Raw genomic sequence first — 144,179 nt, 5'->3', positions numbered from 1 at the left:
ACACCTTTAAAAAAAAAAAAGAAAAAAAAAGAAGTAAAATCTTATACTTCACAAATTTCCATATCCTTTGAAGTCTTGAAAAAGATTAATTTTTATGAATCAATTTTAAATTTTCCTGTGATAAGTGGAAATTTTAAATATATGCACTTAATACTTATGGGAGCATTGAAATGAAGCATTGGAATTGCACCATCCTGAGCTTCCCTATGTAATCATGCCTCCATCATTCAAGCTCCTGAGATTTAGTCCAATGGCAACAATGAAAACACTCAACATGCCTGGTTACAATTCTCTCCAATATTAGCCTTTAGGTCACTTTAAACTTGAGCCTTCCCAGCCTGTTTTACTGATCTGCAGGGAGTGTCCACTGCAACACATCAATGAGGAATCTCCAAACATTACGAAGACTGTCTTTTGGTTTTACTGAAGATGGTGGCAGAAGCAATGGCATCAGTTTTCCTATTCAGTCATCATAATCATTATCACCAAATTAATATGCAAGTCATTTTGGGGGCTCTGTATATTAGCTACAAATTTTCTATGCAGTAAACATGGTTTATATATAAATTATAAATTTATCCAACTAATTTGTTGAAATAATTCCAATGTATTGGAACTGCTAGGACTAAGGATATCAAAAATTTATAGTTTTGAGTCCACACTAGATTTTCCCCTACTATATAGACAGGACCTCATCAATCTTGTCCCCCAGTGTTTATGTGGGTATGTTTCCTAAAACTGTACAAATGTTAAATATTTAATCTTTGGTAATATGATATTACAAAGAAATTGCTTTTCTTCTGTTACTGTTAAGCTCAGTCATCTTCATATATGCTTAATCCTTACTAGTCACTTGTGCTATTTAATTTTCTTCTGTTTTTTTCATTTCCCTTGGTATACCAATGTCTTTGTTACTAGTTACTAAGAACTCATTTATGACTAAGGATGTTAACCATTTGCCATGCAATGCAAATGAAATTCCATATTTTATTGCCATCAATTTACTATGGTGTTTTGTATTTTGGTTGTGTACTAAAATAGAATCACGTTGTGTTTTTTAAAAAAAGTAAATTTTGTTCTGTTAAGGAAGGAGATTGAGAAAATAGAGAAGTTAAAAACTTACCATTGGATCCTGGAAATATTCCTGAGCTGGAAATTAAAGTTCTATTTTCTGCTGCTTCACTAATTAACTTTCTACCTGGGCAAAGTCACTTCACCTCTCTGGGCTTTAGTTTTATCATGTGTTCTATCAAATTAAGGAGATGAATTTAATGCTGTTAAGGATTTCAGTGTGAAGTTTTAGTATCCAAATCTCACCCTACTCCTACCTCAGGGTTCTCTGTTGAAGGAGATATTTCAGCAAGGCTAAATAGCCAAATGGGAAATAATATGCCAGCATTTCAGGAGTGGAGCTCCTTGATCAAGTCATTCTAGAGCATCTTGGGCTTTGAGACTATATTGGGCCTTCCTTTCCCTACTCCCATCTAGCATGACTGGATCTGGGTAGCATATTCCAAATTTACGTAAATAACTAACCTCATGGGTAGTAACAGTCAACTTGTCTCAGCCATCCAAGTGCAAGGAAACATTAGGTCAAAGTGTGGGTGAACTTCGTCTTCTGAATGGACCAAGGCAGAAGTGGGGGATGGAAAAGAAGCAGAAGAGAAGAATAATCTCTCTCCTCCAAAAATGACTTTTAAGGTCATTCCTGGTGTTAAGCGTCCATGGATTGATGAAGCCACTGCCTATTAAAAAACCAGGGCTAACATATAATGACTATCATTCAAACTGAGACATGTAGTGAAATTGAGGATTATATATAAAGAAATGAGAATGAGGTTAAAAGCAGAGTTTTAATCAGGACAATAGATATCAGAAGACAATGGCATAATATATTTAAAGTGCTAAAGGAAAGTCAGTAAACCTAGAATTTTTCACTCAGCTTAACTATTATTTAAGAGCGGAGGGGGGAAACACAGTTTACCATACACAGTCTCTCACTGAAAAAGTTATCAGAGGATGTGCTTCATGACGTTAGCACTTTTTTAAACCATGAAGCACTATATAGCATTATACCAGGTTAAGATGGAAAGGAGAAGCAGGGGTACAGGTTTTCTCTCTCATAATACCTAAAAATGAACAAAAATATTTTGAAAAGGCCAAAACTATACATGATACATATGTTGTGTGTATGTGTGTTTAATGAAGATAAATTGTTACATTATTAATATAGTTTATATGTGGTCCTACAGGTAAAGAGGATAGACTTAAAATTTTTTCATGTCCATTCCAAGGCCTGAGTAAAAACAACTTAAACAAAGCATTGTGTTATCTGAATTTTACAGTTGTATGTATGTGTCTATGTATAAAATTATCTGTTTCCATAAAGGGAAATTGTACAATCCAATATAATTTATTTAAATCTAGTTCAATTAGTTTATACCAATTCAGTCCAGGTCAGATCAGCTCAGTTAAATTTAATTGAATACAACTGCTTGCTCTAATCTTGGTCCACTTTCATATTAGTATGAGAAAGTAAAAATCCAGCCCCAGATAATAGCTCTCTGTTGCCAGTGTTTGTTCTAGCCACCTTCCCAATTCCCCTTTACTCACTTGACTAGCTTTTTCCATTTCTCATCTTCTGAACCTTTGATCTTTGGGCTTTGTGGCCCTGATCCTATTACCTGCTTTAGATCTCTCTTTGTTTTGACAACTTATTTGGACCAGTTTCTGTGTCCTATTAATTTTAGTCTGTTGACTTCTTATGATCCATTCAAGTTTGATGACTTTGCAAGTCAAAATAAGAGACACTTGGTTAAAGACTAGTTCTAAAAAAAGTCACCAGACTATGAGACTATACGTTGACCTCTCCACAAGTTTATAATGCACTATTGTGCAGTGAGACATAAAATGGCAAAGAAAGACCATGTATATTGTGAACTAAAAAGACAATGATGCCTCAACTTGTTCACCTCTGTGCTTCTTTGTCCTTGATTCTTTATCCTTGATTCTTTATACCCATAGCTTCCCTTAACTGGATAGAGCCAAAAAGGCTAACCCAACCTAGAACTCTTTTTATGTGTGCCAATGCAATTCCCAAACTCATTGGGAGAGGAAGGCACATAACTGGGGCCCAGCATCAGTCCAAAGTTCTCAAAATAAATTACTTTCCAAATAGTTCAAAGAGATAAAGAAGGCAGACAGACTCTATATGGCTGGTAAAAAGTTGGCATCAAGGGCAGATGATAGATTTGAACTACAGTTTGCTGTATTTTTATGCTTTGAGTGACAGCATAAGTATCTTCCTGCTATTCGTGGCAAGGCAAAAACTCAAGTTTTGCCTTTGGTGTTTTCTTCCTTACTTTATTATTTTTTAAACTGTGGTAATGCAAAACTGAGAAAAAGCATTAAGTCATCCTCTCTATTGCTCTGGCCAAAGAATTACTTCCCATGGTGTGTATTCTAGGACTTCTATGAACTAAATTAACCTTAAATTATGGTAATGTTTTCACTACTTTCTCTGGGACATGTCTCCCAAATCTAATGATTCTTATTATGTATTAGATATTTATTTCTGATTCTGGTTTCCAAATTTTCTACTCATATTTCTCTGAGCTACATCTATATTATTCAATAATCATAACATGGGGTTACAGCCTTCATATTAAGAAAGGCATTTAAGCATTTCTCTCAGTTAATGTACTGAGACTGGGGATAGGTACGTATAAGGGAGTGGGATGTTAGAGAATCTCAGTGAGGACCTCTTAACCCCCAAGATGTGACATCTGTTTAAAGTAATCATTGCATGTTACCTTGAAAGGAAAATAAAACATCAAAAGATAGCTTGGTGGATGACTGAACTGGGACAGTTCCAACTCTTCATTATAGTTGAGAGAGCCGTTCACCAACTATCAATAACTAGGCTCAGCCTTTATTGGATTCTCAAGCTGTTCTATAAGGTCTTTCTATTCTTTCTGTCAAACCTTGAACATTTTCTACTCCTGTGTGAGCTGAGATGGTTTTTTAGCTCACAGATTCTTGATAGTCGTTCTCCCCCCAGAAGAATGACTGTACTTTGCCCAGCATTGTAGAATCTTGCCCTAAGCATGCACAGCTTATGATTTGGCTAACTAAAGTTTCAAGATAGATTTCTGGAGCTGATAAAAAAGATACCCACTTTGACATTTCTATTTAACATTTTACTGGAGAATCTCAGCCAATTAAATAAGGCAAGAAAAATAAAGATAGGCATGTTGGAAAGGAAGCTGTAAAACAGTCTTTATTCCCAGATGATATCATGTGCATAGAAAAATCATAACTCCTCAATGTATTATAACTAATATGTAAATTCAGCAAGGTCACAGAATATAAGGCCAATATACAAAAATTTAACTTTAAGTCTAAATACTAACAACAAAATGTGGAAAATAAAATTAAGAAAACAATATTTACAATAGCTTTGAAGAATATAATATACTTAAAGACAAATATAGTGGTATATATGCGAGACCTATGCATGCAAAACTATAAATACTGCTGAAATTAGAGTTAAATAAATGGAGAAATGTGCTATGTTCATAGAATGAAAGACTCTATAGTGTTATGATATCAATCCAGAAATAAACCCATACTTTTACAGTCACCTGATTTTTTAACTAAGAATCCAAAGCAATTCAATGAGGGAAAGAAAGTCTTTTCAACAAATGGTGCTGGGTCAACTAGCTACCTATATGAAAATAAGTGAGCCTCACTCAACCTGCACCTTACATGATACACAAATGATTATTTTGAAATGGACCACAGACCCAAATATAAAAATCAAGTATATATAGTTTCAAGAAGAAAACAAAGGAAAACACTTCCATGATGTTGGTGCAGGCAATAATTTTCTAGCTGTGACCTAGTAAACACTAACCATAAAAGAAAAAATGTGAAATCAACTTTATCAAAATTAAAACTTTTGGAAGATTCTGTTAAGATAATCTAAAGACAAGCCACAAATTGGGAGAAAATATTGTGTGTATATATATATATAACCACAAGTATGCATTTAGTACCCATGCCAGGCATTGTTATGTGTCCTGGAAATACAGCAATAATTTTTTTCCCAGGCATCAGCCTAGAATCATCTTCAAAGAAGCCAATCTGACAGGGGCTGCAAACCAGAAATGTACTTGGCCAGCCAGAGGAAATGCTGACTACATTAAGGGAACTCTTGATAATAAAACTTGGAGTTTTGATTATTAAATGAAATTAGACAAAATAATTACTGAAATAAGTTTTATGAGTAAAAATCACATTTGAGAGTAACCAGAGAAGTCATGGGACCTGCTCTAGGTTTCATCCAAGAAGTGGGGAACAGCAAACCCCAGAAGGACAATTTTCCCTAGTAGTGTGGGTAAAGGATAAAGACTGTTGTTAATATTGGTGTCAGTATTGATGGTGATAGTTGACTTCTTTGTTTATTTTGCACTTTATCAAGATCTACTCTTTCAATATAACAGTTATATTCTGTTCATTCTTCATAAAAGCGTTGTCCAATAGAACTTTCTGTAATGATAAAAGTATTCTAGAGCTGAGCTGTCCAATTTGGTAGCCACTAGCCACATTTGGCTACTCAGCACCTGAACTGTGGCTAGAATGACTAAGAAACTAGATTTTCATTTTCATTTAGTTCTATCAATTTAAATTTAAGTAGCTCTCTGTGGCTAAGGGCTACCATATTGGACAAGTTATTCTCAAAGGTACATGTGTACTGACTGATGTAGTTACAGTGCCCAAAGACCTGAAAGGCATTGAAGTTCTCTGTAAAATGTTGCCTTGGCTCTAGAAGGTGAATTAATACACTATTTTCCCATGCAAATATACTTGGCTTTATTGGATAGCACACATTTTTAACCTCTACATCTCAGTCTCTGTAGGGAAGCTCATGACTTTTCTTTCCTCATTTCTCATAAGGCCACGGGGTCTCATTCCAGAGCAGTCAAACACTTACAACACTCATTGTTCCTTCAGTCATTTTTACTTGTGCTTAAAGCACTGGGAAAGCCATTGGTGATGAAAACTGTGTAGTTCCTACCTTCATGGAATTTACTTCCTGCTTCAGAGGTCTTCTACCCTGTGAGCCTCAAGGAAAACCAGGTTAAGTAGTTCTACTCTAGACCTCAAGGAGAAACTTGTACTCTTCCCCTTCTACCTCTTTCTTCCTCTCCCTTTCCTTCACTCAGTATCCTTATCCTTAGGCTAGTCTTCATGGATTTTATTTTTCATCACAGTGGTACAATCTAAAGCAAAGTTTCTGCAGGCTCTTTGATGAACATTCAGTTCACACAATCATAAATTTTATATCAATTTAAAATTCAGTTATCAAAATTTTAAATAAAACTCCTAGTATTGAAAATCATACATTATAATGAGTACATTATTTCAGTGATATTATTTAAAAACTGTGATAGTACATGTGTTTACTTCTTGATCAGTGGAGTCAGCTTGACTCATAGGTCAGTTGATTCCATCCTAAATGGAATAAAACATAGTAGTTAAAAGCAGGGTGCATTTCTTACTTCTCTCTCGCGTGTGTTGTTTTGTTTTCCTCTGATTTGCTTTGTTTTCCTCAGTTCTTTTTTTTTTTCATTGCTCATAGCTGCTTTAACTGTAATAGCCCAAATTTGGAAACAGCCCAGATGTCCTTCAACAAGTAAATGGTTAAATAAACTGTAGTATGTCCCTACAATGGAATACTGTTCAGCTAAAAAATAAAATAAAATTTACAAAGAACAAACTACTGATACATGTAACAACTTGGATCTCAGGGCATTATGGTGAGTGAGAAAAAAAAACAATCTCAAAATGTTACATAATGTATATTTCAGTTTATGCATCATTCTTGAAAAGACAAAGTTAAAGAAATAGAGAGCAGATCAGTGGTTAAGGAAGGAGGGAGGTGTGACTTTAAAATGGTATCTCCAGGGACTTCCTTTGTGGTGACATTAACAGTTCTATATCTTGATTAGGATGTTGGTTATATGAATCTAAACATGATAAAAATACATAAAGCTATACACAAAGACATATCAAAAAAGGAATTTGTGCAAAAACTGGAAAAATTGGAATAAAGTCTGTAGGATAATTAATTGTATTTCATCAATGTCAATTTCCTGGTTTTGATCATGTATGTACTATAGTCATCTAAGATGTTACCACTGAGGGACATTAAGTGATGGGTACATGGGACCTTTCTGCACTATTTTTACAAGTTCTGGAGTCTATAATTATTTCAGGATAAAAGTTTTAAAGCATAATTAATTGTATAATTTTGAATACTAGAAAAACCAGAAAATGTAATTTAGAAAAATATATATATATACCATAGCAATAAAGCATACATATTACCTTAATAATAACTATAAAAATATACTGAAGGGAAAATAAATCTATAAGACAGTTAAGAGAGAAAATCTTAAACCTTTTCTTTTTAAATTTATTTATTTATTTTTGGCTGTGTTGGGTCTTCATTGCTGCACAATGCTTTCTCTAGTTGCAGCGAGTGGAGGCTACTCTTTGTTGCGGTGCATGGACTTCTCATTGTGGTAGCTTCTCTTGTTGCAGAGCATGGGCTCTAGGTGTGCAGGCTTCAGTAGTTGTGGCTCGCAGGCTCTAGAGCGCAGGCTCAGTAGTTGTGGCACACTGGCTTAGTTCCTCCGCGGATATGACTGTATTCTTGCCAAAAATCAAATCTACACCTCATCAAGCTTCTAGATCAAATTTCCAGTTTGTAGGAACTACAGGGGACAGAGGAACATGCTAGTGACACCACAGAATGCAATAAGCAAATCCAGACTATAGGAAATTCTACCAAATAAACAGCTCATTTCCCTCCACAAATATATGGCAAGGGAGAAAAAAAGAGGGAAGAGAAACCTGTGATTTACTGTAAGAGATTTAAAAGACATATCAACAAAATGCAATGTACAAACATTTTGGGGTTCTGATTTGAAAAAAATGTAAAACAAATTTTTTAAATTGTGAGACAATTAGGAAAGTTTGAATACTAAGAATTTGATCATATTAAAGAATTACTGTTGTTCTTTTAGGCATGACAATGGTATGGTAGAAACCATTGAGAGATACATACTGAAGTATTTACAAATAAAGGGTATGATCCATGGGATGTTTCAAAATAATCTAGTTGAAAAACATAAACCATATATAGATAAACCATATTTGGTCATGTTTGATAATTATTGAGGCTGGGTAATAGGTATATGTAGATTTATTATAATGTTCTCACTACTTTCATGTATGTTTTAATATTTCCATAATAAACAGTGTAAAAAGAGGGAGAAAACAGGCAGAAAAGAATAACGGAAACAGTCTAAGGTTGTGGTTAAGAATGCACCTCTCTAATCGACTGCCTGAGATTGAATTCCAGCTCTCCTACTTATTAGCTGAGTGACCAGAGCAAGTACTAAATTTTCTTGTGCCTCAGTTTCCTCATTTGTTCAATGGGGTAATAATGGTACTTGTCTAACAAAGTTGCTGAGAGTCAGTGAATTAATACACATAAAGCGCTTAAAACAGTGATACATACCTATATATGCTAATACATGTTAGCTATTTAATGAGAAGTCATCCTAATAACAAGGAATTAATTTTGAAGCTCAGCTGGAAAACGTTCCAACACTAATCATTTCGTAGTAGCTTCCTGAAGTCTTGAAATTAGTATGATTTTGAGACCAAATGTGGGCACAGCAAAAGATAACTTAGACTTCGGTCTGCAAGGGTGGGTAAAGTGGATGCATGTGGAGATATTTACCAACTCTCTTCTGTGAAGCCCAAGAACCAATGACAGGACAGTTTCCATAAAATTACAGGATTTTGTTACTGGAATCTACTTTATCCTTTTCTTTTACTGAGGTGATAACTGGGGCCCAGAGAGGTCAAGTAATTTGTTAAAAATCACACAACTGGCAATTAAACAGCCCCTAGAATCCAGATCTCAAGATTCCAGTAAGACAAGTTATGTGTTTCTTATATCCCAGCATGACATGTGTGGGAAAGTCCATTCATCCATGAAATCAATTATGACTAGAGCTGTAAAGTACCTTATTTGGGGATTTCCCTAAATATTGGGAAACAGAGAAAGGAATAAGTGTGGTAGGGCTGAATAGATCTAGAACAGACAACTGGACCATCATTTCTCGGTTTTTAGGAAACCAAATCATTCCCTGCCATTCAATCCTTTGTTTTACAGGATCAAGTTTCCAAAGGATTTTATAGGTCAAACCTTAGGCAGTAGTGCCCAAAGGTCCTACTTCAGGTCTCCGGTTTTCTTCATGGCTGATGAGACCCCTCCAAAAACTCAAAAATTGGGCTTCCCTGGTGGCGCAGTGGTTAAGAATCCGCCTGCCAATGCAGGGGACACGGGTTTAAGCCCTGGTCCGGGAAGATCCCACATGCCGCGGAGCAACTAAGCCCGTGCGCCACAACTCCTGAGACTGTGCTCTAGAGCCCACGAGCCACAACTACTGAGCCCGCGTGCCACAACTACTGAAGCTCGTGTGCCTAGAGCCCGTGCTCCACAACGAGAGAAGCCACTGCAATGAGAAGCCCGCGCACCGCAACGAAGAGTAGCCCCCTCTCGCCACAACTAGAAAAAGCCCGTGCGCAGCAACGGAGACCCAATACAGCCAAAAATATATAAATAAAATAAATAAATTTATAAAAAAAAAAAAAAAAAAAAACAAAAACTCAAAAATGACAGTGGTGTGGATCATTTTTGAGGTCTATTCAGAGACATCTGAAAATATCATTTATTTGCCTTGAAATAAAGGAAACATTTATTTTATTTGAGAGTGTCCTAACAGTTCACAGGGAACATCCAAAGTAAGCATATTCTTTCCCAAAAACAGTTTTCAAGAAGGGTGTATATTTCTTGCACTGCCAAGAACAAAGCTTTCATCTGTGAGGGACTTGAGAGCTAAAGTGTATTTCAAAGACATATTAAACTTATGTCCTAATAGGTCAATTATTCTTGAGAAATTTCAGTGGCTGAATTGAAGAAATGTTCACAAGGAAATTAAAAATTAAAGTTGGTATTCAAAATTTTGCCTTTTAAATGCGCTGTTAATCAAAATGGGCCTTTACAAAAGTCAGTCAATTTTTTTATGTCCCCTCATCATGTAAATTGTTGATGGGGAAGAAAACCATGAAGCAGTTACTACTCTTAGCTACCATTTGCAGAGAGGGAAGCATTTTGTAAACTAGTGTCTTAAAGACAAAATTTTCAATAGCAAATATGCCTACAAAAGGACCACTGTTCTAGTAATTATTGAACTACTTGTGGTCCCCTTAACATCATGTCTTTCCTTATGCCTTTTCACATATTTGTGGTTATTCTTTGCTACTATACTAAAATTTGATAAGCAGTGATTTATTAAAGGTTAGTTACAGTGTGGAACTTGAAATCCTATCAAACTTTTCACACTCTATTACATTAAAATCCATTGGTCTGTCTTGCACTTTGAGGAGATTTTTCACTCATGTCCAACTTTGTAACATCATAGATTGGTAATTTGGAATATATTGGTTTACTTAGTTATGCAGGTCTTCCAAATGCTGGCACAAGGTCACATTTATTAATATCACCACCAAGCACCAACTTCATCAGAAAAGTCTTTAAATATTGGGAAGCTGTCAAACTCATGGTGGTGGATAAAATTTTCCAAGATTCGAATTTTCTCTTTAAAACTTTAATTTTATCATTGGCACCAGATACTTGTTTTCCCCAAAGTGACATACTTCACTCGCTTTTGAGAAAATGTCTGCCAAATACCCAAGTCTGAATAACCATAGTGTGTCATTCCTTCTTTCAAATTAAAAGAAAAATGTGTATCATGAATAAAACATTGAGTTCAACTCACAACTCAAATTATCGCACAAGTGCTTTTCCTCAAAAATAAGAAGTCATTGCATTTTATTCTGTACGGAAGTGTTTTATGCGTCCTTCCCATTTCATTACACAGAATATTTAAAAGACTTGTACTAGCTTTGCCTGTTTTGTTTGTTTTATTTACTGTGACTACTAATACAGTTTGGTGCCACTGCACTGATTCATGCTAAAGGACTGGCAATTTTACCCATCAATGCTTTTGTACCATAAGTGCATTATTATGAAAATACTTTTGACCTCATGGACTCCTGATAGGATCTCAGGGGCCTCCAAGACTCTGCCGATTGCTGATGATGCTTTGAAAACTCCTGCCCTATAGTATATTAATTCTGATAGAGTATGATTTGAAATAAAGATTACGGGAGAGTGGCAAGGAAGAAAAAGCTTAGGCTCTGAAAAGGAGAGCTTAATTCCTATTTGGTTTATGTTCAAAGTAACCTTGAATGGAAGATACTTAAAGGAGAGTATCTTAGGGGCAGGCTATAAACCTTATCACTGCAGTTAATGAAGGAATCGAATGAATAAAAATCTAATATAAAATAAGAAACTAAATTAAATGATAAAAGCATTTTGCATTTGAAATGTGAAAAATACATTTGGATTCTCCCTGTTATTACTTCCTTACTACCATGGGAATAATCTTGATTAGACAATACTTCACTGGGCAAATTTAGGAAAGCTCTTGTAGAGTATACAAGAATGAGAATTCTGTTTTCTACAATTGAACTTTAATGTTTCAAAGAAATGTAAATCTGTGGCTTCGACTTATCAGTATTAGATAGCAACTAACCTCAGCATTTGGGGAAAATTTACCCGCAAAGTAATGTAAGATATAAAGCCAATTTTAGTGCAAATGTACCTAGTTTGATAAGATAGGTGTGTGGATCAACTGGAAAGTACATTTTTGCACATAGACACATTAAATATTTATCAAGAAAACTTGGTTTTGAAAAGATTTCTCAGGTGAACTTTTGTCAAGCAGGTAATCACTTCTTATTTTTTAAAACTTTTACGGGTTGTCTTTTCTAGGTACAAAAGTAAAGCCTTTGCCTTGTATGTAGAATGTGTTTTACATTTTTTTTTCTAGTAGAAAAAAGGAAAGAAACAAAGGGGGGAAAGACAATAGAAAATTTCTCCTAATGCCACATTACTATTTTGTACATTTTGGGTCTTTTTAAGAGAAAAATACACATTCACTGTAAAAAAAAAAAAAAAAGGAAATAGACAAATAAAAGTTGACATAAGAAAATAGGAATAATAAAAAAGTGGTAATCACTGTTAAAATTCTCTTTCTCTCTCTCTCGTTAAACTAATTAAATATTATGAACTCAGTAGGAATACAAGCATGAAAGAGTTTTGTATTTTTTTTCCTCGTCATTGCCTTCAACTAAGCTAGGGAATAGCTTTATTTTCTATCTCACATTGATATATAGAAGACACAAAGTTTTTCCATTTTAATCTCACAGCCAGTGTGCACTTCAGAACCTCCTGCCCCCCAGGTCCAGCCAGGTGAACAAAACTTGAAGTTGACTGGAGAGGGTATTCTCTACAGCTTCACTCCTTCACTATTTTCCACTTTTCCCCAACTACGGTCATTGCTAAGGTACTTTCTTGTGTTTTTGTTCTTCTTGCTTGCTCTTTCTCCATATGGAAAAGTTAATATTATCTAAGTGTTTTTTTTTATGTTTTTAAAATTTTTTGAGCACAATTTTAATGCCTATGTATTACACCATCTGTCACATGATTATTCCATAACTCTCCATTATTGTTGTGTTCATAATTCTGACTTCCACTCATCAGATTTTTTTTTAAGCAGGTACACTCAATGTGCATTGAAACCCTAGAGCACCCTTCTGTGAATTACTCCTTCCCTATAAAACCTCAAGAGTTTTGCTGAGTGTTACATAAGAAAAAATTTAGTATCAAAAAGGGAAAGTAAAAAAAAAAAAATCACTTTTAAAATTGCATCCAAAAAAAAAAAAGTACTTAGGAATAAACATAACCAAGGAGGTGAAAGACATACGCTGAGAACTATCAAACAATGATAAAGGAAATTGAAGATGATTTCAAAGAAGTGGAAAGATATCCCATGCTCTGGGATTGGAAGAACTAATATTGTTAAAATTGCCATACTACTCAAAGTTATCTACAGATTTAATGTGATCCCTATTAAATTACCCATGACATTTTTCACAGAACTAGAACAAATAATCCTAACATTAATATGGAATCATAAAAGACTCAGAATTGTCAAAGCAATCCTGAGGAAAAAGAACAAAGCTGGAGACGTAACCCTCACAGACTTCAGACAATACTACAAAGCTACAGTGATCAAAATACCATGGTATTGGCACAAAAACAGACATATGAATCAATGGAACAGAAGAGAGAGCCCAGAAATAAACCCATACACTTATGGTCAGTCTTCAGCAAAGGAGGCAAGAATATACAGTGGAGAAAAGACATTCTCTTCAGCAAAAGGTGTTGGGAAAGCTGTACAGCCTCATGTAAATCAATGAAGTTAGAACATTCCCTCACATAATGCACAAAAATAAACTCAGAATGGCTTAAAGACTTAAATATAAGACATGACACCATAAAACTCCTAGAAGAGAACATAGGCAAAATATTCACAGACATAAATCTTAGTAATATTTTCTTAGGTCAGTCTCCCAAGGCAAAGAAATAAAAGCAAAAATAAACAAATGAGACCTAATCGAACTCATAAGACTTTGCACAGCAAAGGAAATCATAAAATGAAAAGACAGCCTACGGAGTGGGAGAAAATATTGCAAATAATGCGACCAACAAGGGCTTAATTTCCAAAATATACAGACAGCTCACACAACTCAAAATCAAAAAAAAAAAAAAAAAAAATACAACCCAGTCAAAAAATGACAGAAGACCTAAACAGACATTTATCTAAAGAAGACATACAGAGGACCAACAGGCACATGATAAGATTCTCACCATCTCTAATTATTAGAAAAATGCAAATAAAAACTAAAATGAGGTATCACCTCATTGGCCTCAAATAGCCATCATTAAAAAGTCTACAAATGATAAATCCTGGAGAGGATGTAGAGAAAAGGAAATTCTCCTACTCTGTTGCTGGGAATGTAAATTGGTGCAGTCACTGTGGAAAACAGTATGGAAGTTCCTTAAAAAACTGAAAATAGAGTTATCATATAATCCAGCCATCCCACTCCTGGGTATAGATCCAGAGAAACATCTAATTCAAAAAGATACATGCACCTCTATGTTCATAGCAGCACTATTTACAATAGCCAAGACATGGAAGCAACTTAAATGTTCATTGACAGAGGACTGGATAAAGAAGGTGTGGTATGTATGTGTATGTGTGTGTGTGTGTGTGTGTGTGTGTATATATATATATATATATATATATATATATATATATAAAATGGAATACTACTCAGCCATATAAATGAATGAAATAATGCCATTTGCAGCAACATGGATGTACCTAGAGATTATCATACTAAGTGAAATAAGTCAGACAAGGCCAAATATCATATGATATCACTTATATGTGGAACCTAAAAAATGATACAAATGAACTTATTTACAAAACAGAAACAGACTCACAGACATAGGAAACAAACTTATAGTTACCAAAGGGGAAAGGCAGGGAGGGATAAATTAGGAGTTAAATTAGTAAGTACAAACTACTGTATATAAAATAGATAAACAACAAGGTCCTACTGTATAGCACAGGGAACTATATTCAATATCTTGCAATAAACTAAAATGGAAAAGAATCTGAAAAAGAAAATACGTATAACTGAATCGCTTTACTGTACACCAGAAACTAGCACAACATTGTAAATCAACTATACTTCAATTTAAAAAAATAAGAAAAAGCTGATCTTTGTCCCTGGTTCCTGGGAGGGAACCTCTAAATCCTTAGAATTTCCTGAGTGGTAGGAGTGTCTTTGTTACCCATGGTGGCCCCCTGGGACTACACTGAATTTATGCTAACAAAGTGATTCATGCTAGCCCCTAGATAGTTTCCAGCCATGAGATAAAAACTAACTATGTTACCAGAGGGCTGCAGGAAAGGAAGTGGGGCTGGAGATCCAGTTGAATCACATGCCCAATGATTCAATCAATCATGCCTATATAATGAAACCCCAATAAAACTCTGGACACAAAAGGTCAGCTGAGTTTCTTTGTGTGATACCCATCGATGTAGGGAGACACTTCTATAGTGTTCAAAGCAATAGAGACATCAAGAGTGATGTGCAGTGCAAGGTGTCCACTCCATTAGATATATTAATTATGAAGATCTTTGCCCAGTCTAAGAAAAAAAAAAAATTAAATGAGTGGTAAAGGTTAAATATAGATATTTAGGGGTTGAGCAGTATAGGGGAGGAAAAATTTTCCTCTACCCATCTAGGTTCTTTTGGCTGGCCTATTAATTAAATTGATATAAGACAGATTAACAGAAAAACAAATTTAATTACATATGTATGGGATCCCCTTAAGAATATTAGACCCAAGGGCAAATCAGGTAGTTGAGGTTTATATGCCATCCTGAACTAAGGAAGGGATAGGGGCCTGGGACTTCTAAGGGGAGGAGGGTAATTCACAGGACTATAAGAGCAGATAGTTGATAATCAGATGTTTGCTCCGCCATACAGATATGTCATTCAGATAAAAGTTATCTCTTGTAGTAGCTCTCTCTCTCCCTGAGCCAGGCTCCCTATCTAAATTTTTTTAGGTATTTAAGGGAGAGGTAAAATGTTTTTTTGTTTTGTTTTGTTTGTTTGTATGAGTCTGCTGTTGATTGCCTTCAGCTCAAAATAATCCATATGCCAAAAGTGGTATATTTGGGTGTCATGTATTTTACTCCCCTTCAGCAGACAATTGAGAATCAAAGTATGGATAGTGTGAATGTGAGTTAATTTTTCTAGAATCTCAGTTGAAGGAGACAAGGTGAGTGGTAGAGAGACAGAGGGCTAAGGAAGGGGCTTTAAATGGAGAATTGTGCGCGTTTGTATGATGATTGGAAGGCAACAATGGAGAAAGAATACAAAAGAGAGGATAGTTAATGAATTAACTTCTCTAAAGAGGACATTGGAATAGGAAACAGGTAACTGAGTTGATTTAAGAAAAAAGGTAGAACAACACTCCTCTGAGATTATTGAGCTTTTCTCTAGAAATATTCATCAGATTGAGTTTATTCATCGTCATTAAATAGATTACTTAATCCTGTCCAGGACATCATACTTCAGACCCCTGCTACAGGGCTGCTCCCAGCGAGTTATTGTAGTTGCTACTGACAGCCCCCTCAGTAAGATGATGTGATCTATACATCCTCCTGGGCCTAGAGTCCATCATCACTTCCAGGATGGTTCCAGCCAGTCTCCCCACCAAACTAATTCTTAGTTGCTTAGGGCCACCAGGACATTCTGGTTTCCTTCGTTTAGTTCTATTGAGCATCAGAGGCATTAAAACAAATTATCCAGTAGAGTCCTGTTTCCCTCATGAAGATGCATTCCAGTAATTTTCCTAGGGAGTGTCACTTCCTCTTTGTGTGTGTGCTATCTGGGATAGGCAGGAATAGGAACTCATTCTCCTGGTAAATGGAATCATATTCTAAAGGCCCATTGGAAATAGTTCTTGAAAAACATTGTGATGAATTATGTGTAAATGAATCAGAAATATAAGGATTGGATTTCCCTGGAAATACATATGAGCTGAAAAATGAAGGGAGGGAAAAATTTCCAGTTCCTTAAGGAAGAACTGGACTGGACTGCCAAAAATGACAACCTGTTTTTCCAGCACTCAAATGTCATTTGAACTCCCTGCCTTTCATTTTCAGGCACCTGACAAAAAATAGGATACTCAGAAGCTTTTTCTGCACCCTGAAGTATGACTTTATTAATTCAATTAACTACGGTCCAGGCTTTCTTCCTGGACCGTAGTTACAAAAACTAAAGGGACACCTAGAGTCTTACAAGAATAGCTGATGAAGCAGTGGGGGGCAGGCAGCACTCATGAAGTACTGAAGGTCTGATGAGCCTTTGCTCACAGGCTTCTCGCAGGGCCCTACGGGATTACAATACCACTCAAATTTAACAGGGAGAAGTTTCCACCCGTGACAAAGCCTGCTTTTGTAGAGGTAAAAGTGTGGGCAATGAGGTAAGGGGAGCACAAGACGTGCCCTTTTCCTGCTGGTTCACTTGTACCGTTCCTCTTACTAAAAGTAGGATCCTTCTTTACCCAGATACTCTAATAATAGAGAGAAGAACAGCTGCTCCCTGGGCTTGAGTGACTAAGTGTATCAACTAGCTTTGTGATGTAACATATTACACAAAATTTAGTAGCTTAAAATTTCTCAATATCCTATGGTTTGCCTAAGAGGTCCTCCAGACCTTGGCCGGCTCACCTGGGGCTTGAGGGTCTAGGACGGCCTCACTTAACATCTCTGGGCTGTGGATAATTTCTGTTTCCTTAGTCTTCCATTCCTATATGTTCCAAGTTATATGTAATAACATCTATTAATTTTTTGTATATGGGCAGCTATTTTTTATCTCATATCACTTTTCTTTAATGTTTATGTAATTAGATTCATGATGTTTTTTATTCTTATTTTATTTAGTAAAAATTATACTGTTAGAGTTTTCCCATCTTTAAAAATTCTGCAAAACGTAATTGTAATAGCTGCATAATATGCTTTAATTTTAGGTATGCCTCTTAGTTGAGTCATTCATTTTTCTTCTGTTGATAGTTGCATTATTCTTATGTTTCACAGTATAAATAATACTGTGATGAATATCTTTGTAAACAAAATTTGGATTGAGTCTCTCTTTTCAATCTCTTGAATTGTGATTGTTGTGTCACAGGGTATGAACTCTCCAAGGATTTATGTTTCCGAATTATGGGGCAGAAAGGTCCAAATGTGTGTTCCCAGCAGCACTGGATGACAGGGTCTGAGTATAGCCCCATACAGTGCTCTCCTGCAGGGCTGCTGGGAACATACATTTCGATAAGCAAAAAAAAAAAAAAAAAAAAAGAAGGGAGGAGTGCTTTGTTTTAATTTTCATCATTTTGATTATTGGTCAGTTTGAACACTTAAAATATACTTATTGTCCTTTCCTTTTTCCATAAATTGTATCTTCATGACCTTTCACTTTTTTATATTGAATTTTAGCCTTTTTATCACTGTTTTGTAAAGCCTCTTTATATAAGGCTACTGACCCACCTTTGTCATATCTATGGTATATTTTCCCTTAGATTGTTATTCACATTTTATGTTTTTGGTGGTATTTCAAATTTGTAGGTGCATAAAGCTACCAATATTTTCCCTTTTGATTTTTTCTATTATTTTTATACTCAGATCTTCTTCCATTCAGAGGTCAGAAATTTGCTCATTTTTTTCTGCTGTTATTTTTTTAAACATTGACCTCTCCAATCCAACTTAAATTTCTTTTGCTGTGCTGTGTGAGTTTAAACTCCAAACTAATTTTCCCCTGAATAACTAGTTTTGCCTGCACTCTGTATTGACTACTTCATACCTTCTCTGGGGTCTTGTGTTGCATCCTGTATCATAAGCTAATCTCTCATATCCAATTGTCTACATCCCTACTAGAACATCTGCATAATTAATGTATAAAAACTAAACTCCTTATCTTCTATACCGTCCTTGCTCTGTGCCCCCTCCCCAGGCTTCCCTTCTTACAGAATGGGATGTCCATCCTTCTTTTTGTTCATGATTTCTCTCTTTCTCTCACACCTCCACATCCAATCCATCACCTAATACAGATGCCCTACTTTGAAAATAAAGTCAGAATCTGACCACTGTTCCTACCTGTACTGTGTTCACTCTGGTTCAGCAACATCATCTCTTGCTTGAATTATTACAACCACCGCTTAACTGTTCTATGTACTTCTTTGCATTAGGCCAACCTCAGACTATTCTCAAAAGACCATCAGGATGATAGGTCAGATCATGTCCTTCTTCTACCCAAATCGTCTAATGGCTTCCCTTCTCACACATAGTAACAGTGAGGTGCCTATACTAGTCTATAGGTCCCCCTCTCACCTCCTGTCCTAATGCTTGACACCTTCCTCACTTATGTCCAACTACAGTGGTGCCAACTACAAACTGGCACTTGCCATCTACCTCTAAAAGGATCAAATTATGAGCCTCTGAAGCTGCTGACCTTCAACACCCCCCGAAAGGAGTTCAAGGTGGAGATCAGGAATGAGGCACTCTGTGCTCTCGGAAAAACTGGCAGAATAGGTCTTCAGATAGCTAGATATTTTCAGGAGAAGATTTTATGAGCCCAATTCTTGCATCTCCTCGTATCTAGAAAAACACTAAAATCCTTCATGGTGATGTCTGCTCCTTGTGACTAGCAATAACCTACACGAGACTAGCAGCAACATTCTGCAAAAAATATGTGCTTGATTGCATGTACTCCCCCTTCACCAAAATCACATATATACTGACCTTCCCCCTACCGCTTCGGAGCAGTTTCTCAGAGCTGTCTGAAATGCTATGTCCTGGGCTATAGTCCTCATTTTGCCCCAAATAAAACTTAACTCACAACTCTCACATTGTGCTTTTTTTTTTTTTTTTTTTCGGTTGACAGTGGTCTCTTTGAGAAGTCCAATCATGCTCTGGCCCCAGAGCCTATACACTTGCTGTTTCCCCTACTGGAATGTCTGTCCCCCAGGTAGATGCATGGCTCCCACTCTCCTTTTAGTTCTTTGCCTAAATATCACTTTCTCACTGAAGCATTTGCTATCCACATTATTTAAAACTGCAAATTACACCCACTCCTCTTATGCCCCAAATCTCTGCCCCCCCTCCTCTACCTTGTTTTTTTTTTTTGCATCATTTATAACCAAATGACATCCTACATTTTGATTTTACTTGTTTATTGTCTATCTTCCCATACTAGAAGATGACCATGAGGGTAGTAACGTTATCTTCAGTCTCTAAATGCTTATACTTCATAATCCCATCAACATATTGTTTAATGTTTTCATCTTAATGCTTTGAAAAAAAAAGAGCTCTAGGTGATTGACTAGATCATACTTTGTTTATTTGCTCTTATTGAATGTAGATGAATTTCTGTATTTTGTATCTACTTTTGAAATTTGGTGGTATGGAAGGCCAGAAAAATTATTATACAATGTGCTGTGCCCTACATATTACATAAGTCTTTTAAAAATAAAAACTTGAGGGTAGAGTACCAAGAGTATTACAGACTTTTCATATTTAAAAACTTCTATGGGAGAATCTTGAGTCTCTTTGCAACAATTCTCAAATTTTACTATAAAAGAGAATGCAATTGATTGTGTGCTATAATTGTTTATGGAATTTCCTCCTTTTCCCATTATAAGAATTTCGTTCTAAATTCAATGATATGTCCTAAGAATTACCATATGTAAATGAAAATGTGATATAACTAGTCCCTTCCCCCACAACCACCACCCCATCAAATTTCCACTTTTCCAGAAAGAGAACTTAAAAAATTAAGGCCTATTGTTTGGACAATTTTCTTTAATGTGAAGGTAGAAAGTTTTGGGTTCTTTTTTGTATAAAAACATGGCATAATTATTTAGCTGAAGTTTTAAAGAAATGTTCTTATTAATTAAAAGTTTAAAATAACTAAATAAAAAATCAAATACAATGGAACTAAACTATAATGCACATGCTGGGGATGGGGTCAGCATCCTGCTTTCCAGTTGATTTTTCCAGTAGGTATGGTTTTCCATTAGGCGTTATTTTTAGCTGCATACATTAACCATTCCTATAATTAAATGCTAGGTAATAAAAGAATCTGAATGGTTCCTGCTCATCTTAACCACGTCCTTTCCATTTTGAAACACAATGAAAAGAGAAAAAAGGGAGGAACATGGAGGGGAAAACAGGGATGTTTCTTTAGGACAGTTTATAAACATGGGAAGGTGGACTTCTTAATGTTTTCATTAATAAGAAAACAATGTCTCCTCTCCCTCTTCTCCCCCTCTCTCAAATCCCTCCCCCCAACTGCCTTCCTGTTCTTTCAAGCTTCCATCATTCAATCCAAAAAGTGAAGCTTCTCTAGTTCCTCAGCTGTACATTTGAGATTCACTACGAGATAGTGTCAAAATGTATTTTATCATAAGATCTACAAATAATTTTCTGACAAATCTATGATACTGTATATGTGTAACATAAAATCACAACCATGGAAACTGTTACTTTGGAAAACTATGCCTAAATCTAAGTATAATTGGAGCTTTAAAATTTTTTCCAGTAATAATGCTTGTTACTTGTTCACTTACTTTGTCAAGCAGAAAATCAATAATTGATACCACAGATTTAAGCAAAATTTATGAGAAAATTATTTCAAACTAAGGCAATGCTCTCCATGAGCCTAACTTTTATCTGCAAATTAGGAAAGACTGTTTTGATTCAATCAGTGATCAGACCCCTGGATCATTGCTGCAGAAAGCCCAAGGAGTTCACTGTAACAGCCTAGGATGCAGAGGGTGCTATGCTAATACGTGTTAATAGATGCTATAGGATAAAAGCATCCCATAATCAAATGAGATTGGAAGATGCTAGGTTAAAGAAAGTTAAATACATTTCTGAGAGTATCTCAGGGGTACTCTGCTATTTAATATGCAAAAGTGCAATATGAATTTGCAAAAGGAGGCAGTGACTATAGAGGCTTTTGTTCATGGAGCATGTCCTTACGCTGGAAGTCACCGAGGGAAATACTCTCAGACTCTGGCAGGTAATTCACCAGTTTAGGGAAAAAACCCTAATTTCCTATCATAACTTTTTATAACACATTACAATATACAATTTATCTAAGAGAAATAGAATTATAGGAAGTTAAGCATGAAAAAACTATGGTAACATTATTTATCTATTTATCTATTTATTTCCCCAGATGTCAAAGATATTCTTGGAATTTAATAAGAATAAAAAAAGGCTTGCTGCCTCAGAGAACAGAGAAGCAGCAGCTATGAAATGCTGGAGAAGAAATCAGCCTCAGGGTGTTGATCCAATGTCTGGTACAGGAAGGACAAGAAGGGGATGAGCGTGACCTCTTGTGGGCAGAACCTCCTTTATTTCACCTTTGTACACTCTTCTTCCAGAACCTCACACAGTGTCATGTACATAAGGTGATAAAAGTCAGGATGCATGAGTAAAGGCTATTTTTCTAATCTCGACTTTATTCATTAACAAAGCTTTCCTAAAATTAAATCTTATTTGCTTGTGTATTTCTATCAGTTGGGATTTTGTTTGTCTGCAAGTGATAAAAACTGAAAACAGGAGACTAGAAGTTTAATTATCTTTATGAAAAAAGCCTATATATCAATATACAAAGCTGCCAAGTCAGCTTCATGATTGTCAAGGCCCTTAGCACAGGGCTTCCACCTCATCGTCCAGTCTGCAGTGACCATGTCCTTTCTGCAGCCGATAGGAAAGAAGAAAGGAAAAACAAAGCAAGCGTCTCCATTTAAGGATGCTTCAAGAATTCGTACATGAACCGTGATAAGGGAGGCTGGGAAAAGCAGTCCAAGTCACCATGGACTCAGCTTAAACTTGGGAATTCTATTATTATAGAAGAAGGAGGGAATGCCTCAGTATTTAATAAAGAAAAGTATATGAAAGAAAAATTTTAACATACAATAAAGAAAATAAAAGTATATGAAAAACTGAGAGACAATGGCCAGCCAGAAGAAAATGCCTAGCTTGCATCTTTGGAAGTGCAATCAAATGTTTCTAGTGGGGACATCTGAATATCTCAAAAGCACCATTCAAAGAAAGATAATTTACTTCCCTCTTCATCTCTTCTTCTTTCCCACACTCTCCAAAGTATGTTAGGGAGTTGGGGAGGAGTTGAGTATGAAAAAGAAACATAATTTAACCCCTTCTGGAAACTGCCAGACCACCACCAGCTCTAGCTTGGGGAGGAGAAGTTGTGATTTTGAGTGAAATAAGTAGCGTTATTACATAAAATTGGACAGTTTTTATTACTAAATTGTGATAGTTCTATTACTTAAAGTGATCATAGGACATTTGAGTAGCAACAGGAGATCAGAAATGATATATGTGTGCTTGAAGATTTTATCCAGGAGCAGGGAAAGAGCTTTCCTACTGAATAAAGTTTAAAGGAAAAATGAGAAATAAAAGTAAAGATTATTTGTCATTATATCTCATGAGTATTGCTTGTACACAGCCATGATGACAATAATTACCTCACAGGACTTTTGGTGAAGAATATGTTAAAAAAAAGGAATGCAAGAAAGCAGTAGAGAACAAGGTATAAAAAGCAACTAAATAAATGTTAGTTTCCTTCCCTTGTTTCATACTATTCATCCAGCAAACATGTATTGAATTCATACTATTTGCCAGTTATGTTTTTCAGAATAAAGACATAAAAGGGGGGAAATCATTGAGAAAAGTAGAAATTAATTTGAAAAAAATCATATCTCAATTTTCCCTGTCTAAAGAGAATTCAATTTATCTGACTCACTGCCACCTGGGGTCAGCTGTTGAAACTTTAGACACAAGTCCCAGGAGGACTCCAGCACTTGAGGCTTGGAATTTTAACCCCATTTTATTAACAGAGTCATACTATAACATATTTCTTGTGTTCTGTGAGATCATTTAGTTACTTTTCTGCTAAATGCTTTTGCCAGTCCAAATGGGTCCACACACAGATATGACAGGGTCTGAAACCATTTCCTGGGGTATTGGGCTAGAGAGAAGCCACTTTCCATTGTGTCAACTGAAGGTGGAATTTTCAGTTTTCTCCATTAACGTGATGAATTTCACTTGCCTTTTCAGCTTTCCTAGTTGTAATCTCTAATGAATACAAGTTTTATATTTAGTGACACCTAGTGGTTCCATGTGGTAATGAGAACACTTGCTTTGATACTTTCTCTGGCTGCGTAACAGGCCAAGAGGGGCTAGGCTTGGGTTTGTTTCTCATTTTTACCCTTGTCAAATAGTCTGTGAGAAAAATTACTTTGTATCATAGATCAGATTCTCCCATTCCTGCCTGTAAAATAGAATGATATTTGTGCTCCCATATCATCAGTGGGATGTCAGAAATTTCTGGAAGAGAGGTGCTATGTTCTTTCAAGTTGTTATAAATTGTAAAGCAACTCTCCTTCTCTCTGCTGGAATCTATGGAGGTGCTACTAACCAAGAGTGTGGAGGAAAGAAGACAGATAATGTCAATTGTTTCATTTCCCTGACTGGAGCAGAGACATAGTATGGAGATTTTTAGGGAGGAAGAAGCCAATGACTCACATTTTTCTGTCTGGTTTGAACTTGTAATTTTTTAAAAGCAAAATAAAAAGCAGAATATGACATTCCAGATTTGAAAGCCATTTCAAAATCATTTTATAACAGACCCAATTGTGATTCAGCAGTTATTTATCTTACTCTTGTCTTTTGTTTTCTATCCACCCATAGATTATAAAAAATTGAGCAGAGTCAAGTGAGTTCCCAGGGAACAGAAGAATCCAACCCATTATGACTTTCTTCTTTCTTCCTAAGTTTTAAATAGAGAAAAACACAAAAATAATATAGTATACACTCATGTATCCATATTTTCTTTAATAAAATAAATAAAAATATTATGGGAGGGCTTCCCTGGTGGTGCAGTGGTTGAGAATCCGCCTGCCAATGCAGGGGACACGGGTTCGAGCCCTGGTCTGGGAAGATCCCACATGCCGCAGAGCAACTGGGCCCGTGAGCCACAACTACTGAGCCTGCGCGTCTGGAGCTTGTGCTCCGCAACAAGAGAGGCCGCGATAGTGAGAGGCCCGCGCACCGCGATGAAGAGTGGCCCCCACTCACCGCAACTAGAGAAAGCCCTCACACAGAAACGAAGGCCCAACACAGCCATAAATAAATAAATAAATAAATAAATAAATTTATTAAAAAAAAAATATTATGGGAAAAGTTACTCTTATTTTATTATCTCATTCCAAATCCCCATCACTATCATGCATAAGGTGTTTATCCTTTCAGCTCATGTTTTGCAAAAATAATTTGCTTTCAATATATGCACATATCAAAAATATTAGTTGGTGTGTTTTATATGCTGTAATTATGTAAATATTATTGTTCTGTAGGTATCATTCTACAATTTGTTTTTTATAGCTATCCATGTATAGATATATAATCTTAGTCCATTATTTTAACTGCTGAGTTCCATTGTATAAAGAGATCACAATTTACTTGTCCATTCTCTTACTATAACACATTTTTTCCAATTTTTTTCCTACTAAAAGTAAGGTAGTACAAGTACTTTTATAATGGTGGAGTAAGAACCTTTGAAAATCTATTCCTCCATAAAAGCAATGAGAACACAGGCAAAATCAACTTTTTTTGGAACTTGGGGAATTAACTGAATGTTTGCAATCATCTAAGAAGTGTTTATTTTTAAAAATGGGTGAAAACCAAAAACCCCAAAACCATAGTAGCTGTGAAAATCAGCAGCCTAGCCACTGCTAGAGAGGGCAGAATATGTTCATAGATCCCACAAATCCTCCAGGGAACCATCATTATTTGACTTTTTGTTATCTCCTTGAAAAAGTACCATTCATAGGGCCTGTCATTATTTTACCTGACTCAGAAGTCCTTCAGTGCAAACAGTCCTATTCTCAGAGCATTTGCCAAAACCAATCAGTGGCAGTTGTTTAACACTGTAGCTCCCAGAGGTGGCAACAACAGTTGGAGCAAATAAGAGGCTGACCAAAAAAGGAAAAATAGGGAAATGAGGTGCCCATAGGACGCTTTGAAAGCTCTGATCTATTTCTGGAAATCATGTTCAGAGCTCTGCACACACCAAGGAAAGACATGAGAAGGTTCTAATCTCTTACCTCTGGGCAACATTAAGGCTCTGCAATCAGGAAGCAAAGACTAAGGCAGTGTTGTAAACTGCTGGAAGTATGGAAAGCATTCAATAACAACAACAATATACACACACACACGTACAAACACATGGAGTTCCTTGGCAAAGGTTGGGAGACTTACTGGTTCAAAACACTTTAAAAAAACCTCTATCCAATCATTAGCTAACTGAACAGAGAATTCAGTGGCCATATATGACAAAAAAGAAAAAACACAGACTTTATAGTATTAGTCCAGGAAAGTCACTACACTCACAAAATAAAACCACCATCAATAACAATAACTGAGCATAACAACAAACTCTGAGGGGAGAGCAATATGATTTCTAGAGCTGCTATATTAAATTTTTTTAAATATCCAGATTTTAATAAAAACTATGACACATGCAAAGAAAAAGAAAATTATGGCCCATATACAGGAAGAAAAAACAATAGAAACGGTCACTAAAGAAACCAGATATTGTACCTACTAGACAAAGACTTTTAACAAACTGTTATAAATGCAGTGAAAGAACTAAAGTAAACCATGTTTTTAAAGAAAGTATAAAAACAATGTCTCTTACCAAATAGAGAATATCAAAAAGGAAATAGAAATTATACAACACAGCCAAATAGAAATTCTGGAGTGAAAAGTATAACTGAAATGGAAAATCTACTTAGAGGGGCTCAACAGCAGATTTGAATAGCAGATGGCAAAATCACCAAACTTGCCAATAGGTCAATCGATGTTATCCAGTCTAAAGAGCAGAAATTTAAAAGAAAGAGGAAAAATAAACAAAGCCTCAGTGACTTGTGGTACATCATCAAGTATACTAAAATATGCCTGATATGAGTAATAAATGGAGAGGAGAGAAAGGAGCAGAAATAATATTTGTAGAAATAATGGCCAAAAACTTCCCAAATTTTATCCAAAAATCCCATTAACCTTCACACACAAAGCTCAAAGAATGTCAAGTAGCATGTCTAAAGCCAAAAACAAAGAGAAAATCTTAAAAGCAACAAGTGAAAAGCAGCTCATCATGTATAAGATATTGTCATAAGATTAACAGCTGGTTTGTCATCAGAAACATGGATGGCAGAATGTAGCAGGGTGACATATGCAAATGGCTGGGAGGAAAAAAATTGTCAACCAAGATTTCTATATCTGGCAAAACAATGCTTCAAAAATTAAGAAAAACCTTACAGAAATTGAAAAGATTATAAGGGAATGCTCTGAATAATTGTATGCCAACAAATTATATAACATATGAAGTGGAGAGATTTCTAGAGAGACACAAACTATCAAAACTTGCTCAAGACGTAGAAAAAAATTTAATAGAACTATAATAAGAGATTAAATTAGTAGTTAAAAACCTTCCTACAAAGAATATGTCAGAACCAAATGACTTTAGTGGTAAATTCTACCAAGTGTTTAACGACAAATTGACAACAATCTTTATAAACTCTTCTAAAAAATAGAAGAGGATTGAACGTTATCCAACTTATTCTACGAGGCCAGCATTACCCTGATACCAAAACCAGACAAAGACATCTCAAGAAAACTACAGACCAATATCTCTTATAAATATAGGTACATAGATTGTGTTGATGGTTGTACAAGTCTGTAATTATATTTAAAACTACAGAGTTGTACACTTTAAAAGGGTGAATTATATGGAATACAAGTTATATCTTAAATTTGTTACAAAAAATGCTGCAATGAACACATTTCCCATGCCTCCCAGTACACAAATTCTATAAATGTTTCTATGTCTATGGACCTACAGGTGGAAATTCTGGGTTACAATTTTTCAATTTTACTAAAATGTGACAAATTGCTCTACAAAGTAGCTATATCACTTGTACTTCCTCCAGTGGTGTCAGAAAATTCCAGTTTATTTTATCTTTGCCAATATTTAGATAATCAATTTAAAATTTTTTACTTATTTGTAGTTCTTCTTTTACTTATTTGTTGTGAAATGGTATTTATTGGTTTGTATTTCCATGACTTTGAGGACGATCTTGTAATAGTTATTGACCATTCAGTTTTCCTCTTCTGTGAATTTTCTATTCATATCCTTCACCCAACTTCTAGCAAGCTGTTGGTTTGCAGAGCTACCTTTCAGTGCTGATAACATAGGAACCAGAAGCTTCCCTCCCCAGGAGTGACAGTGAGCATTACCAGCCACTTGAGCATATCAGTACGTTCTAGGCAAGTACATCCATTCCAGAATGGAATCTTTGAAATATATGGTTGTCATGACGAATGACAACATCTCAAAGGATTCCTTTCGTTGTTAGAATATGTTACCTTTGGCTAAGAGGTAAGACACTTGAGTTTCTCTTCACTACCCTGCCTCCTATCAATTACAGAGAAGTCACACACGAGTAAGTGATTTTTATTCTATTAATCCTTCAGTCAGTCAAAAGTCTGTCTTCTTTCTAACTTTGACTACTTTTCTTAGTTTTTGTTCTGTTAAAAGAAAGAATTATGGGTATATTAGAATTTACTTCACTATGGGCCCTCCTCTAAAGTTCTTTCCAAATTTGCCAATTGGAAGAGTTCATCTTTGCTAATTAATCTCCTAACTCCATGTCTATCTTCTTTTCCGCCATCTGACCACATCTCTCCTGACTCGAAGGCATCTGGAGCACTTATCTTAACCTATGGCAGTCTACACCATCAAATTTTGGTCTCACCTCAAGCACTCAAGCTCAAAAATTGAACCCCCCTCCAGAAAACTTTTATTTTTCTCAATGAAGCTGGATTTCAAGGAGTCAGGAAATAGAAAAATTCATCAGGCGGTGAAAAGCTCATGAGACTAAATAGTTTACACATCAATTTTTTATTAAAATAAACCATGCACACATAAAAACACAGAATAGCAAAACTTGGGAAAATTCTAGATCTGTTCTAAAATTTCTTCACATATGTATTGAATCCTGTGAGAATTTTAAAGAGGAAACTTTTGCTAAAGATAAATAAACATTTAGTAAATATGGAATCTTTGAAAATAACAATGAAAACACTCCAGTGGTGAAATAGCTAAATCGTGAGTAAATATGACATCTCTGGAATGAAGCTTTTGTTCAGATATTTGGATCCAGAGATACTCCCTGGGAAGATGAATGATGCTTTTTGGTGGGGATGGAGGCATGAGGAAAGCAAGGTGAGCAGCTTAGACAGAAAAAACGGAAATGGAATATGCAAACTGAACACTTTTCTTTCGTTCTGGTTTTCAACTAAGAATCTACTGTTGCAGGTAAGTCATGATAGAGGAGGTAAATTCTGAAACTGCCAAGATCAAATAGCAAGGGTAGAATAAATCTGAAAGAGCAAATTTACACACACAGTTCTGGGTCAAGAGGAGAATTTCTCTATCTGAAAGTCCAGCAAACATTTGATCTGAGAGTAGCTCATCTCATTCAATACTGAGTAATCATCAAAATGGAATCAATAGAGGATGTAAAAAAAAAAGAAAGATTTTACAAGAAAAAAGCAGAAATGTAATATAAAAATAATGACAGTTAAATAATTCTAGGAAAATATCACAGAGCAGATAAAAAAGACTTTATAATTTAATGAAGCAATTTTATCTGTAAAACGTAATCTTGAAATAGAGATACAAGAATTTAGGGAAAAACAGTGCCATTTAGGATAGAAGTGGAAGGAAAAGAGTATTCTCACAAAAACAAAGGTCATGTTGGAAACGGTGCAAAGAAAATAAGCATTGCTGAAAATATGGTAAGGAGCATGAAGGACAAGACTGAGATAAGCTAGAAAGACATTAAAAAAGAGACCAATATAAGCATAATTGGTGTCACCAAAGAAGAGAACCAAAATAAAAGAAGAAAATATTTAAATAAAATTTTTAATATAAATTTTCATGAAGACATAGGTCGAAAAGCAGACTATGTCCCTAGAAAAATTAACTCTATACAATCAAAGGAGCAGTATCCTAGTAAAGCTACTGATTTCCAAAGATAAAGAATGCTTTGGAAATCCAGGAAAAGGAAAAATATTCAACTAACCTTTCTAGGAGAAGAAAAAATCCAGCTCACCATAGCATTTTCCACAGCAATACTGGATGACAGTGGAACAAATCACATAAAATCCTTGAGGAAAACATTGTGGTCCAAGAATGTTATACTCAGGCTAACTTTAACTCAGAGTGAGTGTGAGAAATGTTTTGTAACATGAAAGAACTCAAGGAATGTGTTTCCCTTCAAGAGACTAATAGAAAATGAACTTCAGCTCAACAGGAGATGACTAGAGAAGCCATGGCAGTGTGCACTGAATCTATTTAAAAGAAAGTGGGGATTATTGTTACAGAACTGAATATAAATATTATAAACTTTGTAAGTATGAAAATTATATAACTAATAACCCAGGAAAATTAGGAAATGTAAGGACATTGATTCTTTATTATTAAAACTTGGGGATTAATAAGTCATCAAGTAATATAAACAAAAAGGCATAAAGGTTTCACTAAGTAATTTAATCAATTAAAATCTATAGGGGATAAGGAAGGGGAGGAAACAGAGATGAACAAATTTCATCTTTGCTCACAATTGGGAATCAGATTTGGTCTCAAGTTTGGTCTACAGTTTTGAGGAATAAATATATTACAAAAAGTTAGAGTCATCTTAATCATAATCACAACAGGAATATAAACCTTTCATATAAAAGAAACACACAAAACACACCACTTCACACCCACACACAAAGAAAGTCAAGGAAAAAATACCAAGTAATAAAGGACTTAAAAGTAGCCACAGCTACAGAAAAAGCATAAAATATAGAACAAAATTAATACCAAAATCTGTTCCATAAATAAATCAAAATGGATTGAACTCATCTATAATGAGAAAGGAGTCTGGTTAAGTTACAAATAAAACCCAGCAATATGCTACCTACTAGAGATATTTATAAAACAAAATACTCCATTGTAAAGCAATTAGACTCCAATAAAGATGTTAAAAAAAAAGGTTGTGAATAAAAAGATGGGAAAAAGTATACCAAGAAAATGTAAACAACAACAATAACAACAAATTAGGAATCAGGATCTTAATTCAGACAACTTTGACTTTTAGGCTTGAATTAAGACTTAAAGCATTAAGTGTGATTTTTTAAAAGCATCACATAATGAGAAAGTCTATAAATCATAATAAAGATAAAATAATTATAAAAATTCATGTGGTAAGAAGAATTTTAAGATGTCCTCCAATATTCCTGTCTCTTGGTATACATGCCTTATATAAATCCCTCCTCTTGAAGCTGAAAAATTAAGGAAGGATAAAGGCTGGAGCTCTGATATGATGGGATATGATTATATTACACAATATGGCAAAAGGGATTTTATAGATGTAATTAGGTTACTAGAGAGTTGGCTGCGAGTTAATCAAAAGGAATATTATGAATGGGCCTGATGTAATCACATGATCCCTTTGAGTCTGGGTCTAGATGTTGGAGACAGAAGTCATATTGGTAGTGTGAAAAGGCCTGTGAAGGGGCCACAGAGCAAGGAACTCAGACAGTTTCTACAAGCTGACAGATGCCCTCAGACTCAGCCAGCAAAAGAGCAGGATCCTCAGTCTTTCAGTCTCAAGGAATTGAATTCTGCCAACAACTTAAATGACCTTGGAAGAAGATCCTGAGCCTCAAGTGAGATGGCAGTTCATACTGACATCTTGATTTCAGCCATGTGAGACCCTAAGGAGAGCCTGACCTTCTTGACTCACAGAAACTGTCAAATAATAAAAAATGGGTGTTTTTTTTAAGCCATTTGTGGTAACTTGTTACACAGCGATCGAAAATTAATATGCTCTACCTACCATATAATATAGTAGCATCAAAATTCATAAAGCAAAAAAAAAGCTATAGGAAAGTTACTGGTTTATGTACTAATACAAAATACTCTTTTGCAGCATTAGTAGTAGAAGTCTTTAATTCACCTTTGTCAGCATGTCGTCAAGGAGTATTAAAGCAAGCAAGAATTTAGGATATACTTCAGACAAAGGTAACTGTGTGTATATGTGTGTGGGAGAGCGAGAGAAACCCATGTATCAATCTCTAGCCCTGAATACAAAGAATATATCTTTTTTTCTAATGCCCACAAAAAGGTATACTCACAAAAGATAACCATATGTTAGGCTAGAAATTTCTGAATAAATTCCAAAATGTAGAAATAGCAGAAATAGTCTCTAATCACAATGCAAACAAAAAAAAAAATTAGCAGTCAATAGTAAACTTATGAAACAAACAAAAATCCTTACCTTGTGTCATATAAAGTATTCTATTAATTCTTAGGTTAAAGAGAAAATTAATACACAAATTACAGAATGTTGACAGCACTACATATTAGAACCTATAGCATATAGTTGAAAGAGTGCACAGAGAAAAATCCATAGCTTTGAATACTTAGAATTATAAACCAGAAAGGATAGAAATAACTGCATCAAGTATCCACAACAAGAATTTAGAAAAAGGACCTCAAAATAAATCCAAGGAAGGCAGAAGGAAAGAAGGCGTACACAAAGATGAAGCTGCATCCCTGAATTTGATAAGAGAAAAATAGTAGAACTATTGAATAAATTCAAAATCTGATACTTTCTCATGATGAGAAGGACACTTCACTTCTGTGATATTTTTCCCAAAACCTATATTTCCAATCAGATCTTGAGAAAAACATCAGATAAATGCAACCTGAGGGGCATGCCAAAATATCTAACCAGGTACCCTTTTCAAAATAGTCAAATTCATGAACAAGGAAAGATTACAAAATAATTACAAAACAGAGGAAACAAAGGAGAAATGATGACCAAATGCAATGTGGGGTCCTGGTTTGGATCCTGGAACAGGAAAAGGACATTAGTGGAAAAATACAGTCTACAGTTTAGTTGTTAAAATTGTACCAATATAACTTTTTCAGTTTTGACAAATGGTCCATGGTTATGTAAGATGATAACACTACAGAAACAAGGTGAGGGGTATATGAGAACTCTAAACTATCTTTGCAACTTTTCTGTAAATCTAAAATTATCCCAAAATAAAGACATTACTTTTTAAAAAAAAAGAATTACAGAAGACCTAGAAAATTGAAACAGAACAATTAAAATGAAAGAAATAAAAATAATTATCAAAGGGCTACACCATCAAACAAAGACATATCAGGTTCTAAAGGTTTTCTAAGGGAATTTTACCAAACATTTCAGTCATTGATAATTCCAATTCTAATTAAATCATTCCGATATCATAGACAAATTTAAAAGGCACTCATATTCTTTCCCATGAAATAAATAATTTAAAAATAATATAGTCTTTTTCTTTCCAATTTTAATACACTTATTTCTTTCTCTTTTCTAATAATACTAGCGGGACTGTCCAGAAACGGCAAATGATAGTGGTATAATGGTCATCGTTGTCTTGTTCTTTACTTTAATGAGAATGCTTCTAATTATTTCCTTATTACATCTGGCTCTGGCTTTTGTGTTTACATGTCACATTAAGAAAATGACTACATATCTGTTTTATTAAGAATTGCTATCAAGAATAGATTTAAAATTTTATCAGAATTTTTTGCCTCAATGTAAATTATCATGTAACTTTTTTAGCAATTAATGTTGAGAATTATATATGGGTCCTCCTTTATCTAACCATCCTTGTAAGTTTGGAATAAATACCTCTTGGTTAAGGTTCATTATTCTTTTAATGTGGCTGTGTATTCTGTTTGTTAATCTTTTAGTTAAGTATTGTTTAGTAATATTTGTAATGAATTTGTCTGAAGTTTGTGTGTGTGTGTGTGTGTGTGTGTGTGTGTGTGTGTGTGCACGCACGCACGCACGTACTATCTTCATTGGGCTTTGCCATTAAGGTCATATAAAACTTTAGATTTGGGGATATGTTCCAACGGGTGGTAAGAGTTCATTTCCTTTTAACTACTCTCCCTCTTCTCCCTGACTAGCAAGTAATCTCCAGATTCTGCAGTCCAGTGTCAAATGGCACCGCATGGTAAGTGATATTCTATGAGGAAGTAATGTAACTGAAATCTCTTGGGGGGAAAAAACAAACAAATTTGTTCACTGTCTCCATTACAAGCCTGTCATAATTAATGTTTAAAATATATTTTAACATAGGTGAGTAGGTGGAAGGGGGAAAAAGGCAGTTTGATTGAAAACTGTTCTTAGCTTTTTCTTCCCGGCAGAGTCATATTCATGCTCACCCTTCTGTGCCCCTGCAGTGACCTCCATCACTAATTCAAAAGGATGGAAGCTTTGACCCATCCCACTATTTCCCCATCCACCCTCATCTCCTGACTGCTCTGTCACAACAGCCTATTATCCTTCCTCCTTCCTCACTGTGGAAATCCTTCCCACCAAAATGGGTCAGAAGTAATCACCGCTAGAAAGAGGACAACAAGTCATGTCATGGGCAGATGAGAAAAGAAAAATATTTTTCCCAGTTCCCAGCCACAACCTCAGAGAAATAAAGACAGGGGAGACAAGGGGAGCTGTGAGAGAAGGAAACCACATTACCCACTCCAATAATAGTAAAAATAGCTAACACTTATGTAGCATTTATAACGTGTAAGTCATGCTCTGAGTGCTTTACATGAAAAACTCATTTAATCCTCACAACAGTCCTACAGAGTAAGTGCTACTACTATCCCTGCTTGACAAATGAGGAAACTGAGGCAAGAGGTGACCTGCCTGTTGACACATAATTTACAAGTGGCAGAGCCAGGGTGCAAATTCATGGAATCTGGTTCCAGAGTCACTGGTCTAAGCATCAAGCTGTAATGTGTCAACCCTAAAACCAAGAATCTTGCCTGCCCTTGGGATCAAGGAAGACCTGTGAATAAATTATGAGGCTGAAGATTTTAAATAAACAGGATTCAGTATTACTAATAATGGTGAAGCTGTTTTAATAAAAAAAGAGATGGAAAATTCATGGAAATCAGACTTAGAAGTCAATAAGGGAGAAAAAGATCTAGGAGGGAATCGAGGGTAGGGGACCAGTGAGAAGAAAGGGAATAGAGTACAGTGGAAGAGTTACAGGAAAAAATAGAACAATTTCCTAGTCTTCTCAGCCAAAACAATGTTATTAGCGCTCCCATATCTGCGTATTCTACCTCTGGATAGATAGAAGAAAGACTTGGAATCTTTGTCTGCTATTTACTCTTTTGTGCGGTACTGTACATGTGTGTGCATTATTATTATTTTATTTTTCTTTTTTTATACAGCAGGTTTTTATTAGTCATCAATTTTATACACATCAGTGTATACATGTCAATCCCAATCGCCCAGTTCATCACACAACCACCCCAACCCCCCACCAGAGTTTTTCCCCCTTGGTATCCATACGTTTGTTCTCTACATCTGTGTCTCAATTTCTGCCCTGCAAACCAGTTCATCTGTGCCATTTTTCTAGGTTCCACATATATGCGTTAATATACGATATTTGTTTTTCTCTTTCTGACTTACTTCACGCTGTATGACAGTCTCTAGATTCATCCACGTCTCAACAAAAGACCCAATTTCGTTCCTTTTTATGGCTGAGTAAAATTCCATTGTATATATGTACCACATCGTCTTTATCCATTTATCTGTCGATGGGCATTTAGGTTGCTTCCATGACCAGGCTATTGTAAATAGTGCTGCAATGAACATTGGGGTGCATGTGTCTTTTTGAATTGTGGTCTTCCCTGGGTATATGCCCAGTAGTGGGATTGCTGGATCATATGGTAATTCTAATTTTAGTTTTTTAAGGAACCTCCATACTGTTCTCCATAGTGGCTGTATCAGTTTACATTCCCACCAACAGTGCAAGAGGGTTCCCTTTTCTCCACACCCTCTCCAGCATTTGTTGTTTGCAGATTTTCTGATGAAGCCCATTCTAACTGGTGTGAGGTGATACCTCATTGTAGTTTGGATTTGCATTTCTCTAATAATTAGTGATGTTGAGCAGCTTTTCATGTGTTTCTTGGCCATCTGAAGGTCTTCTTTAGAGAAATATCTATTTAGGTCTTCTGCCCATTTTTGGAGTGGGTTGTTTGTTCTTTTAATATTGAGCTCCATGAGCTGTTTATATATTTTGGAGATTAATCCTTAGTCCATTGATTCGTTTGCAAATATTTTCTCCCATTCTGAGGGTTGTCTTTTCGTCTTGTTTATGGTTTCCTTTGCTGTGCAAAAGCTTTTAGGTTTCATTGGGTCCCATTTGTTTATTTTTGTTTTTATTTCCATTACTCTAGGAGGTGGATCAAAAAAGATCTTGCTGTGATTTATGTCAAAGAGTGTTCTTCCTATGTTTTCCTCTAAGAGTTTTATAGTGTCCAGTCTTACATTTAGATCTCTAACCCATTTTGAGTTTATTTTTGTGTATGGTGTTAGGGAGTGTTCTTATTTCATTCTTTTACATGTAGCTGTCCAGTTTTCCCAGCACCACTTATTGAAGAGGCTGTCTTTTCTCCATTGTATATTCTTGCCTCCTTTGTCATAGATTAATTGACCATGGGTACGTGGGTTTATCTCTGGGCTTTCTATCTTGTTCCATTGATCTATGTTTCTGTTTTTGTGCCAGTACCATATTGTCTTGATTACTGTAGCTTTGTAGTACAGTCTGAAGACAGGGAGTCTGATTCCTCCAGCTCCGTTTTTTTCCCACAAGACTGCTTTGGGTATTCGGGGTCTTTTGTGTCTCCACACAAATTTTAAGATTTTTTGTTCTAGTTCTGTAAAATGTGCCATTGGTAATTTGATAGGGATTGCATTGAATCTGTAGATTGCTTTGGGTAGTATAGTCATTTTCACAATATTGATTCTTCCAATCCAAGAACATGGTATATCTCCATCTGTTGGTATCACCTTTAATTTCTTTCATCAGTGTCTTATAGTTTTCTGCATACAGGTCTTTTGTCTCCCTAGGTAGGTTTACTCCTAGGTATTTTATTCTTTTTGTTGCAATGGTAAATGGGAGTGTTTTCTTAATTTTTCTTGCAGATTTTTCAGCATTAGTGTATAGGGATGCAAGAGATTTCTGTGCATTAATTTTGTATGCTGCAACTTTACCAAATTCATTGATTAGCTCTAGTAGTTTTCTGGTGGCAGCTTTAGGATTCTCTATGTATAGTATCATGTCATCTGCAAACCGTGACACTTTTACTTCTTCCTTTCCAATTTGTATTCCTTTTATTTCTTTTTCTTCTCTGATTGCCGAGACTAAGACTTCCAAAACTATGTTGAATAATAGTGGTGAGAGTGGACATCCTTGTTTTGTTCCTCATCTTAGAGGAAATGCTTTCAGGTTTCACCATTGAGAATGATGTTTGCTGTGGGTTTGTCATATATGGCCTTTTTTATGTTGAGGTAGGTTCCCTCTATGCCCACTTTCTGGAGAGTTTTTATCCTAATGGGTGTTGAATTTTGTCAAAAGATTTTTCTGCATCTATTGAGATGATCATATGGTATTTATTCTTCAATTTGTTAATATGGTTTATCACATTGATTGATTTGCATATATTGAAGAAATCTTACATCCCTGGGATAAATCCCACTTGATCATGGTGTATGATCCTTTTAATGTGTTGTTGGATTCTGTTTGCTAGTATTTTGTGGAGGATTTTTGCATCTATATTCATAAGTGATATTGGTCTCTAATTTTCTTTTTTTTTTTTTTTGTAGTATCTTTGTCTGGTTTTGGTATCAGGGTGATGGTGGCCTCATAGAATGAGTTTGGGAGTGTTCCTTCCTTTGCAAATTTTTGGAAGAGTTTGAGAAGGATGGGTGTTAGCTCCTCTCTAAATGTTTGATAGAATTCACCTATGAAGCCACCTGGTCCTGGACTTTGGTTTGTTGGAAGATTTTTAATCACAGTTTTAATTTCATTATTTGTGATTGATCTGTTAATATTTTCTATTTCTTCCTGGTTCAGTCTTGGAAACTTATACTTTTCTAAGAATTTGTCCATTTCTTCCAGGTTGTCCATTTTATTGGCATAGAGTTGCTTGTAGTAGTCTCTTAGGATGCTTTGTATTTCTGCGGTGTCTGTTGTAACTTCTCCTTTTTCATTCTAATTTTATTGATTTGAGTCCTCTCCCTCTTTTGGTTGATGAGTCTGGCTAATGGTTTATCAATTTTGTTTATCTTCTCAAAGAACCAACTTTTAGTTTTATTGATCTTTGCTATTGTTTTCTTTGTTTCTATTTCATTTATTTCTGCTCTGATCTTTATGATTTCTTTCCTTCTGCTAACTTTGGGTTTTGTTTGTTCTTCTTTCTCTAGTTCCTTTAGGTGTAAGGTTTGATTATTTATTTGAGATTTTTCTTGTTTCTTGAGGTAGGCTTGTATAGCTATAAACTTCCCTCTTAGAACTGCTTTTGCTGCATCCCATAGATTTTGGATCATCGTTTTTTCATTTTCATTTGTCTTTAGGTATTTTTTGATTTCCTCTTGATTTCTTCAGTGATCTCTTGGTTATTTAGTAACATAGTGTTTAGCCTCCACGTGTTTTTTCTTTTTTTACATTTTTTTCCTTGTAATTCATTTCTAATCTCATAGCATTGTGGTCAGAAAAGATGCTTGATATGATTTCAATTTTCTTAAATTTACTGAGGCTTGATTTGTGACCCAAGATGTGATCTATCCTGGACAATGTTCCATGAGCACTTGAGAAGAATGTATTCTGTTGTTTTTGGTTGGAATGTCCTATAAATATCAATTAAGTCCATCTTCTTTAATGTATCATTTAAAGCTTGTGTTTCCTTACTTATTTCCATTTTGGATGATCTGTCCTTTGGTGTAAGTGAGGTGTTAAAGTCCCCCACTATTATTTTGTTACTGTCGATTTCCTCTTTTACAGCTGTTAGCAGTTGCCTTATGTATTGAGGTGCTCCTATGTTGGGTGCATATATATTTATAATTGTTATATCTTCTTCTTGGATTGATCCCTTGATCATTATGTAGTGTCCTTCCTTGTCTTTTGTAACATTCTTTATTTTAAAGTCTATTTTATCTGATACGAGTATTGCTACTCCAGCTTTCTTCTGATTTCCATTTGCATGGAATATCTTTTTCCATCCCCTCACTTTCAGTCTGTATGTGTCCCTAGGTCTGAAGTGGGTCTCTTGAAGATAGCATATATATGGGTCTTGTTTTTGTATCCATTCAGCAAGCCTGTGTCTTTTTGTTGGAGCTTTTAATCCATTCACGGTTCAGGTAATTATCGATATGTATGTTCCTTTGACCATTTTCTTAATTGTTTTGGGTTTGTTTTTGTAGGTTTTTTTCTTCCCTTGTGTTTCCCACTTAGAGAAGTTCCTTTAGCATTTGTTGTAGAGCTGGTTTGGTGGTGCTGAATTCTCTTAGATTTTGCTTGACTGTAAAGCTTTTGATTTCTCCATCGAATCTGAATGAGATCCTCGCCGGGTAGAGTAATCTTGGTTGTAGTTTCTTCCCTTTCATCACTTTAAGTATATCATGCCACTCCCTTCTGGCTTGTAGAGTTTCTGCTGAGAAATCAGCTGTTAACCTTATGGGAGTTCCCTTGTATGTTATTTGTCATTTTTCTCTTGCTGCTTTCAATAATTTTTCTTTGTCTTTAATTTTTGCCAATTTGATTATTATGCGTCTCGGCGTGTTTCTCCTTTGGTTTATCCTGTATGGGACTCGCTGCACTTCCTGGACTTGGGTGGCTACTTCCTTTCCATGTTAGGGAATTTTTTGACTATAATCTCTCAAATATTTTCTCAGGTCCTTTTCTCTCTCTCTTCTGCTTCTGGGAACCCTATAATGCGAATGTTGTTGCGTTTAATGTTGTCCCAGAGGTCTCTTAGGTTGTCTTCATTTCTTTTCATTCTTTTTCCTTTATTCTGTTCTGCAGCAATGAATTCCACCATTCTGTCTTCCAGGTCACTTATCCGTTCTTCTGCCTCAGTTATTCTGCTATTGATTCCTTCTAGTGTAGTTTTCATTTCAGTTAATGTATTGTTCATCTTTGTTTGTCTGTTCATTAATTCTTCTAGGTCTTTGTTAAATATTTCTTGCATCTTCTCAATCTTTGCCTCCATTCTTTTTCCGAGGTCCTGGATCATCTTCACTATCATTATTCTGAATTCTTTTTCTGGAAGGTTGCCTATCTCCACTTCATTTAGTTGTTTTTCTGGGGTTTTATCTTGTTCCTTCATTTGGTACATAGCCCTCTGCCTTTTCATCTTGTCTATCTTTCTGTGAATGTGGTTTTTTGTTCCACAGCTGTACATTATTGTTTTAAATGTTTAAACAAAATGGGTATAATGCTTTAAAAGTTTATTCAAAAAGATGTTTCTATAGATAATCTAAGTTTCATCACTGGATCAATCTATGCATTTGTATCTAAATTTGAAATCCATCTCTTGCTCTTGTAAAGGTGCTGTTTACTATGTATGTCTGTGAATGTCCCTCATCCTCAAATCATCAATTTTATCTTAATTTTTATCTTTATTTTAATTTTATATCATTGGATTTTTTTCTTTGCCTCTAAGCCACCACCAATCCCTTTTTATTTCTCTGAGGAAGAGGGATCTTAATTAATAAAGTAAATTAACAGAGAGCAAAGTATCTTACTGTGTGAATTTGAAAGTCTTTTTTGTTTTATTTTGTTTCATTGTTAGTAGGGATTGCAAAGTGGAGATTTGCCATCAATGCAAAATAAATATACTTTGTTTTGACCTAGTGGAATGTATACACTGCTAGAGAAATAGAATAGTCTAAACACAGTCATTGCCAATAGAGTGATGAAGAGTTTTACTGACAATATGAAGTGAATAGTAAATCTAGAAAACATAAAGAGCTAATTTATGCCATTTATATTACAGAAACAAGTTTATTAGACTCACCAATTTATCTCTGGAGTCATAGCAGGAATCAGTAAGACAGTTGCTAAGCCTGTAAAGTAAGAATATGGTCCTAAGAAGGTAAAAGCTGCACTACAATTTCAGTTCTTAATTTGTTTTTCAGAATCAGGGTCTATATTTCACTTAGCTATGGACAAGATCAAGTCCAAAAACCAAATTATAGTCAAGATAATGACATAGACTTAGGCTGGAAATAGTTGTCTATAGAAAGGAGATGGTCAAATGGTTCATGGGACAAAAAGCAAACTTGTTTCATGTAGAGGTCACAATTTGAGCCTAAATTGAATTCTTGTTAGAATTTGGGCATGTCTGGACCACTCCAGATGAGACAGAACTACCAGGATGGAAGAGCCTGCAAGGGAAGAACATATCTTGTGTGAAGATTTTATCAAGGTGCATAGTGTGATTCAAGGACAATGGGCTGGTAGAAGAGGGGGAAGAATCTCGCAATAGCACAGTCCCAGCTTCTGAGTCCCAGAAAGATGGGGCTGCTGTAAAAGAGAGAGAAACAATGAGTGGCTAAAATGGTGAGAGTGAATGAGGTCACCTGTGGCTTTTGCTATGAAGTGAGAGCATCTTTTGTGCAACCCTAGTTTTCTCTATCTTTTTAAATTGAAATATAGTTGAATTACAATATTACATTAGTACGACCCAGCAACTCAAATCCTTTGTATTTATTTGAAGAAAACAAAAACACTAATTTGAAAATATATATGTCCCCCATGTTCATTGCAGCATTATTTACAGTAGTCAAGATATGTAAGCAACCTAACTGTCCACTGACAAATAAATGGATAAAGAATATGTGGTACATATATACAATGGAATATTACTCAGTCCTAAAAAAGAATGAAATCTTGCCATTTGCAACAACATTGATAGACCTGGAGGGTATTATGCTAAGTGAAATAAGCCAGTTAACTTGATAATGGGTATCAGCAGTCATGGGACTCCATCAGCAAGCACTAGCAACATTATCAATGCCTTTGACAGCTGGCAGCAGCAGCTTCAGCAGAATCTTTTGGTTTCAGCCAGAATAGTCAATGTTATCTTACCAAATCACAGCAATAAAGAAACTGTCACACTTTTAAACTATTATAGATAGCCCGGCTATATAACACAAACTGTTTCTGCATCTAATTTGGCAAATCTATACAGTTATTCCTCTTTTTCAAAAATGTATTGGCTAAGGTCATAGAAGCAACCTAAATGTCCATCAACAGATGAATGGATAAAGAAGATGTGGTGCATATATACAATGGAATATTACTCAGCCATAAAAAGGAACGAAATTGGGTCATTTGTAGAGATGTGGATGGACCTAGAGACTGTCATACAGAGTGAAGTCAGAAAAAGAAAAACAAATATTGTATATTAACGCATATGTGGAATCTAGAAAAATGGTACAGATGAACTGGTTTGCAAGGCAGAAATAGAGACACAGATGTAGAGAACAAACGTATGAACTGGGAGATTGGGATTGACATATATACACTAATATGTATAAAATAGATAACTAATAAGAACCTGCTGTGTAAAAATAAAATAAAATAAAATTCAAAATGAAAAGAAAAAAATGTATTGGCTAATTTTACTCATTTACACTTTCAGAAGAATTTCGGACTGTGCTTGTGAAATTTCTCCCAGAATTTCTTTTGGCATTTGATTAGAATTATACTAAATTTATAGATTAGTTTATGGAGAATTTATTTAAATTATTGTCTTGTCATCAGGAACATATTTTTTTCTCTCACTTACTTGAATTTTCAGTAAAGTTTTTTCTTCATGTATACCTTAAATATTTCTTAATCCTTTATCTAGGGGTATTTTATAGATTTACAGTTATTGAGTATAGAATATATGATTTGCAAATATTTTCTCCCAGTACATTGATTTTTTTTTTCCTTTCCTTAATTGTGTCTTTTGAAGAGCAAAAAGTTTTAGCATTGATCAAGTCCAATTTATCTTTTTTTTCTTTTGTTGACTGTGCTTTGGGGTCTTTATCTAAGGAAATTTTCCCTAAACCGAAAGTGACAAAGATTTTCTCCTATGTCGTCTTCTAAAGGATTTATAGTTTTAGCTCTTAGATTTAGATCTATTATCTATTTTGAGTTATTTTTGTGTAGGTGTGAGGTAGGAATATCAATTCATCTTTTTGCATATAGATATCCATTATTCCATTCTTTTATTTTTAACATATAATCTCATACCATTATTGCAGCAGAATGTGACCTGCACAATGTCTGTCTCTGGGAACTTAGAGATTTTTTGTTTGTGAAGTGGATATATGATCAATTTTAAATGCTTTTTTAGTTTTACAAAAGTGCTATGTTTCCATTTTTTAAAATGATGCAATATAGATGGGTTTTTAAAAATACCACCATAAGAACAGCTATCATCAATTATGATTCCAGCCATTTCCCTAGGTTGCAAATCATTTTCTCTAAAAAATAAAATCTGAGGCATAACTTACATTTTTTCTGGTATCCAGTATAACCAATGAAAAATCTGATCATGATCTGATTCTCTAGCTTTTGTCACTTGTTTTCTTTTTCTGGAAGCCTTTAAGATTTTTCTTCATCTTGGCTAGACTGAAATTTCATAAAAATAGTTTTAGGTGTATTTTTTATTCAAATATGTTAAACACTTACTCATGTTTCAGTCTAAAGATTCCAGCCATTTATCTTTGAGAAGATCTTGCATTATTTATTGGAAAATTTTCTTCCTTATGTTTTCTTCATTCTTTCCTTCTGAGACTACTATTAGTTAGACATTGTATTGTGACATTTTAAGAAATCCCAAGATCTCATGGCTTTGATCTGAGACACATGAAAACATACTAAAGAATCAACTCAGGACAGAACCAAAGAGTTTCTCCTTGTGGATGGATTGAGGTGTGTGTATTAGTGATCTGGCACATCAGAATGTTCACTGACAAGACAGTTTAAATAATGCTCTAGGAGGACGGTTTGAGGAGAGATTAATACCTTAGGTATTCATATAATTAAAATATACTTTTGTGGTTCATTCTAACTGCTATTGTTAAATGTCTACCCAATAGTAATAGTAAAAAGAAATGTGAAAGTTTTTTTAATGTGTGCATATTAACATAATCACTGAGCTAATGCTCTCTATCTTGCCTTCAAGGGTCACTAGACTACCTACTGAAATGTTTGTGGTTCTCCACGGGTTAGACTTGCTAAGTCAGTGTTATCACTTCCAACAACCAGATAACATTGACTAATGAGGATAAAAACAAAGACTTTTTCTGCACATTAGAGATCTATTCATTTAAAGGGGAACCTTTCAATACTGAATAGAGAAGCAGTTTGTTAATATGACCTATCCAGAATTATTAGTGTTCATAGATAACATTAATATTGTCAAAGTGGATAATAAAAGGCATAACAGATGGCAAGTTAAAGTACTAGATGCACAGGGTAAAGCTGACTTGAAATTGTTCCAAAATAAGAGCCTGTTCTATAGGCCTTTCTAAAATGTGGGGATTAGGAAACAATGTCTGCATCACCAGCTGGCTAAATCTTATTATTTGGAATAAAAATTTTGTGCTTCAGTGGATATCATAGAAGAGTTGTGAAGAATGTTTGTTATTACAATAATCCATTATGACCTAACTCAGAGGTCTAATCCAGGTCTAAACTAGGGATATATTAGAGAAAGGAGTTTTAAGTAGGCTTGGAAAAGTAAGAGAGTAACTAGGAATCCTCATCCTCTTGGACCACTGAAGTTGATGTGAACATGATGGTTTTCATCACCTATTCTGCTCAGGGTTTTTAAAATTAGTATTTACATACTAATAATACCATGTATTACTAGTTCTGAGGGTTTATACAATTACATTAAAAAGATGAGAGGGAAAGAAACCAGTAAACTTTATCAGCAGAATTCTATCAGATATTGAAATGGATATTTATGAATATAAGGCTCCAAAGTAGGCAGTCACCAACAAGTTTTTGAATGAAGCCACATTGAGACTTGGACTTAAAACAACACTCTAGGTTCCACAAGGTTGCCAAAGGGGAGGGAGGGTGGAGAAGGGAAGTACTGGGAGCCTGGGATTAGCAGATGTAAACTATTAGGATGGATAAACAACAAGGTCCTACTATATAGCACAGGGAACTATATTCAATACCCTGTGATAAACCATAAATGGAAAAGAATATAAAAAAAAGAATGTCTATATGCTTATAGCTGAGTCACTTTTCTGTACAGCAGAGATTGGCACGACACTAAATCAACTATACTTCAATTTAAAAATAAAATTAAAAAAAACAACAACACACTACTAGGTTGATATTACTAGGCAGTGGTATTGGACATACTAACTGGTTATGATGTCCATGTATACCTAAGCTTTAAAAAGTTCCTCTCTTTGCTGTTCCCAATGAAAAAAAGTAGAAATCTTCCCCATTAAGGAAGTTAGAGATATTCGGGTCTCTGTGTTTGTAGAGGTTCTCTGCTTTTACTGTCATGCTATAAATTTTGAGTTATCTCAAGAGAGTATACTCTAGTGGCCATCAATAATAATGCAGTTCAACAGAAGCACTCGCTTCTCTGTTTTAGGTAGAGAAATCAAAGAAAGCACAAGGGGCAGAAATCCAGCAGAGAAAAATGATAAAGAGAAAGGTATAAGGTCTCTAGGCATAGAATATCAGGTTTCAATGAGTATTAATATGTCACACCAGAATCAGTAAAATGACAAGTATTGTACCCAGCACACATGGTTCTGAAATGGAAACAAATGGTTTTGCCTCAGTTATACAATCTCACTTTTTTTGAGAGTCTCACTTGTTGACTTTGGTCATGTAAAAAGGAAAAGTAAGCTTTGGCTAGTAGAGTCTTTCTCTTTGTTCATTTGTGTCTGCAAATAACTGAGGACCTCACATCCAAATGTGAGACCTGAGCTGATTAGTCAGCATAATGACCTGCCAGTCTGGGCATCTACAGAAACCCTCTACTGAGCTACTCCCATCTAGGTCTCTAGTGGCTTTCATGTCTCAAATCCAAAGAATAATTTTCTTTTTCTTGTGTGACCTTTAAGCAGCATTTGATATTGCTACCAGTCACTACTTATCTCTCTTTTTCCACTGCCAGTATTCTAATCCTAGTCTGTTACAATCTCTCACCTCGGTGACATTCTCTTGGCAACAACTTTATCATATTTAATCAAATCTCTACAAAGCAGCCCTGTGATCTTGTCCCTCCTTCTATTAAATGCCTCCCATGGTCCTTAGAGATGAGTAGTAATCTTTATTACTCACAAAAGGACCAGCTGTGATTCAACCTTTCTGGCCCCATGATTTTCCACTCTCCTTACTTTCTTTGTACCATCCATGTGGTTTCCTGTCCTGTCCTCTGATACAGTGGTACTCAATCCTGGCTTCATATTAGGATTATGTGTGGAGATTTTAAAAAAACATACTGTTGCTAGGGCCACACCTTCAGATATTTTGATTCACTTGTGTAGGGTGAAGTCTAGGCATTTGTATTTTTAGAAGGGATCCAAATGATTTTAAGGCTCAGTGAGGGTTGAGAACCGTGTCTGTAATGCAACAAACCCTTTCTCAAGTCAAGTCCTTAACCCATAGTGTTTCTCTGTTTGAAAAACTCTTCCTCTGCTCTCCTGACCCCCATAATCTCTAAGTTTGAGCTTAAAACTCCTTCAGAAAACAAATTTTCCTTGATACCCTTTGCTAGTTTAGCTTCCCTTAATCATCCCTATAAATCCTCTTTTGCTGAACACTTAGCGATTTCCTGTGTTTCAAGTTTGCTTTCCCATGAGATTACTGGCAGAAACTATCTGTCTTGCTCCTGTTCTAACCCCACTGCTTAACACAGCACCTAGTACATAGTAGACACTAAACAACTATCTGATGATCAACTGAAAATGTCTGCATCCTGGGGATTCAATCTTGCAGAGATATTATATTTAGTTCTTCATCTTTCCATAACAATATTCTTGGTTGAGAGGGGAGATTTGTAAGGATGGCAAAGGCTTTTTGATGAGGGAAGTGTGTATTTGGGGTACCCTCATGAGCCAAGATATGTTGATGCTAAGACCCTAAAATGTCTGGAGATTTGGTGAAGTAGGCCTTCCAGTAGTGTGCAGAGATGAGGGCCCCACATCTCCCTGGAAAAGGACTTTCTAAGGAAAGACAGTGGAGGCACAAAACTAGTTTAAAGAGAATGATTAATTAAAAAAAAAAAAAAGGAGTAGGGCAATTCTATATAATATAACAGCACAGTAACTTTCTTTCAGGAATTTGTCCCACCAATCTTCCCTAGACTTTAAGTCAAGCAAGGAATGAATAAGAACAAGTAAAAACTGTTAAGAACTACAATATTGAGAGTGCACAGTGTAGTTACACTGGTCCTGGTGCTTTTTGCAGTAGTAGAAAATAATTTAACTAGATTTGGGAGTAGGGGGTGAATTTATTCTGGGTGTAGCCTTCACCTATCTCAGTATCTGGCCTTGGCAGGGTTGGTAGGGACACAAGAGCATCAGCAACAGCAATCACTACCTTCAGTAAGGCACCAGCACAAGACAGAAAGCCTAAGAGGTAAGGGCATTGGATATTCATGCCCTCAATTCAGATGCCCCATCTCTCTGAACTTTTGACATTTTGCTATTATCAGAGAAAGGAGACATTCTAGTGAGCTAAGATTAAGGGACAAGTTCAGACTCACATAGTATTCTAGAAGACCAAGTCCATGGCTCCCTTTGAACATTCCCAGGATAGTTTGGGAATTACCAGAGGGGAATTCAAATTCCCTCAGAATAATGATTATTATGATAATACCATTTTCTCCCTGGCTAAGGTGGCATAAGAAAACACACATTATCCGTATGTGATTTGAAACATCTGAGATTTAAGAAACTAGTCAAGTTGGCACAACTCCAATTCTTCTGGCCAAGAATGACAAGCGATATTGAACAAAAAATGTCAATGATATAAGATATATATAAAAAGCAGATGGATAGTTTAGAGAACAAAGCCAAAATAATAAATATGGAAGCTTAAGGCCCACCAGACTGGCCCTAGAATCCAGTGTTATGAAATATATTACAAAGTACAGATTTCCAGGATTGTGAGCATTTTTTTTTGAATTGATTAATTTATTTATTTTTGGCCGCATTGGGTCTTCATGGCTGCACACGGGCTTTCTCTAGTTGCGGCGAGCAGGGGCTACTCTTTGTTGCGGTGCGCAGGCTTCTCATTGCAGTGGCTTCTCATTGTGGAGCACGGGCTCTAGGTGCGTGGGCTTCAGTAGTTGTGGCACGCGGGCTCAGTAGCTGTGGCTCGTGCGCTCTAGAACCCAGGCTCAGTAGTTGTGACGCACGGCTTAGTTGCTCTGAGGCATGTGGGATCTTCCTGGACCAGGGCTCGAGCCTGTGTCCCCTGCATTGGTAGGCAGATACTTAACCACTGCACCACCAGGGAAGTCCCAGGATTGTGACCGTTTTATCAGTTACTGCGGGTTTCCAATGAAGAGCCAGAGTGATTAAGGAGTCATTGAAAATGATATAAAAGAGAACTTATCCATATAATAGAAGTTAAAGCCAGAATGATAATCATACCTCCCCAGAGGGGGCACTGAAGAATTTCTGGGAACACTGGTGAGCATGTTATATATTTGAAACAATAACAAAAAGCCTAATTGGGTAAAGCAGGTGAAATTCCTGGCTAAATCCTATAACTCCCTATACCGACACCACTGGAGAATCAGTTTGTACATGTTAGACAATCCTTACTGCTTATCAATGTGTGCACTGGCTTTTGGAATTAGATAAACATTAGCAGTATATATGACACAGGTGAAATCATGCTTATAACAAGGAAGGGATATTGCTGTAAATCAGTGAATCAACAAAAGATGTGATGCTAAAGTAATATGGGCAGAACAATAAACTGGTGATGGAGTTGTGGTAACAAGTTTGGCTCCATGAAAAAGAGAGATCCTAGCTAACAGAGGGGAAGCAGAGGTCCATGTTATTAGAGATCAACCTAATGACGATTATTACTGTACAAGCAAGCTACAGGCTTAAAAACGGCTTCTCAATTCTGGCTGTACATCAAAATTTTCTGGAAGTCTTTTTTTTTTTTTTTAATGTTGATGCCTGGTCTTGAATACAGATCTATTAAATCCAAATCTCTGGAGGTGTGGCCCAGGAATCAAAATCAATATTTTTTAACCCCTTAATGTACTGCCAATGTTGAGAATCAGTGCTTTAAATTTAAAGTGTTACAAATTAATTTCTAAGGACTCAAGCCCAGTTAGAACATATTCTACAAGAAAAGTTCCCATTGAAACAATACTGCCAAAGGATCATTGCTTATATCAAAAAAAAATGTTCAGTTAGTCACTGTCCAGAAAAACACAACTAGTAGATTTCTGGCCAAATTAAATGAAAGTGGTGACAAGGACAAAAATGTCTTTCCAAAATAGACCAATCACCATTATTCTTCCCTGTTACAGTGAGAGTTGTCTGCCATATAGAAGATTCCATGCTCTCTAAGTAATAACAATGTACAGTATGTTAATAAATACATAGCAAAGAATTATTCTTTCAAGATTAAGTAAAATCATGTTTGGTATTGTTAGGAATCAATGCTAGATATGAATATAAATATTTTAGAGAAAGGAGAATAAGTCCTCTGAGCACAGCCCAGAGAAGAGGTGTTAGACAATGATCAGTGTGGTGACCCCCAGGAAGGTCATGGCAGGATGCTTATCCCTAGTGGGGAGATGCCATTTTTTAATTCAGATCCCCAATCAGGAAGTTTCTCTGACTCTCTCATCTGTTTGGGCTGGTTTACCATGGTACCAGAGAATGGGTGGCTTAAACAACAGAAATTTATTTCTCACAGTTCTGGATGCTGGGAAGTCCAAGATCAAAGAATGGTAGATTCAGTATCTGGTGAGATTCTTCTTCCTGGGTTTCAGACAGCCATCCTTTCCTTGCATCCTCACATGGTGGAGAGAGAAATTGAAAGCAAGCTCTCTTATGTCTCTTCTTATAAAGGCTCTAATCCCATCATAGGGGTTATCCCTCATGACCTCATCTAAACCTAATCACCTCCCAAAGGCCCCACCTCCTAATATCATCACATTGGAGGTTAGGGTTTCAACACCGAAATTTCTCAAAATTCAAACACGCAGTCCACAACACGATCTTAATAGACAGGCATATAGCTCTATCCATCAAGATTGCTCTTACACTCCACAGAGGCAGAACATATAGATCCCACAGGGCACTCAATGCTGGAGTCAGCAAAGCAGCACTTAGCAAACAGAGAAAGGCTTTTTTATAATGTGTGAAGTATTCAGGGGCAGTCATTTGCCATGCACTAGAGGGAATAAATTCCCTTTGAAATACCATTATTATACAGCAGTACCTAAAAGAGAACTTTGAGCTATTTCAGAAATAGAGGCTGAGAATTTCTATCAACAGCATTAATGGGCCTGATACAAGAAAGTGACATTGCAACAGAGGCTTGCATGAACAAGAGTGGGATGTGCAGAAGAAAAGAGGTGCTATTCTATTAGGTCTTCTCCAGTTCTCCAACTTCTTGAATAAAGAAGTGGAGATTCTTAATGGAATCCCATTTATTATCATTTATAAATTTAAATAGTTATATTAGACAACTGTACATTGACCTGTACATGGTTCCCATTCTATAGTAGTGTGAGTTTGGACATTTTTCAGTAAGGCCTGATTTAAATCACCTTGATGGTATGTTTATAGATAGACCCCACACTGAATAGATTGCACTTAATGGTTAGAGTGGTGTATAGGAGGGCACCTGGTAAAGAGCATTCTTAATAAATTTTTGTCTGGAAATGCTAATTATATAAGCGCAGTGGTTGGCTGTAAAAGGCCAGCATTTAGTATCACGCATAGGTTTAAATTACAGTTTGTCTGGTCTCAACACTTCTATAAACCCTTGGGCTTATATTTCAAGTCCAATTTGGTCCCTTTGGTTTCTGTAAAAGACAGAATTACACGTGATGTTATGAGTCCCACAGGTCTGTCATCATTGATTCTTTTCTCTCTCCTGGTACTTATAGGCACAAACAGCTGCCAGCCTATGGGATGCATACTCAGGCCTGTTAAGTAATCAAGCCATGATCCTGGCCATGAACTCCAGGTATAATAAGCGTTAATGCTCTCATATCACTGATTGAATACCTTTTTAAAAATGTAATAGATACATATCAAAAATGTGAAAAATAAAAATTTACTCCAAATTCCACCACCTTAATTCAGCAACTATTAGTTCTTTCTTTCTCATGTTCTTTTTAAACCTTTCTGTATTGCATGAATAGGCGGACCATCTAACTACTGCAGAATCATAAGCAGGTTGCACATTCAATTTTCTATACTACTTTTCATTTTTGCTTTGTCTTAATTTTTAATTTCTCTGTAAAATCATATTTTCATTTTAATGGCAATGGAATATTCCCAAATTTTGACATTTTCTAAATTATATTATATTTTACCAACATTATGATATTCATCCTGGTACATAAAAGATTGTATCTGCTTTGAACTACTTCCTTGAAATACCATTCTGAAAGTGAGGTTCCTGATTTAGGTGATAGGCAACCATGAAAATGCCCTGCTGTGGGGGAATCCTCATTGGTCAACAGCTCCAGCTGCTGCCTGTATAGACTTACCAGCACGGTCTGTGAGGTGTCACTTTCTGTAGGCTGATCTCACCAATGACCCAGAATGGTAGGACAAATAACTCCAATGGGTGACTTCAGCTTGAGGGATTGCCATCAGCCAAGCTGAACCCTCCTTGGAACTTGCTGCAGTCCAAGACTCTTCCTACCCTATTCCTCCTTCCTTCCTTCTCTTGGAAATCTCTTGTACTTCTAATCTTGTTTTGACATCTGCTTCCCCTGAACCCAAAGTAATGCAGATGAGATGAACCTTCTTAGAGCTTTTGATTGTGTTTTCCAGAAGAACTGCACTTATTAATAAGTGTTTTGTCAAAGCCTAGTCACCTAGAAGATACTCATACATGTATACATAGATCCATATAAACAAAATTTGGCATACTGTATTATATTATTTTACAGGTTTCATGGAAAGGCAGACCCTGGATTAGAATCCCCTTCTCCATATTTTAATTTAATTTTTTGGTCTACTTAAATGTGTTAAAAATCTCCCACATAATAGTTTTTCCTTTATTCTTTAAAATTTGTTATAGATTTTGCTTTTCATATTTCGACCAAGTATAATTTGGTACATAGAGATTTACATGTGTTATATCTTCATATATACTTGTATAACTTAATAATATAAATAAATTTTATTTGTTACTATTAAACTCATATAATAGCTTATTTCTTTTTTTGACTAATTTAGTCTGTATTAATTATTATTTAGTTTTTGCTTACTCTTTTGCTTGTCTTTTTTTTGTTGTTGTTATTGGGGTATAGTTGATTTACAATGTTGTGTTAGTTTCAGGTGTACAGCAAAGTGAATCAGTTATACATATATCTACTCTTTTTTAGATTCTTTTCCCATATAGGCCATTAGAGATTACTGAGTAGAGTTCCCTGTGCTATACAGTAGGTCCTTATTAGTTATCTATTTTATATATAGTAGTGTGTATCTGTCAATCCCAATCTTCCAATTTATCCCTTCCCCCCTACCCCCCGGTAACCATAAGTTTTTTCTCTACATCTGTAACTCTATTTCTGCTTTGTAGATAAGTTCATTTGTACACTGATTTTAGATTCCACATATAAACAATATCACATGATATTTGTCTCTCTTTGTCTGACTTACTTCACTCAGTATGACAATCTCTAGGTCCATTGATATCACTGCAAATGGCATTATTTCATTCTTTTTTATGGCTGAGTAATATTCCACTGTATATACATACCATACCTTCTTTATCCATTTATCTGTTAATGGACATTTAGGTTGCTTCCATGTCCTGGCTACTGTAAATAGTGCTGCAATGAACATTGGGGTGCATATATCCTTTTGAACCATGTTTTTCTCCAGATATATGCCCAGGAGTGGGATTGCTGGATCATATGGTAGCTCTATTTTTAGTTTTTTAAGGAACGTCCATACTGTTTTCCATAGTTGCTGTAACAGTTTACATTCCTACCAACAGTGTAGGAGGGTTCCCTTTTCCCCACACCCTCTCCAGCATATATTGTTTCTAGATTTTTTCATGATGGCCATTCTGATTGGTGTGAGGTGATACTTTATTGGAGTTTTTATTTGCATTTCTCTAATAATTAGTGATGTTGAGCAGCTTTTCATGTGCTTTTTAGCCATCTGTATGTCTTCTTTGGAGAGATGTCTATTTTGATCTTCTGTCTATTTTTTTTTATTGTGTTGTTTGTTTTTCTGATATTGAGCTGCATGAGATGTTTGCATATTTTGGAGATTAATCCCATGTCAGTTGCTTCATTCACAAATATTTTCTCCCTTTATGAGGGTTGTCTTTTCATTTTGTTTATGGTTTGCTTTGCTGTGGAAAAGCTAAGTTTAATTAGGTCCCATTTGTTTATTTTTGTTTTTATTTTCATTACTCTAGGAGATATATTGAAAAAGATCTTGCTATGATTTATGTCAAAGAGTTTTCTATGTTTTCCTCTAAGAGTCTTATAGTATCCAGCCTTACATTTAGGTCTTTAATCCATTTTGAGTTTATTTTTGTGTGTGGTGTTAGGAAGTGCTCTAATTTCATTCTTTTACATGGAGCTGTCCAGTTTTCCCAGGACGACTTATTGAAGAGACTGTCTTTTCTCCATTGTATATTCTTGCCCCCTTTGTCATAGATTAGGTGACCATGGGAGCATGGTTTTACCTGTGGACTTTCTATCCTGTTCCATTGATCTATATTTCTGTTTTGTGCCAGTATCATACTGCTTTGATGACTGTAGCTTTGTAGTATAGTCTGAAGTCATGAAGCCTGATTCCTCCAGCTCCATTCTTCTTTCTCGGGATTGCTTTGGCTTTTGTGGTCTTTATGTTTCCATACAAATTGTAAAACGTTTTGTTCTAATTCTGTGAAAGATGCCATTGGTAATTTGATAAGGATTGCATTGAATCTGTAGATTGCTTTGGGTAGTATAGCAATTTTCACAATAATGATTCTTCCGATCTGAGAACATGTTATATCTCTCCATCTGTTTGTGTCATCTTTCATTTCTTTCATCAGTATCTTATAGTTTTCTGAGTACAGGTCTTTTACCTCCTTAGGTAGGTTTATTCCTAGGCATTTTATTCTTTTTGATGTGATGGTAAATGCGATTATTTCCTTGATTTCTCTTTCTGATCTTTCATTGTTAGTGCATAGGAATGCAAGAGATTTCTGTGCATTAATTTTGTATCCTGCAACTTTACCAGATTCATTGATGAGCTCTAATAGTTTTCTGGTAACATCTTTAGGGTTTTCTATGTATAGTATCATGTCATCCGCAAACAGTGACAGTTTTACTTCTTCCTTTCCAATTTGGATTCCTTTTATTTCTTTTTCTTCTCTGATTGCCATGGCTAGGACTTCCAAAACTATGTTGAATAATAGTGGTGACAGTGGACATGCTTGTCTTGTTCCTGATCTTAGAAGAAATGTTTTCAGTGTTTCACCATTGAGAATGATGTTTGCTGTGTGTGTGTCATATATGGCCTTTATTATGTTGAGGTAGGTTCCCTCTATGCTCACTTTCTGGAGAATTTTTATCATAAATGGGTGTTGAATTTTGTCAAAAACTTTTTCTGCATCTATTGAGATATTATATCATTTTTATTCTTCAATTTATTGATGTCATGTCTCACACTGATTGATTTGCAGACATTGAAGAATCCTTGCATCCTTGGGATAAATCCCACTTACTTGATCATGGTGTGTGATCCTTTTAATGTGTTGTTGGATTCGGTATGCTAGTATTTTGTTGAGGATTTTTGCATCTATCTATGTTCATCAGTGATATTGGCCTGTCACTTTCATTTTTGTGATATCTTTATCTGGTTTTGGTGTCAGGGTGATGATGGTGTCACAGAATGAGCTTGGGAGTGTTCATTCCTCTGTAATTTTTTGGAAGAGTTTCAGAAGGATAGGTGTTAACTCTTCTCTAAATATTTGATAGAATTTGCCTGTGAAGCCATCTGGTCCTGGACTTGTGCTTTGTCTATTCATATTTTCTATTTCTTCCTTGTTCAGTCTTGGAAGGTTGTACCTTTCTAAGAATTTGTCCATTTCTTCTAGGTTGCCCATTTTATTGGCATATAGTTGCTTGTAGTAGTCTCTTATGATTTCTTCTTATCTTTTAAATCTTTTTTTTAAACTTGCCATTATACTTATTATTTCTCCTTTTCCTTTCATAATGCATTTATTTTTCTTATGTCCTTCATGTCTTTGGTTGTATTTTTAGTCCTTTTAAAATCTTAAATTATATGTTTAGTTTATTATTTTTCTCTCATTTTAAATAAGAAAAAAATCTTGACAGTATTTAAGTACTTTGAATTTTCTATTTTTTAAAATAGACTTCTCATTGTGATTAGAGAATGAAATATATATCCTTTTATATTTTGAAACTTTCTATGGCTAAGTATATGGTAAATATTTTCAGCAATCCATGATTATCTGAAAAGATAATCCTTGTTATCTCAATTAATACAATTTATACCTCCTTATTAATTATATTAAAGGTCTCTCCTTTTGCAGAATTTTTATTTTTATCTACCATATACTAATAATTGAATGCTTAATCATCTCCTATATCTGTGTCTATTTCTCCTTATATCTTTAATAATTTAATAATTTTTCATAAGATTATTATATATTTTAATAATTCTGTTTAATAATTTTTCAATTTTGTTTCTATGTGGTTTGAGAGCTTTTGTATTAATAACTATGTCTTTTATTATTTCATAATAATTGCATATATCTCTCAATACTCTTTCATTTGAATTAGACTTGTATCATATTAATATAGCCCTCCTGATTTATTTCTGATCATGTTTAATATAATTTTCCCATGCTTTTATTAGGAGGCATCTACTTTCCTTTATTCAATTGTGATTCTTGAAATTATACTTGTAAAAATTTTGCTTACTGATCTTATATAATACTTATTGTTTCATAATAGGAAGAAATAAAACATTTTCAAGAAATATTTTAGTACATTTGGCTTACCTCTACTTCTACTTCACTCTAATATCTGAAAAAACATTTCATTCAAAAATTTAACAAAAGCATACAGTAATTTGTGAGGGATGCTTATTCTTTCTTCTCAAGTTTCTTTCTATACCACCTGGTTATATATCTTGGAATATAAGAAAGGCTTTACACTGCCATTCTTATTTCTAAGATGTCATTGTTTGTAAAACACATTAGTAATTTAATACTTGTTCTTTTGAAAACCAATTACATGTAGCCCAAAAAACAATGTATACTTGCTGATAATTGCCGATGTTGACCTATATATTTACATTGGACTTTCTTCTTTAGTATCACCAATATCTGACTCTCAGCCTTCTTCACACTTAAAATGTGAAGATTCTTTAGTCCATCAGCAGTTATGAATGGCATCAGTGTATCACACTATTTTCCTAATCCTTGTTCATGACATGGACCATTTTAGCATTTTTAGGACTGGCAATATGATTTCAAAGTACATTAAAAGACACTATTTTCTATTTTATCAAAATATTAATTTTGCATTTTTCTAAACAAAATCATATATCTCTAGAAACCTACAACTGAAAATACTACTGGAAGCTTTTGATAGGTAGCTGTTCAGAGTCTGAAAATCCATTGGAGCCCATAAATAAGTCAAATCAATCTTCCCAAGATTTGAAAATTATCTAATATAATCCAAGAAATGCCATTTCAAACAATGGATATCAGATATTTAGGTCTTCATCTCCAGTAGAGGAAAAAGATTCTGAGTTCAGCACAAGATTTCCTACCTTACCAACTATATTACCATCTTTTTTAAAAAATTATTTTTAATACAAAAAAATCAGGAGGCATTGTTATCCAGGTCACACTTATTGAAGGAACAATAGCTGTGTCACAACTTATCTTTTTAGCTGCTGATGGGAAGGTTTCTTTTGCCACAAATTGAAAGGTGTATCCCAATATCAGAAACATTAAATGTAAGAAACATAGTATCATGGACTATAGAAAATGTGGCAGTAATATATTTCAACTACCTAAATCTCAGCATGGCTTTATGGGCTTGGCTGGGTAGGTAACCACCCTTTACATTGTTATGTCTATGCAGAAATATATTATGAACTCTAAATAATAGAGTATAAAGGATTTTTACCAAAAAATATGATTCCTTTATATTTAAAGCACCATTGTTATTTTTACACTAATATTTAAAACCCATGTTATATAAAGCTGAAAGTTGGGCCTCATTTTCTAGTACACTGTCTCTTAAACTAAGAAAAAAACCACTAAAGTTAGGTTGTATCTGTTCTTTCCTCAATTTAATAATTATACCTTTTTCTTGTCAGCTTCGTGGATCCCTTATTGCAATATGAAACTCAACTGAAGATAGTAGAATTGTCCTTTAAAATGGCATTTGCTATACCAAGTCTTGACAAAGTGAAAGAAATTGGGAAGAATGAGGATGACCAAGAGGACCTGGAGGTAAGACTTGCTTCCTTTAGTCATAATGAGACATCGTCATGCACCACAGCAATTCCACAGAAAGTCTGTCCAAAAGTTGTAATCTTTGTTTTCTCCTTCATTCTTTTTAGATATAATAGATAAACAGCATATTCTAGCACTATTCTCTATCCCTGGACTCCCTGTGAATTCTATAACCCGTGGGATTTAAAGGATTGTACAGGATCTATAGGAACAAATGGGTGAAGAGATTTTGGTTAATTTGTTTGACAAAAACAGCAAGTTTACTGGCAAGTGCTGCAAAGAAGGAAATAGGAGCTAAGAAAAGTGGAGGTAGGAAGAATCCTGTAGTAAGATCAGCAACATCTGTGGTTTTTATTTCTCAGCATAGCTACACAGTTCACTTGCCCCGGAAGGTATTAAAGCAATTCATGGCATATTGTATTGAATGAGGTCTCATCTCCAGAGCTACCTCTCTCCTTTCTTACCTTCAGTTTATGGGGAGAACTCAGGACCCCAGGAGGCAAAACTATAGGCATTGGTAAAATTTTATCTAAGGCTGGCTGGCTGGTTGTGCAAATTTCTTGTTTTTCAGAATTTATACCGAACTATTTTAAACATATTTGAGGACACTCTTCTGATCTTAGTGTCTAAAGACCTCTACAAACTGCAAATCTTAAAGGTAAAGGGAAAATAAGTAGTCTCGTTTTCTTGTCATAAATCTAAAGGGTATACTATATTTTACTTATTATTTACCATTTGCCATACTTACATCTCCTTCAAGTATTTGGCAGCTGAAAATTTTTCTTTACCTTTCAGGATGTGTCATTATCTCCCAAATAAAATCACTTCCTTTTGTTTGAATTACAGAGACACAATTTTAAGTATCCAATTTTGGGAGAATGGCAACAGACACTTAAGAAGCCAAGGGTTATGTAGCAATGTAAGAGTAAACACAATACGGGATAGCAGAGCATACGATGATTGGCCTAAACCACCTTCAGGTCCACCTAACAATGAGCCATATTTTGATAATATCTATATGCATGTTCTTCCCTAACAACCCTGGGCTAGGGAATCCCATGAGCATCTTATCTTCACGGACACGCTAGTATCAAAGGAAGTTCTAATAACCATCCATAACCCTACTTTTCACATCCAAGATTTGACTGTGTTTTTAATGTGCCAGGCAGAGACAGAGACTGATCTGGACATTTTATGACCTTTAATTTTGCATTTTTAACATGATGGCATCAGGAGGCAGCTGTCTGAACATACTGAGAAACTAGATTTACTTCCTGTACCATGAGAATCATGGGATTTGCAAATCATAAAATACATTCAAGGAAAGAAGCAGAACTGGTATATATGAAGATCAGGAGAAATGGGGGGGATATTAAAATATACTGAGGTAACTTCTGCCTAATTTAAGCCAAATATTTTCCATGCATTTAAAACATTTTAACCTCACAATCCTGTAAAGTGGTTATTACCCCATTATTACAACCCTCTCCCCATGTGTGCTCTTTCTACCACCCTAGGCTGCTTATTGAGGATTTACTCTATGTCAGGCACTAAGCTGAATACTTAATATATGGGTTTTTTAATTTAATCCTTAAAATAACCCTATGAGAAAGTTAAAATTATTTCTCTCATTTGCAGATAAGGAAATGGAAGCAGAGAGAGGAGAGATAATATGTGTGCATCTAATGAGTAGAGGACCTACTCTAACTTGGGAGCCTGTTACTTAACCACATTGTTCTATACCTACCACATCTAGAAACTCCCCTGATCCTCAAAAAGAGTTGACCCTCACTCCTGGAAAAGGAATAGGCTGAGCCCCCTGAGATTTAGAGACTCTTCTGCCCTAGGAAACAAACTTCAGAACAGTTTTACACAGTGGGAGCAAGAGAAGGGGATGAGATTTGGCCAACCATTGGCATAAATACTAAGGACTCCAACAATCTGTCTTAAGAAGTCTACTAATGGTGGTTAACATGTAAGGCATATGCAGTCTTCTTCCTTCCTCAAGCATCTGAGGATTTAGAACAAATAGGTAGAAGCTACAGCAAGATAGACCATATTTAGCAATGAATCAAAATTAGCAAGAACTTTCTCATCGAGCTGGCTCCAGGAATATACTCTAAACCATGAGTCAGAAAATATCTGGATGGTAAATTTACAGAGGCAATTCTGGGATAAAATGACATTTCAGGATCAAATAACATTTGATTCTTTTTTAAAACTGCAAATCAGATCCTATGGTTTTAAAAAGAGAGAGAATATGTATTGTGAAAGAAAAAGAGAAGGAGAAGCAGCTGATGATAATCAGCCTCATAGCCTCATGTTAAACCTTTCATGATGCCTGGCAAAGTGACTGTTATAGTGGATATTAGTAAATACTTGTTGGATAGAATTAAATAAAATAAAACCCAGGTATAGCTATATGGCAGATGAAGTATTATACTAGACAGTAGTATACCAGCTTATTGTCATATTTTTAAAATAAATAGAGGATAGGTGTGAAACCATTGGGAGGACATGGGGAAACTTGACTTGGTGAAGGTGGTGATCCGAAGAAAGGGACCTGTGGAAATGGAAACACCATGGTTCTAGGATAGTTCTTGTGTTTTCAACAGGAAATGGCTGTGTGGATGAGTGAAGATAATTTGTACATGCAGGAGAGAGCCATGGTGATCATCAGCAGAGTGCTAAGCTTTGCATCCAGGAAAGTCAAGGGATATGTAAGTCACAGAGTAATCATGCCACGTGCTTCTGAAGACTGCATTTCCGCAGTGCTGCTTTCCAAGTCTTGGTTCTAGAGAGTGTTAGATGCCTGCTTCGTATTATCATACTAGTAGGTTGGGATACTGGGAAAGGAGTTAATATCCTACATGACTTTATGTCAATTAGAGCAGAGTTTCTCAATTGATTAAGATGCCTCATGCTTTCCACAAACAGTATGAGTGTGTCAAAACCAGGCTTTTGCTGACTCTCTGGATTCTCCTCTTTGGACCACAATCAATGTTATTTGTAAACTTATAAATTCTTCCATCCTTACTTTCCTTCTTATTTCTCTTTTTCCTAGAATATTTTTAAACCACCATTTATTTTAAATGTATAACAAGTAATTCTTGAGTACTTTCATTGTAAAACATGCTAAAGACATAGCAGAAGTCCTTCTTTACTATCCTCTCCACCCCAGTCTCATCCCTAGCCATGTCTGTGTGATGTGTGTCCTGCCAAACAGCTACGTACACATACAAATATACATGCACACGGATATACACAGCTTTGTTACTTAGTTTTTCTTTACTAAAGTTACATCATATTTACATATGGTTCTGCAATTTGATTTTTTCACTGAACAGTATACCCAACAGATACTTTCATAGATTTGCTTCATTATTTTAACTACAGCTTATATCTTATAGTGTTGATGTATTATGGTCTACTTAACTATTCTTCAGTTGATGAACAATGAGGTATATTGTGGGTTTTTCTACTTCAAACAATACAAAAATGGTCATCCTTCTGCATGTATGTGAGTATGTACTTAGAAATGCTAAGAAAAATAATAGGCCAAAAAGTATGAATAGGTTAAAGGTTAGTAATGCACAATTGTCCTTCATTCTGCATTCCTGTGAATATTAGAGTACCCATTTCCTCAACCTTCACAAACACCTGGATATTATCAGACTTTTTAACTCTTGCCTTTCAGATGGAGAACAAATAGGTATCTCATAATTGCCAATATTTACTGAGGTATATTTTGAATAACACTATTGCCTGCCTTCTAAGAAGCCTCAGACTATCTCTGAACATTTTTCTCTCTTATGGATACTGTGTTTTCAGTCTCTGTTCCATAACTCACCCTTCACTGTGATTTTTAAACATACTCTACTAATTGCATATCTGATTGCTTAAATCAGTTCAGGAGTTCAGTATGAAGGGGGTCAGAAACATGCATTTGTGACACTATCTTCATGTATCCATTTCAAATACTTGTACAGTCTCTAGACATATTGAGATGAAAAGCCTAGATCAGCCTTATAACATAGCTGAATTTTTATTATTTTATTTAAAATAAACTTTGGGAGACAAACCCATGCACTTATGGTCACCTAATCTATGACAAAGGAGGCCAGAATATACAATGGAGCAAAGATATCCTCTTCAATAAGTGGTTCTGGGAAAACTGGACAGCCACATGTAAAAGAATGAAATTAGAACACTCCCTAACACCATACACAAAAATAAACTCAAAATTGATTAAAGACCTAAATGTAAAGCAAGACACTATAAAACTCTTAGAGGAAAACATAGGCAGAACACTCTATGACATAAATCGCAGCAAGATCTTTTTTGACCCACCTCCCAGAGTAATGAGAATAAAAACCAAAATAAACAAATGGGACCTAATTAAACCTAAAAGCTTTTGCACAGCAAAGGAAACCATAAACAAGATTAGAAGACAACCCACAGAATGGGAGAAAATATTTGCCAATGAAGCAACTGACAAAGGATTAATCTCCAAAATATACAAACAGCTCATGCAGTTCAATATCAAAAAAAACCCAAAAACCCAATCAAAAAATGGGCAGAAGACCTAAATAGACATTTCTCCAAAGAAGACGTACAGATGGCCAACAAACACATGAAAAGACGCTCAACATCACTAATCATTAGAAAAATGCAGATCAGAACTACAATGAGGTATCACCTCACACAGGTTACAATGGCCATGACCAAAAAATCTACAAACAGTAAATGCTGGAGAGGGTGTGGAGAAAAGAGAACCCTCATGCACTGCTGGTGGGAATGTAAATTGATACAGCCACTATGGAGAACAGTATGGAGATTCCTTAAAAAACTAAAAATAGAACCACCATATGATCCAGCAATCCCAATACTGGGCATTTACCCAGAGAAAACCATAATTCAAAAAGACACATGCACCCCAGTGTTCATTGCAGCACTATTTACAATAGCCAGGTCATGGAAGCAACCTAAATGTCCATCAACGGAGGAATGGATAAAGAAGATGTGGTACATATATACAATGGAATGTTACTCAGCCATAAAAAGGATTGAATTTGTGTCATTTGTAGAGACATGGATGGACCTAGAGACTGTCATACAGAGTGAAGTAAGTCAGAAAGAGAAAAACAAATATCATATATTAACGTGTATATGTGGAATCTGAAAAAAAATCTTATTTACAAAGCAGAAATAGAGACAGAGACGTAGAGAACAAATGTATGGATTCCAAAGGGGAAAGGGGGGTGGGATGAATTGGGAGATTGGGATTGACATATATACACTATTGATACTATGTATAAAATACATAACTAATGAGAACCTACTACATAGCACAGGGAACTCTACTCAATGTTCTGTGGTGACCTAAATGAGAAGGAAATCCAAAAAAGAGGGGATAAATGTATACATATAGCTGATTCACTTTGCTGTACAGTATAAACTAACACAATATTGTAAAGCAACTATACTCCAATAAAAATTTTAAAAAAGAAAGTGAGAAAAAGCCAAAAAATAAATAAATAAAATAAGCTTTGGAACATAATACAATTTACTTACATGGGAAAATACAGTCCATGATGTTCTTTGCATCGTGCTAATTCCCCATCTCAGTGTCCAAAAGAGAGACCGAGTGGCTTGTTTTAAATATTCTGATTCTTTGGCCTGGGAAGTCAGTCTCCCTCTATTTCTGAGATGGTTTGGAATGTCCATTCAAATGGACACAAAATTTTGCAAGTGAGGCTTGAGATTAAGTGTAGTTCAACACTCCAGTCTGTTTCTGTATAGTTCCTAACATGCTTTATATATTCAGCAAGTATTTGATGGAGACTATTCACATGCTTCTCATTGCACTTCAGTACACATATATACTTTCTATTTATATATCTAGTGTATATTTATATACTAGATATATACTATATGTGTGTATAAATATATATATATCTTCTAGTGAGTTCCATTCAGGTAGCAGGTATGACACTTGGGGGTTTCATCTTCTGCTATTACCTCTACTCTCTTTCAATTACAGTTGTAAAGTTCATTCTCCCCAGCACATAGCCCACCCTTCAACTGTGGAACAATAAATGTGTAAATTCATATGTGCAGCAGAAGGCTCTCATAAATTGTTGAGGGTTCCTAAGCTATCAAGTGGTAACGTATTCCTCTGTTCTGCAATGTTTGCTCAATGCCACCAGGTGGAAGCACACCAGCATTTTCCAGAAGGTGGGAACTAAGCTAGCCTCAACCAGCTTATCACAGTCATGGAAGCATAAACCTTTACTAAGTTAACTTTCTCTTTAAAATAAGATAATTAAGATAATTATCTTCTAAAGATAAGACAATTATCTTCTGAAGATAATTAAGTCAGTGAAATTAATGGAGATGGGGGAACAAATACATAAAGCAACCAAAAATATTATTAATAAATTAAAAGCTAAACTGCCCACAGGCAAGGTCTGTGTATCTCTATATCTGACACACTGTAAATAATAAATGAAGATTTGTTCTGCCATTCTTTAACTAAATGTAGCTACCTATTCTGTTCTCAGGTTCTGGCCATTCACTGGATAAAAACTGTTTTCTTCATAAATTACCCTAGCCTACGTCTTTCAGACTCTCAGAGGCCCTTGTCCTATTGAACAATACTTTCATTTGTATTCTACCAGAATTTAAAATGGTATTCCTCTTACATGACCTGTGTGCCCATCAGGGTGAAGAAACTGCTACACTCAAAGAATATTTGTCCTTTCAATTAAACTGTTAATTTCCAAACGGGTGAAGAAGTGTGAGCTAAACATGTCATATTATCTCATTAACAGATTTTTCCTAGGTTTGTTCCTTTGGCACATCAGCATTTAAAAGACAGGTGGAAGATTTTCAGTCAAAGCTAACAGATTGTCCACATGTCTATCTCCTCCTCCTCCACAAAATGATAGTAATAAAATTTGTTAAATGTTGCCATTGCAACAAAGAGAATTAGTAACGGGTTCTCAGTGGGCTAGTGATGTCAGCAAACTTCTGCATGACAGAATAGACAGAAGATGGTAACTGATAAAGTCTGGCAGGGGAATCTGAAAGGCAGGGGCATGTGAACATTAGAATGCAGGACAGCTGAAAAGGGAGGGAGTTTCCCTATGGAACCCTGAAGAGTCTGGAGCTATGGAAGCCCAAGTAATGATGAAGAGTGGGCGGCAAAGGAAAGCTGAAGACATACACATGCACTGAAAAGACTCATAGGAAGTTTATACAGAAGGATCTATAGTGCCTCCCGTCCCCATTTACACACACACTCTATATTCCACAGGGACATGAGTCCATTGGTAGGTAAAATTTGAGGACATTTTTCTCAAAACAATTGTAAATTCCCTGAGACAATCATCTTGATTCTGTTGTTTAGATACACTTCAGCATGACCAGCCTTCCCACCCAACTACTCTAAAGCCAAGCCCACCAGTTGATAAGCCTTGCTCACATACAAAATCCTACCAGTGGCATCACATTCTTAAATATGACTAGACAACCAAGAATTTGCCAGACATTTGAGAAAACCCTCCAAATACAAGAGATAGTCCCAGGTAAATAAAGAGAACAAAAATGATTATCAAAAATAGATAATTCTGAGTACAGATGAGAATTTAGTCTCAAAAGGAGTAGAGAGGACATATTTTTATGCCAAAAGGAAATATAACTAAAAATGAGTATGGTCTATGCACTGATTCATCACAGCAGGAATAGATAGGCAATGTCCCAAAGTGATATTAGAACTGAAGTAGAAGTCCATTGTTTAGAGATGTACAGTTGACTTCCAAAAGAAGCAGCTAAAAAACTTAGAAGTGGTTGCCTCTGGAATTTAGTACCTAAAACTGTCATAATTGTTAAGATAAGGAACTGGAGAGGCCAGATCTACACAGAAGAAGGAATCCAGTAAGAAAGGGCCAGAAAACTAAGCAGGAGCTCTTAGACTTAGGAACAAATACAGAGAAGCTACTTGTATCCAGGTCTTAGCTCTCCTTCTTTCAGCACTTTAGATAGATTTTCTAAAAAAGCAGGACTATACTGTATTAAATGTTCCCAAAGTCTTGTGTTTGAGGGGGTGTGACTGTGGTTGGCACACTTCTGAAGGGACTGTGCAGGGCATAATCAGTGTGCCCCATGGTTCACACAGCTTTATTCCTCTCTTGGCCTGTCCTAGGTCAGGTCTCCCCTCTTCCTCAAACATGCTATGCAATCTAGACATGGCCACACCTACTCTGTTAGAGACACACATCTAGACAGACCCTATCTGGCATCATTAGCAGCTTCCTTTACAAAGACACCTGCTAAGAGTTACACATCCACAAGTTCATAAGAAGGGATAATCAGAGAGAACGCTCAAGGCAAAAGCTATAACACAATAAAACTTTAAGGCCAATCCTCTGTAAACGGTCCCCAGGTTCAGTGAGCTAAGCTGTGAGAAGTACTCCCCTGGTTCTAGGTACTTTCGCTATAAGGGTCTTTGCGATAGACATCTTTGTAGCATAACTAATTGGCCGTAAGGCAATTTTTTCATAAAAGATAAAATAACGAAAAATAAAAGGGGGACATTATAAAGGTCATAATGAAACATGAAAAATTAATAACAAAATTAAAAAGGCTTTCTTGAGAAATACAATTTAAATATTTACATACAATTTAAATACATTTAAATTGTGTGTAAATTCGTGGCAATTCTGCCAAATAACTGGTTTTATTTTGTGGGTTGTACTTAAGCACTTGTCTTTGAAGTCTTTCATTCATAATATGTTTTTTGTTTTTGATTCATCTCCTCATTCAGCATGATAGTTTTTCTTTTTTTGCTAAAATTTCTTCCTTCATTTCATCCTTCATTCCAAATACCAGGATGCGTATTTGTAACTGAGCTTTGTATTGCGTTATAAAAACCTCTGTACTGTTTTTTGTTCTTGGCATCTTGCCACATGTCTGTTCATAGATGTTCCAAAGTTCTATGGGAAATGTAGGTTCAACTCTGCACCTCTGAGACCCTTAGCTTCTTTCTCCTCCAATGTAGTGTGCTTCAAAATAAGAAACCAACTCTTGGGGCAAATCATTGTCATCTCTCAGCTCAATAAACCATCAATAAAATGGCTAACTGAAAGAAAGTCTAACTCATTTCAATCAATTGAAACCAAAGTGTCAAACCAAACAGTCTACTAGTTATTTTATCTTTCACAGCAAAATTGCCTTACAGACAATTAGTCATGTATTAAAAGGGTTTGCAGCAAAAATGCTCGTGGCAAAGATGTCTATGGCAGAGAAGCTTGTGGCAAAAATACCAGACACATACTCATACTCCTCCATCGTGCCCAACAGAGAAACAGAACAACTTCCCCTTTTTTTTAAACCCATAATGCAAAGGTGGTTCTTAAAATCTTGCCATTTGATAGAAAAAGAAATTTGGAATGCAAACCAAAAGAAGAGAATAGGCAGGGGAAAATAAAACACTTCTTCCTAGGGCCTAGAATAAATAGCAACCCCTACTGTCTGCTTCTAGATTCTTCTAAGTCATAGGACTCCTAAAATAGGGGGAGCCGCAGGTACCCTTACAAAGAATTATAGGCAGAAAGAATCCAAGGAAGACATCCACAGAAGCAGATTATCTTCCTTTCTTCTACTAAGACCATCACTCCCACATCCTAATTCGGTCATATCCTTGGCCCATGACCTAGGTCACCTCACATTCTTCTTCAGGAATGATTCTGTGTGTGTGTGTGTGTTTGTGTGTGTAAGACTGAGACAGGCAGACAGACAGACAGACGTGAGTGGGTCAAGCAAAAAGAGAGGCAAGGATAAGGGTATATAGGAGTAACACAAAGAAAGAGAAACAGGTCTTGGGATCTCCCTGGAAGGTTGACTTGAACTCTAACTTTGACCACCAAAGCATCTATCCAGGAAAAGTAATAATTTGTCTTAGAGATAAGAAGATTCTGCAGGCCTACTAGTTTAGCAAACCTACATGTGGGAAGAGTCATTTTTGTTTAAAGAAAATTGGTAATAATTCTCATACCTTCACAAAAGCAAAATATCTCTTCCATCTCTCCTTTCTTCTTTTATGTGTCTACTCCTCTCTCTGTTTGCATTTGATCTGGCTAAACAAATCAGTCAAGGTAAAAACCTAAATATTTGAGAAACCTATGTGTCAAGGAAGTTGTGTGCGTGTAGGGGGGGAATATATAAATGTTTTGGCAGTAGGTTTGATAGCAGAAGCAAATGTTTTGAGTTTTTTAAAAAATTAATTTCCCTGGGAAGAATCAGAGCAATTCTAGGAAGAAAAGTTTTCTTCAGTGACTTACAGAGTCATCTGAAGTGTTCTCCAGTGACTTACAGAGTCATCTAAAGTGTTTCATACATGGAAAAGGAAGCATGAAAGCTTTTGGATATTGACTCCCCCACTCCAGTATCCTAAGAATTTGATATCTACAAATAGCTACCTAAAATATAGACTAGAAACTAACATTAGTTGAGTCTCTATTATTGCCAAGCACTTTGCTAGGAACATTCTTTTTTGTCATAAATGTTACCCCCTTAGTTCCCACAATAACTGTTACAAGGTAACATTTGTTACATGCATTTCATAGATGAGAAAATTGAGGCTCAGTAACAGAGTGAGGATTTTAATACAGATTTTGTGAACTCTGAAGCTCAACTCTAACCGTAGTCTGATATATATATCAGACACAAACATTTAATGTTGACCATGCATAGCAAATACATTTTTCTACTTTGTTTTTTCACTAGACAAGTGTTGATGTTCCATGTTTGGGTGTCCTGGCAGCAGAACTGTCTCTTTTGTGTTCCCATGCTGATCCCGCAATCACACAACAAGCATCCTTGGGAATGTATCACCTCCTCTGCATTGCAAAGTGTCAGAATGGTAAGAAAGATTCATCTTTTCTAAGGGTTACTAATAATCTGTTCCTAATTATTATACTTGTGGGTCCCAAGGGGGCTCTATGTCTGTAGATTTCAAAATCCTGCCCCAAGATCTATAGCTTCACTTTTTAAAATGTATTTTAAAATCTTTTTTAGAATTATTTTTAAAGTGTTATAGTTGGTCCTTCAATGTCTATAACATACTATACTTAGATTAGTGTTGGGTGTTAATGGTGGGGACAGGAATGCTGGATGGAGGCAGGGAAGAGAGAGGAAGAAAAATTACCAATGGGACTTTTTAAAAAGAGGCATACTTTTTCTCTGTAATGGAGTATCAAATAGAATACTCAGATTCTTGCTTCAATGGTGGGGAAAAATTAGCCCAAGACCTAAATAAATGCTGCTCTGGTCTGCCTAATAAAGCAAAAGAGCAAGACCTTATGGTATCAAACTATTTCCAAATACTTTAACAGAGAATAGATTTACTGTCCCATAATAAAGAACTATTTAAAGATTATATATACTAATTGTTCTCAAGTCATTGGACATCAGATAACAAAGGACAATGATTCCTAATGAGATGGGAACAAATGAACAAATAAAGCAGAGTCTACAATTGACTGAGTTTACAACCTAGAGTAAGTTTCTAGGCTGCAGCCCAGAAAGGAGTAACCCAAGAGTCTCACCAAGTTGAAGAGACAGAATTGGGAATCCAGATAGATCAAGATAGCTAGAGTTCACAGGGCAAAGCGCCAGAAAGGAGTGCACAAAGAGAGCTCCAGAGATGTGCAGAGAGCCCTTTAACTATTTCGCTATGTAAGGATCAGAGCACACATGTGAGGAAACTACCTGAGGCTTGTGGGGGGGATGGTGGGGGTAACACCCAAAATGGTTAAAGGATCCACCAAATCCCGAAAGACTGGAAATGGTGCCCATGCCTATAAGCTAGAATTTAAAACTTCATAATTCATAAGTAATGAAGCAGAGTACAAAGAGATTTTGTCTCATCAAGAGGAAAAAATTATCCCTGAATTATTTTAGTGCCACTTAACAAAAGTTAAAAACAAGACCTAAAATTATCAACTGATCTCCAAATACTTTATCAGAAAAAGCTCAAGCTTACTTCTAGGAATACAAAAATTCCATCACTTAACAAGTTAAAATGAACAGTTTGGACAAGTTAAAATTAACAATGTCTGACATGCAACAAAAAATTACCAGGTATGCAAAGAAACAAAATACAACCCACAATAAAAAGTAAAATGAATAAAAACTGATCCAGAAATAACACAGATGATAGAATTAGGAGAGTCATTAAAACAATTATTATAACATATTCCATTTATTTAAGGAGTTAGAGAAAAAGATGAACATGCTAATGAGAGACAAAGAAAAGTCTCTAAAAGACCCAAATTGAACCTCAGGAGATGAAAACTACAATATCTGAGCTGAAAAATACTCTGGCAGGGATTAACGGTATAATCTTTTTTATTGAGGTATAGTTGATTTACAATATACACAATATACATTTATAATAGGTGTACAGTATAATGATTCAGTATTTATACAGATTTTACTCCATTAAAAGTTATTATAAGATAATGGTTATAATTCCTTGTGCTATTAATATTTCCTTGTTGCTTATCTCTTTTATACATAGTAGTTTGTATCTCTTAATCGCATATGCCTAATTTGTCCATCCCCTCTTCCTTCTCCACTTTGGCAACCATTAGTTTGTTTTCTATATCTGTGAGTTTGTTTCCATTTTGCATATACATTCATTTGCATTTTTTATTTTTTAGATTCCACATATAAGTGATAGCATATGGTATTTGTCTTTCTCTGTCTGTCTGACTTATTTCATTAAGCATAATATTCTCTAGGTCCATCCATGTTGCTGCAAATGGCAGAATTTCATTCTTTTTTATGGATGAGTTTTATATATCTATATAGATAGATAGATGATAGATAGATAGAAGATATATCACATCTTCTTTATACATTCATCTGTTTATGGGCACTTGGGTTGCTTCCATATCTTGGCTATTGTAAATAGTGCTGCTATAAACATAGGAATGCATGTACTTTTTCAAATTAGTGTTTTCATTTTTTCTTCATTTTACTTTACTGGATATATACTCAGGAGTGGAATTGCTGGATCATATGGTAGTTTTATTTTTAGTTTTTTGAGGAACCTCCATAGTGTTTTCCATAGTGGATGCACCAATTTACATTCCCACCAACCCTGTACAAAGGTTTCCTTTTCTCCATACTCTCTCCAACATTTGTTATTTGTAGACATTTTCATGATAGCCATTCTGACAGGTATGAGGTGATATCTTATTGTTGTTTTGACTTGCATTTCTCTAATAATTAGTGATGCTGAGAATCTTTTCATGTTCAAGAGTGTAATCTTAAAAGGAGCTGGGGCTGGGAGGGGGCAACATTTCATTCAGAGTAAAGGTAAGGTAAGGATTATAGCAAATTTCTCATGAGACAATGCAAGCCATAGGCAATGAAGTAACCTCATAATGTACTGAAAGAAAAAGCTGTCAATCTAGAATTCTTTAACCAGCAAAAGTGGTGCTCTTTCAAAAGCAAAAGTGAAATAAAGACTTTTTAGATATACAAGAGCTGGTAGAATTTATCACTAGCATATCTGAAGTATGAAAAATATTTAATGAAATTATTCAAGAAAAAAATGATGTCAGATGAAAATCTAGGTCTACATAAAGGAATAAGGAGCACTGGATTGCAACTATGAAGGTAAATATTAAAATTTTCTTCCCTACATTTTAAATCTCTTTAAATGAGAATCAACTATTTAAAGCAAGCAAACAAACAAACAAACAACAACAATGTAAAAGCTAAATATGTGACAACAATATCACAGAGGCTTGAAAGAGGGTGAAATATGAGGTTCTTATCCATAAATTCATAAAATATCACTTCAAAGTAAACTGTGATAAGTTAAAGATGTATAATATAAATCCTAAAGGAACTACTTAGCTAATATAACAAAGAGTTATATATAATAAGCCAAAATGGAGATACAATAGAATCATAAAAAATACTTAATCAAAAAAAGACCAAAAAAGAAGAAAAATAGAAAGAAAAACAGATGGAAATATGGAAAACAAAAAGTAAAATGAAGACTTAAATCCACTCATAATAAATATAAATGCTCTAAATACCTCCAATGAAAAGGCAAAGATTATCACACTGGACAAAGAGCAAGACTCAACTATATGTTGCCTATGAGAAATCTACCCTAGATGTAAAGATACAAATAGAATACAAGTTAAAAGTTGGAAAATGATATAACATGCTAACACTAGTCAAAAGAAAACTGAAATGACTATATTAATATCAAAAAATACACACATTTCAGAGCAAAGAATGCTTCCAGGGAAAAAGAGGGTACTTTCATAATGATAAAGGGGTCAATTAATTAAGAAGACATAATCCAAAACACTTATGTACTTGAAAATGAAACATATTAAAATAATCAAAATACATTAAACAAAAGCTGATAGGACTACTATGAGAAATAAATCTACAATTACAATCAGAGAATTCAATACCACTTTTTCAATAACCTATTACACAAAAAATCAATAAGGATACAGACCTGAACCAGCTAGACCTCATTGACATTTATAGAACACTCTACCAAAAATGGAAAAATAAACATTCTGTTCAAGAAAAAAAACAGAAAATTTACCAAAATAAACCATATTATAGACCATAAGACAATCCTCAAGAAATCAACAGGTAGTTAAGTCATACAAAATATGACCAAAACAGAGTTAAATTAGAAATCAAACACAGAATTAACACCATACAGAAAAATAAACTCAAAATGGATTAAAGACCTAAATGTAAGACCAGATACTATAAAAATCTTAGAGGAAAACATAGGCAGAACACCCTTTGACATAAATCGCAGCAATATCTTTTACAATCTGCCTCCTAGAGTAATAGAAATAAAAACAAAAATAAACAAATGGGACCTAATTAAACTTAAAAGCTTTTGTACAGCAAAGGAAACCATAAACAAAACAAAAAGACAACCTACAGAATGGGAGAAAATATTTGCAAACAATGCGAATGACAAGGGATTAATCTCAAAATTTATAAACAGCTCATGCAGCTCAATATCAAAGAAAACAAACAACCCAATCAAAAAATAGGCAAAAGACCATACAGATGGCCAACAGGCATATGAAAAGATACTCAACATTGCTAATTATTAGAGAAATGGAAATCAAAACTACAATGAGATATCACCTCACACCAGTCAGAATGGCCATCATCAAAAAATCTACAAACAATAAACATTGGAGAGAGTGTGAAGAATAGGGAACCCTCCTACACTGTTGCTGGGAATGTAGATTGGTACAGCCACTGTGGAGAACAATACGGAGGTTCCTTAAAAAACTAAAAACAGAGCTACCATATGATCCAGCAATCCCACTCCTGGGCACGTATCTGGAGAAAACCAGGATTTGAAAGGATACATGCACCCCAATGTTCATTGCAGTGCTGTTTATAATAGCCAAGACATGGAAGCAACCTAAATGTCCATCAACAGATGAATGGATAAAGAAGATGTGGTACATATATACAATGGAATATTACTCATCCATTAAAAAGAATGAAATAATGCCATTTGCAGCAACATGGATGGACATAGAAATTGTCATACTAAGTGAAGTAAGACAGAGAAAGACAAATATCATATGATATCACTTGTATGCAGAATCTAAGAAAAAAATGATACACAAATGAACTTATTTACAAAACAGAAACGGATTCACAGACTTAGAGGTTATGAACTTATGGTTACCAGTGGGGAAGGGTGGGGAGGAAGGATAGATTGGGAGTTTGGGATTGACATATACACATTGCTATATTTAAAATAGTCAACAAGGACCTACTGCATAGCACAGGGAACTCTGCTCAATATTCTGTAATAAACTAAATGGGAAAAGAACTTGAAAAAGAATAGATACATGTATATGTATAATTGAATCACTTTGCTGTACACATGAAACTAACAAAACATTGTTAATCAACTATATGCCAGTGTAAAATAAAAATTTTTTAGATTTTAAACAAGTTAAAAGTAAATAAATAAATAGAAGTGGGGAAAAGATTTATTCAAGTTAAACTTTTATCAACTTTTTAAGAAATGGAAACTCTGGAGATAAATTTTTAAATTTTAAAAGAAAGAAAGATATCTGAAAATTCAAAATATTTGGAAACTAGATAACCTGTTTCTAAATAATAAATGTGTCAAAAAAAAGAAATAAGAAGGGAAATTTAAAGCATTTTGAACTAAATGAAAATGAAAATATAAAATTTCAAAATTTATGGAATACAGCTAAACAAGATCCCAGAGGGGAAATTCTTAGCACCATATGCCTACATTAGAATAGAGAAAAGTTCTTAAATCAATGACCTTAGCTTCTGCCTTAAGAAAGTAGAGAAAGAAGAGCAAATAAAAGCAGAAGTAAGAAGATGAGAGGAAATAATAAAGACCAGAATAAAAACCAATAAAACTAGAAAGCAGAAAAACATTAAGAGAAAGCAATGAAGCCAAAAGCAAATTCTCTGAGAAGATCAGGGGAGAAATAAGAGACACAAATTACCAATATAAGGAATGAGAGAAATAATGTCACTAAAGATTCTATGGGTATTAACAGAATAAAAAATGACATTATGAAAAACTTTAGGCCAATAAATTTGACAACTTAAACAGACAAAATTTATTGAAAGACACAAATTACCAAAGTTCACTCAAGAAGAAATCGATAATCTGAATATTCTATATCTAGCAAAAAAGTTGAGTTTGTAGTTTAAAAGCTTCTGCAAAGAAAAGTCCAGATCCACAGGGAAAACTCCAGACTGAAACGATCTATCAAACATTTAAGAAAGAAATTATACTAATTCTATACAAATTCTTCCAGAAATGGGAGGATGAGGGAATACTTGCCAACTCATTCTATGAGGCTGGCATTATTCTGACACTAAAATCACACAAAGACATTACAAGAAAAATAAAAACAAAAAACTACAGACCAATGTCCCTCAAGAACACTGATGAAAAAAATTAATCAAGCTTAGCAAGTCAAATAGTACACTAAATAAAAAGAATAATATACCATGGCCATGTGGAATTTATCCAGAAGTGCAATGTCAATTTAACTTTTTGAAAATCAACCAATGTAACATACCACATCAACAGATGAAAAAAATAACCATATGATTATTTCAATAGATACAGAAAAAGTACTTGACAAAATTCAACATCCATTCCTAATAAAAACTCTCAGAAAATTAGGAATAGAAAGGAAACTTCCTCTACCTGCTAAAGTACATCTATGAAAAATCTACACCTAACATCATACTTAATGGTGAAATACTGAATGATTTCTCCAAAAGACCAGGAAAAAGACAAGGATGTGCACTGTCATTACTTCTGTTCAACATTGTTTTGGATAGAATAGAATAAAGAGTCCAGAAATAGATCCACACATGTATGGTCAAATGATTTTTGACAAAGGTTCAAAGGCAATTCAGTGGAGAAGGGATAAACTTCAATAGACATTGTTGGAAAAATTGGTGATTTATATGCAAAAAAAGAACTTTGATAGATATCTCATAAATGCATAAAAGCTAATTCAAAATGGATCATAGGACTACATGTAAAACCTAAAACTATGAAACTAGAAAGAATCTTTGTACCTTGGATTAGGCAAAGATTTCTTAAATATAACCCCAAAAGCGTGACCCATAAATGAAAAAAAAAAAAAAAAGATAAATTAAGTACCTCTGCCCTTTGAAAGACACTTAAGAGATAAGCCACAGACGGTGAGAAAATATTTGCAAATTACATATCTGATAGAAGAATTGTATTCAGAATTTTAAAGGAACACTCAAAACTCAGTAAAAAAAAAAAAAAAAAGAAAAAGAAAAAGCAAGCAACCAAATTAAAATAATAATAGTAGATTTGAACAGTCATTTCACTAAAGAAGCACAGATGGCAAAGATGCACATCAAAGGATGATCAATATACAGTCATAAAAGAAAGGTAAATTAAAACTGCAATGAGATACCACTGCACTCCAGTTAAAATGTCTAAAATTGAAAAGACTGACCATACAATGCATTATTAAAGGTGTGAAGCAACTGGAACTCTCATACATTGCTAGAGGGAATGTGAAGTGATGCAACAGCTTTGGAAAATAATTTGGCAGTATCCTAAAAAGTCAAACACACATCTACCATACGATCCAGTCATTCCACAGCTTAGTGTTTACCTAAGAGAAATGAAAGCAAATATCCATTCAAAGACTTGTACGTGAATGTTGATAGCACCTTTATTTGTAATAGCACCTTTATTTGTAATAGCCAAAAACTGGAAACAACCCAAATGCCCACCAAAAGGTGAATGAATAAGCAGATGATGGTATATATGTACAACGGAATAGTATCCATCACTAGGACTATTGATACAAGAAAAAACATGGATGGATTGCAAATAATTTTGCTGAATGAAAGATTCCAAACAACAAAAGAGTATATACTAAATGGTTCCACATATATAAAACTGGAAAATACAAACTTGACAGAATGCAGATCAGTGCCTGCCTTTGAATCAGGGAGTAGGATCTGGGAGCAGGTTTGATCAATTACAAAAGGACATGAGGAAACTTTTGGAGGGAATAAATCTTTTTTTATTACAGTGATGTTTACGGGCACATACATATATAATAACTTACCAAATTAGACACTTTAAATATGTTGCATATTGGTTATATATCTACAAAGCTGTTAGCAAACAAGCAAAGTCATTTAAAACCTACCTTCTCTAGAACAAAAGACATCTGCACCTGAAGCTTATGTTGAGGGCTTTTCTCTTTCTTGCTGTACCACTCCCCCAGCTCTTTGCAAAATGCCTCCAAGTCTGCTCTTTTACCAATAGACACGTCAACTTAGCAGTAGCTCTTCCATTGCACTGAACAATGCGTTTGATGGCCTAAATGTACTTGATATTTGGTCAACTTATTAAAATTATCTATGTCCTTTATTCATATTTCACAGGCCTCTCTTAAACACTTTTTAAACTCTGGGTCAATGTAGTCATAATATTTTATGTGACTAAACTGTTAGCAGAGAGTTAAACATTCAGAAACTTTAGACTTCCAGAATTGGGCAGGAAGAGGAAATTAGAAATAGCAATGTTATAGAGGAACCAGTGATCAAATAAAAACCCTAAACTCTTTTCCTTAATACAGCGGATATTGCAAAAAATAAAAGTACCAAGTATGATAAGCCTGGAAGTCATTGCCTCCTGCCTTCTCCCTCTGATATAGAATTTCTACCCAAGATCTTGCAAAGAGACAAAAGTAAAATTGCTCAGGTAACTTAGCCACCACTTTATCCTATGGCTTTTGTTTCATGTGTATTATTACTTTTAGTGGCAACTTATTTCAACAAAATTTATATTTTTAATAGATTTTTTTCTGTTTTATTTAAATTCAGTAAAGCAAAGAGTAAATGATAGAGTAGAGCATTTGGCTTCCTGATTTTCATCTCTATTAATAAGAATTATGCCTATTATTCTAGAATATAGCAATTTATATTATTTTACCTAATCCTTACAGAATGCAAATGAGATAGGTGTTTCCTAGTTGTTATGCTTCTTATTGTTTGGCTAATAAGTTACTAAAGATAGGAAACTTCTGATTTTCTAGCAAAATTAATGAAGTCAACAATTAACAACCTTTTCAATGCTATTATAATTTATTCAGCAAACATCAAAATAATGTGATTTACATTTTAGAAACCTCTTAAATTTAAATTTTTTTAAAAGTTCAAGTGATAAACCTCAGTACCAAGTAAATAATTTTTACATTGACCCAACCCTTGGGGAAAATCATGAGGCTCTATAACTGTATACATTCCCTCACCTTCTTCAAAGTATATGGGCTTATTCATATGCTTGAGAGGTCACTGGTGCCTAAGTTGTGCTGTCCAACAGATGGCTGTCTAGCTACACACATTGAGTCAACAGTTCAGCAAAGTCTGCTGGGGAGGCTCTTCAGGCTAGCTTATCTCTTGAGTTGGGAGGGTCTTATGGTTCCTCCTAAAGGTACATGCATAAAGCAGTGCCTTGCCCTCCCACGGCTGAGGTAGATAGAATTGTGGGAGGCTGAGGAGATATGCAAGCAATATACCTCAAATAATACAATCAAAAATACCACATAGATGTCCTAAATATGCATCTTCATGATGATGCATCTTTCCAAAATCAAGCATTATTCATAATCCACCTCCCCTCAAAAGTCACAAACCTGGTTGACTACGAAGTTGTCTATTTAAGTGAAGAAACCAGGCATCTGTAGAGGTTTACTAGAAAATCCTTTTACATCCTTCCATGCTTCACTCCAGAGCCCTAGAATTGAAATCCTGAGCCCCACAATTAGGCTAGTTAGCTTAAGACTGGCAGCTTCCTCAGGGTCTCTTCCAAGTGGTTCTTGGGTCTTACTATCGCCACTTCCAGTTTAGCGTCCTCTCTTATCTGAGTTTAATGTCCATCAGATTTAGAAATCCTTGGGTTTGGGGGAGGGTGCCCTGGGTCCTGTGTTCATGACCTGTTATTCAGTTCTCAATTGTGAGATCAAAGCAGGTCTAATACTAGCATTGTGTGCAAGAGCAGTAGCTGGAAAATCCTGAGGTAGGTACTTTCAGAGGTAGATTGGGACAAGTGAGTGAGAGAATCTAAGGTTGTAGTAAGGAAACCAAGAGGACCATATCCAAAGACAAAGTCCAAAGGATGCAGATAGGAGGATAAGCATCAAGGTGTTTAGCCAATAGAGCTAGATCATATTTTATAAAGGGAGCCCCTATCATTTGATGTACTCTACTGTCATATCTATACCTTTGTTACTGAGTCCAAACTCATACTGCTCGCTGCACAATAGACCAACAAGTCAAAAGACAAGGTGTTGGGGCAAGGAATAGTGACTTTATTCGAAAAGCCAGCAGACCAAGAAGATGGTGGACTAGTGTCCCAAAGAACCATCTTACCCGAGTTAGAATTCAGGCTTCTTTTACATTAAAAGGGGAGGGGAGGTGTGACTGGTTGTTGCAAACTAATTGGTGCTGAAATCCTTTGTTCTTGCAGCTGTCCAGGTAGGTCTGGTCACAATGTTCCTGTAAACCTCCAACAAGACAACTATTATTTTCTATTCTGCACCTTTTTATCTCTATATGAATGGAAACATGTTATACGTTTAAAGGTCAAGCCTGAGAGACAGAATATTGAGAAAGGGTTAGTATGTATATTCCGGGCTATAGGCCACATTCTCTTACTGTTTGAGACAAAGGTGCAAAGCTAGCATGACTAAGCACAGGCAATGGAGCACAAAGGCTAGAGCTAAAGGAATAGATCCAATATGGAGTCAGGTTTGTTCTTCTTTGTTCAACCTTGACATACCAGAAACTTCTAACACTATCTCTAAGTTTCACTAGGAATTGCTCCTTCTACAACTTTTTAATAGACACCAAACTAAAGTATTTTGTTGAATAAACAAATATGCAAAAGAGAATATTTCCTCTTCCAATGATTTTTTTAAATTCAACATCTTATATAATTAAATCTGGCTTTCTCAAAGTAGAGCAAACTATTTATAATATTCAGTTCACCTCACCAAGCCTTAGTGACCCTCCTTTATCCATCTTTCATAGCTTTCCAAAAATACTATCCCTCACCCCTCTGTCCAGTAGGAGGGAGCCTGGTGGTCATCAGCTTTCACTCAGAACTCAGTCCTTCCCTATTGACCAGAATACACACGTACAAAAGGAGGAAATGTGGTTCATTCATAATTGAGAGATCCATAATATTGTGATTTTTTTTCACATTTTATAGCCCATGGATATTCCTCTAACTTTAAAAAGAGATTGTTTGAATTGTAGTTGTTGTACCTCAATCATGGACATATGGGTCTTTTTTTCTCTTCCCACTTCTTGATACTTCTCTGAGAAAAAGCCCACACCTTTGAATGACCCTGCCTTTCTTACCCCATCCTTTCCTTCATCTTCTATAAATCATGCTTGTTTCTGATCTGAGCAAATTCATTTCCAAAGCTGAAGTTCACAATAATTTCTAGTATTTGAATAGCTGAAATGGGATAAAATCAATATTTTATAGTTCCTCTGAATTGTAATGCCATGATTTTCCACTTCTCCCTGGCTTGCCCCCAGAGCTGACTTATTCAGATGAAAATGTTTTAATTGCTTTAAAAATCAGATAAAAAATATATATATATAATTCAACTTGAATTACAGTCATCTTAATAGCAACACAATTGTAAAATATAATTTTTAATATTTTTTAATGGAGGAAAAGGCCCACAGCAGCAAAGGTGCCTAGGGCCTACAAAAATCATACGGCCCTGCCTGGCCCTGAAGCTTCCCTCAGGATGTCTGGGTTCAGCTGTCTTGCTTCTCTTGATATAAGTAAGGCCTGAGATCATGACTCTCCTTTTTGGTTTCAGAGTGTAGGACAAACCTTATTGCCACGCTTGCTGACTGACTTTGTGTGGAGTCTCCTGATGAGACTCTCTGCACCTGATCAAACAACTGCATCCAAGGCAGCAACCATACTGAAACTGACTCTGGAATATTATGCCCATAAGGTCACCATGGTAAGATACTTGACAATGAGCAAGGGAGTGCAGAATGTATTCTCTAATGGGCTCTTACTGCCTTTGTTACATGCCTACTTCTTTCCATATATATTTCTTGCCATTGTTCATTATGTCACTTCAATAAAATGAGGCTTTTGTGTGAAATATTTCAAGCATACAGAAAAGTTTCAAAATAATGTAATGAACATTCACTCACCAATCATACCAAATTGTAACATTTTTCTATACTTGCTTCACATTTTAAAAAAATGCATTAACAACAATAAAATAGTACAACTGTAATTGAAATCCCCTGTGTAACCATTAAGGAAAGTTTTAAGAACCCTCAGCTTGCTGTAGGGCTGGCCACATAATTTGTGGGGCCCAGTGCAAACTGAAATGTGGGGTTTCTTATTCAAAACATAGAAAAAAACTACCATTAGATGTAGAAACATATGAAGATTTTCCCTATCTCTCTCTCTCTCAATTTGTCATGGTGTTGTTATTTTCTAAGTTAAAAAAAAACCTTAAAATTTTATAACATTACCATGCATTTTGCCATCCATCTTTCTATTGTGCAATGCCAATCATAGCTGCAAATATAAGAGCACACAACTTAACAAAATACTACAATTCATATTTCATTTTTCGTGCATGCATATGTATTTTATTCTTACCAGAAGAGTGGTAAACACTACACAAAACTACCTTAATTGTCTTTATTTCACTCCTTGTCATTCACACATTCTATTAACACTATCTTCATTTTGTTCATGAATAAGGAAAGATTGAATGGAAAAGAATTTATGGATTGCCACATCTTTCTCTTTCCTTCTATGTCATTATTTTCAGCCTAAGTGGTTGAGGCATCAATAAATGTTTATCTTATACCTGTTTTGATTTCCCACTGAACCCCTACACATCATGGGTCCACTGGAATTCTGTGTTCTTAGGGAATTGTGAATGCTGCCTCTGAATGAGGCTGCAGGAACCGTAGCTGACTCTCATACTGCCACACACACACACAGGCTCCATTGTCCCATGGGACTTCACTTACAAAACACAAACTCAAGGAAAACTTATTAAAAATTTCAATATGACGACAGCAGAGGTTTAAACAAAGTGAAGGACCTTCTGAATGTGGGATCTTGTGCAAAAGCATAGGTCACATGCCCATGAAACCAGCCCTGATGGAGACATAAGGGCTGAACTCCCAGTTCCCTCTCCTGACATAGCAGTGTTATGTGATTGTAGATAAACTGAGTGCTTGCACTCAAACTCAGAGAGCAGGAAAGGGGAAATAATGCTTCTTACAAACTCTCATGCTTCTACAGACAGGAGCATTCCAAAAGGCATGCAGACCAAGGGGAAAGCTGGAGGGCAACAGTCATTTCTTTAACAAAATAAAAGTTCTCCTCTCATGCAGTGAGGAAAGGAGGCTAGGTAAAACCATATCAGGTCCTGGAGAAGACGAGAAGCCAATTAGAAAACTAGATGTGTAAAACTATCCTGTGCTACAATGAAATCATTAAACATGGAGAAATAAACTGAACAAAAATGGGGTTCAGCAACTTATATCCCCACCCCAGCTCCCACAAACAATTGAACTACTGAATACACTGGATTCTTGGTTTAAACAGGGTTGGATTCTAACGTCAGTTATAATGAAAAATTGCATTAAAATTATCCTGAAAAATCTCCTAAATTGCAAGTATAGTTTGTGGGCTTACTATTTCTAAATAAATCTAACACAGCACGTCTTTCCTTGAGGATTGAAGGAAATCATCATTTCTACAATTGAGCATACAGTAACATAGCTGGCTTGTTTTAGGGGCATGCTGCATTTAAAGTAGTAGGAGAAGGATGAGAAGAAAAAGCTCTAAACCCAATAGTTAAGAGAACTCTGGAGAAGATCACTGGTTTATGTCTCCCATTTCATGTTTACCTTGGAGCATATGTGGTGGGATGAATGTTTTATAATAAACACTTCATTTTGTTTGTTTAGAGTAGAGGGTTGGGCACAGATAATTCAGTTGTATACGAGGCAATTGCAATGGAATGTAAATTTACATCAAACAACTTTTCAGCTTATGGTCTCTGAGAAGTACTTTCAAAATAAGAAATGAGGTGATCTGGGTAGATTAAATTTGATGTTGAATATACAACCATTGGTTTGAGAAAAATTCTAGGTCTAGCTAAAACTCTCCTTATTCAAAAATGAAGAGGGATTGGAGACAAGATGGTGGAGTAGAAAGACCCGAGTTCACCTCCTCTCACAAGTACACCAAAATCACAACTGCTGAACAACAATTGACAAAAAAGATATTGCAAGGCAGGAATAAAGAGGTAGACATAGAAAATGGACTTGAGGACATGGGGTGGGAGGGCGAAGCTGGGGCGAAGTGAGAGTAGCATTGACATATATACACTACTGAATGTAAAATAGTGGGCTGGTGGGAAGCAGCCGCATAGCACAGGGAAATCGGCTTGGTGCTTTGTGATGACCTAGAGGGGTGGGATAGGGAGGAAGGGAGGGAGGCTCAAGAGGGAGGGGATATGGGAACATGGATATGCATGTGGCTGATTCGCTTTTTTGTGCAACAGAAACTAGCACAGTATTGTGAAGCAATTATACTCCAACAAAGATCTATTTAAAACAAGATATTCTACATCCAAAGACACAAAGAAGAAACCACAATGAGATGGTATAAGGGGCACACTAGTGATATAACCAAATCCCATACCACCCAGGTGGGTGACCCACAAACTGGAGAATAATCATGTCACAGAGGTTCTCCCACAGGAGTGAGAGCTCTGAGCGCCATGGCAGGCTCCCCAGAATCAGGAGGTGGAGCCCCATGAGTATTTGGCTTTGAAGGCCAGTGGAGCTTGATTGCAGGAGCTCCACAGGACTGGAGGAAACAGAGACTCTAGTCTTGGAGGGCACACACAAGTTCTTGTGCACACTGGGACCCAGGGGAAAAGCAATGATTTCATAGAAGCCTGGGCCAGACTTACCTGCTGGTCTTGGAGGGTCTCCTGGGAAGGCAGGGAGCAGCTGTGGCTCTCTCTGGGGTCATAAAAGCTGGTGGTGGACATATCAGGGAGTGTTCATCTATGTGAACTCTGGCTGGAGGAATATATCTTGCTTGGGTCCTTGGCACTGAGACCTGGCCTCACCCAACAGCCTGTAGGCTCCAGTGCTGGGATTCCTCAGGCCAAACAACAAACAAGGTGGGAACACAGCCACACCCATCAGCAAACATGCTGTCTAAAGACTTCCTGAGCCCATACCCACGAATAGACACATCCCTTGACATGGCCCTGCCCACAAGAGGACCAAGACCCAGGTCCACCAACCAGAAGGCAGGCACTGGCCCCTCTCATGCGGAAGCCTGCACAAGCCTCTAAACCAGCCTCACCCACCAGGGGGCAGGCACCAGAAGGAAGAAAATTATGATCCCACAGGCTGCAGAACTGAGTGTGCAAACACAGGTCAGAACCTACCCTGGGACCAGCTAGTCCCTGGCCATTCGGTGATAAGAGGAAAGTGTATTGCTGTGACACAAAGGACATCCCCTACTGAGGGCCACTTCTTCAAGGTTGAGAAACATAACTAACCTACTACATAAATAAAATACAAATAGAAATTTTTTTAAAAAAGAGATGGCAAAGGAATATATTCCAGACAAAATGAACAAGATAAAACCACAGAAGAACAACTAAGTGAAGTGGAGATAGGCAATCTACCCAAGAAAGAGTTCAGAGTAATGAACATAAAGATGATCCAAGAATTCGGGAAAAGAATGGATGCACAGAGCAAGAAATTACAAGAAAGTTTTCATCAGAGAGTTAGAAAATAAGAATACAATAACTGAAATGAAAAATACACTAGACGGAATTAATAGCAGAATAAATGAGGCAGAAGAATGAATCAGTGAGCTGGAAGACAGAGTGGTGGAAATCACTGCTGCAGAACAGAATAAAGAACACAGAATGAAAGTAAATGGAGACAGTTTAAGAGACCTCTGGGACAAGGTCATAGGCACCAACATTCACATTACAGAGGTCCCAGAAATAGAAAAGGGAGAGAAATGGCCTGAGAAAATATTTGAAGAGATAATAGCTGAAAACTTCCCTTACATGGGAAAGGAAACAATCACCCAATTTCAGGAAGCACAGAGAATCCCATAAAGGATTAACTCAAGAAAGAACACACCTAGACACATAGTAATCAAATGGACAAAAATTAAAGACAGAGAAAACATTAAAAGCAACAAGGGAAAAGCAAAAAATAACATACAAGGGAATCAGCTGATTTGTCAGCAGAAACTCTGCAGGTCAGAAGCGGGTGGCATGATATATTTAAAGTGATGAAATGGAAAAACCTACAACCAAGAATACCCTACCCAGCAAGGCTCTTGTTCAGATTCAATAGAGAAATCAAAAGCTTTACAGACAAGCAAAAGCTAAAAGAACTCGGCACCACCAAACAAGCTTTACAATAAGTGCTAAAGGAACAGCTCTACATGGAAAAGAAAAGGCCACAACTAGAAACAAGAAAATTATGAGAGTGGTAGCTCACCAGTAAAGGCAAACTTACAGTAAATGTAGGAAATTATCCACACACAAATATGATCTCAAAATCAGTAATCATGAGAGGAGGAGAGTACAAATGCAAGATATTTAAAATGCATTTGAAATTAAGATATCAGGAACGTAAAACAATCATGTGTGTGTATATATATATAGAGAGAGACTACTATACCAAAACCCCATGGTAACTGCAAACCAAAAATCTATAATGGATATACAAACAAAAAAGAAAAAGGAATCCAAACACAACACTAAGGATAGTCATCAAATCACAAGAGAAGAGAACAAAAGAGGAAAGGGAAAGAAAAAAGACCTACAGAAAACAAATCCAAAACAATTAACAAAATGGCAATAAGAACATACATATCAATAATTACCTAAATGTAGACGGGTTAAATGCTCCAACCAAATGACGCAGATTGGCTGAATGGATACAAAAATAAGACTCATATATACGTTGCCTACAAGATACCCACTTCAGATCTAGAGACACATAAAGACTGAAAGTGAGGGGATGGAAAAAGATATTCCATGCAAATGGAAATCAAAAGAGAGCTGGAGTAGCAATACTCATATCAGACAAAATAGACTTTAATATAAAGACTGTTACCAGAGACAAGGAAGGACACTACATAATGATCAAGGGATCAATCCAAGAAGAAGAAATAACAATTGTAAATTTTTATGTCCCCAACATAGGAGCACCTCAATATACAAGGCAAACATTGTCAGACATAAAAGGAGAAATTAACAGTAACACAATAATAGTGTTAAATGACTCATTAGACCAGATGGACTTAATTGACATTTAAAGAGCATTCCATCTGAAAGAACTAGGATACACATTCTTTTCAAGTTTACACGGAATATTCTCCAGGATAGATCACATGCTGGGTCACAAAGCAAGCCTCAGTAAATTTAAGAAAACTGAAATCATATCAAGCATTTTTTCCACCCACAATTCTATGAGATTAGAAATCAACTATAAGAAAATACTGTATAAAACACAAACACGTGGAGGCTAAAAAGTATGCTACTAAACAACCAATGGATCACTGAAGAAATCAAAGAGGAAATCAAAAAATACCTAGAGACAGATAAAAATAAAAACAACGATCCAAAATCTATGGGATGCAGCAAAAGGAGTTCTAACAGGGAAGTTTATAGCGATACAAGCTTACTTCAGAAAACAAGAAAAATCTCAAATGAACAACCTAACCTTACACCTAAAGGAACTAGAGAAAGAAAAACAAACCAAACCCAAAATTAGTAGATGGAAAGAAATCATAAAGTTCAGAGCAAAAATAAATGAAATAGAGACAAAGGAAGCAGCAGAAAAGATAAATGAAAATAAAAGCTTGTTCTTTGAAAACATTTTTAAAAATGATAAACCTTTAGCCACACTCATCAAGAAGAAACGGCAGAGGGTCCAAATCAATAAAATTAGAAATGAACAAGAAGAAGGTACAAACAGACATCACAGAAATACAAAGGACCATAAGACATTACTAAAAGCAACTGTATGCCAATAAAATAGACAACCTAGAAGAACGGGACAAACTCTTAGAAAGGTACAATCTGCAAAGACTGAACCAGGAAGAAATAGAAAATATGAACAGACCAATCACAAGTCATGAAATTGAAACCATGATTAAAAATCTTCCAACAAACAAAAGTCCAGAACCAGATGGCTTCACAGGTGAATTCTATCATACATTTAGAGAAGACCTAACACCCATCCTTCTCAAACTCTTCCAAAACACTGTGGAGGAAGGAACACTCCCAAACTCATTCTATGAGACTACCATCACCCTGATACCAAAACCAGACAAAAATACTACAAAAAAAGAAAATTACAGACCAATATCGCTGATGAGTATAGATGCAAAAATCCTCAACAAACTACTAGGAAACAGAATCCAACAACACATTAAAAGGATCATACATCATGATCAAGTGGGATTTATCCCAGGGATGCAAGGATTCTTCAATATACACAAATCAATCAATGTGATACACCATATTAACAAATTGAAGAATAAAAACCATATGATCATCTCAATAGATGCAGAAAAAGCTTTTGACAAATTTCAATACCCATTTATGATAAAAACTCTCCAGAAAGTGGGCATAGAGGGAAGCTACCTCAACATAATAAAGACCACATATGACAAACCCACAGCAAACATAATTCTCAATGGTGAAAAACTGAAAGCATTTCCTCTAAGATCAGGAACAAGACACAGATGTCCACTGTCACCACTATTATTCAACATAGTTTTGGAAGTCCCAGCCATGGCAATCAGAGAAGAAAAAGAAATAAAAGGAATACAAATTGGAAAAGAAGAAGTAAAAGTGTCACTGTTTGCAGATGACATGATACTATACATACAGAATCCTAAAACTGCCACCAGAAAACTACTAGAGCTAATCAATGAATTTGGCAAAGTTGCAAGATAAAAAATTAATGCACAAAAATCTCTTGCATTCCTATACACTAATGATGAAAAATCTGAAAGAGAAATTAAGGAAACACTCCCATTTACCATTGCAACAAAAAGAATAAAATACCTAGGAATAAACCTACCTAGGGAGACAAAAGACCTGTATGCAGAAAACGATAAGACACCGATGAAAGAAATTAAAGATGATACCAACAGATGGAGAGATATACCACATTCTTGGATTGGAAGAATCAATATTCTGAAAATGACTATACTCCTCAAAGCAATCTACAGATTCAATGCAATTCCTATCAAATTACCAATGGCATTTTTTACGGAATTAGAACAAAAAATCTTAAAATTTGTATGGAGACACAAAAGACCCCGAATAGCCAAAGCAGTCTTGAGGGAAAAAAATGGAGCTGGAGAATCAGACTCCCTGACTTCAGACTATACTACAAAGCTACAGTAAACAAGACAATATGGTACTGGCACAAAAACAGAAACATAGATCAATGGAACAAGATAGAAAGCCCAGAGATAAACCCACGCACCTATGATCAACTAATCTATGACAAAGTAGGGAAGGATATACAATGGAGAAAAGCCAGTCTGTTCAATAAGTGGTGTTGGGAAAACTGGACAGCTATATGTAAAAGAATGAAATTAGAACACTCCCTAACACCATACACAAAAACAAACTCAAAATGGATTCGAGACCTAAATGTAAGACCGGACACTATAAAACTCTTAGAGGAAAACATAGGAAGAACACTCTGTGACATAAATCACAGCAAGATCTTTTTTGATCCACCTGCTAGTGTAATGGAAATAAAAACAAAAATAAACAAATGGGAGCTAATGAAACTTCAAAGCTTTTGCACAGCAAAGGAAACCATAAACAAGATGAAAAGACAACCCTCAGAATGGGAGAAAATATTTGCAAACGAATCAATGGACAAAGGATTAATCTCCAAAATATATAAACAGCTCATGGAGCTCAATATTAAAAAAAAAATCACCCACCCATCTAAAAATGGCCAGGAGACCTCAATAGACATTTCTCCAAAGAAGACATACAGATGGCCAAGAAGCACATGAAAAGCTGCTCAACATCACTAATTATTAGAGAAATGCAAATCAAAACTACAATGAGGTATCACCTCACAGCAGTTGGAATCGGCATCATCAGAAAATCTACAAACAACAAATGCTGGAGAGGGTGTGGAGAAAAGGGAACCCTCTTACACTGTTGGTGGGAATGTAAATTGATACAGCCACTATGGAGAACAGTATGGAGGCTCCTTAAAAAACTAACAATAGAATTACCATATGATCCTGCAGTCCCACTACTGGGCTTATACCCAGAGAAAACCATAATTCAAAAAGACACATGCACCCCAATGTTCATTGTAACACTATTTACAATAGCCAGGTCATGGAAGCAACCTAAATTCTCATTGACAGACAAATGGATAAAGAAGATGTGGTACATGTATACAGTGGAATATTGCTCAGCCATAAAAAGGAATGAAATTGGGTCATTTGTAGAGATGTGGATGCATCTAGAGATTGTCATACAGAATGAAGGAAGTCAGAAAGAGAAAAACAAATATCATATATTAATGCATATATGTGGAACCTAGAAAAATGGTACAGATGAACCAGTTTGCAGGGCAGAAATTGAGACACAGATGTAGAGAACAAACGTATGGACACCAAGGGGGGAAAGCGGCAGGGGGTCGGGGTGGTGGTGTGATGAATTGAGCGATTGGGATTGACATGTATACACTGATGTGTATAAAATTGATGACTAATATGAACCTGCTGTATAAAAAAATTAATTAATTAAAATTCAAAAATTAAAACAAAAAAACTCCTAACAAACAAAAGTCCCAGACCAGATGGCTTCACAGGTAAATTCTACCGAACATATAGAGAAAACATCCATACTGCTGAAACTGTTCCAAAAAAATTGCAGAGGAAGGAACACTTCAGAACTCATTTTATACTACAAAGCTACAGTAGTCAAAACAGTATGGTCCTGGCACAAAAACAGACATATAGATCAATGTAACAGGATAGAAAGCCCAGAAATAAACCCACCTATGGTCAATTAATCTATGACAAAGGAGACAAGAATATACAATGGAGAAAAGACTATCTCTTTAACAAGTGGTGCTGAGAAAACTGGACAGCTACATGTAAAAGAGTGAAATAGAACATTCTCTAACACCATATAAAAAAACAAACTGGAAATGGATTAAAGACCGAAAAGTAAGACCAGATACTATAAAACTCCTAGAGTAAAACATAGGCAGAACACTCTTTGACATAAATCTCAGCAATATCTTTTCAGATCAGTCTCCTAGAGTAATGGAAATAAAAACAAAAATAAACAAATGAGACCTAATTAAACATAAAAGCTTTTGAACATCAAAGGAAACCATAAGCAGAACAAAATACAGCCTACAGAATGGGAGAAAATATTTGCAAATGATGCAACCAAAAAGAGATTCATTTCCAAAATATACAAACAGCTCATGCAGCTCAATATCAAAAAAAACAAATAACCGAATCAAAAAATGGGCAGAAGATCTAAATAGGCATTTCTCCAAAGAAGATATACAGATGGCCAACAGGCAGATGAAAAGATGCTTAATATCACTAATTATTAGAGAAATGCAAATGAAAACTACAATAAAGTATCACCTCACACCAGTCAGAATGGCCATCATCAAAAAGTCTACAAATAGGGACTTCCCTGGTCGTTCAGTGGTTAAGAATCCTCTTGCCAATGCAGGGGACATGGGTTCAAGCCCTGGTCCAGGAAGATCCCACATGCCATGGAGCAACTAAGCCCATGCACCACAACTACTGAGCCTGCGCTCTAGAGCCCACGAGCCACAACTACTAAGCCCGCGAGCCACAACTACTGAGCCCACGTGCAGCAACTACTGAAGCCCACAAGCCTAGAGTCCATGTTCCACAACAAGAGAAGCCACCGCAATGAGAAGCCCACACACTGCAACAAAGAGTAGCCCCGGCTCACTGCAAGTAGAGAGAGCTCGCACGCAGCAACAAAGACCCAACACAACCAAAAATAAATACATAAATAAATAAATTTATTTCAAAAAAAAGTCTACAAATAATAAATGCTGGAGAGGGTATGGAGAAAAAGGAACCCTCCTACACTGTCAGTGGGAATTTAAATTGGTGCAGCCACTGTGGACAATGGTATGGAGGTTCCATAAAAAACTAAAAATAGAGTTACCAGATGATCCAGAAATCCCACTTCTGGGCATATATCTAGATAAAACTATAATTCAAAAAGTAACATTCACCCCAATATTCATTGCAGCACTATTTACAATAGCTAAGACATGGAAGCAACCTAAATTTCCATCAACAGATGAATGGATAAAGAGGTGTGGTATATATATACAAAGGAATATTACTCAGCCATAAAAAAAGAATGAAATGATGCCATTTGCAGCAACATGGATGGACCTAGAGATTATCATACTAAGTGAAGTAAGCCAGACAAGTAAGACAAACATCATATGATATAGCTTATATGTGGAATCTAAAAAAAAAAAAAGATACAAATGAACTTATTTACAAAGTTGAAAGTGACTCATAGATATAGAAAGTAAAACTTATGGTTACCAAAGGGGAAGTTGGGGGGAAGGATAAATTAGGAGGTTGGGATAAATATATACACACTACTGTATATAAAATAGATAATCAACAGGGATCTACTGTATAGCACAGGGAACTATACTCAATATTTTGTAATAACCTATAAGAAAAAGGAACCGGAAAAAGAATTACTGAATTACTGTGCTGTATACCTGAAACTAACACAACATTGTAAATCAACTATATTTCAATAATAATTTTTTAAAAAAAGAATAAAGCCAGAAAACAAGGAAAAAGTGAATGAAAAGGGGAAAAATAAAACTTGGAGCCTATAAAGAAAATTTGAAAGATTATGATTTAGTGTTTACCATTCTAGTCCAGTCCCTCAACACATAGTTCATTCCTTCAAAATATAGATTCATATCTCCTTTAATTGTCAAAATGTTTTCAGAAGTATATTGTTCTGTTGTGATTCTGTTCCATTATTTTGACTTTCTTTTTAAAGGACTCAAATTATATTGTACATATGCTTTCTGAATTGAGCTTATATGTTTTATATAATAAAGTCTACCCATCCAAAATAAACCTTTTTTAAAAAAAATGGGTATTCTCCCACTATCCATAAATGCATAGACTGGGAGGCAGCCAAGATGGCAGAATAGGAGGGCCCTGAGCTCACCTACTCCAACAGGTACACCAAAATTACAACTATTTACAGAGCAACTATTGACGAGAAAGACCAGAAAACTAGCAGAAAAAAAATCTACAACTAAAGCTGTAAAGAAGGAAGCACAATGAGATGAGTAGGAAGAGCAGAGACACTGTATAGTCAATATCCACACCCCCAAGGAGGCGACCCACAAACAGGAGGATAATCACAATTTCAGAGGTTCTGCCCAAGGAGCGAGGGGTCTAAACCCCACATTGGGCTACCCAGCCTGGGGGTCCTGCACCAGAAAGATAAGCCCCCAGAACATCTGGCTTTGAAGGCCTGTGGGGTTTGCTTTCAGAAGAGCCAGAGGGCTGTAAGAAACAAAGAGTTCGCTCTTAAAGGGGACATAGTAAACCTCACATGCTCCACAAGACCCAGGGCAGAAGCAGTAATTTGAAAGGAGCCTGGGTCAGACCCACTTACTAGTCTTGGAGAGCCTCCTAGAGAGGCAGGAGGCAACTTGAACTCACCTGGAGACATAGACTCTGGTGAGTAATGGGGATGAAATGTACAGTGTGGGAAACATATATAATCAAGAATAATATAATATCTTTGCACAGTGACAGATGGTAACTACACTTATCGTGGTGAACATTTTGTAACATATAGAAATACAGAATCACTATGTTGTGCACCAGGAATTAACATAGTGTTATAGGTTAATTATACTTCAAAAATAAATAAACAAACTCATTGAAAAGGAGATCAGATTTGTGGTTACCAGAGGCTGGTGAGAGGGGTAATTTCCAGTTAGAAGATAAATAAGTACTAGGGATATAAGGCACAGCATGATAAATGTAATTAACACTGCTTTATGTTATATATGAAAGTTATTGAAAGAGTAAATCCTAAGAGTTCTCTTCATAAGGAAATATTTTCTCTTTTTCTTTTCTTTTGTATCTATATGAGGTGATAGATGTTCACTAAACTTATTGTGGTAATAATTTCACAATGTATGTAAGTCAAATCGTTATGCTATACACTTTAAACTTATACAGTGCTTTATGACAATTATATCTCAATAAAATCGGAAGAAAAAAATAAATGCATATATTTATTTCTCATCCAAATAAACATTTTCATTGTGTAATAATGCACATAAATATGCTTTCCTCTAGTGCGTATTTGTGTGTTAATTGCTGCCTTGGTCATTCTGAGAAGGACTGAATTCTTTTGTCTAAGAAATGCCTCGGTTAGAGGTGGCTGTGCAACGAGAGACTCTTGTTGACCTGTGAAATTGCTTTTCCAGGTGTCTAAAATTGTGGATGTTATTTATAAGCAATTGTGTGGAAATGCTTCTCCCATTTTGAAGCAAGCTATGTTGCGGGTCATTACCTTGTTGACACGTACTTCACCAAAGAAGGTCATCTTTCAACTTATGGACTACCCAGTCCCAGCAGACAAGTAAGCCCCCTCTCACTCCTTCCACAGGGTTTGTTCAGTCTCCAGAGTCAGAGAGACCTGAACAAGTCAGATCTGGTTGCTTTTTTTCTGAAAGAGAATATCTATTTTTGTACCACATAGGATGATTGTAAGGCTTAAATAAGATCACCTATAGTATTCATATCTTCATAAAATATGTGGCACACAGTAGACCATCAAGAAATGATAATTGTTGCTATTATTTATCTGAGGATTTAAATTGTGTTCTGCTGCATATCCCACATTGAAAAACCGCTTCTCAAAGTGATAATGGTTTTTTCCCCACATGTGATAAAATTCATAGTGTTTTTTTTCTCATTTATGAAGGACAGACATAAGATATTTCCAACCACCAATAAAATAATAAAACATTTAAAATTCCCAGGTATAATTGGGAATTTTACCTGTCCCTGTCCCTTAACTGTTTATCTGAAATTCATGATCCAGGGTCATGAGAAATATTTAAGAAGAAAGTATGCTAAGGTGAGTCTACGTGACACTATGAATCTAACAGCCACGTTAGAGGAGCTTATTAAATCACATCACTCCATTTCTATAGTTTGTACATTGGAAGGGAAGGTATTTCTTCTCTACTATTAACAGTATGAAAGGCAGGAAATTACATTATGGAAAGGATTCAGGTTTGGAAACAAATGAAAATGAATTGCATCCCAGCCTTCACCCTTATATCCTGTGTGACATCATGTAAGTTTCATAAACTCCTTGATCCTCAATTTCCTCATCTGTGAAATTAGGAAAGTTCTTTTCATCTACAAAGCTGTTATATGGATTAAATTAGTTAATGTCTTTAAGAGGACAATGAAATCAACAAAATGCTAAACCAATTATATGACCAACTTTCTATTTCCAACTTAAAGATTGTATTTTTTAGGAAGCTTAAACTCACAAAGTATTTTACTATTTAGAAAAGTCCTGGAAACTAAAAATATTCATAAGACTCAGTGTTTTCTCATTCAGGAACTGAGTACCCACTGTGTGTAAAGTATTACCAGCCTTCCAGCATTTTGTTGAGGAGAGTGAATATACCCACATGGATATAAGATAAAAGCTGCCAATGAATCCATTACAAACAGTGTGTACTGAGGAGGTACAGAAAGCAAACATAATTAGAATTAGGTGAACTTAATTAAAATAGTCACTAGCAGGTCTTGTGCAATAGTAGGTGAGGATTGAGGTAGAAAAACTGGAATTTGTAGGTAAGCTTAGAGGAACAGAAAGAAGGTGTGATCAAAAGGGAAGAGAATGAGACAGGGCTTGAGAGATTTGATATCCATGTGGTTCTAAGCATGGTACTATGAATAAGCCCTGCAGATAAAAGCAATTGAGTACTGGGGTTCTAGAGAGATAGGTGTGTCCATGTTCTGAGGGACCAGGTCCCCATATTAGGAACCTAAATGCAAAGAGAAAGAACGACAGAGTTCAGAACCCAGCATGGCTTGACATTATAGCAGTTTTTAAGATGAGCAATAGTAAGAATAATCTTGAAGTATGACAGGTATGTAGGGAAAGGAGCTCGGGAATTGGAGATTGAGAAGCCAGGGTTCTAGCTACATCTGTGTCACTGACTATATGTGTGACATTTGGGAAAATGGCTAAGTTTTTAAATTTAATTTTCTAATTTTTAAGTTATGTAGTTTTTTAAAAATTTAGTTAGCTTTTTCCCTAGTTTTTAAAATTGATATATTTATTTATATATTAATTTGTATTTCCGTACCAGTTTTTAAATACTCTATCATCCCTAGACAAACAAGGACACAAGGTGGGAGGGAAGAGTATGGAGTACAGAAAGCTGATCAATTCCTGACATTGAGCTGGACAGATATTTAAATAGCAGTAGGAAATGAACTTGCAGACTTACAGTCTGTATTTTCCACAAGACCATATTGAAATTCTTCCTCTGTCTTCAAGGACAAGAAACTTAATGGGATCATTTGGAAATGGGAATATCAGTTAGTTTTGGACTTGTCTGCAGTTTCTTTGCACTATAAAGATGTAAAACCAGGATTCTTTTCCTGATTTGTGTCACAGTGTTGAGTAGGAAATGAAAAACGTATGATTTTCATTATTGGGGATGGGGGCTGTGTTTGCAGCACTTTGATGCTGATGTGGCAGGCGGCTGGTTCTGAGTCAAGTGTGGCTCCACATGTGCTGAAGACAATCTTGCTGATACTGAAAGGAAAGCCTGGGGCAATGGAAGAAAGAATAACGGAAAGAAGACATTTCTCTCTTGACACTACTAATATGATGCCCGTGGCGGTAAATAATACAATGCGTGTTTCTTTTTCCTGGTGTTGTTTTCTTAGTCGTGAAAATCCCTATCTGCTCACAGTCTCAGTCATACTTCCTTGACACGATCTGGCTCTCATTCATTCATTCATTCATTCACTCAACACATATTTATTGAGTGCCTACTACCTGCCACACCTCGATCATGAAGCTTACATTCTTGTAAGAGACCCAGACAATGAACCAAAATAATGTGTTATGTGTCAGATGATATAAAGCTTAGAAGAGATATAAACTGGGGTGGGGAAAAGAAAGTGGCAGGGAAGGTTTAGGTAAATTGGTCAGGGCAGGTCTCTCTGCTGTAGTGACATCAAATCAGAGACCTGAATGAGATGAGGGAGTGACCCTTGCAGATATCTGGGCATGAGAGTTTTAGACAGAGAGAAGGGCAAAAGCCATGTGGTGACGGGAGCTTACCTGGTATATCAGTGAAGGAAGGAGGCCAAAACATCTGGAGAGTACTGAGCAAGGGTGAAGGTGTAGGAGATGGTATCAGAGAGGTAGCCCCCAGCCAGATCACACAGACTCTTGAAAGGCATGTGAAGGCCTAATCTCATTTTTGTCCATCATTATATATCTCCCAAGCACCCAAATCACCATTCCTGGGAGTAAATTCAAGTCTTACAGAGATATAATAGGAGAAAAAAAGGATAATTCTGCACAAATGTGAAGTGGTGAGATGTGTTTCTCTGATATAGTGGGTATTGTAGTGGTGAGTAGACCAAACAATTTGTTAGTGACCTGGCATGCCCCTCCTTAAATATTTCACTGCCCTGGATTGTTGAAGCACTGGGAGGACCTGGGTTATTGGTAAGACTATTCTTCATGACCACATAGGCATGGAGCCTTGGGAGGTATGCCTTCCTTGGGAATCAGCTTGCTTCCTGCTGGTTTGGCAACCAGGCACTGTTGATAGTGATTTGGGAGCCCATGGCCAGAAAAGGCTTGGCACAGTTCCTGCTTCAAAATGGACTGAGTAACTGTTATTGAATGAATGAATACACATGCATGCTTCAGGCTTCCTTCGAGGAATTTGGGGGAGGAGTTGCAGAGCCCCTGCCTTTCCACCCACCTCACCACTGCTGACTGGGTTTAAAGGGAGATGGTTACATTCTTGACTCCTTTTTCCTTCCCTTATAGGCATCCCAGGCCCTGTGCACATTGCTGCCTATTGGTTCTTACAAGAAAGCGGTGGCCCAGTTTTTCCCCCAGCTCCTGATGGCCCTCATGCTTCAACTCTTTTACACCAGCAACCTGAGACTGATGACAGAGGACAGGCCTTTGTGAGATACTAGTGGTATAAGAAATGAGCTTCCAGCTGTCAAATATTTCTACTCCCTTGGGTTCATGTGGAACTATATAATCCCTTGTGCAGTATATTCATTTATTACAGTTTTCTCTCCTCTGCAGGGTAGGATGCCTTTGGAAAAGTAACTATCCTAAGTACCTAGAAGTAAGCTGGGACCTTCCCTGAATGTGTATGCAGTGTATAAAAAAACACTCCCACAGAGTGTTTATTCCTGCCACAAAGGGAATCCACCACGCAGAGAGAGAGTAGGGAGGAGCAACAGGTCCAAAATCGGACATGTACTAGCTCTGCCATTTACTCTGATAGTGATCTCTCGGGGTAAATTATGTGTAAGGCAAAAATAATGTGCACAAATGTGCTTTGTGAACTGTAAAGTTACTTTGTGGTTGTTGATGTTATGTGTGGGCTTATGATAGCATGCAGTCATTCTGTCCACATAAGGTAAGGTTTGGCTCTTCTCTCTTGCTCAAGAGATTACAGTAAGCTTTCCTCCTCTCCAGGGAAATCAGGACCCAACTTTCTGCTATTTGCCCTCATCTGGTGTGGACTTCTAAGCCAGGCAGGACTCTAACACACATTCAGTCCCATTAAGATATTTAATCCACTCTCTGTCTTTCAAGCAGACATACACCAAATCATCCCAAGTAGACAAGAATGTATTCTATTTATTTAAAGCATCCAAAGAAGATAATCAACAGGCACCTTTAGCATGTCTTCACATCACTTAACATCTTTTGCTAATAAGCTTTTAATAAACTAATAAACAAATAAGTTGCTCTATGATTAATCCTAGATTTTACATGCTACAGTTTCAGTTTAACCCCACATCCCATGTCCTGTTAATCAGGGGAGACGAAGAGCATTTAATGGTCTTTTCCTTTGAAACACCCCCCTTTCCCAAAACTGGCATCCTGCCCAACATAGAATGAAAAGGCAAATAGTCACTTGTATCTAGTTATGTGAAGGCCACTTGCCAAGTGATGACTCTCCTCTCTTTGGGACCTTAGCTATGCTCGAGATGCACTGAGAGTTCTACTGAATTGTTCTGGACTGCAACAAGTGGATATTGCTCTAAAGAGAAAGAATTGCTGGAACCAGTTTTCCCAAGCACTGTTTCACCATCATGGAGTCTACCTTGTTGCCAAGTAAGAACAGGGGCATTGAGAAGTGTTCTCCGTCTCTTGCCCACCTGTTTCATCTTTCTTCAACTACGCCACTGTGGGAACACAGTCAATATACACTACAACTTCCAAATCTCTCCCAATGATCTGACTTGCCATTTGACGTCTACTTTTTCACTTATTTTGGGGGGTTTTACTTTTCCTTGCCTTGCTCTCTTACCTAATGATATAGATACCAAATTATCCTCCCTCCACAGAACAGGTTTCTCTCTCAGATATGGAGAACTAGAGGTGAATCTGCTTTTTCCTTCCTCTGTTGTTAACTGATTCCTCCTCTGCAGGCATCAGACACGTGCTCCCACTTTAAAGAGGTCTGATAAAACCCTGTACCCAATGAGACAAATTTGGGAAAGTATAATAGAAGAGGACTTTTATTTTCCTTGTACCACAAAGTTGTTGTTGTTGTTGTTTTTTCTAGTTAGCCCATTAGTGAATAGCAAGCTTCTGATTATAGGAATCAGCTTTTCTGATCAAGAATCACCATACATGGTCTTGACAACATAATAGACCATTTGAAGTTGTGACTGACTCAGAAAGTACAGTCCATATGGTTTCTGGGCTTTCGGTGCTTTTAAACCATTTTATTTGCACATAGATTTCAAGAACACATCTTATTTTGTAAAAGTGTAGTACGGCTCCACCGTGCAGATGGAGTCATTCTATCCTCAGTACCTTAGTACATTTGAATCTTCTTATTCAAAGTGTAGTCCACACACCAGCAGCAATAGCATCACCTGGGAGTGAAACATGCAGAATCTCAAGGCCCACTCCAAACCCACTGAATCAGAATCTACATTTTAGCAAGATCCCTAGTTGATTTGCATGCACATTCAAATTTAAGAAGCACTACTTTAGTGCTTCATCGCCTGGAGTCTTCAAATGGAATCTCTGTTACATCACCCTTCCCAGTCCTGCCAAGCTGGTCTAGGCCAGCATGTCAGGACAGCTGTGAGCCTGGTCACTGCCCAAGTGTGTTCTAGGGAATGGCTCAGTGAATCAGTCCTCGCCACCTCTTCTCTTTAATAATCCAGGATAGCCCCATATTCTCTTCTTCATTATATCATTCAAAGGAAGGACTTGGTCTAAAATCACAAAGGTGACCTGTGTGGCCATCTTGGATTGCCAAGATATATATTTTGCACTATTTATGTTTTCTCCGTTTGGTCAGGCATGGATGGGAACTTGCGGTAATATAGGGCAGTCTGTACTGTGGCACAGGATAGGAGAGATAAGAAAGAGGAGTGATGTTAAGGAAAGAGATGTTATCAGTGATCCTGGCATATATAATTCCGCAGAGTCTGTGTAGAATTCATAATGAGCCTGTGGTTTACCTTGTATTAAGGAATATTCAAGACTATCTTTCTTTTTATCTGGTGATACAAAATATGAGGATAATGTTTCCCTCTTTTCTACCATTAGCATTTGCTGATGCAGAAAGTGTTTTCATCTTCTTTGCTAATTCTGTGCTTTATTCTTCTTTACAGAACTCTCAGTGACTATAACTTTCCACAGTTTCCAGACACCTTGCATTATCTCTACAAGCTCTCAGTGGAAGGTCCTAGAAGGTCAGAAGACAACGTCATCACAATAATATTCCTCACTGAAGTGAGTTTTATTACGAGACTGTGAACAATCAAGTTCTCATTCCCTTTCCTTATCCAAACTTAAATCAACTCTCTAACGTTTTGTCTCCCTCTCCGAATATTGATTCTTACCAAAAGTTAAGACAATAACAGATATCTGAAGCTGAGGGGCGTAAGGTGAAGATAGATTTGAGTTATGAGAGGGTTGTCCCTTTAGACTGTTTCAGGAGTTGGCCTTTGTAGTTTCCTAGGGGGTGTGGATTTGCACAGACTAATTATTTTTGTAGTCCTAGTTCATATTTCTCTACAAGCTTCTTAAAGTATATAGGGATAATTAAGTTTACTAAAGGTGGTAGGTAACATCTAGTGTCTAAACGATACTTCAGACTTTCTAGGGGAAAAAAGGAATGGGCTAAATAACTGGGTAACATGAAGATATAGAACTATATTACTTTGTATATGAATATTACATCAAATATTGGAATGTCATACTAGAGTCAAGCAAATTGAGGCAGTACTTTTGCTTACAAAAGGCATGTAAAAAGTTCTATAAATTGAAATTATCTGAGTCAAATCTAATTTTCCATAAAAGTAATATATAATAAGGAAGTATTGATCTAGGTACGATGCCAAATATTTCCAAAAGTTTGACATGATTTCAAACTTCATGTCAAAATAGTTAATAAACTATAAAAGGCATACCCATACACTATACTATATACTTCTAAAGCTTTCACAAAGATACATGAATTAGTTTAACTTAACATTGCAGTAGCAAATCACCAGTATTTTTCAAACTTGCTTAATCCATTTGAACCTCTCATTATTTTATTATGTGACTCATTATTTTTATTGTACTACCCTTTAAGTATGTACAAACACCAAATAGGTCTAAACATGAGACACAAAATCCCTCCCATAAAATGCTACATTTAAAAGAAATTTACAAACTACATAAGATTTATGTAAGCATCATTAATATACCTGATGGAAACCTAGTTGCCTCTCTCACCATGAATATAATGCTTCCTGCTACTGGAGATTGGCATGTCTGTCTTTCCAGGAACTCAGCAATGACCACACTCTCCCACCACTTGCTCTGTTTAGAATTTCTGGGCAATCGTCAACTTTCCAGTTCAACTGTGAGGTCCCTTGGCCTTTTGTTGTTCTGAACACACAATCTATGTATTTTACCTTATTTTGGTCTTATCAGCCAGTGATACCTAAGATAGTATTACCAATGCCTATGCCATTTATTTATATATATTTGTTATTTCTAGTTTTCTACTGATATAAATAGCAATCAAGTTCTACTGATATAAATAGCAATCAAGTTTACATCTTTGTGCCTAAATCTTCTTTCTTTTGGTATTTTAGATTATGTTCTTATAATAGATTCCAAGAATCTGAAATAATAACCAAACGGTATAAACATTCTCAAGGCTAAGGATTTTTAATGCCAAACCACTAACTGGAAAGCAGTGCCAATCAGAGCTCCCCACACAGCTCATGGGTATGCTTACCCCACGGCACTCTTGCCACCATAAACAAGCTTTCCAATGTGAGAGGCAGACGTGATGTCCTGTGGGGTGATTTGATTTGTACTTATTGTTTAAAATTGTAGAGAGTTTGAACATTTTAAAAATATTGTTATTTATAAATTAAAGTTCCATATTATGAACAACCTGATCTTTCCTTTACCTATTTAACTCTTATGATCTTAGAGTCTTTCTCAATGAATTGTATGCTTCTCTCTCTCTCTCTCTCTCTTTCTCTCTCTCTCTCACACACACATACATACACATATACACACCCCACAGATTTGTGAAAGATCAAGTAACATATGAACACTGTGCTTTGTACATCCTTAGTGAGATAAATTGCAAGGACAAAAAAAATCTGTAAAGAAATATTTATTTTTCCTCAGGAGGTTTATTGATGTTATATGTGTTGATATCATAATTTTAAGACTATTGTATGCATTATATGGTAGAAAACGGATAAGTAAATGTATTAATGCTATTAGCCACCAAGATTTTACAGGTAAGAGAAAGATGAGGCAACATAAAAGTATAAAAAGTTAACATAAACTCTGTTATTCCACATGTGAAAATTTCTTTCATCATATATATAAAACAAAGCATGTATTTCCTATTCCATCTGCTACTCCTCCTTCCCTCTATGGGCACAGAAATATATGTAAAAATATGTGTAAGTATTTAGAGTTTTAGTGTGATTTGTGTTTGTTTTACTGAAAATGTCTGGATTTTTATGACTGAAGCAAAAACAATGCCTGGCCATTACTCTGCCTATGAACTTAATTGTTTTCTTTTAGCTTCTCAATAATTTCTTCAAGGACCCATTCCCAGAAGAATTTTTGGTTCTCTTCAGAAACTGGGTCAATGACTCTGATCCTGCAGTTAGCAAACTGAGCCTTCAGAAAATTGCCAGCATGGCACCAGTTATCAATGAGGTATGTGTGTGTGTGATTTGTGTCTGCCAGCAGCATTGAAGTCATAATCTGAGATTTGGTATAACTCAGTATCCTTACTGACAAAACATTGATTATTTTTTAGTTTATACATCACTAACACAATATCAAAGCTGAGTGTTTTATCAATAAGGAAACTGGGTTGAATGGAAAGGATGTGTTAAGTCAATTTATTGGCTTTATCACCTTATTTATATTTTTCCCAGAAAATCACTCATTACACTCAGAATTTATCAGCATTGCCCTACATGAACACTCTTGTTACACTCTAAACCACACATACGTTATTTTCCACTCCAACATACACACATGCATACACATTAATTCCTGTCTCAGAGCACTCGCTGAAGCTTTTTCTTCCTTTATACCACTTTCCTCCTTCACCCATTCACATTTTTCTTATTTTCCAATGATCAGCTCAAGTCAAATTTCACTGGATATTCTGGTCTCTAGCAGCCTCATCCCTTTCAGGGCCACACCAACTATAAGCACTTGCTTATATAATATCTTATATTTATGGCTCTCTACCTATGACTCTTGAACCAACAGCATCAGAGTCTCTTGGAAATTTGTTAAAAATGCACACTGTCAGGCCCTATCACAGGCCTATGGAATCAGAAATCCTGGGGGTTGTGCCCACCAATCTATGTTTTCAAAAGTCCTCCAGGTAATTCTAATGCAGGTTGAACTTAAGCACTACTGTCCCATATCATTTCCCACTAAGTCATGTGAATACTTCTTGCCTTCCAGGAAGAGTGTGTCAACGCATACGCCTATGTGTTGTAATTCTTTTGTAAATTTCAAAGTAGCTTGCACAGTGCTGAGACTGTAGATATTCCATAAATTATTACTGATTTAATAATAAATTTAATAATAAATCCTAGTCTATCCATTAAGCATAGTCTCTGAAAGCTTAAAGCCTGTCAGTGGGCACTCATTTTGCATTTAGAATGAAATGAGCCATAGTTTATTTGCTTTAGATAAATCATACAAGTCAATAGTATGTATTGCGAACAGAAAGTTATTTATTGCCTTGTCTAGTCCTCTTACCAATGCGATTAACAATGTGACAAAGTTGTCTAGGAAAGTGGGAGAGAGACAGTGGAGAGGGATCTGGATTGAGGTTTCATGTACTATCTATTGGTAAAGACTCCAGCCAGACACAAGTGTCCTCTGGCTGTTATTTTGGCAAATAGTATTTATTTCTTTTATTTCCTTTCTTTCCAGCCTGTCTTTCACTCCTCTGGTGTCTCCTTTTCATGTTTTGATTGCCTGATATTCTGCTTGTCTCTGATCTGCAACTGATGCCCATGACCTAGCTCAGCAGCTCAGTGGCTCTCATGTCCAAACAGGTCATTGTCACCTAGTTTAGAGGTTATACCGCCAATGGTGTGTTGGTAAATGTTTAAACAAGCAGCTCTGTGAAAATAAGACCAATTTCTCTGGTGTAAATACTCCCACCATGGGTGATTTCAGTCTATCAAAGGGACATCTGTAGACATGGATTTGGGAGAAGATGTGCAGTAGCGCATCATTATTTAATATCCCCACCATACAGATACAATACATGCAAATAACCTCAAAGGCATAAAAGAGCAAAATGTAGCAAAAGAACAGGAAGTGATGAGTCTTGAGTATTTATTACCATTGTTTTTATTTATTTCTAAATTTATAAAATTTAATTTTTAATAGTGACTTGTTTTAATGATCAGCTTGCAAAATTTTTGACAATTTGGCAATTGACTCTTGTAAGCTAGCTCCAGCACATCACTGCATGCTGCCCAAACTCAGAGGTGTGCATGCCAAATGCTACCTCAAGTCTCCTTCTAGTTCTTAAATCCCACCATTTTCTTCCTTTTATATGTAGATAGAAAATGTCTGCAGCTTATTAATATCCATCTTGGATGCCTTCCTTTCCCAAGACAAGACTGTTGTAATTCGGGCCTTGATGACCCTTCGAAGACTTTTAGGCAAACTGGACAAGGTGACCTACTCCTCCCTGTGTACCAGAATTGCTTGCAGCTACTGTCCTCTGATGGATCATGTGAGTTGCACAGTTAGATATGTGAGATCATTAGGTTTTATCATTAAACTGAAGCCCCAGGTAAGGCAATGCTATTACACCCCAGAATAAGTCAACAAAAGGCAGTCATTTTGTGCAGAGCTACCTTTTTTTTCCCCCAGAGATAATAATATTAATCAAGTAAGCTCTATGTTTGTTTGTTTTTAAACTACATTGTGAGAACCTGGAAGAGTCTGCCCATAGGAAAAGAGAATCAAAATGTAGCCTCTGTTCTTAGATGAAAGAGGAATTATAGTTTAGTGGCTGTGTTTGTTAACCCTGAATCTGGACTTCCTAGGTTCAAATCCCCGTGCTGCCACTGACTCGCTGTGAAATCTTGAGCAGGTGGTTCAGTCTCTTAGTGCATCATCTGTAAAATCGAGTGAATAGCAGGCATATTATGGGTATTGGCGTTGACACGTGTAATGCCCCAAATGAATATGATATTTTCATAGAAAACTTTAATTAGAAAGTATTTCATCAGAAAGTTGTGCATTTTGAATATTCTCATTTTTTATGGTAAAAGTGTTCCAGAAAAGTTGGATGACAGTAATATAGTATTTTAATAAACAGGAACATTTTGGTATGCTATGGGAAATCTATTTGTTTTTAAAGATTCCTTTGATTAGTGTTTGTGAACCAGAGAATTATTTCATAGTAAATTATCTTGCCAAAATTTGTAAGTTCTTAGTTCTGCAGATTTCACTGAAGAAAGGCCTAATATTATTAAATCACAGAAAGAGGAAACAGTGTCAGAAAAGATTTTCATAAGGACATAATGATAATAATAGTAATAATAATAGTGGATAAAATGTATTGAGTATTTACTATGCACCAGGCACTATTTTAAGGGATTTACATGGGCAATTTTATATAATCCTCTAACAAACTCTATTGCTATTATCCAGTTTATGTATAAGGAAACTGAGGAAAACTGAAATGAATATTTGGCCTAGTTCACACGGCTAATAAGTAGCTGGCATGCCCATGTAAAGAATTATTTTCAAAATGGAATCAAACTTTTTTAAAAAACTGAAGGTGATATTATATTTTAAAAAATTAACCTCTTCCTCTGACTTGCAATTTTTCTCTTGTAGAATCTTTATAATCCAATCACCTTCCTATTTGGCATAAGTAAGCCCTTGGAAACCTAGTACTATGCCATTATGCAAAGACCTTGCATTGGTATTCACTGGCAATTCTGCAAAGGCCTCCAGCATTTGAAGACATCATGGTCACATTACCCTAAGTATTATTGTAGAAATCATCTCCAAGTTATACAGATTTTTACATGTTATATTTTTAGGATGTTTTTAAATACTATCTTCCTAAATTTAAGAAACTCACTTTTCACAGGGGATTTTCTTTAATGTAATCTGAATTTTGGTAAGCAAGTCTTATTTTAAAATCAAAAGGCAAGCTGACTTCTTAGACCCAAAGTGAATCTTTTCTAAAAATAAATGATAATAATTATATATATACATATATACACACATCATATATAGTATATATACGTATAAATATATATATACTAAATAGTGTATATATGTATACATAGTATATATAGTATATAGTGTGTGTGCATATATATAAATATCCTCAAATGAGGTCTTTTCTGTGTGCATATTTCAGATTAATGGAGGCATTCGGAGTATGGCCATTCGACACTTTGGTGAGTTACTCAGGGACATGAGTCAGTACACATGGATGCTGAATGATGTGGTTTTCGGAGGCTTGGTACCTCTGATTCTGTTTCTGGAAGATACAGAGGCAAGAGTAGTTAAAGTAAGTCCTGTGATTTTGTTTTTCTTAGTTTTGCTGAGAATCGCAGTGCTTTATGTAACATCAGATGAATAGATTTTTACTGACCTTTTTCTACTTCACAGGCATGTAAACATACATTAGAAATCTGTGCCTCAGAATTAAAATGGTCAACATCATATTTGCTCAAGGATGAACATTACAGTTTTGAGCTGGTAGTGCTCAACATCTGTAACAATCTTGTAAGTGACCCCTCAGGGTTTACTACCACAAGAGTTATAGAAGGAACTTTAAAGGACACCCAAAGTGATGAAAAGCATGATGAGCAAGGAATATAAAGAAAAGATAAATGAACAATTATAGCTAGAACTTGAGACAAGAGAAAATTAAAATTTCCCACTCTCTTTTCCTCAACATTTTTCATCTATCGTTTCTTCCTCCAACCTACATACTTTGAGCAGTGTAAAGGTAGGAACAACATTTCAGATCACCAAAAGAAAAGCTGGAATTTCTTTTCCATGGCCGAATGAGCTGGTTCTCTGAAAACCAGCATAAATTGCAATGATAGACAAATGGGGATGGAAGGATGTTAAGCAAAAGTTGGAAACCCAAAGTTTGGATATCATGTAATAAGCTGAATAATACCTGCAAGCAAAAGAATAACGTTCATACACAGAAACCCCCAAGTTTTAAACTGACCCTGATTTGGTATAAGCAACCAAGTTCTTTTCCCTGAAAGCCTCTCTGGAGAGAGCAAATGTGCTTTTTCAAGAAGTGAGAGAATGTTTTTTTTCCTTTTTTATTCTCAGCTTATTTCTCATCAGAAATATATTACAGATTTGATATCTGATACCTTAGGATTCCTGAGGAGTTCCAGAACATATCTGAGAAGAGGATCAGTTATTTTAATAGGTAAGTAAAATTCAATTCTAATTTGTCTTAAAAGGTAAAGAATGGGGTAAGCAGCTAGAAATTTTCCTTGAAAAAATTATAAATTTTCTTTCTTTATGATGGACAGTACCTTTCATGGTGATATCTATGATGAACAGAAGTTAAAATATATGATGAGTGTAGAGTTCTACTTTATAATACACAGTGGGTATAGCTGTGTGATTAAATTATACAAAGTACATTCAACAGGATGAATTTCAAAATTTAAGATGGTGGCAAACCACTACAGTTTTCCTTCACTGTTTAAAAATCACCCCCCAAAGAATAAGAATAATGTATTTTTTAAATGCCATCTTCAACAAAACATGAACATCTATAACCACAGACTACAACAGATGAGGAAGAACTACCAAATCCAATAAAGTTTGAAGAAGAAAATGTAAAGTTGTGGGAGTGCAGGAAGATTCTAAAAGAAGACAACTAAAATTTTTGACCTTGGACAAACCTGACCAATCAGTTTTTTCCCCCCTAGATTCTCGCCATGAAAATCAAAACTAATAATCCTTTATTTGGAATGGTAGGAAGTGAATTCCCAACTTGGTAGTGGGATCTTCCCTTGACCCCATTTGGCATCCTCGAGTAGCTGGGGCCCCAAGGAATGAGGAAATACTTAGTCACATTATACTTGCACAGAAAAGTCTGTCATTAGTCAGGGTCGAAGACAAATTGTATTATGATCAGCACTACAGTTCATGATCTGTGTTGATCAGAGTGAAGTAGAGGAACACACACACACACACACACACACACACACACACACACACAGAGAACCCTGTATTATAAGAACTTTATTTCAAACCATAAGGAATTCATGTTATTCTGAATTCTATACTGGAACTTTCCACAAACACTCCTCTGTATATAATATTGCAAGATGCAAAAATAAGTAACTAAAAAAGGAAAAGGCATTATCTTTCTGAAGAGGTATTTCCAGGAGGACAAGAGAGGAAAGAAAGAAGAAAATCAAATTTTAGAAAATGTTTCTACAGAGTAGTTGAAAATCATGGTAACTATATTCATGAATCCAAAACTTTTAAAAATAAAGATCTAAAGATAATAAGCACACAGGGACTATATAATGGGATAATGGGAGCACATGAAGAGTAAGCTTTGCATTTCTCTAATAATTAGTGATGTTGAGCATCTTTTCATGTGCTTTGTGCTTTTTGGCCACCTGTGTATCTTCTTTGGTGAAATGTCTATTTAGATCTTCTACCCATTTTTTGATTGGGTTTTTTTTTTTTTTGATATTGAGCTCCATGATCTGTTTGTATATTTTGGAGATTAATCCCTTGTTGGTTGCTTCCTTTGCAAATATTTTCTCGCATTCTGAAGGTTGTCTTTTTGTTTTCTTTATGGTTTCCTTTGCTCTGCAAAAGCTTTTAAGTTTAATTAGACCCCATTTGTTTATTTTTGTTTTATTTTCATTACTCTGGGAGGAGATTTGCTGTATACCTGAAACTAACACAACATTGTAAATCAACTACACTCCAATAAAATTTTTTTTAAAAAAATAGACAATGGAAAGAGAACATCAGGAGATCCAGATACTAAAGTTATCTGACATAGATGTGAGATATATGTTTTAAAAACTGATTAATATGTTCAAGAAAATAAATGGCAAAATAGAGAATTTCAAAAAAAAGAAAAAGAAGCTTTCAAAGCATGATGGAAAGTGTAAGAAAAAATATATAACCATTTCAAAAAACTACATTGCAGCCAATGGAAGAGCAAATATATATTGTTGATAACCCAGTAAGGAACAAGGAGTAAAGGGTTGAGAAATGTTAGCAAAATAAAATATAAACCAACAAGAAACAGTTTGAAAAATTAGGGAGCAATGATAGATATAGAAGATAAATGAAAGAAATGCAAATATGCATAGATAATAACCCTGAAGAAAAATGAACAATTAGACAGAAAAAAAAGTATTCAAAGATAGAATTTAAGAACTAAAAAAAATTTGATTAAATATACTGATGGTAAAAATTTTTCAAGAAATATTTTATACAAAATGAAACATTAAGACATTTCCTAACAAAGTTATGGAACTTCAGAGTTAAAGAATTCTTTGAGCAGTTGAGCAAAAAAAAATCACCTATACATTACAAAATAAATAAATCTGGCATTAGATTTCTCCACTTCAGTATTCAACTCTAAAATATAGTAGAATAGAGCCTACAAATCCTAAATGGAAAAAAATTATGACTGAAGAATTTTATACTCATCAAAATTATATCCAACTATAAAAATAATAAGAAAACATTTCTAAAACACAAAAACTCAGCATAAGTTCATTACCATGAATCCTTCTTGAAGAAATCATTGATGGATGGAATTCAGCCAACTAAAGAAGGAATGGATAAACTATCACATAAGGACATACAGTATCTACTTAACTGTAGGACTTCCAGCTCCCAATCCATTCTTCACTATGTTTCACATTTCTCTATGCCTCAAAAACTGACCTCTATGGTCTACATCTCTATTGCCAGCTTGCTTCCAGGTTGGTATAGCATTTAATGTCCATTAATGCATTTAACGTTATAGGAGTATGCTTAATATTCAGTAATAATTGTAACAGTGTTAGTCACAAATTATCCCATCTAGAATCCCCAGAGCCCCTACTGAGAAATACTGATCAATAAGTTTAATGCAGTTATAATAAAAAATACCAACAGATAATTTCATAGATCTTGACAAGTTGATTCTAAATGTATGTGGAAGAGCAAAAGACCAACATAAGAAGATATAACTAACAAATTTTAGACAATCTGTTACTCACTCAAGGAAAGACAAGACCTGTGAAACTATAATAGAAAGCCTAGAAACAGATCCACACATATACAAACACCTAATATAAAGATCGGAACTGGCAGTATATATCAGATCAGAAATGAGGGGCTGTCTAATAAAAGGTGCTAGGACAATGGGAATACACACACACACACACACACACATTCCTACCTGACACCCTACACAGAAATCAATTCTAGGTGTATGAAGTCATGTATTGAATAGATGGAAGGAAGGAAGGAAGATCTAAAAAGAAACTTTAAAATGTATGCAATATTTCTATGAAGAAAACTTGCAAACATTACTTAAAGACACAAAAAAATTTTAAATAAATTGAAAGGTATAAACCATATTTTAGGAAAGAATCAAAATTGTAAATATGCCAATTCTTTCCTAAATTAATCTATACATGGAATAAGATGCCCATTAAAATATCAATAGGGCTTTTTTTTCAAAATTCACATCTTAATTTTAAAATTAATATAGAAAAGTTACCATGCAAGAATATCCAGGAAGTTCTAACCAAAAAAGAATGAGAGAGGACTAGCCTTATCAGATATTAATATAGCTACAGTAATTAAAATCACATGGAATGAATAGATAGACAAATGGAACAAAATACCATCTAGAAATAACTGCCAAAACATGCAATATTTTACAGTGAATCACTGGCTTTAACTAATAGTGATGAAAATACGGAATATTCCTTAAATGGTTTGGGGACACATGGTGAGCCATCTGGAATTTTAAAAATTATTTTATTCCTATCCCACTCTTTACACTAAATAAATTCCAGATGGTCGAAGGCACAAATGCTAAAAATAAAACCATAATAATAAATAAGATTAGATAAAATAGTGTAGAAGAATTTGCTTTATAATCATGGGGTAGGTAAGATCATTCTAAGTAAAAGTAAAAATCATAAAAGATTGACAAACTATGTAAAAATAAATATTTCTGCAAGGCAAAACCATTATAAACAAAGTCAAAAGCCAAATTGTAATAAAATATTTATGTCACTTATCACATATAAAGGGTGCATGAATTCTTACTGTCTAAAGAATCCTCACAAATCTGTAAGAAAAGCCAAACAACCCACTAGGAAAATGGACAAAGTACATGAAGAAAATTATTTGGCTCATATACATAAAATTTTCACAGCCTCATCCAAAAAGTGATGCAAATTGAATTGATAAAGTGCTTCCATCCATCAAACTGACAAAGAACAAAAATGATTATACTACATAGTTTTGTCCAGGTTGCAGGAAGTAGGCAATCACTTACATTACTGGTCAGAGTGTAAATTACTACAATCTCAGAACAGTTTGGTAATTTCCATCCAAATGTGAAATGCATATTCTTTTGACTTAATAATCTCTTCTCAAGAGAATTTATCCTCTGATATAGTCACATATGAGAAGTGATGTGTGCATGTAGATATTCATTGCATCATTGGCTTTATAATACCATCATCCTTAGCATGTGGCTTGTATCCTTATTTGTGTTTTCTGATTACCTTCAGCATTTTTGCAGTGTTATCCCAAGGAGAAAAAAAAAATGTAAAGGGCAAAAGGTGTCACTGGGTCAACCTAATTTTACAAAGCTTTCTTCAAAATCCCAACCGGTGATTCATCTTACACCTCCCAATGACCAGAATTGTCACAATGCCACCATCATTTGCAAGAGATGCTTGGCACTTTTTTTATTGGGCAAGAAGGGGACAATGATATTAGATTGACAGCTAGTAGTGTGTCGCAATTGCCAAATTTAAAATTTAAGAGTTTTCGCATAAGTATCTGTATTTCCAATTATTTGATAGGGGGAGAAGATAAGGCTACACTGAACCTGCGTTTCTGCCTGGTAGCAACTGAGCACAGCTGACTGCTTGTGGATGGAGCTTGTAGTTCCTGTTCCCACGCTCCCCACCACTACTAACTGCATTCTTCCATTTAGCTAAAATCACACCCACGTGCACCTTGTTGGCATTGTGGTTAGTCTGCCGTGTTTCAAAACTTTCAAAACATCCAATTCTATTTGAAATTTCATTTGTAACTTTCAAAAACACCATTTCAGTAGAGTCATTTAATTTTCAGTTGTTTTTGCCTAATTTTGCCACCTATTTTGCTCCTTTGGTGGTAATGTTGTATTTCTGAAGTTCCTACAGTATAAGAAAGACCCAAATATAATTACAGCTTAAACAAAATAGTGGCTTATTTCTCTCTCATTTAACAATCCAAGTATACGTAGACTAGTGTCAGCTCTTTTGTTGCTCTAGTATTCTCATCACACAGTTTCCTACATCAGGTCCAAGATGTTTCCTCCATCGCCTGCCACCACTTCTACATACCAGTCAATTGGAAAGGGGAAAATATCAAGAGGTCACAAGCATCTCTTTAAAGAGTAGCTGTAACTTCTGCTAAATGATCATTAGCTCAGAACATAGATGTTGCCATACCTAGCTGCAAAGAAGTCTTAAAAGTCTAGTCATCTGCTGGACGGCCATATGTCCAGCTAAAAATTGGTAGTTTTAGTAAGAGAACTAAAGATAAAGAAGTAATTTGACAATAGGGGAAATTAGTACTCTCTAGCATAAGAAATTTTCATTCATTATTTGTACCCACCATCTAATTCAGAAAGGAATTGCATTGATTTACAAACTTAAGCAAAAGTATGCCAATTAAGGATACCTCCACAACACAGGGCTTTGTTTTTAAACATTATTCTTAACTTTTTAAGCCCATGTTCCACCTGTCAATAAGAATATCTTGAGCTTTACTATCTGTAAATTGTATTATGAAAATAATGTATTATTGTGATTTCTGTGGTCACTATTTTGACTGAAGCAGAGGCAGTGTGAAATATTGGTGAGAGTAGATACATTTCCATTGAAATCTCAGAATGAACACCCACTAGCCGTGTGACCGTCACCAAGTTACTTAATCTCTATGAACTTTTATTTTATCACATGGAAAATGAGGATAATAAGAACAGCAATAAAAATATTTCTTAAATCTATCTGAAAACATGTAAGAGCTTTTATAAAGGCAGTGAAGAGAAAGTAGAAAAACCAAAAGAAGTAGGCCTGATATTTGGGGATTATTTTCCTTTATAGATTTTCTTTTATAAATTTATAGATCAATTCTAAATGCAAAAAGGGTATTTGGGAGGCTGATAAACTGTGCAGAAATTTTAGCTGTCTCACTGAGCTGGAGGAATAAAACTTGTAGTGGACTGACAATGAGGAGGAACCCTGGTAAATATTCCCAAGTTTTCAGCTGGGATCCCTGATGTCTCTACCCTAAGAGTAAGAGTAAACTAAAAATAGGCCAGCCCTTAAAATTACTGAACCTTTGAATATCTAACTCGCTGGTTGGATTAAGGGGATATATCTCTAGCCTAACTGCCTGCCAAAAAAGCAAAAATAAATCCTCTCTGGGAGAAGATAAATTGCCCAGAGCCTAAAAGTATCTACACAAAATTGTATACACAATAGCTGATATTTAATCAAAAATAACCAGACGTTTAGATTTTTTTAATTACAAGGAAAAAAAAATAGAAACAGAATCTAGTATATGCAATTATTGAAATTTATCAGATAGGAACTTTAAAATAAATATGATTAGTATGTTCAAAAGATTAAATAATGAGACGGAATGCAGAACTCAATGGGTAAAATTAGCAGCAGACTAGAAAGAACTGAAAAGAGATAAAGAGAATTAGAAATGTCAGAATAAAATATTCAGCATCAAGATTAAAACTCAAAGAGTTAAAAATGGAAAATATGAAAAGAGCATAATAATATGAGATATGGTTAAAAGGTTTAACATACGCGTTCCATAAGGATAGTGGGGAAAGAATGAGACAAAATAAATATTTGAAGAGATAATGACCAAAAATTTTCCAAAACTAAAATAAGGTAATAACAAGAAATAAAATGTATAAGTCTGGAAAAAAGAAAATAGAACTTCCAAAATTTGCAGATAAATAATTGAGTATTTAGAACACTGGAAAGAATTCAGAAAAACTATTAGAATTAAATAAATTTAGCAAGTTTTCTATATACAATATCAATATACAAAGATCAATTGGGTTTCTACACACTATCAATAAACAACTAGAAAATTAATTTTTTGATGCCTAATGCCTTGTACCAAAATTCATCAAATACCTCAAAATAAAACTAAGGAGAGATGTACAAGACTGATACACAAAAAAACTAGAAAATGTTGAGAAGTTTTTAAGAAGACTTAAATAGAGTGATATATCATGTTTATGGATTAAAGAATTAAGTATTGTAACAATGTCAACTCTCCCCAGACTGTTCAGTATATTCAATACAACCCAGAGGTTTTGGGTGTGTATGTGTGTGTGTGTGTGTGTGTGTGTGTGTGTGTGTGTGTGAAATTTGAGAAGTTGATTCTAATTTTTACATGAAAATTTAAAGATTTGAGAATAGCCAAGATAATCTGAAGAAGAATCACAAAGTTGAAGAACTTATACTACTGGATATCTAAGACCCATTTTACATTAAGGTAGTATGGAAGTGGCACAATGATAGAATGGAGTCAAGACACTGACCCCTGCAAAATTTACAATTTAAATGACCCTGCAAAGCATTAGGGAAAGGACTTTTTTTTTCTCTTAATGGTGCTCGATTAATTTCATAGGTAAGTAATCTCAACCCCTATTTTATGCCATATAATTCCAGTTGGGCTTGCAATCCAAAAATGTGAAAAGGTAAAACAATAAAGTTTCCAGAAGTAAATATGGGAGAATATCTTTATGACCTTCAGACAGCAAAGATTCTCTATCAGGACTCCAAAATTCACTAACCATAAATTGGACTACATTAAAATTAGGGACTTCTGTTCATCAAAACAAAAACAAAAACAAAAACAATACAAATGGAAAAGTTTAGCCCTGGGGTAGGAGAAGATATTTGTAATGGGTGTAATATTCTAAGAGATTAGTATCCAGAATTTGAAATGCCTAAGAATAAATAATTAAAAAAACACCTCAATATAAAAACAAGTGACTTACTTGAACAGACATTTCACTAAAGAAATATCCAAGTGGCCAATAAATATACAAAACTAATACCACCAAACCCATGAGACTGACTGAAAGGTAAAAGACTAACAATTTCAAGTGTTAGAGAGGATGTACAGCAATGGAAATGTAAGAATGAAAATTGGTACAACCACCTTGGAAACTGTTCTGCAGTAATGATTAAAGGTGAACATAAGCATATCCATTAGCCAATAAGTCCACTCCTAGCTATATACCAAACAGCAATGCACACAAATCTACGGAAAAATTCATGTACAAGAATGCCCACAATAACATCATTATTCATAATAGCCCAAAATTGGAAACAACACATTGTCCATCATAAGCAGGATGGCTAAAAAGTGCTGCATTAATAAGATGGAATATCATATAAAAGCATTCTGCAAACTCTTTCTGTAAAGAACCAGATAGTAAATATTTCAGGCTTTGAGTACCATATGGTCTCTGTCGCAACTATGCAACCCTGCTGTTGGAGGGTGAAAGCAGCCGTAGATAATCCATAAGCAAATGAGCCAATAAGCATGGCTGTGTTTCAAGAGAACTTTGCCAACCTTTGTCATGTAGCAATGGAAATGAATGAACTATTGCTATGTTTAAAAACATGGATGAATCACACAATATAACCTTGAGCAAAAGAATGTATTCTGAAAGGTGAAGGAGGAGGCTGCGAAGGGCATGAGGGAGGCTCCTAGGATAATAGTAATATTCTATTTAATGACCTAGGTGGTAGCGAGATGTATTCACTCTGTGGTCATTTATTGAGCTGTACAATTACATACACATGTATATCTCAATAAAGAATTTTATTAATAATTATTTGAAAGCACTAAAAGATGATTCAAGGATAATCTAGAGATGCTTTGCTTTGAAGAAAGCAATGAAGGTAGCCAGATAATATCAGATAATGTATTTTCATAATGTATTTTCGGGTAACTTTAACTTTACTTTGTGCATAGGGTACTTGGCAAAATTGGGTGGCCATTTACTGCTCAGAGATGAAATTGAAATCATGCTTGAGGGTAAGTGTTGAAGTTATAATGAAATCTTTATGTATAGGCCTAAATAACTTCACTATTTGTGATTCAATTGATATCTCAACTCTATAGTGATGCCAGGGATGGGAAGAGGGTGGTAGAGGTAGCTAGGCGGTTAAGGGGAAATCAGTGGAAGGACTGGGTTAAGGGACATCTTCATTTTTTATACTTTCTCTCTCTGTTTCAATCTCTCCATCTGTCCCTCTCATTATTTGAGACCTAACTATTATCCTAGAGTCCTTAGGAACTACAGAGAGTTAAGAATTCATTCACTCATTAATCCATTCAACAAACGTTTTTCCAGCATCTACTATGTGACAGCACTATTCTATCTGCAGGGTATACAGCAGCAGACAAAGCAAAGTCCCTTCCCTCAGAGGATTTACATTTTAGTGGAGAGCAATGTACACTTGCACCAGAAGAAATTAAAGAAGGGTAATGTTTATTCTTCCAAAATGTTTGGATCTTCAGCATCTCTCTCTTAGCCTCTGCCTATTTCCCCTTCAGGATCAGAATTACAAACAGGGGAGGCAGAAAATAAGGTGGCTGCCTTCCTTCCTGTTTTTGGTAATAGACTTTATATTTTAGAGCAATTTTAGATTAATAGAAATATTGAGTGGAAGATACAGAGGTTTCCTGTATACCTCCTGACCCCACACATGCAGAGCCTCCCCCAATTACCAACATCCCCCAGCAGAGTGGTACCTTTGTCACAGTTGATGAATCTACATTGACACATCATTACCTTCCTTCCTTTTTTATTCATTCATATTTATTGACTGCTGGCTAAATACTAAGCACTCCCTCCATGTCACTCAGAATATTTTTCTTCTTTCGCCCTTCCTCCTCCTTCTGTTCCTTCTCCTTTTTCTCTCTTTTCTAAATCTGTCCTTTTTTCCTTCTCTATTTCTTTTTATTAAGAAAGAAAATAATAACTTCCCACAAGCTCAACATATGAATATAATGATATTAGCATTTTGGTATATATCTTATTGCAGATATTTTTAAAGAATATAAACTATTACATATTTATTTTTAAAACTATCATAACTGTTTTATAACTTTTTCACTTACTCATGTGTCAGAAACATCTTTTCATGCCAAGAAATATGGGTCTACATCATCATGTTAATATGTGCTATTTCACTTTATGATATCTCTAATTTTTAAGCACTTTCACATTGATGAACATTTAGACTGATTCCACTTTTTTCATTATTATGAGCAATATTGAACCTCTTCATGAATATAAGTTTATGCTGTCTACCAGAATGCTCAGCACATAATAGGCACTCAGTAAACACTTAGTGAATATTTCCTTTTTTCTTTTAATGAGGTCTGGTGAGGATAGAGGATAAAAAACTTCCTGGATGCTATTTGTCAAAGGAACAAAAATTGGGGGAGGGCGGCTTTTGTGAAAGGTGGTGAGGTTATTTAGGGTTAGAGCTTCTCAGACTGTGAGAGTGATGCCTTGAATTAATGGCCTTTCTGCTGTTACAGCTATTGACCGAGTGCTTCGGGATGAAGATCCCGTGATCAGGGAGTTTGCAGAAATAACAAACAAAATTTTTATGGAAATAGCTCATAGATTGACCTCCTCAAATATTAAACAAAGCTTCCGAAGACTGTTTAACTTAATCTACATCAAAAAATTGAAGCCTCTTTATAATTATAAACTTCCCAAGGACCTGACAGGCAGTCCTATGGGAATTAAAGAAACCAAGAATGATAAGGAAGCCATTATAGACAATAATTATGAAGACGTATTGGTAAAGAATGAAGGTGTATCGGTAAAGAATGCAAGGTTCACGAGTGCCTTGGAGCACACCTCAGAAGAGGAATGATTTTCCTGTCCCTCTTGATAACTTGAGTCTGTTTGTAGATGCTTTTCAGAAGGACACTAGAAGCCTTTACTGTCTCTTCTTGATTCTCTACTCAAATACAGAAATGTGTTGCCTCTCTCTGTCTGACAGTGATTAGAAGACTTGCTTCATCAAAGCAACTAACGAAATTGAAAAAACATATAAGCAAAGTGTTTGATGAGAAGCTCTTGGAGCTTGATGTAATCAATACATACCTACTGAACATCTTCTAAGTGCCACACACTATGCTAGACAGTGAGGCTATTTGGATGATGTAAATAAGGTTCCCATCCTCAGGAAGGCCACAGTCTAGAGACACACAGTGTGGTTATTTACACCCTGCTCTGATGAATGCTGCCTAGGGCAGTATTTACAAAGGAAGAAATGGAGCTTGCAGGGGAAGAGGATTTAGAGCAGGCAAACTATTCCAGGTAGAGACACTGAGGCAAGAAGAGTGTTGGGGGAAGCTGGAGAGTTTGTTGTGGGTACAGGTGGTTAAGGAAAGAATAGGGAGAGCTGAGACCTGAGGGAAGATTGTGCTGTGCCAATGGTTTTAAACTTTTTGAAATGAAAATTGGAGAGTCAACATAGTTAGTGGTTCCCATGGCCATCAGGATCCAGTTTAACACTTTGTCCTGGTTTATAAGAAAGTTGATATATAAATGTTGAACTGCAGTGATCTTGCTTGATTTAAGGCTCCAGGCTCATCTTTCACTCATCTCACTTTACCTTCCTGCCACCCCTGCATCCCACCCTAGCATAAACCACTTCAGCCACAGGGAAGTACTTGCTGGTAGATGAAAGCCCCATTTCCTCTGTTGACTCAGATGTTGTGGCTTTGAAATGTGTCAACTTGCAGTTCACACATGTTTTCATTTCTCTGCCAGCTCGCCTTGCTAGGAGTTGGGGCAGCAGCCATTCTACCTTCCCTTGGGTCCTTCTTCAGCTTCTCTGACTTCTGGGCCAGGTGGGTTTAGTAATGTTGATAAAGGACACCAGCTTCTCCTGTAGGACATCTGCATCATCAACATCATCAGTGCTGGAGGCAATAAGAGACTGATACAGTCACAAGCTTGTGGGTTCTACCTTGTCCCTGCTCTCCACTTCACACCCACACTCCTTTCCCAATTGCCTGCTCTGCAGACTTCAAGCTCCAGCACAAGATGTGAAGACGACAACTTTGCAGAGACTTCTTAAGGCACTCCCACAATTGCTTACAGTCAAACCTCTGGTTGTGCCTCTCTAATTGAACCCTTACTGATATATCTGAGATACATTTCCAGTCCTCTTTTTTTTTTTTTTAATTGGGGTAGAGTTGCTTAACAATGCTGTGTTAGTTTCTGCTGTACAACGAAGTGAATCACCTTTATGTATACATATATCCCCTCGCTCTTGGACCTCCCTCCCACCATCCCCCATCCCACCCATCTAGGTCATCACAGAGCACCGAGCTGAGCTCCCTGCTCTATACAGCAGGTTCCCACTAGCTCACTGTTTTACACGATAGTGTATATATGTCAATCCCAATCTCCCAATTCATCCCTCCCCTCCTTCCCCCACACTGTGTCCATGTGTTTGTTCTCTATATCTGTGTCTCTATTCCTGCCTTGCAAATAGGTTCACCTGTACCATTTTTCTAGATTCCACATATATGCATTAATAGACAATATTTGTTTTTCTCCTTTTTTAAAAACATATTTATTGGAGTATAACTGCTTTACAATGTTGTGTTAGTTTCTACTGTATAACGAAGTGAATCAGCTATATGTATACATATATCTCCATACCCCCTCCCTCTTGAGCCTCCCTCCCACCCTCCCTATCCCACCACTCTAGGTGTTCACAAAGCACCGAGCTGATTTCCCTGTGCTACGGGGCTGCTTCCCACTAGCTATCTATTTTACATTTGGTAGTGTATATGTCAATGCTATTCTCTCACTTCGTCCCAGCTTACCCTTCCCCCTCCCTGTGTCCTCAAGTCCAGTCTCTACATCTGAGACTTTATTCCTGTCCTGCCCCTAGGTTCTTCAGAACCATTTTTTTTTTTTTAGATTCCATATATATGTGTTAGCATATGGTATTTGTTTTTCTCTTTCTGACTTACTTCACTCTGTATAACAGTCTCTAGGTCCATCCACATCTCTACAAATGACCCAATTTCGTTCCTTTTTATGGCTGAGTAATATTCCATTTTATATATGTACCACATCTTCTTTATCCTTTCATCTGTCAATGGACATTTAGGTTGCTTCCATGTTCTGGCTATTGTAAATAGTGCTGCAATGAACATTGGGGTACATGTGTCTTTTTGAATTATGGTTTTCTCAAGGTAAGGCCCAGTAGTGGGATTGCTGGGTCATATAGTAGTTCTAGTTTTAGTTTTTTAAGGAACCTCCATACTGTTCTCCATAGTGGCTATGTCAATTTACATTCCCGCCAACAGTACAAGAGGGTTCCCTTTTCTCCACACCCTCTTCAACATTTATTGTTTGTAGATATCTTGATGATGGCCATTCTGACGGGTGTGAGGTGATACCTCACTGTAGTTTTGATCTGCATTTCTCTAAAATTAGTGATGTTGAGAATCTTTTCATGTGCTATTTAACCATCTGTATGTCTTCTTTGGAGAAACGTCTATTTAGGTCTTCTGCCCATTTTTTGATTGGGTTGTTTGTTTTTTTGATATTGAGCTGCATGAGCTGTTTTTAGATTTTGGAGATTAATCCCTTGTCAGTTGATTCTTTTGCAAATATTTTCTCCTATTATGAGTGTTGTCTTTTTGTCTCATTTGTGGTTCTCTTTGCTTGCAAAAGCTTTTACATTGAATAAGGTCCCATTTGGTTATCTTTGTTTTTATTCTCATTACTCTAGGAGGGAGGTCAAAAAAAGATCTTGCTGTGATTTATGTTAAAAAGTTTTCTGCCTATGTTTTCCTCTAAGAGTTTTATAGTATCTGGTCTTACATTTAGGTCTTTAATCCATTTTGAGTTTATTTTTGTATATGGTGTTAGCGAGTGTTCTAATTTCATTCTTTTACATGTAGCTGTCCAGTTTTCCCAGCACCACTTATTGAAGAGACTGTCTTTTCTCCATTGTATATTCTTGTCTCCTTTGTCATAGGTTAGGTAACCATAGGTGCGTGGTTTTATTTCTGGACTTTCTATCCTGTACCATTGATCTATGTTTCTGTTTTTGTGCTAGTACCATACTGTCTTAATTACTGTAGCTTTTTAGTATAGTCTGAAATCAGGGAGCCTGATTCCTCCAGCTCCGTCTTGCTTTCTCATGATTGCTTTGGCTATAAGGGTCTTTTGTGTTTCCAAAGAAATTGTAAATTTTTTTACTCTAATGCTGTGAAAAATACAATTGGTAATTTGAAAGGGATTGCATTGAATCTGTAAATTGCTTTGGATAGTGTAGTCATTTTCACAATACTGATTCTTCCAATCCAAGAAAAATCTCTATCTGTTTGTGTCATCTTTGATTTCTTTCATCAGTGTCTTATAGTTTTCTGAGTACAGATATTTTACCTCCTTAGGTAGGTTTATTCCTAGGTATTTTACTCTTTTTCTTGCTGTGGTAAATGGGATTGTTTCCTTAATTTCCCTTTCTGATCTTTCATTGTTAGTGTATAGGAATGCAAGAGATTTCTGTGCATTAATTTTGTGTCCTGCAACTTTACCAAGTTCATTGATTAGCATCATTGATGGTGGCATCTTTAGGATTCTATATATAGTATCATGTCATCTGCAAACAGTGACAGTTTTACTTCTTTTCCAGTGTAGATTCCTTTTATCTCTTTTTCTTCTCTGATTACCATGGCTAGGAATTCCAAAACTATGTTGAAAAATAGTGGTGAGAGTGGACATCCTTGTCTTGTTCCTGATCTTAGATGAAATGTTTTCAGTTTTTCACCATTGAGAATTATGTTTGCTGTGGGTTCGTCATATATGGCCTTAATTATGTTGAGGTACGTTCCTTCTATGTTCACTTTCTGAAGAGTTTTATCATAAATGGGTGCTGAATTTTGTCAAAAGCTTTTTCTGCATCTATTGAGATGATCATATGGTTTTTATTCTTTAATTTGTTAATATGGTATGTCACATTGATTGATTTACATATATTGAAGAATCCTTGATAAACCCACTTGATCGTGGTGTATGATCCTTGATCATAAAACCCACTTGATCATGGTGTATGATAAAACCCACTTGATCATGGTGTATGATCCTTTTTGTGTGTTGTTTGATTCTTTTTTTTTAATAAATTTATTTATTTATTTATTTATTTATATTTATTTATTTATTTTTGGCTGCATTGGGTCTTCATTGCTGTGCACGGGGTTTCTCTAGTTGAGGTGAGTGGGGGCTACTTTTCTTTGTTGTGGTGCGCGGGCTTCTCATTGTGGTGGCTTTTCTTGTTGTGGAGCATGGGCTCTAGGCACATGGGCTTCAGTAGTTGTGGCACATGAGCTCAGTAGTTGTGGTTCGTGGGCTCTAGAGCACAGGTTCAGTAGTTGCGGTGCAGCGGCTTAGTTGCTCCACTGCATGTGGGCTCTTCCTGGACCAGGGATCAAACCCATGTCCCCTTCATTGGCAGGCAAATTCTTAACCACTGTGCCACCAGGGAAGTCCTGGATTCTTTTTGCTAGTATTTTGCTGAGAATTTTTGCGTCTATGTTCATCAGTGATATTGTTCTGTAATTTTCCTTTTCAGTGATATCTTTGTCTGCTTTTTAGTATCAGGGTAATGGTGCCCTCAGAGAATGAGCTTGGGAGTGTTCCTTCCTCTGCAATTTTTTGGAAGAGTTTGAGAAGGATGGATGTTAGCTCTTCTCTAAATGTTTGGTAGAATTTGCCTGTGAAGCCATCTGGTCCTGGACTTTTTGTTGGAAGATTTTTAATTGCAGTTTCAGTTTCATTACTTGTGATTGGTCTGTTCATATTTTCTATTTCTTCCTGGTTCAATCTTGGAAGGTTGTACCTTTCTAAGAATTTGTCCATTTCTTCCAGGATGTCCATTTTATTGGCATATAGTTGCTTATAGTAGTCTCTTATGATCTTCTGCATTTCTGTGGTGTCAGTTGTAATTTCTCCTTTTTCATTTCTTATTTTATGATTTGAATCCTCTCCCTTTTTTTCTTGATGAGTCTGGCAAAGGTTTATCAATTTTATTTTTCTTCTCAAAGAACCAGCTTTTAGTTTCATTGATTTTTGCTATTGTTTTCTTCATTTCTATTTCATTTATTTCTGCTCTGAATTTTATGATTTCTTTCGTTCTACTAACTTTGGGTTTTGTTTGTTCTTCTTTCTCTAGTTGCTCTAGGTGTAAGGTTAGGTTATTTGAGATTTTTCTTATTTCTTGAGGTAGGATTGAATTGCTATAAACTTCCATCTTAGTACTGCTTTTGCTGCATCCCATAGGTTTTGGGTCATCACGTTTCATTGTCATTTGTTTCTATGTATGTTTTTATTTCCTCTTTGATTTCTTCAGTGCTCTTGGTTATTTAGTAGCGTATCATTTAGCCTCCATGTGTTTGTGTTTTTTACGGGTTTTTTTTTCCTGTAATTGATTTCTAATCTCATAGCACTGTGGTCGCAAAACATACTTGATGCAATTTGAATTGTCTTAAATTTACTGAGGCTTTATTTGTGACCCAAGATGTGACCTATCCTGGAGAATGTTCATGAGCGCTTGAAAAGAAAGTGTATTCTGCTGCTTTTGGACGGAATGTCCTATAAATATCAATTAAGTCTATCTGGTCTATTGTGTCATTAAAGCTTGTGTTTCCTTATTAATTTTCTGCCTGGATGATCTGTCCAGTGGTGTAAGTGGAGTGTTATAGTTCCCCACTATTATTGTTTTACTGTCAATTTCCCCTTTCATGGCTGTTACCATTTGCCTTATGTATTGATGTGCTCCTATGTTGGGTGCATAAATATTTATAATTGTTATGTTTTCTTGGATTGATCCCTTGACCATTATGTAGTGTCCTTCCTTGTCTCTTGTAACAGTCTTTATTTTAAAGTCTATTTTATGTGATATGAGTATTGCTACTCCAGCTTTCTTTTGATTTCCATTTGCATGGAATATCTTCTTCCATCCTCTCACTTTCAGTCTGTATGTGTCTCTAGGTCTGAAGTGGGTCTCTTGTAGATAGCATATATACGGGTCTTGTTTTTTGTATCCATTCAGCCAGTCTGTGTCTTTTGGTTAGAGCATTTAATCCATTTACATTTAAGGTAATTATCAATATGTATGTTCCTATTACCATTTTCTTTATTATTTTGGGTTGTTTTTGTAGGTCTTTTTCTTCTCTTGTGTTTCCCACCTAGAAAAGTTCCTTTAGCATTTGTTGTAAAGCTGGTTTGATGGTGCTGAATTCTCTTAGCTTTTGCTTGTCTGTAAAACTTTTGATTTCTGTGTTGAATTTGAATGAGATCCTTGCTCGGTAGAGTAATCTTGGTTGTAGGTTTTTCCCTTTCATTACTTTACTTTTTTATGTTTTTTTTTTTTAATTTTAGGGTTTTCTTTTATGTGGACCATTTTTAAAGTCTTTATTGAATTTGTTACAATATTGCTTCTGCTGTTTATGTTTTGGCTTTTTGGCCACGAGGCATGCAGGATCTTAGCTCCCCAACCAGGGATGGAACCCACATCCCTTGCATTGGAAGGTGAAGTTTTAACCACTGGACCACCAGGGAAGTCCCTCCCTTTCATTACTTTAACTATATCTTGCCACTCCCTTCTCGCCTGCAGAGTTTCTGCTGAAAAATCAGCTGATAACCTTATGGGGATTTCCTTGTATGTTATTTTTTGCTTTTCCCTTGCTACTTTTAATATTTATTCTTTGAATTTAATTTTTGTTAGTTTGATTAATATGTGTCTCAGCATGTTTCTCTTTGGGTTTATCCTGTATGGGACTCTCTGTGCTTCCTATACTTGGGTGGCTATTTCTTTCCCATGTTAGGGAAGTTTTCAACTATAATCTCTTCAAATATTTTCTCAGACCATTTTTTCTTTCTCTTCTTCTTCTGGGACCCTTATAATTCAAATGTTGGTGTGTTTAATGTTGTCCCAAATGTCTCTGAAACTCTCCTCCTAATTTCTTTTCATTCTTTTTTCTTTATTCTGCTCCTCAGCAGTTATTTCCACCATTCTATCATCCAGCTCACTTACTTGCTCTTCTGTCACAGTTATTCTGTTATTGATTCCTTCTAGTGTATTTTTCATTTCAGTTATGGTGTTGTTCATCTCTGTTTGTTTGTCCTTTAGTTCTTCTAGATCTTTTTTAAACATCTCTTGTATTTTCTCATGCCTCCATTCTATTTCCAAGATCTTGGATCATCTTTACTATCATTATTCTGAATTCTTTTTCAGGTAGGTTGCCTATTGCCTCTTCATTTATTTGGTCTTGTAGGTACCTTGCTCCTTCATCTGTAACATATTTTTCTGTCATCTCATTTCAGTTTTGTTTTTTTTTGATGAGTGGGGCTGTGTTCCTGTCTTGCTGGTTGTTTGGCCTGAGGCATCCAGCACTGATGTTTGCAGGCAGTTGGGTGGAGCTGGGTCTTGGTGCTGAGATGAGGACCTCTGGGTGACCTCACACCAATTAATATTCCCTGGGACTTGAAGTTCGCTGTTAGTCCAGTGGTTTGGACTCAGCACGCTCACCACAGGAGCTCAGGCCCAACCCCTGGCCTTGGAACCAACACCCCGCAAGCTGCACAGTGTGGAAAAAAAAAAAAAAAGGCAACAAACAAAAAGGAGAGGAATGATAAGAAAGCATAAAAAATAAAATTAAATTAGGAAAATAAAAAATATATTAGAAAAATAACAATAAAAATGGAACAACAAAACAGAACCACAACAGAAAATATATATATAAAGGAAATAAATTTTTTTTAATTTTTTAAAATTAAGAATAAAAATAAAAGATAAAAAACAAATTAAAAGAATAAATAAATAAATAATTCCCTGGTGCCTCCTCTATCAGTGTTGTTGCCTCCACGATGAGCTACAGCTTACCCCCACCTCCCCAGTAGGCCTCCAAGACCTCCAGGTAGGTCTCTGGACCCACTGTTTCAGCCCCACCTCTGCATGTATCCTCTCTCTAGCATCTGTTCCTGGAGCTGGTCCAGAGCACATGTGCCTGCACAGTCCAGCTGGGGCACAGGTCTCCACAGGCATGCCTGCGTGTGGGGTTGGCACAGCTGGAGAAAGCCTTGGAGGGGGGCGGTGCTCAGCCCACCTGGACCCACGTGGCCACAGGAGGCCCTGTCAGGGGCAGCACTCAGGATGCCAGAACCTGCACAGCCAGAGGACGTCGTGGCTGAGGCGGGGTTCAGAGCTGGGGACCCACACAGCTGGAAGAGGCCCTGGCAGTGGGGGGGGCTCAGGCCCGAGACCCCAGCAGGCTTGCTGGGGCCCAAGCAGGCAGGGGAGTTGTTGGCCGCGTTTCCCTCCAATCCCCCAATCCCCTGAAGATCCCTCTCTGTCCCTGCTGATCCCCTCACCGTGAGTGGACCCTTCTGAACATGGGAACCTCTCCCCTTCCCCCAGACCCCCCTCAGGGGTGCCGGTCCTGTCCCACCTCCACTTTTTTTCACCCCCCCTTCCCTCCAATGTCCTACCTGGTCGTGCAGGGATTCCTCCCATCCCCTTAGGTGTCCAAGGTCCCCCACCAGCGCCTAGTAGGTGCCCTAGTTGTGAGGAGATGTGAACTCCACATCCACCTACTCTGCCATCTTGACTCCGTCCCCTCCATTCCTCTTTGATCAAGTAGTTGGATGTTGTCCCTATGTTTTACCTATCATTGCATTTATCACACTGTAGTAAAATTATTGGGTTGGTCAAAAAACTCATTTGGTTTTAAGTACAAATAAAGGGAACATTTTTGATTTTCACAAACATCTTTATTGAGCAACATGTTCGCTAACCAAATGAACTTTTTGGCCAAGCCAGTACTAATGTCCTTCTCTCCCTGTCCCACAAAATTGAAGTGTCCTGAAACCAAACTTTGTATCTTATACTTGGTTAAGTACTCTGGCACTCACAGTCCTGGCACCTAATATATGCTCAGTGAATACTTGCCAAATGAATAAAATGCTAACAGGACATATTGCTCTCATGCTTCAATAAAATTTTTCAGATATTTATGTGTTACTTAATATTCAATATTAGAAATAATTTTTAAAATGGATGATTTTAATTTACCCCTTAACCCATATTATTTCCTATCACTCAGATGTCCCAGACCTAACTTTTCAAAATCAGGGCAAATTTTCTTTTCCACCTTCTAAACTAGAACTATTATTCAGCCTACCACAGCAGGATGCCTACTGTGGGGTAGTCTGAAAGATATCCACAATATCTTTCAGGTATCCCCAAAGATATCCAATTCCTAATCCCCAGAATCTACGAGTATGTTACCTTACATGGAAAAGGAAATTTACAGATATGATTAAATAAAGAATCTTGAGACAGGGAGAGGAAACTGGATTATCTGGGCTGGCCCCATGTAATCAGAAGGGTCTTTATAAGAGGAAGATGGAAGTTAGAGAGGAAAGATTTTTGAAGATGCAATGATGCTGGCTTTGAAGAGGGAAATGAGGAACATGAGCCAAGGAATTCAAGGAATGCAACCCTAGAAGCTGAAAAAAGCAAGGAAATGGATTCTCCCCTAGTGCTCCCAGAATGAGCATAGTCCTACCAACACCTTGGTTTCAACCCAGTGAAAGCTAGTTTGGACATCTGAGCCCCAAAACTATAAGATATTAAGTTGGTATTGTTTCAAGGCATTAATTTGTGGTAATTTGTTAAAGCAGCAATAGGAAACTAATATACCTACCTAGAATTCTACAAAACGAAGCAAACCAAACCAATTCATAACTCTTCACCCTTCTCCACCCCCCACCCTCCCAAAGAAACAGACATAGCAACAAGTATAGTGGATCTTATACAAATGTTGAGGGTTTTGTAAAAGGTCAGATATTCTGTGATATGTACATGTTCTTCAAAGTCCTTTAGGTTAGTGACCAAGGATTTCTTCCTCACTTTCAACCTACTACAGTAACCTCCTCCATCATCTCCTGGTTCTCTCTGCTCTTTCTCCTTCTCTAATTATTGTCATTTTAATTACAATGTGTGGTGTGGTATTCCTCTTTGGGTTAATCCTGTATGGGACTCTCTGCACCTCCTGGACTTGGATGTCTATTTCTTTTCCCAGGTTAGGGAAGTTTTCAGCTATTATGTCTATGACTATCATAGCAACTGAGATATCTTCATTTGTTTCAAAGAATAAAAAATATAACTTCTGAATATGGAGTCAAGTGGTGGTAGAATATATAAGGCAGGTCTCAGGAAATAATTCAAGGCAAAGGAAAGCCCTCCATAGCTGAGTCAGCTAATTACCCAGCATAGGCACATGGCTAATCAACCAGAGACCAGTCCTCTTTGGACTCTAGGTGGCCAAAGTTCTCACCAATAGAAGGTGAGCAGAAGCAAAGTGTAAGATTTAGCCTAATCACTTGCTTAAGGAGGAAATCTGCCTTATTCCTTCCTGATGGTTGAATGTGGATGTGGAACTCAGCTTCAAACTTGGAGAAAATAAAAATATAATATGCCCCTTGGAATATGGAAAAGCCCCTAACAGCCTGGATATCTGGATGGCTTCTGAGAGCAGCTCCTACCCATGCTGGACTTTTACATTAAAGGGAAATAAATGACTACCTATTTTAGTCTTTGCATTTATAGATATCTCTATTACAGTGATTTAGTCTTCACTCTAATTAATACAGCCCCTCTCCAAACTCCCAGGTCCCTAAAGCCTGAAATTACACTTTTAAATCTTTACCCTTTGCCATAAAAACAACTCTGTTAAAATGCAAACACTGTATCTCAAGAAGCAGTAGCATAATGAGGTAGCATTCAATTGTGTCTACAAATAAATGAGTCTAAAGGATCCTTTCTGGAGGAGAATGTAAAACATAACACAACTCTTCTATTCAACCAAAACATACCCCTTCCCTGAGGAAGACAATGGTGTCACCCAGTTACTGATCTTAGCTCCAATTCTGTGACCTCTGAGTGACATGCTACCCCCACTCCTTAGTCAAGTGTGGCTTCCCATGGTCTGGCCCAATATACAATGGCAAAATTCTTCCACTGGACTGACAAGAGTAGAGTTTTATTTTGATCCTGTTTTTTTTGTTTTGCTTTTGCTCTTAATGCTCCAGTTTCACTAGACTCTGCTGATTCCTCTTCAAGGAAACCTCCCCTCCTGCCCTCTTCCTCCACCACTTCACCATGACATAGACAGAAAATCTAGTGAAACTATGAATCTATAGAAAGGAGAACGGTAGGAAATATTCTTTTTGGAGGTCCTTTGTCAGAGGACATGGGAACTGCAATTCTATAATAATACATTGATTGCAACTGGATCACCACTTAGAAATATATTCATGAGGCCAGAAACACCAAGCTGTCCCACAGTGTCAGGGAATTTAATTGCTGATATTTTGGGGTCCTATTTCTTTACAGCTTGATTTCAGTTAATGCCTTTCTCCATTCCTTTTATTCTCCCTTTTTACCACCAGCATATATGAAATATGTCCCAAATATGTTCACAAACTATCAGCTACAGAGGAAAGTATTCCATTAAGGGGTGTAACTGTGGCCAAGTGTAATCCCCCCAAAAATGACTTTTTAATTGAAGAGAAGGGATGAATGGAGGAAAACCCACAAGTAATAGGAGTCTTCTGGACCAACAGTGGCTAAAATGAACATGACAACCACTGCAATAAATGAGTTTGGTAATTCACAGCGTTCTTCAGGAAGATACTGAGGATATAAATCAATAAGGCCTAATATGCATGCAATATTAATTGCATAAATCGTTACATAACATCTTGGAGTTTGGGAGTATATTAGGTCATTCCTTGCTCATAAAGTGTTCTACACTTTACAGATGTGCTTACTGAAAATCGTAAAATAACCCCAACAATGAAATATTACCTAACTACTTCAGAAAAGTTTAAAACAAGCAGAATCCATACATTCAGAGGATATTACAGGTATTTCAAACACTTGTTTTTACTAAATGAAGAAATATATTTTTAATACTATTCTCTCAAAGCATTAACATTGACTTCTAAAATTTCTTCGTAATTTTTTTAATTTGCCACGATTACAAAGTAACAGATACCTGGTTGTCTTTGTAGGTTCTATAGGTTTCCCACTCCCTTCCCCAAATTATGTTTCTATATCTAAAGCTGAGCATAATGAACTTTTATTGAACTCTTTGAGTAAACTCTTCCCAAGAGCCAAGCACTTTATTATATGTATTATATGATTTCATCCCCAACCTCTGAAGGTAAGTAATTTTTTTATTCTCTTTTTATAGACAAAGGAATGAAAGCACAAAGACAGAGATTAATTTGCCTAAGGACACATGACTAGTACATGAAGTTCAAGGGTTCAAACCCAGATTTCCTGACTCTAACCCACCCAACTCTTGACTGATAAGCTCTGTTGCTTCTAATCTTATGAGGTTTATCATATGAGATAATCACACTTTGTGGTTACAGTATCTTATTCATACAAAGATCCTGATTATCAAAAACATTTTACATCTCTTATCTTCACAACAACTTTATTCATTGTAGGTAGGATATATCCCTTTTTAAGATTTTTTTAAAAATAAACTTTAGGTTTGTTACCTTTCCTAATTAAGAGCTGATCACAGACTGACATAGCCCAAGGAGATGACATAAACTGGTTAGAACCAACAGGTCCAAGATGGTGGACATTTTGACTTCCACTAGACATTGAGCCTCAGTATACGCTCATTGTAACACATCAGCATGCTAAATGACACACCCACAGGCACCATGACAGTTCCAAGGCTGACCATAAAAGGTCAAAAAGGGGGCAGCAGCCCAATTCCTGAAAGTCCCCACCCCTCCCCCAAAATAGCTGGAATACTCCTCCCACTCATTAGCCTGTGAAATTACCCACCCCTATACCCTGAAAACCCTATACCCTGGTGCCTCTCACCTTCTGAAATGGCCCACACTCTGCCTGTGGAGTGTGTATCTCTTTAAATAAATCCACTTCTTACCTATCACTTTGTCTCTCACTGAATTCTTTCTGCAATGAGAACATCAAGAACCTGAGTTTCATTACGTCCTGAGACCAGGTGTGTGATCTCAATTAAAAGACCATGGGTTCAAGTCCCAATCTGGGTTTTGGCTGGGTTCAAGTCCCAATCTGAGTTGCACCGTTTCAAGTATACAATTATAAATTGTTAACATAGGCTATGAAAGGAAATACATTGCACTCTGAGATCTAAAGGGACCTACTATAAAAGGTGGATTTGAGAGGTTTCTTTAAGCTGAGATATGGGCGCTATAAGGAATGTAGCGGTGGAAGAACTGGAGATCACTCAGGCATCTGCAACGTGTGTGAAGGGATGGAGGCAGCAATGAGTTGGCACATTTAAGAAACAAAATAAATCAACTACACTCCAATAAAAATTAATTTAAAAAAAAAAGAAACAAAGATGGCCAGGATTGATGGAGCACAGTGTGCACAGAAGGAGTGGCACAGGATGATACTGGAATTATTGACAGGGGTGAAGGCTGTGCCAAGAATTTGGTGTTTCATTTCAAGTTTAATGAGAAGCCACTGAAGAGTTTTCGGCAGGGAAATGACATCCAATCTGAGGTTTTAAGAAAGATCGCTTTGGCTGTTTTGTCAAGACAGGACTGGAGGTGAGAAAGTGTGAAATCAGAGAGACTAATCGGGCTGTTGCACAAGGCCAAGAAAGAAGTGGAAGTAGTGAACTATGCTGCGACTCATGAGATAGATAAAGCATCCCAACTAGGATGTGTACCACAAACCAAGGTCAAATAGTTACCAGCTCATTGTGACCCACATGCTCCAGGAGGAGACCACTGATTAGCTGCTCTAGCAGTAACTGCACAGACTCATGCTTTCCCAAGACCAGCATCTCCTGCCAAGTTCACAAATTCTGACCAAGACCTTGCTTTCTTCTTCTGTCTTAAAACCTCCCTTTGATAATTCCAGCACCTGAAATGTGTAAGTACCTTTCCCAATTCCCCCCTTTTAAGACATTGTGAAACTCTGTCAAGGCAGACCAGCTTTCCATGGTCTGCAGATTTTCCTCTGGTCATTGTATGTGGCAGCTTTGACAGTAACGTGGGCTGTGTGCTATCAGGGAAAACAGAAAGAAGTGGATGGAGCCAATGTGTATCTTAGACGCAGACTCCATAGGTCTTGAAATCGAACATAAGGGTAAGAGAAGCAAGGTGATAAAGATCAGTCCCAAATTTCTGCTATTTCAACTCTAAGAAAATAAACCTGAGGAACTGATATAATATTTAAGAGCAGATGCTTTGGATCTAGTGAGACAGAAATTGACTCCTTACCCTGTGACCCAGTTATTGTAATTTTGGGAAAGTTACTTGCCTATTACAAGCCTCAATTCCCATAAATGTGAAATGGGGAAACACAAATAGAACCCCTGTCCTAAATTTATTATGAGGACTAAATGAGAAAACTATTATAAATTACTTGGCACAGTTCTTAGCATACACCCAACAGTAAATGATACTTACTGTACTGAAGAATATTCACAAGCACAAATTCTAATATGCAAGACATTTAGTTTAACATGTTACCTGCATTTTTTTCTATAACAACTTAATTTTTGTCACAAGCCGCCCTTTTCTGCCTGGTAACAGAAACGTCTTCTCGGTTAATTCAGGTTGCTACCCCAGCTTCATCCTGTGGGTCGGATCTTTAGGGGCTCATGTGGCACCAAGCCATAAGATGCTTGGGCAGGGGGCACAGAATAGTGATGCAGCTGGTCCTCAGCCAGCATCACCACAATGACATCTCTGAGACTGCCTCATGTCTGTTAGGTGTTCAGTCATTCTTCCTGTTAGGGAGGAAAAAATGCTTCCTCTATCCTTCTAGGTTTTTTTTGACTGGTCTAATAATTAAATTGACATGAGACAGATTAAGAGGAGAAAATAAAATTTTAATTTCATATGTACAGGAGTTCATAGAAATGTGAAACTCAAAGAAATGATCAAAGCAGGCAGCTTTAATAAGTTTTAGACAAAGAAACAATAAATTTGTGAAGAACTGACAAGACAAAGAAACTTAGGCTTGGGTACTAATTATTGAAGAAACTAAGCAGAGATACATAACCTTCACAGCCCTGAATTCCCTGTCTCTGGCAAAAGGAGGTCTCTCTACCTCTTAATGCAGGAAGGGTAACTTTCACATGAGAGATTTATTTTCTGCTTTCAGGGGGACAGAGAGGAGGGTCAGAATGTCCTTTCTGCACCAGCTGTGTCTCAAGTAACTTCAATTCACAATAATCAATATGCCAAAGTGATATATTTGGGGGTGGCCTGCCCTGAACCCCACCAATGCATTAGGTCACCACTGCGCCCTGTTCATTCCCATGCCAAGATCTCATGACACTCAGCTCTCTCTGCCACTCATGCCCCTTTGACATACGATAAAGAATCAGTTCCTGCTGCTAACCACCACTCTGAGAAATTAGGTAGGGCTGCCTAAGGCGTTTTGCCCTTTATGCTCTACTGTTCCCACTCCATGTTGGGCCAGGGAAGGTCTGGGGTCTTACCAGCTTCCATGTACTTTCCTGGGTCTATAAGGATGGGTGCGAGGCTTAGGTTCTCTGTCACAGATCTGCATTTCTCCCTCTCTCCCATGGAGGGAACTTAAGGGAGGGGTGGCTAGAACCAGAGGTTCCAGTTCTCTCTCCTCCACTGAGGAGACAAGCTCACCTGGCCTGAGGGATGAGACAAAATTTTATGTCCTTTCATATCTTTTATGTCCGGAGCTCACAATTTAATTCTTTTTTTTATTGTGTTCTATTCTGTCATGCCTTTCCTGAGGGCACTAAGTTGTAGCTGCTATTGGAAGGAGGGAAAAGATCATAAAGTTCAGGGGATATTGAGAACAAAAAAATTGGTTAATATATCAAAGTATTATCCCATTATATAGTTATTATCATTGTTCATATTTACTGTGAATTCATTGATTTAAGGAGGGTTTATAAAGTTGTGAATAAGCACGTGGGCTCTGGAGCCAAATCGCTTGGGTTCAAATCCTAGCTCCACAGCTAACTATTTCTTTGGGTGACTGACTATGTTTTTAGTGCCTCGATTTCCTTATTTGTCATGGAGATGATCACGGTACCTTCCTCACAGTGTTGTTTTGCATGTTGAATGATATAACAAAGGTAAAGTGGTTAGAACCGTGCGCAGAGTAAATGCAGTAAAAGTGTTTGCTACTATGACTATTAAGCTTGTCATGCTCTTCTAACACTTGGCACAGATTCACTGAACATATGGGAATTGGTTCTATAACTATTGGGAGAAAACAAACCACTGTGTTACTCCCCAAAGAAATATAGTATATGAATCCATAAGATGGGACTAAAATCTCTGTTCTTACCAGCATTAAAGTCAGATATGAAGCATAAATTTAAACTATTTAACTAAATACAGTTTGAAAAGACTCCTCATCATCATTTATTTGTTCTATTTTTATTCAATTAAGTATATGTTTACTAGCACTAGCCACTGCACTAGAAACGGGAGGCACAGTTTGGATTTCATGGTTCTCACAATCTCGTGGAGGAAGACAAACACAAATAAACTGAGAAAGAAAAAACAGCCCTGACAGCTTCCCAGCCTTTGTTCATGGTTCACAGTTCCAGGTGACCAAAATGATACTAAGTCTATGCTAAAATAATAAGGTTCATTCTCTGCTCTTTCTCTAAGAAATTCTATAATCTTTCCATAATCTTGACACCAGTGGCCAGACAATAGAGAAAAATTTGTCAAATCCAGCCATGCTCTACCGGGGAGGATGAAGGAGTACTATTCTTAAAATGATCAGATTTGAAAAGAAGACAGATTTCCAGATTCATTATGCATATTTTGGCATAGTTTGTGATCCATTTGAAATGTTAAGCTAGCTGTGGTTTAGTAATATTTAGTATACCATAGGGCCAGCCTAGTTAATGTAAAATATCTGTGCCCAAAGTGCTGAGATTTAACATTAACAATGTGAATAAAAAAGAATGAAATATTGCCATCTGCAGCAATATGGATGGACCTACAGATTATCCTACTAAGTAAAGTAAGTCAGACAAAGACAATATTATATCACTTATACGTGGAATCTAAAAAAATAATACAAATCAACTTATTTATAAAACAGAAACAGACTCACAGACATAGAAAACAAACTTATGGTTACCAAAGGGGGAAAGGAAGGGGAGGGATAAATTAGGAGTATGAGATTAATAGATACATACCAGTATATATAAAATAAACAAAAAGGATTTATATATAGCACATGGAGCTATATTCAGTATCTTGCAATAACCTATAATGGAAAAGAATCTGAAGCTGTACACCTGAAACTAACACAATGCTGTAAATCAACTATAGGTAAATAAATTTTTTAAAAAATCACTGTGACTTGTGAAGTCATTTAAACTGCTCTGAGCTATACTACTTGTTTGTAAAATGGAAGAGATAACATCTATCTTGCAGGACTATAGTGAGGATTAGAAGCAATGCATGTACATCTCTTAATATGGTGTCCGGCACATGGTAGGGGCTCAAGAATTGTGTTCTACTCTGAATGCTTGTAGGGTACTGGGTAATGTCACATATACCTCATTTAATCCCCGGGGCATCATTGTAATGTAGGTATTATTATGGTTTTGCATTGGAGGAGACTAAGACTCATAGTGAATTGTTACAGACCCTTATATGCTCTGATATGCTCACAGGTCGCTGAAGGGAAACATACTTGCTACATAAATGAAACAGTTCCAAGTAGCATTGTGGCTCCAGTGCAAGCACAGTATTAGTACTCTAAAAACTTCAGAATGCCTCACTTGGCTTAACTCTTCCTAGACCCTAGAGAGACCCAAAAACTAGCTCCCAAATCAACCTCCTGGTGAATGGGTCAAAATGGACTCTTGGAGTTGGGGGCAAAGGGATATATTTTTTAGGGTTTTCAGCTCACATTACTATTGAGTGTTTACTGTATGTCCAGCACTGTTCTAAGTGCTGGGGATACAGCAGCGAAAAAAAACCAAAAGGAATCCTCGCCTTGATGAAGTTTATATTGTAGCAGAAAATAGGAAAATAGACAGTAAACAAAATAAATAAATAAATAAAAGATAGACCATGTTGGCTGACGGGGAGTATTGTAGGGAAAAAAAATAAAGTAGGGAAGGGGGAGAAATGTGAATGAGAGTGAGTTGTTCCAACAGCCTCTTTTACTCTGCACGTGCCTAGGGTACAAAACCAGAAAAGGACATCTCAGTACTGGACGCATCAGAGCAGAGCTCATTTGCTTTTTCCCTACCACAGAAGATTATGGCTAAGAGAGCTACTCTTCTTGGAGTTGCTTGGATGAAGAATTTGAGCCTACCTGCTTGAGAAATACAGTGACATCGGGCGACTGTGGACATTCAGGATGGAGGCTTCGCTTACGTGGGTTGGTAACTTTCTGTTATTGCTAAGGTTGTTTACTTTAGGAGGTCCAGACAACTTGGCAAGCATACTACTGGAAGGGAGAATTTGAGGGCACTCTCCTTGCAGAGTCACCTACCAGTTCAACAAATACACCATGCTCCATGCCAGGCTCTGTGCTGTCCCTGGGAACTCTCTACCCATATAATTTAGTTGCCCTATCAAACAATTTAAAGGGAAGGAGAAGTCAAAGGAAGAGAGTATTTTATAAGGCAAATAAATCAGTTCATGCTATACTGGTGCATACCAGGATTCAGAGATTTTATTTTATGATTTGAAATAAAAAGGCACTTTCACATTTATTATCTCATGACCATTTTTGTTATAAAAGATATTTACAAAGCACGTTGTAAACTGATCCCTCAACTGCCATCAATTAACTTTCAGTTTCTTACCTCATAATACTGGTTTTGAATTATTTACCTTTGTACTGTATGCTTTGCTCTCTCTGCATCCAGTGACTTTCACCTCCTTATGACTTCAGTCCCCAGTCCCACAGCAACAGCCTGGATATTGTTATCACCAGGAATTACCCCACCACTCATATAAACACAAGCAATCCTGCTTTGGGACCTCAACCTCTTATCTTTCCAAAACCCTGACACCTTCTGTATTAGCTTGTTAGAGCTGTCATAACAAAGTACTGCAGAATGAGTGGCTTAAACAACAGAAACTTATTTTTTCATACTTCTGGAGACTACAAGTCCCAGATGAAGGTGCTGGAAGGTTTGATTTCTTCTAAGGCCTCTCTCTACTGGATTAGTCAGGGTTCTTCAGAGAAACAGAGCCAATAGGATATATGTAGATCCATACAACAGGAGATTTATTGTAGGAATTGGTTCACATGATTGTAAAGGCCGGGAAGTCTCACTGTCTGCTGCCTGCAGGCTGGAGAAACAAAACAGCTGGTGGGATAATTTGGTCTGAGCCCAAAGGCCTGAGAACCAGGCGCTCCAATGTTGGAGGGCAGGAGGAAATGGATGTCTCAGCTCAAAAAGAGAGAGAGAAAATTCACCCTTCCTCTACCCTTTTGTTCTATTCAGGCCCTAAATGGATTGAACGATGCCCACAGGCATTAGTGAGGACAGGTCCTCTTTACTCATTCTACTGATTCGATAGTAGTCTCTCAGAAACACTCTCACAGACACACCCAGAAATCAAGCTTTACCAGCTATCTGGGCATAACTTAGCCCAGACAGGTTGATACCTAAAATTAACCATCACAGGGGCTTCCCTGGTGGCGCAGTGGTTAAGAATCCGCCTGCCAATGAAGGGGACACGGGTTCAAGCCCTGGTCCAGGAAGATCCCACATGCCACAGAACAACTAAGCCCATGCGCCACAACTACTGAGCCCACGTGCCACAACTACTGAAGCCTGTGCACCTAAAGCCCGTGCTCCACAACAAGAGAAGCCACCGCAATGAGAAGCCCGCACACCACAACGAAGAGTAGCCCCCGCTCACCACAACTAGAGAGAGCCCGCACGCAGCAACGAAGACCCAACACAGCCAAAATTAATTAATTAATTAATTAATTAATTAATTAATTAACCATCACAGTCGCTTTCTCTCTGTGTCTTCACATAATCTTTCTTTTGTGTGTTTCTCTGTCCTGTCTCCTCTTCTTATAAGGGCACCTATCATATTGCACTAGGGCCTGTCCTAATGACCTCATTTAACTTTAATGACCTCTTTAAAGATCCTGTCTCCAGATAAAATCACATTCTGAGATACAGGGAGTTAGGACTTCAACAAAGGAATTTGGGGGGGGGGGCACAATTCAGCCCATAACCTTCATTCCTACTACACTTGGTCTTTCACTTCAGTAGGACATTCAGACTCGAGCGCATCCTCTCACATCTTCATTTTCTTCTTTGCATGGCCTAGGACTCTTGTCTTTCACTTCAGCCACCCTGCTAACAAAAGCCACAATTCCACCATCCCTCTTCCATTGAACCCATCTAAGAAACACATACCATGGATCAATTCATCTGTTGTACCTCCCTTCTCTGATCCCAGATTGACATTGCTCCTGGAGAAAAATCACACAATCACATCCAAAATGGTGCTACTGTGCATGAACAAGTCATGTTCTGTTAGAAATTCATGCTCCTCCACCCCAACTAGACCCTGGGGCCCCAGGCAATCCTTACAGCTATTTCCTACATTTTGCACTCTCCTGAAGTCTACTCTTCTACCACTTGCCACTCATTCTCAACAGATGACTTCGCTCTCTGCATTGAAGAAAAAATAGGAGCCATCACCCAGGAAACCACTCAACTCCAGCTCCTGATCCATGAACACTTGTTTCTATTCCCATTCTTACCACCAATCTACTTGACTTGGAATCAATTTTATTCCAAAATTCATGCATTCTATTTCTATTGGAGGGAGGGGGTAGCAGAGGTGGTAGGAGAGAGGGAAAAAGGAGTTAGCAAGATTATTTCTAATCTGCAGTCAAGCATAAAAATAAAATAAAATATTGTGTTCATGTTTTAATGCACAGTTTTGTATTTTATTCATTCTGTTTTAGGAGCTTTGATATAAAATCATATCCTATCAGGATTAAAATATGTAGGTTTCTTCTGTCTCAAGAGGCTATCAGAAGGTCTTATAAAAGTTACAAGTCAAATTTGAAAACCAACACTTAGGAAGTTGAGCAATGGTTGTATATGTGTATGATATGCACTTGAAACAGGTATCTACTGGGCCCTGGAACTATTTCTAGGTCCAACATCTAAGCCTATTAGACCAGGTATCAGTTGTGTAGCAGTTGGATGAGGATTCCAGGGGTCCCTGGTCCATCCCTCCAGGCCTCTCCTTCCTTTTCAGCTCTTTCCCCACCCCTTGCTTTTCTTAAACTTATTAAAAAAACAAAAAAAAAACCCAGAAACTTCCATTCTAATATTTAATAGCTCCTTATACTCAGTTTTCTCACAGGTGATCACACATAAATCACTTTTTATCTCCAGTATAGCCATCAGCTTAAAGATATAAACATGAAATAATTTAACTCAATTATTATGTTAGAAATAGAAAAAAAGTCTGAAAAGAAGCTTAGCTGCAAACTTGGAGGAGTTTTTAGATTGCATATACGATATTTTATCAATCACATATTTTTTGTAGTGCAAAATTTATCTTCTCAACCAAGAAAAGTGATTCTTTTCCAAACATTCACCATGCATTATTGCAGATCTACATATCACTAACATATGAAAAATCTGGCAGTCCTTTCTAAAGTCAATTTCAATATCCACCACATTTTTTACTGACTTTGTTTTTTATTCCAAAACTTCTTTCCATCTATTAATTTCCCTTCAATATGTACACATTCTGTGCTTACTTTTAAGGCTACATCCCTGTAAGGAGAGCCTTAAAAATAAAAAAAAAACCTCAGAAGTAATGTTTCTGATTGTCCTTCCACACCTGGTCAAGGAGAGATCCCCAAACTCCATACACAGATTCCTCATGTTAATACCACTGCACTGTCCCTAGTGCCTTTCTATTTTCAAAGGCCTTATGCGTAATATCTCATTCTACTGTTACACTAACATCATGAGATACATTCTAATGAATGAGGAATCTGAAGTCTAGAGAATCTAAATGAGTTGTGCATGATGAGGTAGATAGCTGGTGAAGAGAGTTAAATCTTTTAACTCCAATTTCCAAGGTTCAATCTACTAAATTCATGTTTCCAATTTGAACTTTATTATAATTATTATTTTTAATTGTGGTGATGTCTTTACCTGTCAGACTGTTAACTGATAAAGAGGCATTGTCTGAGACTCTAAACATCCAATAGGATATCTGGATAGTCTATCACCTTTTCTTGAAAGCTAGATAATCAACAATTATATGTTGAAGAAAAACTTTATTTTGCTATCCTTAGTCTCCTAGAGCAGCTTTAATGGAGGACAGAAGTATATTAAGTACCTGCAGCTCAACCTTCAGCATATATAAAGCAGCCAGAAATGGGTTAGAACTAAAGCTCCTAGAACCAGAGAATGTCAGAAAGAAATAGTACCAACCAAGTCTTATGTATACTTATCAGATGCTTTCACTTTCCCCAGCTCTTGTTTCCCATAAATTAACACAAACTATCTGACATTTTATTACTTCCTACACGAGAGTGATACCAAGGACAGAGCCAGAGGGCTGCCATTCATAAATCTCTATTATCACCTCTAAGGAGATGATGACTTCTAGGAAACCACTATAGGTCATCATTTCAGAATATTATCCTAGTTACATGCCTAATAGACAAGTCATGAGGGATTTCCACACATATGCCAAGCATGGTGGCCTACTGATGTATATTCAACTTAAGGGAAGACAAGGAAGAATTTATTAATAAAAAAATAATGATAAATCATAATATACTTGATTAAGGGCTCTTCCATTTACAGTGAAATTATATTAGTTTCATTTACAGCAATAAAAGCACTAGAGACTTGGCATTTAGTCCAGGGTTCTTCTACATGGAGGAACAGAGAGGGTGACCTTCCTGCAGGCTGAATGGCTCTGAAAGAGAGAGTTCAAGGGGCTAAACCCAGCAGGCTCAGTTCTTTACCCCAAATGCTACTGGGACTGCATCTCTCACTCTCACTTCCTGGGCTAGGTTAAAGTGCAACTCTCCTACTTCCTTATAACTTCAATTCTGGCGCTGCCCCACCATTACCACAATGCCACTGACTGCCATCAATGCCTATAATCTGACCCAACAGCACAGGCAATTGTGTCTATGTGACCCACTCATAGGACTACAGGAAAAATCGCCCAAATGCCCGCCCTCTTTTGGAGCCGTGGCTTAATCTTTTCATGAAGGAGAACATACGTTTTAAACAGTGTGTAAAAGAGTTGTACCTACTGACTAGATGAGTAAGGCAGAATTTACACTTGAATGAAGAGCCAATACATCTGGAACCCCAGACACCTTCTCTTTAATTTCAACAAACAAGCTGCCCAGAAATTTCCCATGGTAGTAATAATCATCCCAATGCTATTCTCTCAGGCTGTGTTATCACGAAGTCAAATACAAAGGCCTTTACAGAAACAGTAACACCTTTGAAAGTGGCACAAATACGGAAAACACTGATGCTGTCATCTTTGCCACTGGTGATTCCTTCCCAGGTAAAGTGTCATCTAGTCGAAATCCTCTCCTATGTCCAATTATACTGACTATTTGCCTGCTATATACAGATGACAAACAGTTATTCCACTCCTCAGGATCCCATTTCTACACCCCCATACCCTCAGTTTGGGCTGCTCATTCTCACCAACTGCATCCAAGACAGTCTGAATTTCATCTGTCTGAACTCTTCATCCAGTTCCTGCCTTTGAAATCCAGCAAGCCTTGATCCTCCTTGTTCAATCATCCTCCTGTTGACAGCCTTTCACCATATTCCCTATCTATGGGAAGATTTTGTTGGCACTATTCCTGTTGGTCTTTTCTATATTTGTATAGTCCTAGAAGGATCTCCCACCACCCTGATTTGCACTGACACAAAGGCACTCTAATGGAAGAGATGATTTTTTTTTCTTCAAATGGAAATGAGAGTGGTACCTTCAATGTAACTGAATAAATGATATTTTTTTCTTTCAAAGACATTTTTCATTTTTCAACTTTCCTCTTTTCTGGTAATCTGACTAAAAATGAAAGAATGTTTCAGAAATTAAAATTCTTAGTAGTGAGCCTAACTACTTTTATAATCCAGCTTCATACACAAATTTTATCTGAGTCATGTTCTTCCCCTTCTTTGAAATAAGACATTTGATTCAACTCAACTTATACAATACTTTCATGCCACTCAATTGCTGGGGGTATATCAAGTATAAGTGTATCTGCCTGTCTACACACCCCAGGTCCAATCTATCATATTTAGCCATATTTAGTAATGTTAGCTATATTTAATTTAAAATTATTTATCATAATTTTAGCTTCAAATATGTATCTTTTGAAAATATTTGCAATATTTAAATGCTTTTCAAATATGTATTTAAATTAGGTGATTATATAAAGTTTGGGTAATTATGATGGGACTTTGCAGAAGCCAAAGCCTAGCTGTTGGGAGAAATTAAACATGCCTAGCATTAGGCTACTCTGTATCTGACACACTTAACTCTGCTTCCCACAAACTCCTGTCTTTCCTTTCTATTATTCTTTTTTACTATTTTTATCCCACATCAATTGACACTTTTACTGAGCACTTTCTGTTTAAAGGTCCTGTGCTAGGCACTGGGGATATCACCATGAGTGTAGTATGTATTCCTTTCCTCCAAAGAGTTTAAAGCCTAATTTAAAAGATAAACAAATAGGAAATTAAATAATACAAGAGATAATAATAACTCAGTGCAAAATAACAAGCAAGGCAGAACATAAAAAGTTGTCATGAGTTAGGGAAAGGGAGTCATAGAGAGAACTGGGACTTCTGAGAACCTGTTTTATGGCTGGCTCTGTACTGGGTAGTTTTATAATTTAAAGCATCTCTAATTGGCAAACAAATTTTGTTAATCAGCATTACATAACTAATGCTGCTTCCTTGAGTTTTACCTACTTGAGACTTCAAAGTCCTGATTGTAATTGAAAATAGTCATTTAATGTAGGAATTTACTATTATAATATGTTCCTATCTAGCTGCTACTATTAATATCCTCATTTTATGAAAGAGAAAATTGAAGCTCAGAAATACTAAGTAATTTGGCCAAGGTCAAATATCCAATAGGTAGAAAAAACAATTTTTTAAATTCTAGACTTCATGTAAGTCACACAAAAATTTAAGAGTATCTCAAACCCACACTCCGGAATAGGAACCAGATGACTCTCCCTGTAGCTAAGTTAAGCATAAATATAAGTAGCATTACCATAAAAGACGTGAAGCAGAATGGTGATATGAATGTGCAGTACTCCTTACTAAGATACTGGCCAAGGAAGCCATAACCCCTAACCTGTGTGAACAAGGGAACCAAATCTAGTGTGGTCTGGTCAAGTTTATGTACTAGACTTTCCCTGATCCTTAAACTCAGCAGTTCTCACATCTGGGGAAGGTTTTTGGTTTTTTTTCTTTCAGGGCTAGTGGGTGAGGTCAGGTACTATTGGGAAAGTGATTAATTCCTGGGCTTCACCCTTCATTTTTGATCTAGTGATCAGAAATTAAACCTAATCATGGTAATCTGTTTTATTTTGACTTGTAATCCATTCAAGTTATCTTGATGTTCACTGCTGTTTAAGAACAATTATTCTAATGCATGTTTCAGGGCAAAACAGATTAGGTTTAGCTTTGGCTTAAGTGACTCAATAAAGATGACTTACAGTGATTTATCACTTGATTTCTAGAGCTGTTTGCTTACTTCTACTAAGAGCTACAAGGTGCACTGCCTTAACCTAAGAAAGGTTCTCTTAAACAGAAAAGTATACTTTTGTGTCTATATTTTTCTCCCCAGCTGTGCTTTCTTCCAGGAAGATCATGTTTTGCTGCTAAATGAGTATGTGTGCAAAAATACTCTCTGACAAGAAGCTTATGCTTATGTTCCATATATATCAGCTTATTTGTCCCTGTGGCCACCTTTTGCAGTCGTCATATTCCATGTTTTGCGGATTAAGAAATATACAAAAGAAATGAAATCACTTTCTTAAGGTCATTCAGCTGAGTTTATATATGCTGGAGCTGAGTTTCAAACCAGGTCTGTCTGACTCTAAATCATTCTCCTTGGATTCTTCCCTCTTTGTCTTCATTTTCTCTCCTGCCCTATTCCCTGTCCAAGTCTTGAACCCCATAATATTAACCACAAGCATAGGACTGAAGACGCTGTCAACCTTGGTGTTAGGTAGATTTCTAAACAGACTTTCTGCTCATATATGAGTGTTTGGAATAATTTATTGATTTAATGCTTACTAAAAAGACCAACAAGATTGTTGTTTGGTAACCTCAAGTTTCATTATGGAGATTATGCATAAATGTTGTCTAATCCTTATTCATTCATTTCATGCTTATCTAATATTATGCTTCTGAGACCAATTCTGACATGTGTAATAATATGCAATCTATTTTTATAAATGAAATATTATTATGCAATGGTAGTAATAACTAAGACATCATAGCAAATGCCTCTGATAATAATAAGTGAAACGGTCATCTTCCTAAAATAGTATAAGATAATCACTTTTAACCAATCCCCTGCCACCTGGAAACCCCTATTTTAATCATCATCATCATCTTCACCTTCATCATTGTAAAGATTAAACACCTTCCTCGTCTTCACTTTATAAATCATCCTGTAACATCCTTCCTCTGAGCTTCATATCACTTTTGAGTTTGAAGTCTC

At 36.2% G+C, this 144,179-nt stretch overlaps 1 protein-coding gene across 1 annotated transcript; it reads left to right on the top strand.

Annotated features, from left to right (window-relative positions):
* Positions 1 to 50,208: 50,208 nt before the first annotated feature.
* Positions 50,209 to 136,035, top strand: MROH9 (maestro heat like repeat family member 9; the record flags this gene model as incomplete). The annotated part of the gene is made up of 21 exons (XM_082414523.1): positions 50,209 to 50,283; positions 50,821 to 50,900; positions 57,257 to 57,512; positions 57,907 to 58,053; positions 60,011 to 60,186; positions 67,975 to 67,996; positions 68,184 to 68,404; positions 76,605 to 76,746; positions 79,886 to 80,035; positions 92,661 to 92,815; positions 94,945 to 95,110; positions 96,281 to 96,424; positions 97,434 to 97,594; positions 99,115 to 99,235; positions 101,549 to 101,718; positions 102,254 to 102,371; positions 103,572 to 103,748; positions 105,399 to 105,551; positions 105,653 to 105,769; positions 106,337 to 106,439; positions 115,301 to 136,035. The coding sequence occupies 21 exons, from the start codon at positions 50,209 to 50,211 to the stop codon at positions 115,372 to 115,374; spliced, it is 2,928 nt and encodes a 975-aa protein (XP_082270649.1). The 3' UTR covers positions 115,375 to 136,035.
* Between the last annotated feature and the right edge of the window lie 8,144 nt (positions 136,036 to 144,179).

The sequence above is a fragment of the Balaenoptera physalus genome, assembly GCF_965194825.1.
Source record: "Balaenoptera physalus genome assembly, chromosome: 1".
Lineage (NCBI taxonomy): Eukaryota > Metazoa > Chordata > Mammalia > Artiodactyla > Balaenopteridae > Balaenoptera > Balaenoptera physalus.
This window is presented reverse-complemented; position numbering and strand designations above follow the sequence as displayed.